This window comes from Diceros bicornis, chromosome 10 (assembly GCF_020826845.1).
Source record: "Diceros bicornis minor isolate mBicDic1 chromosome 10, mDicBic1.mat.cur, whole genome shotgun sequence".
Lineage (NCBI taxonomy): Eukaryota > Metazoa > Chordata > Mammalia > Perissodactyla > Rhinocerotidae > Diceros > Diceros bicornis.
Genome location: NC_080749.1, coordinates 47,196,258 through 47,340,436, shown reverse-complemented (window position 1 = coordinate 47,340,436; position 144,179 = coordinate 47,196,258). Strand labels below are relative to the sequence as shown.

General features: G+C 35.8%; 1 protein-coding gene and 1 long non-coding RNA gene across 12 annotated transcripts; one reads left to right on the top strand and one right to left on the bottom strand.

Annotated features, from left to right (window-relative positions):
- Positions 1 to 27,640: 27,640 nt before the first annotated feature.
- Positions 27,641 to 108,519, top strand: LOC131410785 (sodium channel protein type 3 subunit alpha). Of its 11 annotated transcripts, none has more exons than XM_058549146.1 (26): positions 27,641 to 27,904; positions 33,452 to 33,570; positions 35,352 to 35,441; positions 39,381 to 39,509; positions 40,188 to 40,279; positions 41,105 to 41,377; positions 41,585 to 41,648; positions 46,497 to 46,638; positions 47,729 to 47,935; positions 53,020 to 53,307; positions 59,345 to 59,545; positions 60,743 to 60,875; positions 62,251 to 62,489; positions 69,820 to 69,993; positions 70,968 to 71,324; positions 73,362 to 73,832; positions 85,353 to 85,473; positions 86,604 to 86,758; positions 87,490 to 87,663; positions 99,623 to 99,745; positions 101,780 to 102,052; positions 102,949 to 103,002; positions 103,848 to 103,985; positions 105,016 to 105,120; positions 106,474 to 106,744; positions 107,267 to 108,519. In XM_058549146.1, the coding sequence occupies exons 1-26, from the start codon at positions 27,641 to 27,643 to the stop codon at positions 108,460 to 108,462; spliced, it is 5,853 nt and encodes a 1,950-aa protein (XP_058405129.1). In that variant the 3' UTR covers positions 108,463 to 108,519. The 11 variants fall into 11 exon arrangements, with proteins under 11 accessions (XP_058405129.1, XP_058405126.1, XP_058405123.1 ...); XM_058549143.1 differs by having other exon boundaries at positions 59,345 to 59,641; XM_058549140.1 differs by having other exon boundaries at positions 59,345 to 59,689.
- Positions 98,847 to 123,450, bottom strand: LOC131410786 (uncharacterized). The gene is made up of 3 exons (XR_009221416.1): positions 123,250 to 123,450; positions 107,313 to 107,492; positions 98,847 to 99,123 (listed from the first exon to the last, which is right to left on the bottom strand). It is a non-coding gene; the product is annotated as an uncharacterized LOC131410786 (long non-coding RNA).
- Between the last annotated feature and the right edge of the window lie 20,729 nt (positions 123,451 to 144,179).

The window sequence follows — 144,179 nt, the reverse complement described above, 5'->3', positions numbered from 1 at the left end:
TTAGTGCTAACATTCTGGGCTTTTCCTGGAGACTTTATAGAACTCTCATAAAACCTTCTAGAAGACCGTTCTTTTGCCCACTGATATATTATCATTGACTTCACTTCAAAGGCTTTCTTCTTTTTAACAAAATGGGGGTAAGCAGCTTTTTTTCACTTGTGCCTTAAGAGGATGTACCTATTAGGCAAAAGCCTTCTGTGAAGATTCACAAAGAAAGTCTAGGTTTCACCAAGAACCACATTTAAATATCAAATAATTTCTACTATGATCATCAAATTACAGAGCCTAAATCCCAAAAATGACTGCATGCGTTGGCTATGGGATCAACTTACAAACTCTCTACTGCTTAAATCTTATTAATGGTACAATAAAAGGTGGAAAGGCCAATCGCGCCTGATGAAATTGTTGACATACTGCAAAATACCTGCTTCCCTCCAAAGATTTTCTCTACATGCAGTGTTGTGCTCTTGACAGCTGTGTGCTACTGGGATCTTCAGGAGCTACAGCTGGGATGTCCTTTTAGCACCCCAGGCCTTCTAATCCTTCCCTTCAACCACCCTGGGCCTCTTTAAACTGACTCAAGTAACTGCACTGTCAGTTTCATCTTCCTGACAGCCAAGATGACTTAATGGGCTCATGATTAGACAGATCTGAGAGTTTGGGAGGCTTAAAGATATGAGGGTAAGGTTTCTCGATTAGACAATGCTCTGCTTGGAATTTGTGGCTAGTCTATCTCCCTTGACTCTAGGTCACTCCCAGCTCTTGTGATTCCTTATTTTTAGGGTTGAAGTTAACTGAAAGCACCAATAAGGATAAGCACATAAAGACAAATGTTTTATTTTTCACCAAAGAATGAACACGTGACTAGATAGTGCAATTTCCTTGCATGGGTGGCTGTGCAGATTCCTTTTTTCTCATTATCATTCATATATAGGAACATTGTGAACTCAATGAAAGTTGGGAACTAATGTTTCACTTGTCATCTAAAAATACATTATTCATTCCACCTTAATATTGATGATTGTTTTACCAGTTTTCCAAAACTATGAGGATTAATTACCTACTACCCTTGAAATATAATTAAAGATGTTAACAGTATACTTCCGTACTTTTAGGATCTATTTTTAAATACTGATTAATTTCAATTCTAAATTATCTTTGCTTCCACTTGAATTTTACCCCATAAACAATTTTAAGGGCAATTCAGTATAGAACCTGATATCTGAACTACTACTTCTTGAGGTAGATTGTTCTTTGAGGCAGTTATAAAATTTGGGTAGAGTTAAAGCCAATTGTATTGTTGGTTTGGGTTGCAAGTTCATACATTTATCTTCAACTGGGAAGCTATTTTTTTAGTTCAGCTTTACCCGATGACATTTTTCTCTCTGGAGTGAAGTTAACACATTCTTTGGATATATGTTATGAGATATAACAAGTGTAGATACCCATTTCAGAGCAGAATAGTGTTAATTTTAGCTTACTCCGTAATACAGTAATAAATAAAATCTTGCTCTCTGCTAAGCAAAGACATGCTTTTTCTATGAACTGCCTGACAGGCACCAGCTCTGAGTATTTGAAATTTGAATCTATATCCAGACATATAATTAGCCACAGTAGAAGAATTCTTTAAAATTTATATAAATACCTACCCAACTGGATACCATAAGTTTTAAATGTGCTAAGTATTTATTGATTGATATTTTTTTAATACTCCACTCCTTTTCTCCAGGATTTCAAGTGATGAAAGACCTTACAGAAAGAATTTTAAAGAAGTTTTTGTCCAAGATATGTGAATAGAGAACAACTACAAAGTAACTTATTAGCAAGTTTACAATATTAAATATATAAATTATGCACAAATACAGTGCATATAAATATATGCTAGATGGTGGCATATAAGGGAATTCTCAGGGGTTATTTTAGTTCAGAGAAACCTTTTAAAAGTCTGGAGTTATTTCTGTAATAATTGAATTAGGTTTTCATCCTTTTGGAGACCGCATATAGGGAGCCCTCCATGTGATTAAGCTCTGTGCCGGAGCAAAGTGAAAGAAATGATAGTCCTTAAATTATTAAACAGTGGTTTAATATTGTTTTATTCAATGGTGAGTTCAAAGATGGGAAGTCACTCTTTAAATAACTTTGGCCATTTTCTGCCAAGAAGCTCACTTTGGGAATTTTAATCTCCTAAATTCAGAATATACTTTATTCTTACTTAGGTTGGACAGAACATTTTGTCCTTTTCCTTTCCCAAGAGCTTAAACTGGAAAAATTCACTAAATCCCAACTCTTATTGCTAAGTGACATTGCAATTCTGACCTAGAACCCGAAATATTCTTGCATAGGGCTTGATAGGACATGTTTCACCGGCTTAAGCCTCTATTTGAGAACTGGTCACCTGTTTGTTAGTTTCTCTGTCTCTCTGGTGTTTTTGCTTGTGACATTTATTTTTCTCTTTATAAGTTATTTTGTTCTGCCTACACAAAGTATTCAGAGCATTTTCTTTTCATGGAACTTATATCATGGTTGGAAATGACCTTAAAAATAAATTCTTGAGGCAACAAACCCAAACTCCTACATGAGTAAAGCAGGTAAGAAAAATGAGTGAAGCCAGTCAGGTTGGGACTAAGGAACTCGGCAACTCATGCACTTTCTAAAGAGGGGAGGCACCTCCTTAGGGCTAAGAGATTGTTGAATCAAACGATTTCTCCAAAGAAGCTGAAAATCCAGATTTTTATTAGAAACTTCCCTCTTGTTAAATGTTGTCATCTATTTTAAATTATTTACAATACTGAATAAATCCAACAAAACATACTTACAGGCAGGATGTGGCCAAGAGATTTTTGGCCAGGTTCTTTTCCTCTTACCATTCCAACCAGTGTTTTTACCAGTAAGGGAAAATAAACCTCGTGGAGAGGAAATGGCTTGACTGAGTTAGAGGCACAGCCATGCTGGCCCTCAGATTTCTTGTCTACTACTCCTGGCTCAACCAACTGCCCACCATTTTTCCATCTCTTTCATTTTAAATCCTTGAATATTCTATGAATTACCTCCCACATTTCTGTTTTTCCTGCTGATATTTACATCACCAAACTTTAATTATCATCATAGGTCCTTTTATCCCCCTTTTTTGTTGCTGTTAATGCTTCTCTTGCTGTGGATATCGTGTTACTGATATGCTAGTTGGTGCAGTATGTAATATATCCACTTCCTGTTCTGAAACTATTAAAATTTGTCTTTGAAGCTTAAAATTTAGGGCAAGCATATGTCCTACAGTTGTGAAACGGTAAAAACATTGTTAATAGGATATTTGCATGTCCTTAAGTCCCATATGGTCTCAAAGTTCTAAAATAGCTTATCAAATTATCTTTAATCATAGCCAATAATGATTACAGTTCAAGTCAATCCATTCTTAATATTAGTTTTCAACAATTGTATTAGGCTCTAGTATCAATCTTTATATATTCATATCAAAAATTAAAGTATATTATATTAGCATTGGAAGAAAAGATAAAGCATAATTCACAATCATGTTGCATTCTTTCTCACTGACATAAAATCTTGGTGGTATTAGACAAGAATACAAATCAAATACATGTGCCTGGAATGAGAACTTCTTGGCCAGTAAATGGAAAATCAGAAAGAAAAAGCAAAATGAGAAATGAAAAATAAATAGATTTTTAAAACTTCACTAGGAGAAAAAAAAAAAACAGTTGAAGGGAAATAAACATGCAAACATTCTGAGAGAAAATAGAAAAAGGTTACCCATGGTGAGCTTATTCAGAGAGCGGCCCACAACTCTGGCTGCACATTGGAGTCATCCGGGGAGCTTAAAAAAGAGCAATGCTTGGCTCCACCTTAGACCAATTCAATTAGATTCTCTGGGGCTTACCTGGGTATCAGTGTTTGTTTAAATGCTCTGCAAGTATAGTTCAAATAGCAGCCAGGTTTGAGAACCAATTGACCAGAGGAAGACAGAGAAAAATGAGAGAAGCTAATGAAAGCTTAACCAGACAAGTGAAAGATAGCTGGGAAGTGACTTTCAAAATAATTTCAAAATGCTAATGAGCGGGCGTGCGTTAAGTAAAGAGACTATGCAAATACTTAAGAAAATAACAAAAACTACATTTGTGTCCATTTCTCCCTTAGTTGAACAAGCTGGTATTTATTCTATATGTTTAAGCAGTTTTATATTTCAAATTGTTACTTTCCTACTCGTACTTCTATTTGAAAGTTGACTCAGCTGCTGGTTATGGTATATTTTGCAAGCTAACAATACAAACAATTGCACACACTGGGAAATAAGCATCCATGAACTTCAATTTGTACAACCAGAGATTCGCCCTTTTTATTCTGTACCTTAGAAATTGCTCCTTTGAAAATTAAGTCTTAAATAATCAAATAGGAGTATCTATTGAAAGATACTCTTTGAATGTCCAGGTCATCCAGCTGGAAACAAAACACTGATTTCTAATTTTCAAACTGAAATTGTGGCAGATTTACAGGAAAGGCAGATCTGCAAACCAACAAATTTTTTAAAGCCAAAATGCATTAAAAAATGTATTTTCAGAAAGTAGTATGTATGAAAAAAAAATGAATTAACCTAATAGCTAAGCGGAATTAATAATGAATTGTATTTTTTAAAAGGAATTCCATTATTAAGGTGAGTCAGCTTTTTCAAGTCTTTAAGGAGACATTTGCTAGGTTAACACTCCAGTTGCTTTTCTGTGTTAGTGTCCTGCAGTCCTTTCCACAGCTGGGCAGAAGACTGCGGTAGCCTTTAATAAAGCAATCCTCTGTGTCCTTCAGAGCACATTATATCCTAAAGTCTCTCCTCTAGAGAAACATCTTTTTTTTTTTTTTTTTTGGTGAGGAAGATCAGCCCTGAGCTAACATCCATGCCAATCCTCCTCTTTTTGCTGAGGAAGACTGGCCTTGAGCTAACATCTGTGCCTGTCTTCCTCCACTTTACGTGGGACGTCGCCTCAGCGTGGCCCGACAAGCGGTGTGTCAGTGTGCGCCCGGGATCCGAACTGGGGCCGCCAGCAGCAGAGCGGAGCGGAGGCACTTAATCGCCACGGCACGGGGCCGGCCCCGAAGAAACATCTTTTAATATCATTACTTAACTATGCTTTCTTCACGACATTTACTATTCTGCCAACTTGGTCAGTAAAGTTATCACCATATAGAAAAGACCTGGTAAATCTCAGGATGAGAATATCGACATTTTGAAGCAGGAGGCCGGTGCTTCCTCGATAAACAGAAGAAGTACAACATTATGTTTGAGGCTAGATTTATGATGGATGTCTGTGAAACAGCGCTTGGGTTCTCTAAGTGGGATTGGATCATTTACTCAAAAAAAAATTACATCCTACTTTTATACACTATGTACTTGGGTAGTCTACAATGAAAATATAAATAACAAAGCAGTAAAATATCAATAAAAGTGAAAGCCTGAATCAGAGAAGAAATGTTTTTTGAAGAAGGGTCACCTTAAATTACTCAGAGAGTAAAATAATTATTGTTGATACAACCATTCCCTCCACCAACATGGTGAGAATTGTGAGAAATAACTTGATTCTTTGGGGAAAAGCATTCCAACTTGTTATTCAAAAGCATTCAGTACATTTTGAAATGGGAAAGTGTAATATATAGGAGTAAATAAAAAGTGGCAGAGCATATCCAGATCATGATTCAGATCTATGCAAATTAACACAAAAGAGTTAAGATACAACACCAAAGCCACAATAGTGAGCTCTCTCTTATACATTTGTCAGACACGTTGTTGACTCTGTGTCTTAAAATTATCCTGAGTTACTGTAAGACACATTTCTTTTAAATATCCATTAAATGCACTACAGTGGTGCCATGTTTCAGACCGATTCACGAGACCAATTTAATCATAAAATAATATATATTTTTTTCAACAATCCATATCCCTCAGGAAAGCTAAATCTGGGGAATTTTATGTATGACAAAATATTTTCTACTTATTTTCTTAATTTTTTCCCAAATAAAAAATTTGAAAACTAATTTTTTTGTGTGTGTGTGAGGAAGATTAGGCTTGAGCTAACATCTGTTGCCCATCCTCCTCTTTTTGCTGAGGAAGACTGGCCCTGGGCTAACATCTGTGCCCATCTTCCTCCAGTTTATATGGGATGCCACCACAGCATGACTTGACAAGCTGTGCGTCCGTGCGCACCCAGGATCTGAACCCCGGGCTGCCACGATGGAGCGTGCACTTAACCGCTACGCCACTGGGCCAGCCCCTAAAAACTAAATATTTAAGGCATAAAAAGACACATTTAATGTGGGAACTCTTTGTACTTTCCAATCAACTTTTTTTTAAACCTACAACTGCTCTAAAAAAATAAAGTCTATTAATTTTTTAAAAGAGGGGACACGAAGAATGAGTGAATTCAATGCCCACTTTTGCATAGGCAATTTAATCAGAACTCTGAATTATCCACGTCCTTGAGGATACAGGTCAGGTGTATCCTCAGATCTGGAACACTGTAGGAACGTCAAAAATGCCAGTTCTGTCCTTCCTGGCATCTTCTCCTGTCAGCTCTTCATACGTTTGTCCTCATGCTTGCTGCCCTCTCTAGCCAGGGTCTTAATTGCTAGATCTGCCATCCGAGGAAGGGCCAAGAGAACAGGCTATGCCAGTCTTGGCTCTCATCAGCAGTTTGGTTGCTGCAATCCCTGTCTGACATAAAATTTTGCATTACGTGTAGCTTTTCTCTTACCTGTGGCATTCCGGCTCTCCTTTAGCCTCAAAAGAATTGAGCACTGAATAGCATCCCTCCTGCTTTCACATACAGAGACCTTCCACTGTGTGTTCCTGCTGCGGTAAGTGGCATCGTTTACACCTAAATCAGGGCAGTGCACACACAGGCCCTTGCTCTATTTTGGTGCCAATGACGTGTTCAATGGCTGAAGGAAAAACACAGACTCTCTGGGTCCTGAATTCAGATTCTAGGAAAGATATTTTTACCTTTACTTCAAAAGGCCCTATTTTAGAGGGATTTAACCAAGTGACTTTTCATATTTCACTGAAAACTAGACAAAGTTTTGCTTTTTTTTTTTTCCAAACTGCTATTTGTATAGAATTTCTCAGATGAGAAGACTGGATATAACCACTTCATGAAGAAATCACATATACAGAAGTGAATATCTAGAGTTAGAAAGGATTCGAAGAATAGTTCTTTTCCGCAACCAACCTTTCAGCTATGCTCTATTCAAGGCATTCATAGCACTGATTCAACAAAACACACAGTTTAAATTTAGCAAGTACCTAGTTCAATGAAGTATTCTGAATATGAAGACAGCCTCTAATAAGTATAGCACAACCTAGCTCAGATACATGATTAGCCCAGTATTCAATGATCCTTGTTGTTCAGAGAAGAAGGCTATCACTGTCCCCTCAGATCATCCTCCTCCAAAGGGGTGAACGCTGGAGTATACGGTACAATACAGAGCCCCAGGGTCTGTACACTGGAACCAGAGTTTTAGAGATGAGAGGCACTGCAAGTGAACTAGCCAATTTCCTTCCTCCCCCTCTCTTTTACAGATGTGGACACTGAACACCTAAGATGCTAAGTGTTCAATCCCTCATAGCAAATGACGACACAGACAACTCTGGAATACAGGTTACCTGAATTGCAGGCTTCACTGCCCTCCTGTTTTCCTTCCTCTCTTCCTTATTGTTTCATTTAATCTTGTTTCTAACAAGATGAGGCAGGGCCTGCTTTCCCATTATGTTACACGGTCTTCTGCAGCACCACCTCAGGGCGCTCAGATTCCAAAGCATCCAGTTGCTTGTGGGGCATGCTAGTGGAGAAGGCCTGTCACGTGGCCGGGTTCTGGCTGGTGCAGAATCACGTGACAGCCGAACTTCACCGCCACCTACATCAACCTGGGCTCCAGTGGAGTTTACCACTAGCACTGATCTGAAGGCAGTGATTACAGCCTCTCTGCTCCAGGCTAGATAAATCGCAATCCTCTGTATGTTAAACCTCAAAAGAGCACAGGTAACACGTGGCGAAGTAAGCACCGCCATCTTGAAGTAACGCAAGTTGCACCCCAAGATCCCAGTTGTCGAGTTCCCTCAGGTTGCCAAGTGAAAAAGGCAATCGACTCTCAACACTCGGTTGTGAAAACAGTGCGCTGTCATTTTGATTACAGTCAGTAAACAGTCTGTGGTTGCCTGGAAAGAAACTGCCTAAAGCACACGGCACCAGCAAACAGTAGGAGAAACGGGGCTGAGGGCAACGCAGAGGGCTCTCCATTATGGCTGAGCAAAACGGACGTTATGGTAGCAACATGGATCAAGGACCGGTTATTGGTCTGAGAATGCTGTTTGCTCTCCATTTACTTCAAAATAGAAAGCTTCCTTTAATTCTGTTATATTCGCATTTAATTGTGGCTTCTGCTCCAGAAACACATGTGCGTGCACACACGCACGCACACAGAATCTTTGCTTTTGGACAAAGTAGCTTTTTCACTGCAGTATTTCTTGGTCCAAAATCCTATGATTTAAGGACAAAAACAACAATCTGACCAAGTAAAATAGAAAAATTGTAGATCCAGAAATAGCCCCTCTCCCTTTTAGAGCATCTCAGGATAGGGGATTGCTCCCTTTTTAAATTCATGCATTTGTTTATGGGTTTGATCACTTGGAGGAGGGTGAAGGAGTAGGAAAAAGGTACATACTAGACTAGCACTATCCAGTAGAAATATAATGAGACCCATATATGTACTTTGAAATTTTCTAGAAGCTAACATAATACAAATGACAAAAGAAACAAGTGAAATTAAAGTTATTAAAGCTATATTTTATTTAAGCCAATATGTGCAGAATATTATCATTTCAAAATCTAGCAGGAGCCACATTTCAAGTGCTCACCTCCTACACGTGGCCACATTGGACAGGGCATTTGTAGAATTTGTTTTAGGTAATTGTATGCAACAGATATCTAATAATGTCCTGCTTACTGTGTTAGGTAGTCATTAAAATCCTTCTCGTCAGAAAAATTCAATAGTAAATGTAGAAGCAATAAGGCACATCCTTAATAACAACAGAAAACAGGATATTATGCTTATTTTTTGAATTTTAAAGATAATACGTGTGTGCTGTGGTTGTTCAGAGGAAGGCAAAAGCACTTCTGACTCAGAATTTGGGTATAATGAGCCTTGGCGTGTAGACAGGACTTGAACAGGCAATGACTGGTGGTGAATGATAATTCAGGCAGAGGGAATGTTTTAGAAAGCCAGAGGCCAGAGGCTGAGGACTTTCAGGGAATGGCAAATAGAGCAGTTTGACTAGAGAAAAGCATACATGTAGGAGAGTATGTAAGATGAAGCTGGAACAGCAGATTGGTCAAATATTTTGAGAGAGAGAGACTTCGATTACTTTTTCTAAAGAAACAAGACCCTGGATTTGGTGGCACCATTTACTAGCCATGTGACCTTGGACAAGTTACTTATTCTCTCTGAACTTTACAGTTTCTTTATCTGCAAAATAAGGACCATAATCACATTTATCTCACAGGATTATTGGGAAGATTAAATAAACTCATCAGTGCCTGACACATAGCAAGTTCCTAGTCAATGTTCTCTAGTATCATTATTATTACTTCTCTAAGATATTTTGGAGTGGAGAATTCTTTGAGTAAAGCATTCAGTTCTCAATTTGCTTTGTTTAAAAGAGTCTAGTAAACTTAGTGTATGTGTACAATTATCTTCGAGGTAAACAGATTTTAATGTATGTATTTTGATCCAGATAAAGAGGACTACAAAATTAGGAAATATGGTACCTATAGAAAATTTGCCTTTTGTTGTTCTTTTCTGTTTTAGCATCCTAATGGCTGTATGACACAAAACTAAGTTACTTTATTTACTTAACTAATCCCTTATTAATGGGCATTTCAGCTTTTTCTAGACTTTGCAATTATAAAATATACTGCCGTAAATGGGATATCAGATTTTCTGAAGAGTACTTGTAGGTTGAATTTCTAAATAGTAAATCCAAATAAACATTATTAAATTTTTTTGAGAAACCAAAATTAAATAATTCATTTATTCAGAAAATGTCTGTTGAGCACCTCCCATGTGCTAAGCACTCAGAATTCATTGGTGGACAAAACAGACCAAAAAGGCAAAAAGTCCAGCAACTGTGAGTCTTATGTTCTACCCAGGAGAGAGAGAAAATGGATAATAAACATTATGAATAAGTAAATTATGTCATATGTAATAAGGTGATAAGTGCTTTGGAAACAATACAGTGGGGCAAGGAGCTGGAGGGAAAGCACCATAGGTCTCTTTGAGAAGGTAAACTTTTGGCCAAGACTTGAAGGAAATGAGGGAGTTAGGCATTCAGCTATCCAGAGGAAGAGCATTCCTGCGAGAGGGAACAGTATACGGGTGCTTGGCAGGTGCACAGGACAGCCAGAAGCCAATTGGCTAGAGAGGAGTGAGGGCGGAGGAGAACAAGAGGGGATGAGGTCAGCTAGGTACCTGGAAGGCCATATCATAAGGCCTTACAGGCAATTGAATCGTAAGGAGTTTGGCTTTCTCTCTCTGTAGCTCCTGGATGCTTCCAAGCAGAGGAATGACATGATTTGATTTTTGTTTTCTCCAAATCACTGAATGCTGGGTGAAAACAGGCGATATGGGAGTCAGGCTGGAAGCAGGGAGATAGTTAGGAAGCTATTGCAGGCTTCTGTGAAATAGAGCCATAAATCATTTCAAGTCTCCAGGTTCAGAGGTTTTACACCACAGGACACTAAAGGAATGAACAAATGAGACTGAAGAAGCTATGATTGTCATCTCTGAGAAATCATAAGAATGAGAACAATATGACTGGCACATATGTTTCTAACTTCAAAAACCCATAAAATTCTGGATTCTATAAGTTAGTCATTGTCAAAGTGTGATTCCTGGGCCAGGAGTATCAGCATCATCTGTGCGCTTGTTAGGAGTGAAGAATTTGGGACCTCGCCCATATCTATATCGAGGTAGCAGCTCTGGGGTGGGCCTGGCAATCTGTGTTTTAACAAAAAGCCCTCCAAGTGGTTCTGATAATAAATTTTAAGGACCACTGCTATAAACTCGAATGGTGAAACCAGATGGCCTGAAAGACCCATTTTAATTTTAGGATACTGGGCTTTCAAGTTCAATTTTTAACTTTTATTTTTGTTATAAAATTAAGTATAGTCCTTAAGAAAAATGGTTTATTTATCAGAAGCATAGACCCACGCTTAAGAACAAATGAATCTTTTAAATCAAGTATTTAGAGGAATTTGACTTTTATTTTATCCCACCTCTTTATAAAAACGTGATGTATAGTATATTATTATTTTTTTTAATCCATGCACAATAGGAAGTTGAGGACAAGGAAAACAAAGAAAACGTAGATGATAAAACTGTTAAAGACTATGGATTAATGAAGTTACTCTTTGAGAATGTGCATTTAGTTCTGAGCCTCTTGCGCTCAACATTTTTAGAGTAAAGGCAGGAATGAATTTTATACATCTTAAAGAAAAAAAATTCCAGATTTTAAGTTAACGTGGACCACCATAAAAACTTCTGATGGTCAAATTTGATGCAGCAGAATCTCCAGAGCACCCAGAGGAGTGGATATATGGTTTGCTTCCTAGACACTTCCAGTATTTCACGTCATAATATCTTGGTAATTTGGTCCTTTGAAGTTATCTCCTTGGTAAGGGGCTCACGTCTTAAAACCAAATGAGCAGGTGGTAGGGTAAGACTATTACAGATGCTGAAGAGCCAACCAGCGTTCTCATCCAGATGGAAGGTTGCCCTTTCTCAGTGGGGAAATGCTGCCAGGGACCTGCTGGCAAAGTCTGTGTGTTCCTCTGAGCAGCGTTGGATCTGCTTCAGCCCTTGCACAAAAAGCTAACTGAGTCCCCAGAGTTTTACAGCCTAATGCATGACTGAAATGGTTTTGATCTGGAAAATTCTGAAGTGGGTACATCATAATGTCAGCATAAAGGAAGATAAAATGGATTGAAAGGGAAGAAAATAGAATAAATGGCTAAAAATAGTTAAAAGATAAACTAAAGAGGCAAAATGATAGTTAAAAACAATGGAGCTGGAGTAAGACAAAATTTAAAATACACTGGGGACTAGAAGATCTTAAAGGCTAAATAAATTGTTAGGATAAACTAAAATAACACAACAGAGAATATAAACAATTGTCTCTAGAAAATTCAATTGTTGATATTAGTATTACAATTAATAACATTAATAATAAAATAGAAACGGGTTAAGAAAAATAAAATTAAAACAACTTTGTCCAAGGTTCCTCAGCTGGTGACACCTACCCTTTTCAGGGTAAAGCCTCTTCATGCTCTGTGAGCTACCACTTCCTTATTCATGGCATGAAGAACTTCTCCTTAATTTCCAAAATGCCAAAATTCTATTAAGATAATTTCAAAGGCAGGCTATCCATTTTTGGGTGCTGTCCATGTCCAATACTTATATTAAATAATCTGAAAGTCAAGTTTCTGAACCATCTTATCTCATCACCTTCTAAATGAAATTCACTGGATTTAACTAATTTTAGTCATTAGTAGAAAAGACTTATTTGATTAAACCTTGTATGGATCTTTTGTGAAATTAAATTCAAGACATCTGTTAAGCATGTTACTTAGTGTCTCTCCTGCTATGTCCTAAGCAAAATTTCTTCCCTCAGTTTAGTTCTTGGAGAAAGTTTGTCTTTTTATACACAGCTTTTAGAAATTGTTTTTGTTTTTTTTTTTCCTAAAATAAAACAAAATCCATGTGATTCAGTGTGCTTCCACTGTTTCTTACCTATTGGGAACATGAGAGCTAAATTCCAGCCTTGACTGTACAAAGCACCCATCTCATATTCCTAGTAAGGTCTACTCTTCTCTAGAGCAGCCTTCTCAAATTGTAATCCATGTGCCACCTGCACCAAATTCATTTAGGGAGCTTGTTTGAAATGCCTTGCCACAGGCCAACTTGTTCAGAATCTCCAGAGATTGAACACAGAAATTGCACCTTTAACAAGGAGCCCAAGGGATTCTTACACTCGCTGAAGTTCAGAACTATTTTAAAGAATCCTCATTCTCTTCCTAACTCAAGTAGTCCAATTTTATATTATGGTTAATCTGTAAGCCATGTCTGCTTTTAAAGATGAGGGAGATAGAGATCCTATTAAGACACAATGCAGCTTGAAGTACGAGGCCTAAATTGGAGCATGGGGCCATATGCAAAACTCACTGCTATTTCCCTTGAGTACTTGGGATTGGAAAAACGTCTCTCCTGCTTGGAACCCAGGTCATGGGATGTATTTTCTCTGATTTGTGAATCAGTGATTTTCACAAGAGTAGGGAGAAGAGAGAGACTTCAAGCAAATCAGAACCTTCTGGGCCGCCTTCTCAGACTCCACTCTCCTGCTCCTCCTTAACTTCTGAGTTCCTTTTTGATATTCAGCCCTCTCTACCTTATCCTCTCCACGTACCTGAGAAAAGACCACAAATATTTTGGAAATATATCTAACTTGACATTTTGGTTATTTAAGATCATGTTCATTACATGTCAGGCTGGAGACCAAGGTATTTAAAATCCAGTTACTAGTGTGCTGTGAAGAGAGGGGAAGTAGCATTTATTAAGCCATAAAGTAGAGGGAACTAACATTTATTGAAGGGCTATAAATTTATTTAACAATTTTAATGCTTCAAACTCTGATGCATGGATCTGATGGATATTATTAGCATTATTGCCATTTTACAGAAAAACAATAATAACTGTAATACTGTTACTACTATTATTGCTACTTCTAATACTATTAAAACCTCCAGCTTTTATGGAAAATCTACTTTATACTAGCTATTGTATGAATGACTTTACATGCATGTATATGTTTATATAAATATATACACACACATATATATATAAAATATCATTTAATTCTAACACCAACCCTGTTTTGCTGGGTATCATAATCTCCATTAACAGATAAGAAACTAAAAACTGGATTGGTTAGGTAACACATTCAGTGTCACATAGCTAGCGAATGGCAAAGGCAGGTCTGTATTACTACCAAGTGAAAAGTAAGAGAGGAGAGGCAGAGACCAGATCATAAAGGTACCTGCACACTTGGCCAAAGTAACTGTAAGTGACGGAGAGCCACTGACAAATTTTAATAAGGGGAGGATATGTGTTTTAGAAAGATCACTCTGATGACAGATTAGAGATTGGTGGCTTATGAGTGCGTTCTCATCTGGAGACAAAGATTTATTTTATTTTATTTTTTATTTTTTTGTTTTTTGGTTTATTGCAGCAACATTGGTTTATAAGATTGTATAAATTTCAGGTGTACATCATTATACTTCTGTTTCTGCATGGATTACATCATGTGCTCGTGTTCACCACCCAAATACTAATTACAATCCATCACCACACACATGTGCCTAATTATCCCTTTCGCCCTCCTTCCTCCCCACTTCCCCTCTGGTAACCACCACTCCAATCTCTGTCTCTATGTGTTGTTTGTTGTTGTTATTATCTACTACTTAATGAGTGAGATCATACAGTATTTGACCTTCACCCTCTGACTTATTTCACTTTGCATAATACCCTCAATGTCCATCCACGTTGTCACAAATGGCTGGATTTCATTGTTTCTTATGGCTGAGTAGTATTCCATTGTGTATATGTACCACATCTTCTTTATCCATTCATCCCTTGATGGGCACTTGGGTTGCTTCCAAGTCTTAGCTATTGTGAATAACGCTGCAATGAACACAGGGGTGTGTGTTTCTATATGCATTGGTGTTTTCACGTTCTTTGGATAAATACCCAGCAGTGGAATAGCTGGATCGTATGGTAGTTCTATCCTTAATTTTTTGAGGAATCTCCATACTGTTTTCCATAGTGGCTGCACCATTTTGCACTCCCAACAGCAGTGTATGAGAGTTCCCTTCTCTCCACATCCTCTCCAACACTTGTTGTTTCCTGTCTTGTTAATTATAGCCATTCTGACGGGTGTGAGGTGATATCTCATTCTAGTTTCCATTTGCATTTCCCTGATAGTTAATGATGTTGAACATCTTTTCATGTGCCTGTTGGCCATCTGTATATCTTCTTTGGAGAAATGTCTGTTCAGGTCTTTTGCCCATTTTTTAATTGGGTTCTTAGTTTTTTTGTTGTCGAGATGTATGAGTTCTTTACATATTTTGGAGATTAACTCCTTATCAGATGTATGGTTTGCGAATATCTTTTCCCAATTGTTAGGTTGTCTTTTGATTTGTTGATGGTTTCCTTTGCTGTTCAGAAGCTTTTTAGTTTGATGTAGTCCCATTTGTTTATTTTTTCTATTGTTTCTCTTGCCCGGTCAGACATGGTGCTTGAAAATATGTTGCTAAGACCAATGTCGAAGAGCATACTGCCTATGTTTTCTTCTAGAAGTTTCATGGTTTCAGGTCTTACATTCAAGTCTTTAATCCATTTTGAGTTAATTTTTGTGTACGGTGTAAGTTAATGGTCTGCTTTCATTTCTTTGCATGTGGCTGTCCAGTTTTCCCAACACCATTTGTTGAAGAGACTTTCTTTTCTCCATTGTATGTTCTTGGCTCCTTTGTCCAAGATTAGCTGCCCATAGATGTGTGGGTTTATTTCTGGGCTTTCGATTCTATTCCATCGATCTGTGTGTCTGTTTTTGTGCCAGTACCGTGCTGTTTTGGTTACTATAGCTTTGTAGTATATTTTGAAATCAAGGAGTGAGATATCTCCAGCTTTGTTCTTTTTTCTCAGGATTCCTTTAGCTATTCAGGGTCTTTTGTTTTTCCATATAAATTTTAGGATTCTTTGTTCTATTTCTGTGAAAAATGTTGTTGGAACTTTGATAGGGATTGCATTGAATCTATAGATTGCTTTAGGAAGTATGGACATCTTAACTATGTTAATTTTTCCAATCCAAGAGCACGGAATATCTTTGCATTTCTTTGTGTCTTCTTCAATTTCTTTCAGCAATGTTTTATAGTTTTCGGTGTACAGATCTTTCACCTCTTTGGTTAAGCTTATTCCTAGGTATTTTATTCTTTTTGTTGCAATTGTAAATGGGATGGTATTCTTAATTTCTCTTTCTGCTACTTCGTTGTTAGTGTATAGAAATAAACTGATTTTTGTATGTTGATTTTCTATCCTGCAACTTTACCGTATTCGTTTATTACTTCTAAAAGTTTTTTGGTGGATTCTTTAAGGTTTTCTATATATAAAATCATGTCATCTGCAAATAGTGACGGTTTCACTTCTTCCTTTCTGATTTGGATCTCTTTTATTTCTTTTTCTTGCTGGAGACAAAGATTTTAAGACTGTATATAAAATAAGAAGATGATATTTAATATCTTTTTTTTGGTCATAGTACATTGTAAAAGAAGATTTACTGGTGAGAATTCATGGCCAGTTTGGCTTATGAGCATTGTATAAGTGAATTGAAATAAACACTGTTTTAAATATCAATTTCTGATTTTAAACTTACATATGCTGTCATTTGAAATAATTTTTGGTGTAACTGGGCTAAGCCATTGCTAATGATTATAGCTGAAAGGAACATAACATCAGATTGTTATATTTAGGTTAATATTACGCCATGGTTTAGCATGCTGGTTTTTCACCTCTGCTTGTCTAAAATTTACTCTTAGAAGCCATTGAATATGTTTATTGGTCTTATCTTAGTCAGGCAACCAAATGAGGTTTTAGGTGGAGAGGCGAAGGAGCTGAAAAGGAACTAGAATAATGACCCACAACACCAATGCAGACCACATGCTCCAGTGCTCTACCTCTTTGGTTTTTCTGGTATTTGAAGAAAAGAAACGAAGGAAAAGTAAAGAAGGTAGAGAAGGGAAGGAAGTAGGAGGTGAAGAACAGGAGGATGCTCTGGAATTCCAGCATGCCTTCAGAAAGAGTAACTGAATCATGGCTGCCAGAGAAGGAAGGAGAGCCCCATCCACACTCCAAGATCCCGGCAGTGCTTCCCGGCCTCATCCTTCATTGAGCACACCAAGGATGCTGCTTACGAGGCTCAAACAACCTGCTTTGCATCCATCCTGCTTTCTTGATCTAGGGGTAAAAGTAAACAAAGCGCGAAAACCCAGACCCAGAGCCAGAGTACCCACTTCAATCCACATGTCAAAGGTGCTGGACCAACTTCACCTATGTTCCCTTTCTACACAGATCATGGAGCAAGAAAGCTGACGCCAAGCCACATTAGAGTTCATCAGGGATATCTGTCAAGGCTTTGTGGCAGAGTGGCTCACTGGAATAAAAACACAGAATCTCTTCTAGGAATAGTATAAGAACAAATGAGATAATTCCAAGAAGTGGCCTGGAGCTTTTCTGGAAAAAGGTACTGTGACTATCTAAGGTACATAAACTACTGGTGGGTATAGATTTGTGTTTGTGGAAAGTAAACTAAAATCTCTATTAGCTAACAAGGGTAGTTGTATGAGGTCAAAAAGAAGGCAGAAGAATGATCTCCTCCCTCTTTGCTAGTTCGTTCCTCCAAAGAGCCAAACACTTAGAGACATAGCAGAGACTATCTCAGGGAGTGGAATGATGCCAAAGGCTATTGATGTAAGAAAAAGAGATTAACCCTGCATTTTATTTCTTTTTCTTTTAAGAGAGACATTCATCCTGTGTACTTAGTAAATTACCCAGGATTGTATTTACTTGAATTTTATTATATTTATTTGGTAATTGAATCCATAGCTCACCTGTTTGCATGGGGTAAAGGACATCCAAATATGTGGTTAGTATTTGGTTGTAAGGTGGCTTCTGGACTGGCCAAGTTTTTGAACTGACCAAAGAGTATTTACTGGTTTGGTGTATCAGCTGCAACTAACTAGAAAAGCTGTCTAAAATTGTCTTAGTCAAGAACGATGTTCATTGAACATAACAAGCAGTGCAGAGGTTGTTTGGGTCCAAGAGCTGAGTGACCCATCAAGAGCCCAGGGGTAGATCTGTCTCTGTGATCTGCCACCCTCAGTGTGTCAGCTTTGCCCTCAGAATGGCATCCCTTCTGGTTGTAAGTTGACTGAAGTAGTGCTGTGTATCATACCCAATGCAATAAGGTCCAGAAGACAGAGAATTCTGTCTCCTCCTCAGTCTCTTTCTTAGGAGTGAAGAAACCTCTTACAGACACCCGCTTGGCAGACTTCCTCTCACCTTTTATTGGCCAGAATTGGACAACATGCCTATTTCTTAACCAATGATTGGCAAGGAGGTTGGAGGAGGTGTCTGGAGTGGAATGGACATTGGGGAGTTGAACACACAATTTATTTCAGTTTGCAAACATACAGTAGAAAAATTCAAGATCTAATAAAACCAATATTGCTGACTTGCCTATTACAACGTTGGCCTAATTGTTGTTATTTGTTAGCAATTGTCTCTCTGAGCTGATAGCTGCCTGATAAGGACAAAGTCACAGGGAACATCCTCTCCTAGAAGCTAATTATTATTTCCAAGAAAAAACTTATTCTGAAGCCAGAAGTGAGTTTGTGCTTTCATACTCAGCTATTATCTTCAGAGGCATGACACTGAGTCCGAAAGAGAAAGGCAGCAATAGGTTTTCTTATCAAACAGTTAGCAAATCAATGAATAATCTTTATGTGTGGACAATCATATGTTAGCTAATGGGGGGGAACAATGGTAGAGAAAGTCTAGATTTTATTTGTATTTGGCTATGGCATAGTGATATCCTTGCTATAGAGTTACTTTCTTGATAGGTTTATTCAGACCAATAGTAATGCTGAATTCCTTAATACTACACTGAGAACGAGAGGTACATGATATAAAAGAAACTAGCCTAGGCTTTTAATTTACCTTTAAATAACTCCAAAGGGCTTAACACGTCCGTTAACAAGTGAACATGTCTCTATAAGATGTGAGTTTATGTTTGTTATTAATTCATTCCTGTTTGTTTTATCTTCTACATTAAAACAAAGGTGAGTACATTATTGCTGTATTTCTTAGGTTGTACCACCACCCCAGTCTTAACACAGGGCTTGAGTCATAGTAACCTTCCAATAAGGTAGCTGACTTATCCTAATTCCGTTTCAGAAAACAGGAACTAAAAATCTTGTCATTTTTCAGGGTTGGGGCCCAGGCTATTTCCCAAACTATCTGGGTTCAAATCCTGGCTCCTTCACTTATTACTTTTGTAACTTGGGCAAATTATCCAACCCACCTGCAGCTAGGTTTTTTGATCTGTAAAGTGAGAATAATGGTAGTACCAACCTCATAAGATTATAATGGTGATTAAATGAGTTAATATGCATAAATTACATGACAGAATATCTGAGACACAGTAATCATTCAGCAGTTTTATCTATTTTTATTATTTAATCCTCAAAGACAGCTGGTTAAGTAGGCACACCAACCAGGTATTATTCAAAACTCTTTTGAAATATGGAAAACAGCATTTAATTCTGCCTTGGAGAGTGTCTAGAGGTTATCATAATAATGTGCTGACTGCTCTGTGTATGCCTTTGATAAAATATTATGCTCTTGGTCACATATGCTACCTGAGAATATAGTCAATACTGGACAATCATTAATCGAAAATGAAAATTCCTTTGGGAAAAATTAATCTCTTTCTTTAATAGGAGGGTATATAATTGGTCCATCTTGTCTTTTAAATTATATACTTCCTATAATAGTCTCTTTAGTTGATACAAGGAAACACAGCATCCTTTCCTCAGTAACGGACCCAGTCTTTTCCTGACAACTTGCTCTCTCATCATCAAGGACATAAAAATACATCGTGGATTTTTTCTTTTTTTGATCTCTCAAGTTGTAGGACACAGAGCAACTTTCCATCCTTGAAGGTGGCAAATTTACAACCTCTGATATATTTCTGTTTCCATAGGAACAGACCACAACTAATCGATTTTGTCTGTAACATAATCATAAAAATCCCTACAGAGAGAGAGAGAGAGACTATTGATACTAACAGGTTATAGGCCAATATAGTTTGCCAAACTGTCTGCTGTTCTGGAAAATTAGGCAAGATGAGAACTCATGAGCTATATGACTAACGGAAAAAACTATGTTTGTCTTTGCCTCAGAATGCCACAACATATCCCAAATGTTTACTATGCCATTTTTCTCAGATCCTGATTCATTAACAAATATTAGTTTTGTACTCATTGTATTTGTTGGCTTTGTAAAGTTTCAGAAGCTTATATTAGTATCATAGCATACAGATTTGTGAGCCTGAAAATTGAATTGAACTGTACAAATCTATTTTTCTATAGTTACTTATATACAGCTTAGATCTTTTAAAATCCAATCACACAATAGTAAGCTTTAAGATAAAAATGTCGACTACAATAGAAAAAGTCAGCCAAGAATAGAATGTGTGGAAAATGTTTTGCCTCAGAGCAACAATTTGTGTTTGTCAGTGGACATTTCAGTGAAGATTAATTAGTTTCTGTGTGCCTTTTCTTCATTTATTTTAAAGGCAGGGAATTAGGACCAGTTGTGAAATCCAATGTATGCCTTTTAATTAGCATCTTGAAAATTCCTTTTTTGGTATCCATGTAACTGTTCTGACTTCATTGTTTAGTATCCTCCGGGTTTCCTCTCCTTAAAAATTGGTAGTCACAGGAGTCCTGCCTCTTCATGTTTCCAATTTTTTCCTAATCAATGTAATGCATATTCTTAGCTTCAGTTTCAACCAGTGACTCCTTAATCAATATTTTACCAGCCCAGACAGCTTGCTTGAGTCTCAGACCTATATTTTAATTACACACCCAGTTGTCTTGCAGGCATCTCAAACTAAATAAATCCCAAACAGAACTTATTATGGTGCCCTATAAACCTTCTCCACTTCTCTGCTGGGTTAATGACAACTCATGGCTTCAGCCAGAAATCTGGGAATGAGCTTAACTCCATAACTTTTCTTCACCCTTCATATCAAGTCATCACAAAATCGCATTGATTTTCTTTCTCCTAATTGTGCCTTAAATACAGTCGTCTGGCGGTGGTTTGTTTTCTCACTACTTGTCTACTATCTTCCGGACATGGGCCTCGCACTCTAGCTGCATTTTCTTATTTAAATGTCACATTAACTCTATGAAGTATGTGCTATCATTGCTTTCATTATCTTCATTATGCAGATAGGGAACTTGAAGATTATAAGGATTAAAAAAAATATCTAAGGTCACACTGCTTGAACGTAGGAAAGCTAGGGCTTGAATACAGTTTTGATGGCCAGCGCCCTTAAATAGCAGCACTCCAGTCAAACTCTCTCCCTTAGACCACTGGTGTCCATCTACTTCCTCCTAGGGCAGCTGTTCTCCAAGGGTGGTTTGCAGACAACTGGGAGTTCCTGAGTCTTTTGGGGGGCGCTGTGAGATCTAAACTATTTTCCTAATAATACCAAGATGTCATTTGCCTTTTTTCACTGTTTTGGCATTTGCACTGATAGCACAAAAATCATAGGAATAAACTGCTAATGCCTTAGCAGGAATCAGGGCAACGACATCAAATTGTAAGAGTAGTCCTTGTTTTCTTCACCACCACACACTTTGAGTAAGAAAAAATGCCAGTTCACATAAGAACATCTTTGATGAAGCTGTAAATATTATTGATTTTATTAAATCTTGACCCTAAAGAATACGTATTTTTAATACTCTATATGCTGGAATGGGGAGAATACATAAAGCATTTCTGCTGCATAATGAAGCACCATGGTTGTCTCAGGGAAAAGCACTTGTGTGATTGTGAGTCAAGAGATGAATAAGCCACTGATTTTTTTCATGGAACACCATTTTCACTTGAAGGAAGAACTGACAAACTATGGTTATTCAGACTCTGGTATCTGGCAGATATTTTCTGAAAAATGAACAAAGGAATAACCTGTCACTTCAAGAAAAGCAAATGACAGCATTTGTTGTTAGTGCTAAAACTGGAGCTTTCAAGTGGAAATTGGAAGTTTGGAAAACTTTTACCTGCCACTGGGAGCTTGACAGCCTTCCTATACATTCTGACTTTTCTCATGAGATCAATGGTGATATAAAAAAAAATGTGATTTTTGAATGTTATATAATGAAATTTGTCAAAATTTGGAAAATCTGCATAACAATGTGCCAATATTTTCCAAATGATCCATGCATGATGGTACAAAATCCATCCAAAGGGCAAGATCAATCAAAAGTTCATTGATTTGGTTTTAGATTCTACATTGAAACTAATTTAAGAAACTACCATTTGTAGAGTTTTGGTGTGTATCAAAAAAGGATATTCACAATTGCCTGAAAAGGCAATTAAAATACTCCTTACTTTTCTGGCTACATATATGTGTTTTCTTCATGTACTTCAATCAAAACAACATATCTCAACAGATTGAATTCAGAAGCAGATATGAGAATCTAGCTGTATTTCGTTAAGCCAGAGATTTGCCCAAATGTAAAAGAAATTCATTCTTCTCACTCTATTTTCGTTTGGGATAATATAGTTATTTTCATTAAAAATCTGTTTTATATATAAACATACAAGAATTTATTATTAAGTTAATAAATTTTTTACATTTTCAACTTTAATTTTTAATATGGTGAATATGGATAGATAAGTCCCCCCATAAACAAAAGCTCATTGAAGGTTCATCAATAATTTTAAGAGTAAAAAGGGATCCTGAAACTAAAATGTTTGAAAACCATTGCTGTAGGATCACTCCCTACCTGTCTACCCTTCATATTGCCACCACCTTTCTAATCTTCGAATTGATCATGTCCTTCCCCATCCATGACTTACCTTAGTGTGCTGTATAAGACCTTTGATGATCTATATCCTGCTTAACTTTCCAGTCCTTTCTCTTACCACTTCCTTTTGGGCAGATTGGTCTCCATCCATAATGAATTCCTTATAGTTCCTCCCAAACTCTCCATGCTCTTTCTTATTTCTGGGTCCATGCACATGCTGTCTCTCAGCCTAGCATGTCTCTACTGATATGTCTTCCTATTAATTCTCCCTCAACTACCACCACCACAACTAGTTGGTCAAATCCCAGCTAGTCTACAAAACCTACCCCAATATCATTTCCTCAGGGAAACATCCCTGAACCATACTCCTCCCCACCTGCTCTGGGAAGAATAAATTTCTACCTTTTATGGACCTCAGACAATAACTAGCTGTATATAATTGTATTGTAATTATTTGTATAAACATCTGTCCCTCCCGCTGGACTGTCAGCTCCTTAATGACGGGGACCATGGGTGCCAAGTTCAAGCACAGTGTTGATATATAGTAGTCCCCCAATAAATATTTCCTGAATAAATGATTCTAAGATCTCTTTCAGGTTTAAAATTCTGTGATCCATCCCTATAATAGGATATTTTGAATTATAGTCTTTTTATTGATTAACAAAGGGATGCATTTGCTTTACTCACACACATTCACACACACACAGACACTTTGGTTTTCAATCAAAGAGATCATCTCCTCAGATCTTTTTCTCATCATTTTGTCCTCGCCAGGACAGTTCTGAAGAAAATTTGGAATATTAAATTTGATGTATTTTAATAAATTATATTGCACATATATTCATTAATAATATATATTCCACACCAAGGCACCGGTAGGAATTAATTTTTAAAAGTCTGCTCTAATAGGAATATAAAATTATGTAAGAGCTCTGTATAATAAGCTCACAAAGAACAAAAAAGAAGAGGAAAAAATTAAAATAGAACTGCTAAAGAACTATGAGAGGTTTCTAAACAGCAAAGCTGCAGTTGAAGCCAGGAGAAACTCTGCTCACTGTAATTGTTAATGTTTCAGCCTATCCAAATATTGGGCAAAGCCCAACTGCCCTTGCAGAGGAAAAGCTGCGAGTGTGGAACTGGCCTGTCTTCTCAGCATTTAGAGACAATGCTATGGGAATTTCAGAGACTCCTTTACTTACTTTTGACCAAGACTCGAATTCTTAATTCTAGCTCTTGATAAGTGAACAAGAAGGTAAAAAGATTACTTATTTTTAAATAAATTTTCATGATTTTGTGATGGTACCTTGTTCCATGCCATCTCAGAGAAATCAGAGTCATCTGGAAAGATTATTGAAAGATTTCCACATTAAATACATTTAATTTTATTTTAAAATAAAATACATTTGATTTCATTTTAAAACTTAGGAACCAGGAGACTACAATTAAATGAGTATAATTAGTTATTTCTTTATGGAAAAATGTTGCACATATATGATAAGGCACTTTGATGACACTGAAGTTAAGGAAGGTTAAATGACATGGGAAAACTGTCAGTGACATACTCAGTACTAACCCAGACTTCTGATTCCAATCACCGCGTGTTTTTCATTCCATTATGAATAAAGAAACCAAAACCAGTTCAACTAAATGCTCAAATACAAAAGTAACTTTTCTTCTCCCCTAAGAAAGCAACCATGTTTCATAGAAATTTCTTAAGATATGTTTGCCATGCTGTTGCACTTTCATTTAGCACTTGGGAGAAACCTTATCCATTCAGTTCATAACAGGTGATAAGAGACAGGTGGATTACACACCTCTGAGTATTTAAGGCTTGCAGTTAATGGCAAACTCTCTCCACACTCAAACGTATAAAAGCTGTGAATATTCCATACAGCCATCGCGTTGACAATGTGGCCATCGAAATCGACATAAAATGGCTGAAGACGTTAATTCTACTGTGCCATCTGCCGTGCATTTAGAAGGCACAATATAAATAGTTAATTGATTTTTGAGTAAAATAGAATAACTGCTCTCAGATCTTCTAATTCACATACTATGTGATATGTTACATAAAAAAAGAGCCCTGTCCCACCACAAATCAGAAATTCTTTTTCAGAACTAACAGGGAAAATGGCACAATTTTTTGACAAATCTGATGTTTTATAACTTATTCAGAATATAACTTCGTAATAGCAGGAAATATAATAACAATGCTATATTATAAATATGAATTCAATGAAAAGACACAGCTATTAAAATACTTTTTGTCGTTGGAACAGAACAGGGAACCAGTAACTCAGATATAAACTCAAAAAACATATAGTAACCTCTATTATTTTTCCTATGTTACTATGAGATCTAGAATTTCTCATTGTCTGTAAGCTCAGTATATCCATGCAATGAACTGCTAAGAATTAGAAGGCCATTTAGGGATAAACTACTATGGAGACTAGAATAAATGCGGGGGCAGAGGTGGAGTGGGTGGTTGGGGATAGGGAAAATGTCACAGATGATTTTGATGATTACTTTGATGCTATGGTTGTAGACGGGTCTACAAGATGACTGATGTACTCATTGTATTTTGCTATTATTATTTCCATTTTCTATCTTGCTTTTTAAAATGTGATTTTTGGCACAATGCAAAATAAAATAACTGTTAACTTATGTTTCAAAATTTATGTAGCTAATTTGCTATATTTTTGACTGTTCTGTCACATTTCCAGCAGATAGAATTTTTTTCCCTTCCCTGGGAAATTGAGCAGGGCCACTCCATATGTCTGCCTTCTCTCTTTTCCTGCCCCAGCCAGGTGGTAGGCATGTGTGAGTGTGCCCTGTACTCTGCACTTCTCAGCCCATTCCTGAAGTTCCATGGTCAGTTGTGGTTCCAGCAAGTCAAGACCTTCTTATTTTTTTTAGATGTTTTCAGACAAACATCTGCTGTCTTTGAACCCACATCACCACATGATATTACTGTTGGCACTGCATTTTTTTCTCTTTTACACATGCCTTTCCATTTCATGAACTGATTTTCGTTCCCTAGGAATCTTGTATTGACTCTGAGTAACTCCTTTTCCCAGATCTCTTACAACACATATTAAATGAAACTGCCAGAAACATAAAAAAAAGGACTTAACCTGTCAGAGCCCTTCTACAACTTTAGCCCTCCACAACTCTATTCTTTTTAGGATTGAGGCCCAATTGATTTTCTATTGTTCACAGTGTCCTCTTATTTCTTATTATCACTGTCCACATTTGTGCTCAAATGTACCTTGTAGACAGGCCATTTTTCTGTCTCCCATCTCTGTTGCTCTTTTGGTTGATCCAGAACTCTTGATTTTGATTTTTTTCTTGATTCAGTGTTTTCGGTGTCTGGAAATGAGTATTGATTTTTAGCATCAGACTAACCTTTGTTTGAATCCCAACTCTGGCCTTGACTAGCTGTTTGATCTGTGTAATCCCTGAACAGTTAACTTTAACCCCTCTGAACCTCTGCTTCCCATTGGTGAGAATGTGGTGGAAGTACTTATATAGGTTTGTGGTGAGAATCAACTGAGACAGTGTATTAAATATGCCTGACATACTGTTAGCTTATCTCCCTTTCCCTCCCTAGCTGCTTAATTCAATATTTGGTTCCAACTGTTCTGAGAGGTAAATAAAATTTGTAAAGGTTAATTAAAATAGTAGCAGTTTAGAAGACACTAAAGAGTCATAAGTACAGGCAATCAAATGTAAACAGTGGATCCCACTGATTCATGCAAGCTAATGATAGTTGGTAGCCTAAAAAAAAAATCAAAATGGTAATGGCACTGCCTGTTTCCTTCCTTATTTAAAGGAGAGTGGCTTGAATTGTGAGGATGCTTGAAACCACAGCAGAGGAAATGGCTGGAGGAACTAGAGATAATTAGATTATGATAGGTGGTGCTAATATAGTGCTTACTAATTCCAGAAACTATTCTAGACACTTAATGTAAATTAATTCATTTGTTCCTTACAATAACCTGGGAGTCAGTTCTCCTTTTGTCCCTACTTCATAGATGAAGACTGAAGCACCGAGGGGTTACATTTTGCAAAGTCATGGGGTTCATAAGTGGCAGAGCCAGGGCTTAGAACAGAGGGAGTCTAGCTCCATAGTCCATCCTTTTAACCACTACACCAAATGAAAGATTCAGGAAGAATATGAAAATTGTCTTGGAACAGTTGAAGGGCAGCAGACTGGAAAAGGAAGTAAATATATTCTGCACTGCCTCGGAAGGCTCCAAGGTGAAAAGCTAAAAGCAAACAGAGTTTTGATTTCCTTGTCACTGCTGATGGTCAGACCTTGTCTGGAGAACCAGTGGTCGATGATGCTGATAACGAGAACAGTGGTTGAGTTAAGCAAAACTTCTTTTCCTATCCTGCTATTTTATGAGTCAGGGATATACCATTGCCTTGGCATCAGTATTTCTTTATTTGGAGAGTTAGTAAGATGTGATAAAATGAGGAGGGAGAAAAATAACGGGTCCTTAGGTAATTTTATTGACAAGCATTAGTAGCATTACTCGTTTAACCAAAAGTCTACTACAATATATTTTGGCCCCAAGGTCTCAAGAACAGACTTTTTGATAGACTTATAAAGTTGGTTTATTGAACGTTACATTGAATGATGATGTTTCCAAGTTAAAATTTGTAGTGCAGCACTAAAAGCACTACTTGTAAAAATTTACACTACTTGTAAAAAAAGTAAAGCACTACTTTAAAAAATTACTAGGAGAAACATTAAATGACATCTTGCTTGATTTTCTTAATCCCTTTCATTCACTTGCTTTCTTAACTTTCATCCTTTTTTTTTTTTTATTGTAGGCAATTCTTATGCAAGAAGCTAAACGTAATTAAATGTGCAGGATGAAAAGATGGCACAGGCACTGCTGGTACCCCCGGGACCTGAAAGCTTCCGCCTTTTTACTAGAGAATCTCTTGCTGCTATCGAAAAACGTGCTGCAGAAGAGAAAGCCAAGAAGCCCAAGAGGGAACAAGACAATGATGACGAGAACAAACCAAAGCCAAATAGTGACTTGGAAGCTGGAAAGAACCTTCCATTTATTTATGGAGACATCCCTCCAGAGATGGTGTCAGAGCCCCTGGAGGACCTGGACCCCTACTATATCAGTAAGAAAGTGAGTGGTAGATTTTATACTTCCAAAAGTAAAGTTACACTTCCAAAATTCAGTCTTTAATTAAACACTTTAATACACTTTTCTCTGGCTCGTATACATACTGCATCATCATTTTTCTACGGTTAAAGATTCTACACTTTTCATTTCCACTTATTTTTAAGTGCAGTATAATAAGCAGAAACATTTATAAGAAATGAAGTCAAGATTTGTCTACAGTGAAGAGATATGAAGAGATGAACAGTTTCTACAATTTCACAGTAATTGAGATAGTGAAAATTAAAATTGACATCAACAAAGCAAAATATCTGCTATTGCTGACAATATTTAAGCACATGGTAGAGAACAGAATAATGTTTATGCAAAAGAAGAGTTAGGGGTAGATGTACTTCTTATATTTTAGTTCTTATTTGGCTTGAGGTTTCTTCACAATAGATTTGTATTTTAGAGGATAATAAATAATCTTTTACTTAGCATCCTCCTATAGGAAGATAATACATTGAGAAGCATGTTCACCCAGAGATACATTTTTGGAGTTTTTTGGTCCACTATCCTGGAATATAATTGGGAGCTTCTCTTAACCTTACTTAATTTGTGACAGGCTAGATTCTGGAACACCTACATACTGTTATAACATCACTCTGAGAAAAAAATATCAAGAACAGAAGAAAAATCCCTCAAATTTTCTCCATCTCTATATGATTTAAATCAACAGTTAGGACTCTGCCATCCTAATGCTAGAATAACCATAAAATTCTGTCAGAATTAGAATGTTTTTGAAGTTAAACCAGCTGTGCATTTCCTATTTAAATAGGAAATATTTAAAAAAGGGATGATAAATTTTATGCCTTCTAATTGGATATTTTGGCATCTTATAACCACAATTTATATTTCACATTCATGAGCATAAAAACAGGTTTATGTAGAAACTAAAGATAAATTAATATCACCATGAATTGATGGCTTATGAATTAAAGAAGATATTGGATGCCTTTATTAGTCTAAGCCAGCCCTTTTAAAAGGAATGGCTAAAGGAATTGCATTCTTTTAAGCAGCATACAATTTAACTTTATAAGCTCAATGATGGCTAAAGGGAATGACAATTATTCAGACGTGGAACTAGCCCTATTGCACTAAAGGAGTGCTTCTCGAACTTGCGTGTCCATACACATCACCTGAGGATCTTGTTAAAATACAGATTCTGATTTCATAGAGCTGAGGTGGGGCCAGACATCCTGCATTTCTAACAAGCCCTCAAGCGAGACTCATGCTGCTAGTACACGGGCCACACTTTGAGTAGCAAGCTTTAAAATGCTTTATTTAAAGTCACAAAACAAATTTAAATAGTTAAACGGGTCCTTTCTCTTTTCTTTTTCCTTTTTAACTAGTTTCATGAAAGGTGGCATTTAATATATATTCATATATTCCCAAAAGTAATTTAATCTAGTACTTCACTATAGAATTGATAAAGAAAATTTTGATAATAATACTGTATTATCACACACGGTGATGACAGTGCGATATCCCTCCCAAAAATGGAAGAAAATTCTCTTTTGAAAAGTATTGATTCAAAGTATATATTTGCAAAGATATCTTCAAGAAATAGGAGTATGACTTACTCTGATATGATTAAAAGTATTTGCTACTTAGAGAAAGTGTCTTTAAGAAAGGGAATTGGTAAGATTAAGGGGGGAATAATAATAATAGAGACAAACATCAGCATTTTCCAAGGGAGACAAATCTTTAGTAGTAGCCTTGAAAGCATTTTCCTCCCCAAATCAAGGCCACTTATTGTAGAGGTGCCACACTGGGCTACCTAACAGAGATGTCATTAACCATCAGGCATCGTTTGATTAAGTCGGCTTGTTTGGACTCCACCTTCAGCCAAGAACCTTCTTATTATAATTTGTCTTCCTGTAGATCTGCTTAAAAGGAAAGAATGTGCCAGCTATGCCACTGCAATTATTTCAGTCCATGTGACAATAATCTATCTCATCGTAAATAAACAGATTGGCATTCTGATTTTATATGTCAGGCTTTCAAGCTTGGTAATGTGAGTCTGCCGCCAGGACATAGAATTGTTCTCTGGGTGCTAACAGTCAGTGTTTATTGCCTCCCTGTCTGAGAACCAGACTTGGACCCTGAATTAGTCATGGTGGCTGTGACTCATCTTGGGAAGCCTCTAGACAGCTTCTTCACTGTTGGCGGCACTGCTTTCCTTTATGAGGTATCTATATAAAGAGGAAGACAGAAGTAATATTATAAAAAGGTAGTTTCTGATTCTTAGGATAGGAGCTAACAGAAGAAGCTGATGGGGGAAGTTCTGAAATTTTAAAGTATGGTATGAAGCTTATGTTAATTACATGAACTAATATAGGTGAAAGGCATTTAAAAACTGCAAAGCATTATATGACTGTCTGCTGCCACTAATCAGTGCTACATTTTACATACCTAATTTAATCAGATAAGCAACATCACAATGTATTTTAATTGCATTTAAGTTCACCAGGTAATAACTTAGGAATAGTGACAGTGATAATAATAGCTAACATTTTTTGTGCTCAGACTTTGTCAGGCACTGTTTGAGTGCTTTAACCGGCATAACTCACTTAATATTCAAAACACCAGTGAGGCAGCTACTATGTTAGCTTCATTTTACAGATGAAGTGAAGCCCAGAGAGGTTTAGTAACTTGCCCAAGGTCACACTTCATAAGCGGTGGATTTAGGATTTGAACCCAGGCAGTCAGGCTCCAGAGCCAGAGCTCTTAACCACTAAGCAAAACTATACATGGTGTCTATTAACCTAATAAAAGATAATGTCAAAAACTGGTTGTATAATTTTTTGAACTCTCTGATTCATGTGGTCCTGCTCAGAGCTCAGAGATGTAAAGCTTGTTCCTGCCTCAAGTAGTAAAAATTTTAGTGAACTTATAAGATGTGATTTGCCCAGGAAAAAGAAGCAAGCAGCATTCCAGAGTGGACATTACCAGTTTAGTATACTTCTGGCTATAGCATTCATCACCTTAGTAGCAACACAGTGCTGTTTTTTTAAGTCACATCATTACTTATCATTACTTGAAAACCAGATTTCAGAATTGACACTATTTATCCCTCCCCCAATCATCTGTCATTCTCTCAAGTAATTTTCAGTTTAGGTACATCTCTCAACAACATCAGAGCCCCAAATTTCAAATGTCTTTCTTGTAATTCTTCACTATACAGGATATTAGTATTTTATTCCTCATTTCTCAGAACTCGGGGTTTTCTTTGTGTCGGGTGTTGGTCTCCAGAATAAACTGGGATTGTGTTCATAAGCCTGCTCTGTTCCAGAACCTGTAAATTCAATGAAGTTGCCCTTGGCACGTCATCTTTAATCCCATTAGTACCACGAAAGCTAATCTTGCAGGAAGAGCAGAGAATTCCTTTTTTAAGCAGACAGTTCATTCCTGTTCGCTTTGTTTTCAGAGATCTTTCAAAATAAAATCCTCTCCTAAACAAGTGGCAATTGCTTTTTCAGGGAAATTGTTTCAAAAGAAAGCAGGAGTAAATGCACCTTAAATTACAGTGAACTTTTACACGTTACTGCTGTCATTGAATGCCTAAAGGGATATAGATTGTTTATAATAAATGATCTAATCCTGTGAATTCAAAACAATGCTTTAATGCATTTGTGCTTCAAGGGCAGTCTTCCCAATGTCCACTGTCCCTTGTGGATAATCCGACTGCTAGTAAAGAACAGTTTACTTGCCCTCTTCATAGAAATGTTCAAATTTGTAGAGTTCAGATCATGGAAAATGGTTGGTTAGGTAATGGTTGGCTCCATGGTTTTGAATACAAAAGGGCAATATACAGAGAAATTGTTTTCTCTGTCCTTTATACTCACAATATCATATATTTCTGTCTACCTATTCAAACAGAGTATGGTGTCAGTGAACATGCATGTATGGGATATAGCCCTTAGTTCAAGGGTAAAAACATATTATTAAGTAAATGAATATACAGAATAGATGTCACAAATATAAATGTCATCTTAAAAGTAAACCCACATTTAATTAAAACAAGTTTTATTTGCAAACCACGCTATTAAATATTGTGAAAAAAATGGAGAAAAAGTAATGGCTTAATGGTTTGTAACAACTTGTAACCTAGTCCTCAGTGGAATGAACCCTATGTGTAAATTGCTACTTGACTATCATTACAAGCGACATGCCAACATGTGCAGATTAATATACTAAGACTTACTGGTAAAGGGAAACAATTAGGGAGTGATCAGAAGGCAGCATGATTTATCTGGAAAGATGTAATGGAGGAGATGATTTTGATAGCAGAGGACATTCCCAGAAAGTAGGGGTTTTCAACCTTGGCTGCATATTAAAATCACCTGGGAGAATTTTTTAAACTAGCCATGTCTGTGCCCATCCTCCAGAAATTCTGATTCAACTGGTCTGGAGTGGGATCCAATTACTGGTAATTTTAAAATCATCCCAGGAGATTCTGAAATGCAGATGGGACTAAGAACCTCTGATATAATAGTGGGTCATTGGAGGTGGGACCTTATTGCAGGTCTGTTATGGACCTGAGATGAGAGAGAGTTTGGGTGAGATGACCTCTCAGGTGCCTCCTTCCTCTAGGATTCTATTACATTCATTTTCAGAGTCAGAGGGAGAGGTTGACAGGTTGTGAGCGGGATCGATAAGTAGACTGAATTGGCTGGAGCAGAGATGCTTTGATGGGAAAAAATAAAAGATGATCTTAGAGAGACGTAATAGGTAATCACTGGGCAGCGTAGCTTAAATGCTAAGTTGATGATTATAGGTTTCAGGTCATAGGATTTTAGCTATGGAATGCCCTTTGAAATGACGTATTTCAGCCTCATTCTCAACGCAGCTGCCCCTTCTCAACATTACCAGCAGATCTATAGAATCAGCAAAACCAGGTTATTCAGCCTGTTTGAACGTTTTAAAGTAGGACAACTTCTATAAGGAAAATAGAGAGCCATCATAAACGTTGACTTTAGGTAATTAAAATATTTTAATAAATAATAAATATTAATAAATATTTATTTATTATATTATATTATATTATATTATATTATATAATATAATATAATATATATTATATTATAAATAAATAAATAAAATAAAGACTTGAGGTAATTAAAATATTTATAAAAGATTACTTTGATATCAATGTGTACAGAATAATCTGAAAAGTTACCAAAGCTGGAGCCAGATGGTAAGCTTTATATGGAATTGGAGTCTGTAAAGTTAACTTACAACTGGGTAAAAATTATGTTAGGACCATCAGTTTGTATCACAAAGTTGGAACCTTAGAGACAGATTAGATAAGAGTAAGTCACATCTTTATTTGTAATTATATGTTAATTTAGGGGAGAAACATCTAACATGCTTATAGTTACAGTATACCAACAGGTTTACACAAACAAGTTTGAAGAAACAAATCAGGTAAAAAGTTCTTCATGTGTGTAAGCTCTTCAAATAAGCCACATGTCTAACCTAATAATTTTTTTCTCATATTTTCTTTTTCAGACTTTTATAGTATTGAATAAAGGGAAGGCAATTTTCCGATTCAGTGCCACCTCTGCCTTGTATATTTTAACTCCACTAAACCCTGTTAGGAAAATTGCTATCAAGATTTTAGTACATTCATATCCTTTTCATTTGAATTGTCTAAATGCTGTTTCTAGTAGTTGATTTTATAGAAAATGTCATATATTTTTTAATATATATATAAAATTTCTTTGAGATTAATAGTAACGTTGTTTATTGTTCTCATTGATTTTCTGCTATTTATAACAAGATTATTATAGAATGACTATTATGACTCTAGAAGTAAAAATGCAACTCGGATAGTCAATGTGTAAATGAAATACATTGTGTAGTAGGAACAACAGCAACTCTCCTTTACATTTTCTTTTTTTAAAGATTTTTATTTATTTTTTTTTTCCACCCAAAGCCCCAGCAGATAGTTGTATGTCACAGCTGCACATCCTTCTAGCTGCTGTATGTGGGACGCGGCCTCAGCATGGCCAGAGAAGTGGTGCATCAGTGCGCGCCCGGGATCCGAACCTGGGCCACTAACAGGGGAGCGCGAGCACTTAACCGCCAAGCCACGGGGCCGGCCCTCCTTTACATTTTTATTAACCTCAGTTAGACCATATATAACCATTGCTAAAGAAACACAGTCTACTGTAGTTAGTAGTATTATTTATATTACTAAATGTTCAAAGTTTTGTGCCTTAATTGGTTCTTTATCTTCAACACCTGGGTCCATCCTTCCATCCTTCCTTCAGTAAATATTTATTAAACTACAATGTGCCTACGTATCTGATTGATAATATATATTTAAAAATTGTTGAACTTAAAACTATTTACAATGATAGTCAAAAAGTGTATGTAAAAGGACAGAATAGGTGTGGATTTCAAGAAAATTCTCGAATAAGTAATGATTAAATAAAAAGGTGATCTTCTGAGGCAGTGTTCAAGAATGGACATTTTATACAGGCAGATTCAAAACAGGCTTATATAAAAACTAAAAGGAGGACAAAATACTGGTTAACCTAGAGACAGGGCAAATAGGACTGATAACCTTCCTTTTGAGGTGCATTTGAATTCTCTCATTCTATGGTTTGATGTTGGAAAGTATTTATATTTTAAAATAAAATATTTACCTCAAAATAATCATGAGCTTCCTTACAGTGAAGTCTGGATTGAGATTCCAAGACAAATTATTACCGCGAATTCTCAGGAAGGTTTCAAAATTGTGTTTAGCTGTTTAGGTATGGGGTGGACTGGTACAGGAAGATAACCAAATGGCCTGTTAAGTTCTCCCACAGGCTAAAGTGAAAATAGAAAGTTAGAAAACAACATTAACTTATCAGCAAAAAATCATCTCTCCCTTTATTCCTATGCTGTAAACTCTAAGGGAATAAGTTACATCACTATAAGACTACCAGAGTACCTAATGACAGTAGGAATCTCAATCAATGTAATTGAATATATTGGGCTATACATTCTTAGGCTTTTTATATTGCATTCATTAACTTTTTGTCAGTCAGTGGAGATTTTAAATTTTATCTGACATACAACTTTTACACTTACATTGTGCTGTAAACTTACTAAAGAATGGTCATTTCCCCTTGTAATGCAATTTCACACAACTGATTAAAATGCAAAATTCTCTTTTACTTCAAATAGAGATCTCATTCCATTGAATTCAGTTTTGCGAGGATGTGATGTGAAACAAAAAATGAGTGGACCAAGGATATATGACAGGCTTTGAAGTTTCTTATTATTTTTGCCATTGTTTTAAAACAAATAAGTAAGATTAATTTCACAGGTAACTTGTGTTGATGATTTTTTTTTATATTGGATCTTTTGTAAATGGCCATGATAACGTACTAGCATTTATTCCTTAACTATAATCTACTTTATTCAGCATGCTTATCATGTGCACTATTTTGACCAACTGTGTATTTATGACCTTGAGTAACCCTCCAGACTGGACAAAGAATGTAGAGTAAGTAGAAATGATTTATTGGAATGAGAAATGCACATTCAAATTCTCTAGCAATCTCCTTATGGTCTGACTCACGGTTTCCGCTTTTTGAAGTCAGGCTAAACACTTCTAAGAAAAAGTTATTTCCATAATATGAAAGAACATAAGGGAAGTTCTTTGGGGGAGTTTTTCTTCCATGAGGTAAGTATTCTTTATAATAAATTCATGATAGTATCTGTTTAAGCAAGATTATAAATAGCATACACTAGCTGGTAAACTAAACCTATCATTTAGCCTAAAAGTTAAGACTCAACTATTGTTGTGCATTTTAGATAAAATAAAATGACCATTTTGAATAATTTGATGAATAAAATTATTTATTCTAGTATGTTACTATAATTGTTATATTCTGATACAGTAGACTTAGATATTCAACTCAATACTATTATATTAGGCTTTTAGTTATATGTTAAATTATTATGTTTAGGAAAAATACATTTAGGTATTTAAGTTATTTAGATGTTTAGGTTATATTTAGAGACATAGTTTATTTAGACATAGCATCTGTGCTAAAACACTCTAGATGTGCTCTTTAAAAGAAATAAAATGTCTTCTTCAAAACTATTCTCAAAAAATCGAATGTTTCCCTAAGGGGAAAACATGATTAGGGCAGATCACTCAAAACTGATGAAACTTTGCAGTTAGGACACTAATAAAAATAATAACAATCCCAATAAAAAGATACTGGCCCAGTTAAATCCCTATGGACATTTATACCTAAAATCACAGCTGGCATGTCTTTTGTAGTCTCAGACCCTGGGCCTCATCCTTTCTCCCTTGAGTTGGAGGCCCTGGGGGCATTTGTATGATGTTATCAAAAAAACCATTTGATTCAATATTTTAATCCAGAGAGAAAGTAGTTCTTGGGCATGCTAAACTAGCCCCTGCTGGCACTAAAGAAGGCACTTCTGTCAATTTTCTGCATTATTATTAAGGTCTTCTTTTATTGCTAAGGATGTTGAGGGAAAAGATGCCCCTGATTCTTTCAAAACATCAATATACTGGGGAAAATTGTGCATTAACTAACACAATTTCTGCATTATAACAACATTATTCCCTAATTTGTTAGTCATATATGAGGTTATTTATGACAAAGAAATATGCTTTTTAGTGAAACAGAAGGTGTTTAGGTTATATAGACTATTTATGTATACTATAATACAATGATCAGGTATTTGATTGGTTTAGTGAAAGAAAAAATTTAGTATGTTACTTTTATTGTTATGTTTTTAAAAGTAATGTCCAATAAGAGATAAATTATTATGATAAATACTGCCACTTTTATTTCTGTTTTTACATATTTCTGTGAGGATTTACAGCATCATTCTAAGCCATAATTTGTCAGTGATTTAACACATTAGTTAAAGATTTTTTTGACAGTAGCTTGAAAATGCTCCCTAGAAATCATTTTAGTAGAGAATCTAGTTCTTATGTTGAGGCAAGCTATTTCACAGGATTGTCAGTTACCATTTATGATTTAGGGGTTAACAAATGGATATACCTATTTAAAACTATTCTGTATGTGCTCTTCCCAGCAGAAATTACTGAAGCATTTAAACATGTGTAAATTTTGTTTATTTGTATAACATTATTAAAAGATAGGTATAGGAGACACTTGAATATTATTGCTTGAATATGCAGATCTCTTTTTAAAGTCATTTTTAGAGATGACTATATCCATTATGAAAATAGTCCCAGCCTTACAAAAGTTTTTGACTTATATCTTTCAGTTGGAAAACTTTGCAAAGGTCTCCTGATCGATTATCTCTAGCCACTTGATAGCAAGGTGCAGGAAAACAAGCAAAATATTAGTTACTACAGACAAAAAAAAAAAAAAACAGAGTCCAATGAAAAGAGAAGATAACTCAGTTCTGACCTGAAAAGAGAAGTCATTGGTCATTGATAGCAGAAACAGTCCCTGTAGAAAGAGGTGGCATACACAGAATGGCCGGAGGACTGTATTATATAGTGAGGGTGGTATTATGTAAGGCAAGGCACTTCCACAGACATTGTAATTACAGGAAAAAACCTGTGACATGGACACAATCAACAGCATGATTAGGAGCCTAGTGGGGGCACAGGCAAGAAAGATCAAGGTCCCCTTGATTCCCACTTACCTGTTCAATCTCGTTTGCTAAAAGGCCCTTCTGACCACCCATTCTGTGCAGAGCTCTGTCTCAGATGTTTAGCTCTAAGACTCTCTTCCTTGGAAAGCTGTCAATACTCACCATATACTCCAAATGTCCCTACGAATTTTCCAAAAACAGGAATAGGAGTAGAGACTTTTATCTTACTCCTAGTAATTCTGTAGATAACTTAGAATTGCTTAACAGTAGACCATAAGGCACTAACCACTAATATGATAAACAGAATATACATGTGAGCTGTCTCACGGCCTTTTACAAGGCCAGCTATCACTCCAAACAGAATGTCATGGTGATTACGTATAATACACAAAGATCCAAACTAAAACACAAGTCAACATAAGCTTGGCATTGTAAAATGTATCTCTTCCTAACAAAGTCAGCTACTTCACAACAAGTAAAGATATCAATTATACATATTCCTCATAAAATCAATCAAATTGTTAAAAAAAAGGAGGGGCAATATTCTTAGCAAAACTAGAGGTGAAGATTTCTGTATACATTTTCCTCTTATTTCTTTGTTCCCTCATATGAGAGAAATTTCTACAGAAAATCATGCAAAAATAACTCTCAACTTTTTTCATATATAAAATATTAATAGACTGGAAAATACAATGAATTTTAATAAGAGTAAATCAAATCTTTGTGGCTTGGGTGAAATAATCTGAGGAATAAACTTAAATTGTACTTTTTAAAAGAAGACAATGTTGAAAAACAATCTCTCTCAACTATTTTTGGAAGACACAGAAATAACATATTGTCAACACTCAAAGAAGAGAGGGCTAGAAATGCACTATATCAAACAGCAAATGGAAAAGGCTTTCACCATTTTGAATGCTGAAATTTGAATTTGAGCGTGTTTAAATGATTTGGCCCCATTGCATAGAGATAGTAGTGATTCAAGATTAAATTCAGGAATTTTATTATCCCTGAATTTTGGTAGTTATGTAAATACACACACACAAAATAATAATGAATTGAAAAATTTCTTGTGATTATATATATATATAATATTATATATATATATATATATGAGAGAGAAAGAGAGATGCAGAGAGGGAGAGAGAAGCAGTTTTATAGCTCTATGTCTGACTTTTAAGGATAAAAAAAGGGAGGTATATTTTCTAGATTAGATATGTAAAATATCCCTAAAACTTATTCTAACCATTAAGAAATTTCTGAATGAAATTCATTCATTTCTGAATGAAATATTTTATTATAAATAAATGAATCTAATAAATGTTGCCTCTAGAGATGTACTGTCCCCTGAGAGAAACACTAGCCACATGTGGCTACTGAAACTTGAAATTTGGCTAGTCTTAATTGTTGAAATGATATTTTAGATATATTGGTTTGAATAAAATATAATATGAAAATTAAGTTCACTCGTTCCTTATTAATTTTTTATTTGGCTACTAGAAATTTGAAAACTACATGTCACTTACATTATATTTCTACCAGACAGTGTTGCTCTAGAGGGCAGCTTGATGATTATCCGTTAAGACACATGAATCTATTATTCTAAAACTGAAATAGCTAAACAAGATCAGATTCTTGTTTAGAAGACATCACCTCTTCAGTATAACCCTTTACTCAGGCTTGTAAGATTAATAGTAGATTCTTCAGCAAGTGGAAATAAGGAATATGATTTTAGTGAATTGAAAAACTGCAAAAAGGTAGGATTTGCTATATGTTAAAAAATCCATTTTAATAGTTCAAACAAAATTGTTAATTTTTGTTTGGCTATTTTTCCTAGGTACACATTCACTGGAATCTATACCTTTGAGTCACTTATAAAAATCTTGGCGAGAGGGTTTTGCTTAGAAGATTTTACATTCCTCCGCGATCCATGGAACTGGCTGGATTTCAGTGTCATTGTGATGGCGTGAGTATTTTTTAAAACTTGTTAAGCTCAAAGAAATGAAAATAATTGCAGCATAAACCAGGTTGTTGTGACATATTTTAAATGTAGAGTTTGCTCATTAGCCAAATAAACTATATGCCTCATATATTTTGAGAATATATATTAGATACATATTGCAAGGTAAATATATCTGGTAAATGAGCAATAAATGGAATTACTATCATATCATATAGTCTTCCACTTCATCAAAATGAAGTTATTCATTGACTATAATTTAATACCACCAACTGTACTTTGATAGTTTTGCAAACAAACTTGTTCATATCAGTGAAAATTACATTGAAATAAAGCAACAAAACGTTATTCCTTAAAAGCAGCTTTCAGCATATGGCGCCCTGAGGTCTACAGCAATTCTATTTGTTAATCTCAAGGGGCTGTATATGCCAAATCCAGCATTAATTCTTATTTAGTATAAACTTTGCCAAAACTATCAGTAACTCTGATTTAATTCTACAGGTATGTAACAGAATTTGTAAGCCTAGGCAATGTTTCAGCTCTTCGAACTTTCAGAGTCTTGAGAGCTCTGAAAACTATTTCTGTAATTCCAGGTAAGAAGAAACTGGTCTAAGGTGACAGGCCCCTTATATTTCCAACTTTTCTTGTGTGTTATTGTGTTTGTGTGTGAACTCCCTATTACAGATATGTGACAGAGTTTGTGGACCTGGGCAATGTCTCAGCATTGAGAACATTCAGAGTTCTCCGAGCATTGAAAACAATTTCTGTCATTCCAGGTGAGAGCTAGGTTAAACACCGAGGCTGACTTTAAATATACTATAATACTATTGAGGTTGAAATCACACTTATAACATTAGCCTTGTTGCTTATTATTCTTGTTTGTCACAATCAAGATACCAAATGATGTTTCAATGCAGTTCAGTTGCTAACATTTTAGAAATGAAGTGCTTATTGGTAAAGTCAGCCTTTGAGTTTAACAGAGACTTGCATGAGATGTCTATAAAAAATACTGGTTTCTCTCTCTCTCTTTTTTTTGCATTTAGGATATCAAGTTTTCTCTTACATTCTGAAAAAGCTTTGCTACCATGGCTTTACTAACTGATTTGGATTTTACCATTCACTGCAGATCTATTTTGAAATGGATCTCCTTTTATAAAGGAGAAAAGACTATTATTGAACAGCATGCACATGGCATGGGATTTTTATTATTTTAAAATTCTTTTCTCCTCTAAATCACTGCTACTTGGAGGCTAGTATAAAGAATGGGTTGGAGGGAAATAGCCTCATGGATCACAAAATCTGAAATGAAAAATAGCTGCAGGTCTGTCTTTACATGTTTGTGGCAGCATGTAAAGCCACGCAAAAAGAAAAAACTTCTTGCCTGGATATTTACAATTTCATTTTGAACCTCCAGAAAGCACACTGTTCATAAATAAAATCTGCTCTTCATCCATTTCCCAAACCATCTGGCTGTCCATATAGCTTTGGTGTCTAAACAGCCAAGCAATTGTTGGTGGGGAAAGAGAATGTGTGTCACTATTAAGAAGACGCTGTGGCTTATAGCACTCTTCCTCAGCTGACCTATCGTTCTCTCTCCTCAGGTTTAAAGACCATTGTGGGAGCCCTGATCCAGTCTGTGAAGAAGCTTTCTGACGTCATGATCTTGACTGTGTTCTGTCTGAGCGTGTTTGCTCTAATTGGTCTGCAGCTGTTCATGGGCAACCTGCGGAATAAATGCTTGCAATGGCCCCCAAGCAATTCTGCTTTTGAAACCAACACCACTTCCTACTTTAATGGCACAATAGATTCAAATGGGACATTTGTTAATGTAACAATGAACACATTTAACTGGAAGGATTACATTGAAGAGGACAGTAAGAAATATTGCTACATTGTTAACCATAGTGTTGCTGAATGAGTTTTCAACTATAAATAGTTGAAGCTGTGGGTGTGAAGCCATCTTTGTAAATATACTTTATTGGTGTCCACTTTGGAAATAACTGAGATAGTCAAACTCTCATTTATTCCTGATGTCAGCAGGATTGATATGAAATAAAATAGTTTATTCTTTATATTAACAGGTCACTTTTATGTTTTGGATGGACAAAAAGACCCTTTACTGTGTGGAAATGGCTCAGATGCAGGGTAAGGAACAATTTTTTTTTAAAAGATGTAGAGCACTTTGGAAAAAAAGAGGATAGGAAAAAAATATACAAGGGTAGCCTTATATTTATGTGATAAAGAGTGCTGCCTACCTAGGAAGTATCTTCTCTGTGTTACTGGGTTGCTATCAGTTCTAAACTCACAGCCATTAAGATCATCCCTATGAATGAAGACCTTTGCTCCAGAATTTCACAGTTAAGATATACCTGAATTATTGTTCCAAAGTGTGAAGGCCTATAATCTGTCTTTTCTGTAAACCCATCAGAGCCATTTAAGAAATACAGAGAAGGAAAATACAAGATGGACACATTATGACTGGTGTAGGTATGTGTTGATGGGATGAGTTTTGCTGTGGCTGGAAAAGATCCAGAATATAACATCATCTTCAGGGTCAAGCCCAACTGAGAAACTGCTTTGAGAGACTCAGGTATTTTTGAAATAGCATGAAATCCTGTGTGCAAAGAAGCCAAGGGGCAGATGTATGTCAAAGGCATGTCCAAATCTCAGTCTGCGTACTTAACACTTCTTTTTGGTCACATTCTACAATAAGAGATATTATAATATCTTTGTAATCCTGCTAGTCTCTCATACTTAACATATTTTCCCAAGAGTATCATAAATTAATTTTAAGTCAGAATAGAGAGTGAATTTTTTAGAAGCCAAGAGATGGCAATAGTAAGTGACTCTTAGAACGCAGAATCTACACAGAATGTATCTTGAATCATCCTAGAAAATGGAAAACTGGTGTGGCCACAAAGATCTAAGAGAATTATTGAAAACATATACCAGTCATAAAGATGGAGCTTTGGGGAAATTTTATTTCCTGATAGTTTCCCCAACCTTTGTTAGGAGACTGTAGTGAATAAGAGCATAGGTTCTAGACTTCATATATACCTGGGTTCAAATCCTCACTCCACCATTTACAAACTCTTTGACGTTGGAAAAGTGTCCTAAGCTCTCTGTATCTCAGTTTATTTATTTCTAAAATGGAGAGAGTAATATTGTCTCTCTCTTAGGGTTGTTATGGTGATTAATTAATACGCAAAGCACTTGGACAGCACCTGATTCATCATAAGCATTTATTGCATGTTGGCTATTATTTTTTATTATTATGGTTAATGTAAAAGCCTAGATAAAATTTTGGATAAGGTTGATTAATGCATACCTTATCCTAATTAAACCATAATAATTACTTCCCTTTATTGAGTACCTACTATGGGTTAGGTAATTTACATGATAAAATTGATAGCTACTCTATTGTTAAATGTCAAATAAAATTCTAAAGAAATCTACCCAATTTCAAGGCTTCCTATAAGGCTTCAGTAATCAAGACAGTATGGTATTGGGGAAAGAATAGATATATAGATCAATGAAACAGAACAGAAAGCCAAAAAATTAGACCCATACAAATATAGTCAACTAATGTAAATGTAAAATACACAACTATAAAACTTCTTTAAGAAAACATAAGATAAAATCTACATGATTTTGGATTTGGTTATGAGTTTTTAAATATAACACCAATAGCATAATCCATGAAAGAAAAAATTGATAAATTGAACTTTATTAAAATTAAAAACTTCTGCTCTGCAAAGACACTGTAAAAGGAATGAAAAGACAAGCCACAGATTCGGAGAAAATATTTGCAAAACACATATCTGATAAGGCACTTGTGTCCAAAATATACAAAGCACTCTTAAAACTCAACAATAAGAAAACAAATAATTTAAAAATTATTTGCCAATTTAAAAATGGGCAACAATGTGAACAGACATCCTACAAAAGAATATATACAGATGGCTAATATGGATATATAAAGATGCTAAACATCATTTGTCATTAGGGAAATGAAAATTTAAACAACAATGACTTATCACTATATACCTATTAGAATGGCTAAAATGCAAAAAAACTGAAAAAAACCAACTGCTGGTGAGGATGCAAAACAACAAGAATTCTCATTCGTTGCTGGTGGGAATGCAAAATAGTACAGCCACTTTGGAAAACAATTTAGCAGTTTCTTACAAAATAAACACTGTCTTACCATACAATCCAGCAATTGCTCTACTAGGTACTTAGCCAATTAACTTGAAAATTTATGTCCACACAAAAACTTGCATGTCAATGTTTATAGCAGCCAAATCACAAAAAACTAGAAGCAATCAAGATGTCCTTCAACAGGTGAAGGGATAAATAAATTGTGGTACACACATACAATGAAATATTATTTAGTGTTAAAAAGAAATGAGCTATCGGGGCCGGCCTGGTGGCGCAAGCGGTTAAGTGCGCGCACTCCGCTGCGGCGGCCCGGGGTTCGCTGGTTCGGATCCCGGGCGCGCACCGACGCACTGCTTGGCAAGCCATGCTGTGGCGGCGTCCCATATAAAGTGGAGGAAGATGGGCACAGATGTTAGCCCAGGGCCGTCTTCCTCAGCAAAAAAAAAAAAAAAAGAGGAGGATTGGTGGATGTTAGCATAGGGCTGATCTCCTCACAAAAAAAAAAAAAAAAAAAAAAGAAATGAGCTATCAAGCCATAAAAAGAATTTATGAACCTTAAATACATATTAATATGTGAAAAAAAAGCCAATCTGAAAAAGCTACATTCTGTACAATCCAATTACATGACATTCTGGAAAAGATTCATAATAGACATGATAAAAAGATCAGTATTTTGCAGGGGTTCAGGGTACGGGGTTGACTAGGCGAAGCACAGGGTATTTTTTAGGGTGGAGAATCTATTCTGCATGATTCTGTGATGGTGAACATTAAGCATTTGTCCAAATCATAGAACTTTACAGCACAAAGAGTGAATAGTGTATGCAAATTTTTAAAAAACTATTTGTGAGGTTGGGGATGCCAGGTTAAAATATAGACTGTGACAAACGTATCTAAATATATTTAAAATGTATAAAATAACCTCACTGAAGGAGGTGGCGGAATAGGCGCTAATCTAAGTAACTTTGGAAATGAGTGGAGTCTGTAAGACTAAAGGCAAAAAGAACTGTGTTCTAGTTGATAAAGTTGTTTCCCATGGTAGTATAGGTTAACAATCCTGAAACAACTATGCCCTGTACTGGTACTGAGTAATTAAGTATATGGTTGACAGATGACAGAAGCCAGGTAACTCACTTTTGGAGTGAGGTGCAGATAAGCAAAGGGAGGAGTCTAGAATGATCCTGTGGTAATGAAATAGAGTCGTAGACATGAGTATGACCTCATGTTTAGGTTAATCTAGGCACAGACGGTTATATGTAGAAACATACATGTGCTATTAGAAACAGAGATCTGATATATGTGTACATATCTCAGCTCTGTCAGCTGAGAGCCTGGAAGCAATGACACCGCCTTAGCAACAAGCACAGTTAGCACCCAGATCTTGGTTTCTAATACCATTCTCCAGTAGAAGAACAAGGGCTCCTTGGAGAAATGGCTGACTCTAGGACTGGGGCAGGAAATATAAAAGATGAGCCTGGAGCATCTTGTAGTGCCAGAGAGTAAGAAAGTGCTAAACAAACAAACAAACAAACACAGCCATGGGGTTATGCCAAGAGCTACAAGAGTCAACTTAAAAAGCTTCCAGTGGCCAAAACTGGTACAATTTGAGCAAGAAAATAAATAAAATATAATTGGATTATAATTCAAATTACAAAATAAATATCCATGAGTACATACTCATATAAATAAATGATTAAATAGATAAATGAGAGATAATATACAAATCTCTCATGCAAAAGAATTGCAAATAATTTATGTACAGACTCTGCTCTTAAGAAGGTGGATTATAACTCCCCACTTCTTATGTGTGGGCTGCACATAGTGACTTTATTCCAAAGAGTGCAGTATGGAAAAAGAGGGGAAAAAAAAGACTAAATTTACAGCGGAGACACCTGACAAACACTACCTCAAGTCAGGTGAGGCAAGTTAACACCAAGAGTGATAAGCCATATTGAGAGTATGTACCCTTGGTAGGATGTGATAACAATGATACTTTACCTCTGTGGTCTTCCTCCCAAAAATCCACAACCCCAACCTAATCATGGGAAAAACGTCAGACAAATCCCATTTAAAGGACATTCTTCAAAATACCTGAGCAGTACTGCTCAAAACTGTTAAGGTCATCAAAAACAAGGAAAGTCTGAGAAACTGTCACAGTCAAGAGGAGCCCAAGGATACATGATGACTAAATGTAATGTGGTATCCTGGATGGGATCCTGGAACAGAAAAAGGATATTGGGGGGAAAACTGAGGAAATCTGAATAAAGTATGGACTTTGGTTAATAATAATATATCAATATTGATTGAAATGTACCATACCAACATAAGATGTTAATAATAGGGGAAACTGGGCATGGGATATATGAGAAGTCTCTGTACTCTCTTTGCAATTTTTCTGTAAGTCCAAAATTGTTCTAGAATATAAATTTTATTTTAGAAAATTCTACAGAAGTAGCTATTGAAGTAGCTCATTAAGCGGTTCCCTACCCTTTGGCTGTTTTCTGGCTTTTCCTTTTTAAATCACTGATTCTTGCCACTTTGTAAAGAGCAGGATATTGATGGTGTCAGACGCAAAAGTGTGTGGTTGCTGCCTCTTTGCCAGTCTAAATGTCTATAAATCTGACTCCTTTGCACCTAAGTTTTCTGTTGGTTTTCCTAATAAGTTTCAGCGATAACAGTTTCACTGTGAGCAATTACCTCAAGTGCTCTGGAATTGAAGGCAAGAAAATTCATCACAGACAGAAACTCTGGGTTTTGACAATTCCTATAAATCAACATTGACTGAAATAGCTGTAATTGCTATGCTGACCCTAGCTCCATTTCTCTCTCTTATAGCCAGTGTCCAGAAGGATACATTTGTGTGAAGGCTGGTCGAAACCCCAACTATGGCTACACAAGCTTTGACACCTTTAGCTGGGCTTTCTTGTCTCTATTTCGACTTATGACTCAAGACTTCTGGGAGAACCTTTACCAGTTGGTAAGTGTCTAAGTCCATTTGATCTGCTATAACAAAATACCACAGACTGGGTAGCTTATAAATAACAGAAATTTATTGCTCACAGTTCTGGAGGCTGGGAAGTCCAAGATCAAGACACCAGCATGGTTGGATTCTGGCAAGAGCCCTCTCACTGGTTCATAAGCTGATGCCTTCTTGCTGTATCATCACCTGGTGAAAGGGGTTAGAGATCTCTCTGGAGGCTCTTTATAAGAGCCCATCCATAAGGGCTGCAACCTGATGACCTAAGCATCTTCCAAAGGCCTAACCTTCTAATACCATCACATTGGGCATTAGAACTTCAACATATGAATTTTGGGAGGACACAAGCATTCAGACTGTAGCAGCAAGGTTCAAATTAACATGCATGGGATTTAATTTTATGAACATATATGAAATGAAGCAAGTATGGATACTTGCTTATGACAGTCTAGAATACAGAGGAGTCCAGTATAAAATAAGTGTGCCTAGGATCCCAATTGTTCATTCAGCCAGTACATGTATATTGAGAGCTTCTTACATGAAAGACATTTTGTTAGGGGCTATGGAGAATGCAAAGAATGTTCATGACTTTAAGTTTATAATCTAGTTGTGGATATAAAAAAAAGTGAAAATATTTTAAAAAATCAATTACATAAAAATTTCAAATTAAATTTACAGTTAATTGGGGCTAGAAGAGGAGGAAAAAAAGATGTTATCTCTAGATGGTTTGAAGAGTAGGCTGCCATAAAAGTGGAACTCCATTGAAGAATTTAAGGAGTGTTCTCATTTGTAATATTGCCATGCATTATGGACTTGAAGAAAAGCATTTTAGCAGTGTTCCAATATATACTAATGTGAAATGTGTGTTTATATCAAATGACACTACAGTCAAGCCTCAGATAATTTAATTATTATTTGTGTGTGCGCACGTGCGCGCGTGTGTGTGTGCATGTTAACACCAAAAAAATCTTGGTCAAAATACGTTGGATGCTAAAAAGCATTCATCTCCTGACTATCTAACTATGGTAATCAGATCTTTATTTGGGAACAACATATAAAATACTGATGAAATTATTCCTTTTTCCCCCAGACGTTACGTGCTGCTGGAAAAACATACATGATATTTTTTGTCCTGGTGATTTTCTTGGGCTCTTTTTATTTGGTGAATTTGATCCTGGCAGTAGTAGCCATGGCCTATGAGGAACAGAATCAGGCCACCCTGGAAGAGGCAGAACAGAAAGAGGCCGAATTTCAGCAGATGCTCGAACAGCTTAAAAAGCAACAGGAAGAAGCTCAGGTACTGAGTGAAAATAAGCAAAGCTTTATTATTATTACTGTTATTATTATTACTATTATTATTATCAATCCTTGTTTGAGGACATAGTTATATTACATATAAACAGTTTGATTCTTTTGCATCTTCAAATCTTGGAAGATTCATTAGGTAGAACGAGAGTGGCATTTAGTCTAAGGCCAATTATTCCCTACTACTGATTGAAGGTTCTTCTGAATATTGTATCCAATACTCCATTCATGCAGTGTCTTCAAAACCATTGTTACATGTATTTTGTCTGTTTCGTTGATTATTTGAGGAAGGAGAGCAAATCTGATCCCTGTTACTATATCTTGGCCAGAAGCAGAAGTCCAAACAATTTTCATACATTGTGACTTTTGATCCATAGTGAGTGTTTTTTTCTGATGGATGATTCCATATATTTGAAGCATTATTTGAATGATAGTATATCCTTAAAATTTGTAGGTTCAAAAGTTAAGTTTTTAATAATTCTGAAAGATGAGTTACTCTGAAGATGCACAACATATAGCATTAGCTCCTTTTTTGAGGCATTTTTTGGTGAGACAGGGATTTGACAATGAATTGCTTAGCTGGTTACCTAGCTGGCTATATAAGTATAACCATATACTTAGCATTAAACATGCTGGCTTTGCTATTTTCATCTTACCATTGGGTACAGAGTAAATAATGTGGTTGTATTTTATTGATTTTATAAGGAAAGCTATTAATAAATTTGGAGATACTTGAAAATCTTATAAAATATATGTTATGTTTGCCAGAAAGTTTTACTATATTTCAAGTATTTAAGAGTTTATCTCAGGTAACCATAAATAAAACACATTTGTAAGATAATGAAATAAAATAGCTATTTATAGGGCAAAGAATTTCTTTATTTCAAAGTTTTAAGTAAATGTTATAGGAAATAGTATTTATGGATTCTGTATAATTGTAATTTAAAGTATTGGATTATTTTATTATCATTTATAAAAATAGACAAAGCAATGGGATTGAAAATACTACACAGACACACAGTGCAGGAGTAAGAATGTATTCTGAAATTCAGCCACTTTAGGGTAAAATATGGCATCAATTAAAAGAGTATAATCTATTTAATTTAGAAGTAAAAGTGCCGTATGTCTAATAGAAGTTTAAAGAACCTAATTATCTCTATCCTAATTAGGTCAGCTAAAAGATGTCAGTTTTTTTCACTTAAAGGTCAGTTATTGGATTCCAGCGATCAAATCATTATTTGATTCAACTTTATCCTCATACACACAAAAATTTAAACTGATCTCAGGGTAATGATCCCAGTGTGTTAATACCGACCGGGATGACACAGGACCAAACCAACTTTAGTTCCTTATTGACAACACAGGTAACAATGACCAGTAAATAGACAATGTTGAAGCAGAGGAGGGGATTGGAGGCAGAGAGGGAGAGGGAAACTTAGTCCACCTATGATGCTCCAGTGTAACTGGAGTCTTGCTAACCGCCTGTGACTCTTCAAAGCAACTATCTAGTCAATGGCTTCATGAAGCCTAGCATCACTTCCATTTTTATTTAATATGTATTGAGGGACCTGCTAGTGCTAGTCATTGTTTAGATATGAAAAAAATGACACATTCAGCTTAATGGACTCACAAATCAAGTGCAACTTTAAAAGATAGAGAAAGACAAAACCTGACAAAGAAACAAATATTTTGTCCTAGATCATCATAACTGTGTTTGGCATTTAATTTGTGATCTTTAAATGTCCAATAGTGCCCAGCATAACATATCCCATAGCAGGGTATATTGGTCTGATACGAAGAATTTATGAGTAAGCTTTGGGAAAAATCAGAAATAGTGGCATTTCAGAGATCCAGTCTAATTAGGAGTAGAATCAAAACAGGTATAGTTGATGTCTTGTGGTTTTGAATAGGATTTTGAAACTGGATTTTATGTTTAAAATGAAGGATAAACACATGTAGTTATATGGTTCTATTTTTTAAGGATATACAGATACGATGAGTTATAGAGCCTATTTTGAATCACACAGAAATATCATATGAAGAATAAAATGTTATTCCTTGTGTAAATATTAAGCACATATTTGTTATTTGTTACAAGAGGAATTCAGCAAGCTGGTTGTGAAAGTAACACAGTCTAAGTAAGCAGGACGTTGGCCATGTCACAGAGCCGGGTATAAACAGGTACACAGACATGGGAGGTGACAGGAAACATCTGCCTTTAAGGGAATCGGCAAATCACTGGAAGTGGAACAAGTGACAGATTTGAGTTGATGAGTGACACAGAAAATGTGTTGTGTCGGAGGTTACCATTGTTGTCTTAGAAATCTGTTTTGGTTTTGAGCTATTCGAACTGTTACCTAGAATAGGTAGGGAAATCGTGACTTATGCAAAACAAATTCCGGAAGTGATTTAAATGAACATGAGTTTCAGTATTATGGCAAGGGAATACTACCACCGCTTCCTTTGTTTCTAACAAAGGAAACTAGTCAATACATGATTGGCACTGTGTGTTGCATGTTTCTGTCTATACAAAGTGGAGTGGAGAATTAAGGGCTTTATTTGGATAAAAAGGAATATATGTATATTCGTTCTTTCAACAAGTGGTATCTCTTATGTATCAAGCATTATGCAACTATATTTAACTTGCTACAGATAAGTGCTTCATTTATTCACTTTTCTTTACACATATTTATATTATTAAACTTATTCATTTTATAAAGGGCTCTTAATATTTCTTATCTTTCATCATTAATGATATTAGAAGTGATATTGATGATCAAGAATTCAATTAAAAAATCTGGCTATCTGACTATATACAATTCTATAACTATCCAAATTCTGAATTAATGTTTCATTTAAATGCTGGGCATTGTCTTATATTGAGTCTTAGATCTGCGTTTCTTTAATGAATATAGTATTGTCGGGGGAAGAGGGAGAATCTCCCTCTGCCCTTTCCCTTAAGGTTCTTCTGGCTGGCCAAATAATCAACAAGACAGGTTAGCAGGAGAAAATAATACCAAGTTTAATAACATGTATACATGGGAGAAACTCAGAAATGAGCAACTCGTCCCTCTGTCTAAGCTGCTTGCTTAAGTATTGCAGCTAAAGACGAGGAGCGTGTTGGGGGTGGGTAGTGGCCTGGGACTTCAGAGGGCAGGAGGACAATTCTTTTCAGGGTCATCTATAGATAATGTGGTCAGGGAGAGATAGATAGAGTTTTTTGATAAAAGGGGCTTGGTGCCCCTCCCATTGTAACATCTATTTTACATTATCTTTATAGCCATCATGATAGAAGATCTGTTCCAGGAATGAGCCACCATGTCAGATTCTTTAGGCAGTTAGTGGGGGAGGTCAAATGTCCTTATTGTCTTCAGCTCGAAATAATCCGCATACCAGAGTGGTGCTTCCTGGGGCAGCTTGCCCTGAGCACCATCAGTATTCAATATAAACAAATATCTGTGTTACATTTTATGTGTTGCTTAGCCCAACACATATATTTAGTACTCTATGTAGTACTATGGTTCCCATCCCTGGGGTCAAATTAATCCTAGAGAATTTGTATCACAGCACCGTTAGGTCTAAATCTTTTTTTAAAATTTTAGTTGAGACGAGATTCAGAAATGGAAACCACTTAGGAGGGTTTGCTCCTTCTCAGGAAGGAAGAAACAGAAAGCACAACGTGCTGTCAAAGCGTTATAAATGGGTTTCATCTTCATTCTTTCCTAAAATACGTCTCTGTTATATAGACCATTCTGACACATAGTCTTTTATGAGATCTTGAAAATGCAAGTCTAAGTATGTCTTGTTCTTCCCCCACCCCCAACCCAGTGTCTGAAATCATGGACAGCATGATGCCTTTTTTCATCTTTATTCACCAAACATTTACTGAAACCTTTTTATGTCAGTTGCATACGAGGGAATGTGCACAAAAACATATTCCTATCTAGCTTATAGTATAGTGGAGAAAATAGAATAAAATGGTAGATAATTTAGAGTTGTTTGCATTCAGAAATAACATATGTAAAGAGTTGAGCCAACATCCTCATAATTCAATCATTTCCATTTCTGTGATATGTTTAAAAACAGGAATATACATGAGAACTCAGCTTTGATATGCACTATATTGTTGTTTCATATCCTCTCTAGTCGCAGTTAGATCATTTCCAGTCTAAAAATACTATTCATATTAATGAAAATACAAAACATTTGCCATGTTTCACCTCAGAGCTGGCTGTGTTTCTGTAGTAGGTACAGAAATTCAAAATGCTTATGTATACTTAGTGCTGAAATATGGATAGAAAATATTTGAAAAAGTTCTCACAATCCCTTGAATGATTATTTTAGGTACTTATTGATTGATATGTTAATCATTTGTTATTATTTATAATAATAATAATAAATAATTTATAAGCATTTAAAAATTTAAAACTAAAAGTGCTGTGTAATAAATTAATCATGTTAATATCTGGGATTAATGTGACCCCAGGGATGTGAACTATAGTACTAAATGTAATTCAAATGAAAGAGGGGGATAAACTAGCCAATATATTCCCACTATTTCCACCCAAAGGTAAAGTAGTAGAAACTTAAAATGCTTTGAGTTCACAGAAAAAGAAAAGAAAAAGTCTTTTGTCCTAGATTTAGAGGGAAAAAGTACAACTCAGTTGTTCACAATCATATATGGGAGGAACAAGCCTATGGATGGAATTGGGATAGTAATCACACCAGCAACCACTACCAAGAGAACATTTGCTTTCAAAGTGTAGAATATATTTTAAGAGAGCAATTGGCTTCTGAAATGAAGCTAATCTCAACAGTTTAATTAAAAAAAAACACTCTCTGGGAGATGTGCCAAACCAGACTCTTCTTGCCTTAATGCATAGGCTAGCATATGGCTCTATACTGTTTAAAATTATGTCATTATTAGGTAAACTGTCTTGTAGTAAAACACAATGCCATGATCAGAAGGCAGAATTTTCATATATAGTTAGTAGTCTTAGAGGAAAACGTTTGCACCATAGTCAACTGTTTTCAAAGTTCCGTGTTCTAAATCGTGCCTGGCTTTGTTTTAAACAGGCAGTTGCAGCAGCATCAGCCGCTTCAAGAGATTTCAGTGGAATAGGTGGGTTAGGAGAGCTTTTGGAAAGTTCTTCCGAAGCATCAAAGTTAAGCTCCAAAAGTGCTAAGGAGTGGAGGAACCGAAGGAAGAAAAGAAGACAGAGGGAGCATCTTGAAGGAAACAAAGGAGAGGGAGACAGGTTTCCCAAATCTGAATCTGAAGACAGCGTCAAAAGAAGAAGCTTCCTTTTCTCCATGGATGGAAACCGACTGACCAGTGACAAGAAATTCTACTCCCCTCATCAGGTATGGTTTTCTACTAAGTGCTCCAGTTTGTCTTGTCACTGCTATTGCTTTGTAACTGCTGTATTTTGTTTGATATATTTTTTGTAATATCTGATTTAAATGAGGGACAGGGAACTAATGCTTAATATAGTTATTTAAATTTGTATTATAAATTTGTGCCTTTAAAAGGGACTTTTATTAAACCATTAATAACTTTTAATTTAAGGTCATCAGCTTTAAACATTGCACTATTGTGAGAACACATTTCTTAATCTGCCTTTTTTTTTTGGTAGGGGGAAGGTGAAACCCATCAGACTTTTCTCTTCAGTGAGACGGTTTTGCAATCTCTTGTTTACATTTTCCATTTTGAGACCTCAAATGAACTTATCTTCTTTGCATATGGGTTTCTGCCTTTATTGTCTGAGGTTGTGATTGCAACATCCATATGAATTTTGAAAAGAAATGTCTGGATTTTGCCTTTATCTTTTGATGTGAGAACACTACTGTTGTGAGTCTCCATATGCTGATATGGTGTCATGCTATGATACATTAGAATGAAATTATGACCTAAATGCTCTTGAAGAGAACTAAACTGAAATAATCTGTATCTTCTCTGATTTAAGGCCAACTACCCAATTCTTCAGCATATTTTCAAGTCAAAGAGGGAAAATAGTTTCAACTCTTTAAGTTTTATTGGTTGCATAATATAAAGAGTAAATAGTTATGAAATCTGTGATAAGTACAATATGGCTTTGAACACTATTTGGTTCCATTAGAATTTCATGTGCTATGAATTATTAACTCTTCTAATCATATTAATCTGAGTCAGAATTATACTCTGAAGATAAAGCTTTGAGAGACACTCTATAAAATTAAGCTAAAGCAAAAAACTGTACATCAACCAAGACGCCTGATAGCCTTCTTATAAAGAACAAAAACTTAAAAAAAAAATTAGAGTGATAAACACAAAATTCAGTACGGTATTAGCTCATGATTGGGAGGAAAGGGCATATGTAAGTTATCAATGGGTGTTTATTTTATAATTTATATTGAATATGTAAATAAAATGTTTTAAAAGAAACAAACTCTACATTAATAACCTAAAACTTGAATTCTCATAGTAAGACAAAATAGATATGCACACACAAAAAGTTGTAAGATAAAAACCATTTTCCTATAGATAATGCCAGTGTCAAGAGATCCAATTACTATCTTGCATTATACAGACATAAAGTATGATATTAAATCAGTATAACACATTTGGGATTAACTTGAAGCTCTGTAGAGCAAGTTAGTTTCTCGGACCAGATTTTTTTGGCTTAAACTGTCACTCTTGATATTTTAGCATTATTAAGACTATTTGGAGTCATGAGGATTAGGAGTATTTGACATGATAGCATAATGATTGATGTCACAAAAGCTTGTGTTCATATCTCAACTCCAAATTAGTTCTGTGACTTTGGTTGAGTCACTTGTACTTTGTAAGATTTCTGTAAAATGGGGTAATAATGTCCACCTTAAAGAGTTGTGGGGAATTAAGCAATATATAGAAAACTTATGTGACAAATAGTAAAGCTCTTCTTAAGTTCAAGTGGGTGAATGAATTCCAAATGAGGGAAACTAAAAACTTTTGAGCAGTTTCAATTACTCACAAATGTATATGCATAGTAGCAATATTTACATGAACATATTTGTGTGTTTTTGAAAATAGTATTATTTCCATCGTTTCATCACTGTGATCAAATAAAAACTTGTGGATTAATTAGTAAATCAACAAATATTTATTGATCACCTACTATGTGGCAGAAATAGTTCTAGATGCTGAAAATTCCTCAATGAACAAAAAAGATACAGTTCACTGACCTCAGGAAACTTTATACTACAGGAGGAGACAGACAATAAACAAGATAAATAAGTTATGGACTATGTTAAAAGGTGCTAAGTGCTATGGGAAAAAACAAATAAAGCAGGAAAAGGGGATCAGGAACACCAACGGGAGGTAAAAATTTTAAAAAGAGTAGTTTGGGAAGGCCTCACCATAAAGGAGACATTTCAGCAAAGATTTAGAGGCAGTGAGGCCAGAGGCTATCTCGGGGAAGAGCACTGCAGGCTCAGGGAAGAGCGAGTGTAAGGCGCTGATGTGACAGTGTGCCTGGAATGCTCCAGGAGCAGCCAGGAGGCCTGCGTTGAGTGAACCATGGAGAACCAATAGCAGAGGAAAGTGAGTTGACGGCCAGAGTTTAAATACTAAAAACAGAATCAATATACACATATTATATGCAGTTCATTCTATATTTATAGATAGAGAGATAGCAAGATAGCTAAATAAGTGGGTGGGTAGATGGATAGATAGATGGTAGATCCTTCAAAAGTAAAAGAAATAGCCCATTAACATTGATATTTACATATCCCAGTAAAAACAGGCAGAAAGCATTAACACAACTCACAAGCAAAAATATACCAGAAGTTGGGGGCTGGCCTAGTAGTTAAGTTCGCGTACTCTGCTTCGGCGGCCCGGGGTTCGCTGGTTCAGATCCCAGGTGTGGGCCTATACACCACTCATCAAGCCATGCTGTGGTGGTGTCCCACATACAAAATAGAGGAAGACTGGCACAGATGTTAGCTCAGGGACAATCTTCCTCAAGCCAAAATAGGAAGATTGGCAACAGATGTTAGCTCAGGGCCAGTCTTCCTCACCAAAAAAACAAAAAAAACCCAAAAAAACCAGAAGAAATTTACAATTTCTGGCTGTGTGAACAAACAAGGACTCTGTCTGATAGGAAAAGAGAACCAGTGAAGGTAGTGGGGACAGGAAGCAAAAGATGGACAGGACATACTGTTCAAAACAAATGTATCTTCTAAAAATACCAAGGCAGAGAAACCATAAATTATGGGTAACCTGCTCTCTACTAACATAAATTTTAAATATTATTTTACATTTATTGAATTATTTTATTTTTAAGTAAATAATACATGTTCATAGTACAAAATGAAAAAGTATTTAAAGGTGTGCAATGGAAAGTGAATCCTCCCAGAGATTTTATCTATCTTGTTTGGACACACTGGACAATTTATTTTAAAGTTGAAGCTTTGTAGCTAGAACCAAGTGTAGTTGTTGACTTATTGAAGACATCGATAAGGTATATACATTTAACTCACTTTACGTGTTTCAGCTAGAACATCTTCAAATTCCTTGCATCATCATCCATCTGGACTTTGCCCAATCCACTTCAAGTTCAATCTCTATATGCAGGATTGTGTCTTACAGACCTAATTTCATCTATTTTCCCTTTTGTTATTGAAAATGAAGAAAAAGAATTCATATTTACCTTCTTGGAACAAGAAGGCAAAAAGAAAAAAAAAGATACCTGGGATTTGTGTTTTGGCATGACTGAGACAGAGAAAAATGGCCTTTTGGTCCCTAAAGCATAAAAGCTTGTTTTCCCTAGAGAAAAGTCTGCCACAGCTGTGGGTATTCCCTCCACTCTGCTGCATCTTCTAGTGTGTTATTTTTGGTTTCTTTTCCCTGAATACTATTTTTGTTATCTTCTTTTTCAGTCTCTGTTGCCTTGAAAGCTGTGCTCACACCCATTATTATACTTTCCAAAGAGTGAATAGAAGTTTCAAACAAACTCAAAGATCTGGAACGCCTTTGAAAACACCCCGACATAAAACCATGCAAATTAAAGGCATGTACCAGATACATTATGGACGTACACACATACCACATACTCCCAACAAATATCATGTAGACAGATTTCAGTTTCCAAAGACAGTCTCTGAACATAGGTATATTAAGATTGAACCATCCTAGGGATTAATGTAAAACACAGTATTCCTCTGAGTGTAGGCTGAAGTCCATCTGTATTAGTATCACCTGGAATGCGTGCTGAATATTCAGATTCCAGAGTCCTACCCTCTACTTACTGAATCCCAATTCCAAAAAGCTGAGACCTAAAAATACACACTAAAGTTTCAAAACACAAATCTGGACGTAACCAATATTATATTGATAAATTAAGTCTGAGGAGATTAAAACATTAACATTATTACTTGGGGCTGAATTAATGTCTTCACAAAGTCTCATTTCTTGATCATGTTGATGGGTGTAAAACCAGTCCAACTGCTATCGGACGTTGGGTAGCCAGACCTGCTGCACGAACTGAGTGTCATCTAGACAGTCTCAGGTTGGACAAGCTGGATAGCCAGTAGCTCCTGTGACTATTCTAATCAAATCCAAAGGAACAGCACTTTCCTTAATGAATAACGTCTTTCCAGAACATCACTGAGACAGAGGGCAACAAAGATTATTCTTGTCCTTTGCAGTGTGGGAAAAGCCAGAAAAATAAAGCTAAAAATGGGGCCTAAGAAAATCAGCATGACCTAATTAGGCAGAGGGACCAAAAGTAAATTTGATAGAGTCTGTCTTTCTTATTTTTTTTCCACTAAAATTATTTTATTTGGTTTAGACTGAAACTTGGAGGAAGAAAGGGAAGGTCCAGGTGTGTTGACTGTTGGCATATGGTTATGTATGCATATGTATGTGTATGTATGTATGTATGTATCTATTACCCTTCTACGAAGAAACGTAGGAGAGGTCATGAGAGATGAAGCAGGGAAGCAATGAGGAATGTCATTGTTAATGACGAGGGGAGTAAACAGAGATTCTGCAGACTCAATACAGATGTTTTTTAAAACTATCACCAAGGCTAGAATAAACACAGAATGATTTGGTGATACTGGTTTAAAATCCATCCAAAAAGTGAAAGAAGGGACTTCATGCTAAATCCTCATTTGCCAGTATCAGAAACTGTTTACTTGATTTATTTGTGAATATATATAATAAAAAAAGTTTTTGAATCATCCAGTTCTTTTTAATAAAATTAAAGTGAGATCAGAAGGATAAGCTGCCTTCTATATCACCCTCTTTGGTAAAGTCATGTATATATGTCTTGCTATTTCAAGCTAGTGTTAAATTTTAATTAATTTTTTTTTTCTTTTTTTTGTGAGAAAGATCAGCCCTGAGCTAACATGCATGCTAATCCTCCTCTTTTTGCTGAGGAAGAGCGGCTCTGAGCTAACATCTATTGCCAATCCTCCTCCTTTTTTTTTTCCCCCAAAGCCCCAGTAGATAGTTGTGTGTCATAGCTGTACATCCTTCTAGTTGCTGTATGTGGGACTCAGCCTCAGCATGGCTAGAGAAGCGGTGTGTCGGTGCGCACCCGGGATCCGAACCGGGCAGCCAGTAGCGGAGCGCGGGCGCACTTAACCGCTAAGCCACGGGGCCGGCCCTAAGCTAGTGTTAAATTTTAAATAAGAATAGTAATTTATATAGCAGTTTAAGAATTCTCTGTTGTGTTTGTTATGATACACATTCTCTCAAATAAGGTGAATCATTTGTAGCCATTTGGAAAATTGTTAGCAAATTTGGAAAGACGGCATCATAGGTAAGTTTCGTGACTTTTATTTCCATGTGGATAGAGACAAACAAGTCCAGAAAAACAGTAAACTAATTTTGTTTTAGAATCTAAAAGAAGAGAACAGGGAGATAATGGTTTTGTTTCTAAATCATTATCGAGAAGTAAAATATTTGGTTAAAATATTTTAAATGTGAGGGAACAGTCTCACTTGAACCAGAATTTATTTTCCAACTTGCCTGCCCTTCAGATCATGGTGTTTAGTGGTGAAAACCACCTACCAGTTGTTTAACCACCACTTGCACCAAAAAGAATAATTTATCCTCTCCAGCATCAGGTTCTGCACCTATAACAAAATTATGATAACCAAATCCACTTCACAATACTAGAGTGAAGGTTAAATGAAGTGGTTGTGCACTTAGTAAATTGCAAACCAGGTTTATTAATCAGAAAAACACTCTTTATATTTTAATTTGCATTGTGGTCCTTAATAAAAATACGAAAATATATTTGTTCTCTTTAAATTTTGTTACCTGTGTTTAAGAGTAAAACTATTCTAACACAAAAGCAAATAGATTCTGCTGTATTAAGACTTTTATTAAATAATTGTCCAATCCCTTTTTCCCTTGCTCTCTCCTCAGTCTCTGTTAAGTATCCGTGGCTCCCTGTTTTCCCCACGACGCAATAGCAAAACAAGCATTTTCAGCTTCAGAGGTCGGGCAAAGGACGTTGGTTCTGAAAATGACTTTGCTGATGATGAGCACAGCACATTTGAAGACAGCGAGAGCAGGAGAGATTCACTGTTTGTGCCGCACAGACATGGAGAGCGACGCAACAGTAACGTTAGTCAGGCCAGTATGTCATCCAGGATGGTGCCAGGGCTTCCAGCAAATGGGAAGATGCACAGCACTGTGGATTGCAATGGTGTGGTTTCCTTGGTGGGTGGACCATCAGCTCTAACCTCACTTTCTGGACTTCTGCCAGAGGTGATAATAGATAATCAGTTAGCTACTGCTGACATTTTACACCAATTTGAAATAATCAAGGCCTGGGCAATTTAGCCTGTTACACCATCCTGCTTCCCCAAAATGAAAGTCCTTAAAAATAATATATGATTTATTAATGGAAAACAATAGAATCTTTAGAACCCATTGAATTGTATGGGACCATTAGCTTTCAGATTCTTTAGGTTAAGAGAGCTCAGTTTTTAGAGTCTGGGATGAAACACACACCTGCAAATTCTGTAGAGATATCAACACAAAATAATGGGCACTTTGACGGCCAAATCATTATTATAGATATATGTTCACCCAGAATTGTGTAATTATCTATTCGTATCCTGGAAATTTCATATACTTAAAATTAAACATTGAAATGACCAATTTATTGATAATAGGCAGTTTTCATATAACTGTCAATATTACAGAGACTCTAAAATGTTTGGATGTCTATTAAAATGATTCTAAATTATTTTGATTTCTTATAGGATAGCATAAAGAAGTAATTAAAGAAATCTCAGGAAAGCACACACATTTCATTGTACATCTGTGTTTGTGCATGAAAAAAATTGGCCCATATATATGGGCCAATATATGTCAATATTGTCAATGTAGCCTCAAAGAAAACAATTCAACGTTGGAAATATATCATCCTATTATTTGTTTTGGGGGAAGATTGATCTGATTATTAATCATTGAGATAAGCTGAAAAATAATTTGCATTTGATTGAAATGAAAAAATATATGACTTTAGCATGCTTATGAAAATTTTCCTGGAAAATTCCAACAGGTTAATTAAAATATTTCTGCAACATAATTGCCCTATACGATTGCATCTCACTGGTGAATTCTTGTTAAAGGGTATCACCTGCAATAATTTTTTAAATGTTTATAGCTTAATAATAAACTCAATATTTTATTATTACTTGAAAATTGTTACCTGGAAAAATTGCATGTAGCATGATTTGCCAAATAAATGCTATGTGGTGTTGTATTATTCATTGAAAAGGGTGGTTTGAGCCATCAGTATTTGGTTTGCAGGGCACCACCACTGAAACGGAAGTCAGAAAGAGAAGGCTAAGTTCTTACCAGATTTCAATGGAGATGCTAGAGGATTCCTCTGGAAGGCAAAGAGCCGTGAGCATAGCCAGTATCCTGACCAACACAATGGAGGGTAAGAAGTAGACCATGGGATGTCAGCTTTCTATGGTCATATGCTTTGTGGAACTATTCCTTCTTCCCAAAAAATTTCAAAGTCAATTACCCAAGATCAGAACTGTATAATAGACCTAAGTAGATGACATGTGTAATACATTATTATCACATTGATTACAAAAACTAATATTGTCTTTATCTCTTTTTGCCTTGGGTCCTTATCTTATCTGCAGTGTGATATTTTACCACTTGATATTTGATATCAGTGAGGATTTATCCTTATGTTACATTATCCTTAAGCAATTACAGTAAATACTTCCCTTTTTAAATCTTGGTGTGTAGAAGAATAAGGAAACATCTCTTTCAAGCTTTGGTCTGTTCTCCAGGCATGGAAGTGGTGATGGGGTTGAGTGAGGCATATGAATGAGTTGGACAAATCAAAACCTGTGCTCCCCTTCAGCAGGGACCCTGAAAAAGATCTCTCCTCCATCTTCCACACATACAGAAACCAATACACTCCTCCAAAGGACAGCTGACACAAATGTTTGTTGATTTTGACACACAGGAATGGGCAGCAACTATTACTCCTTTGTTCATTCATTAAATAAGTCCCCACTGCCTGAAGTTTGGTACTGCAATTAGTACTGCATCGGTACTTCAATTTTATAAGTCAATTATATAAATCATATCTAACATATGTTCTTTGTGATACATCAATCACAATTTGTATCTTGTCCTATTGGTGTATGGGAGATCGGAACAGTCAGATAATAATTATTTTGTAATAGGTTTCATTAAAATTTCTAGTAACATTTTTATATAATAGGCTAAAATTCTAAATATGAATAACAGAAGTAGATTCTATACTAAATCTGAATCTATACTAAAAACAAGGACATACTACATTCTCATGGTGTGCAATATCAATGGTGATGTAGAGATAATCAGAGGAGAGTATGGGTCACACATATTAATAAGGATCACAGCTTTAGACAGTGTTCTTAAAAAGGTACTTTCAAAAGAAACAATAATTGTTTGACACATTTAATATTTCTGTAAAGCTTATTTTAAAATTCTGTTTTGATAAAGAGAATATAGAGATTTAATCAAGCATTATCTACTTATTAGATAATGAAGTTAGTTCAAACCAAAATATTCAATTCAAAGTGTTTATTTTGTGCATTTAATTAAAGAAGAGAGTCTATTTATATGACCTTTTTAATGAACATTTTGTGAAAATATTTAATGAAATTGTCCACTCAAGTTTAAGCTAAGTAATATGAACTTCCATCCTCAAGTAGAAGCATCGATTTTATCAAATAATATATAATCTATAGCAATAATAATTCATTTTTATTGTTATTTACCACTCTTGCTCTTTATTGTTCCCCCAGAACTTGAAGAATCTAGACAGAAGTGTCCACCATGCTGGTATAGATTTGCCAATATGTTCTTGATCTGGGACTGCTGTGATGCATGGTTGAAAGTAAAGCATCTTGTGAATTTAATTGTTATGGATCCATTTGTTGATCTTGCCATCACTATTTGCATTGTCTTAAACACCCTCTTTATGGCCATGGAACACTACCCAATGACTGGTCAGTTTAGCAGTGTGTTGACTGTAGGAAACCTGGTAAGTTCATTTGAAGTTTGCTTATTTCCTTTGGCAGGGATGGGGAAGATAGACCAAAGAGGAAATCCATCTGTGCTATGTTGAACCCAAAAATTATATCCTCTTTCTTCATAGGAAGAAACATGTAAAAGAATATTACAGGGAATCTCAGTAATAAGGTCTAAAATTCAACTGGTATGGATGCTGACTGTTTTGACCAACGTCCATGCTGATTGATCATGGTGTTTTACCAGTTGTAAATGTGTTAAAATCTTTGTCATTCTTACTGGAAATATAGTCTAGAGAAACCACGAGATCTAATTCTGGCCCACAACTATGCAGTTTTATTACACCCAGCCTCTGAAGAAATCATGTCCATTGAAGGAAATACACAAAGATTGATTTCTGTACAAAAGAGGGCATAGTTGTTTCAAAGCGAATTACCTAATAAAATGCTTCAGCAATATTCACATAAGAGAAGAAATAGTTGGTAAAAATGCATTTGTAATTTAGCCATACTTTTGGTTCAAATTACTAGAGCAGGAACCTGTGTGTGTGCTGACATGTACGTTGCTTCCTAAATCCACATGAAGAAATTGAAATGAATGAAGAAGTAAGAAAAGGATTTACATAGTTTATTAATCATTCCTTCCTTTTGGGCACAAGACAGAAACAAACTCAAACTAGTTTAAGGGTTAAAAAAAAGACTGACTCATGGAATGGAAAGAAAAGATGAACTACCAAACCATGTAAAGGGTAATTTTGCAGTTGAGCTTCAGGAAATGCTTTAACCAAGGGTTTGGATGTAACCTAAACATTCACTGCATCTTTTGTCTCTAGGTCAGGAAACACGCTCAGCCATAGCTCACTGGTTTTACGTCTTCTAACCTCTGCACTGGAGAAGGACTGGATCTCTTTTTCAGTTCCAGTTCAAAGACTCTCATGATAGGACTCTGCTTAGTACAGCCAGAGTCAGATTCTCACCTCTGGTTTAATCGGCCATGGCAGAGGGTAGAATCATGTGAAAACATGGCAGTCCTGAGGAATCATGCAGGTGGCGGAGCATGAAGGAGGAACGGGAATACTGGGCAGATAGTTGCACACAAGTGCACCCCAATAAATGACCTCAACTTCACCCCATTATTTGACTCAGTAAAACACCCACCAGATTCTTGAGATTTTCTTCATCTTTGGCACCTGTGATATTGATTTTTTTTTTCTGATTGTTCCTTGGTCTTTCCAATCACTCCATCTCTGCCTCCTTTTCTCGACTTCTCTTCTTATGCCTCTTAAGGCTATGTTTTTCACTCAATGTTTTTATATACTCAGCAACTCTAGAACTTATCTATTTTTGTGGTATAAGCTATGCTCCAGTCCTATATTTCCAACTGTTATAGATCATTGCTCAAAGATAATTTTAAACACAATATGTGACAGCTGAAAGATCATCTTTCCTAGCTTATTGAAAGTCCTAACAATCTCACTTCAGTCTTGTCTTACCTCTAATGGTGGCATTCCAGCTCCAAAGATAGAAATCTTAAGCTATTTTTACTTACTTTTCCTCTATTCCTTATATGCAATTGGATACGAAGACCCATTATTTCTTCTTTCAAGGTATCTCTTTTTTAATCCTCTAGCTACTATTAAAATATTTCCAGTACTCTGCACTCAGTATGCTTTCACCTTGCTAAAGTATCTATTGTCTGTATTTGTGGTTCACCACTCTTATCTGGTTTTCAAGACTCCCCATATGATGCCATTCTTCCTATACATCTTGTTGTCCATTGTTTCCTAGTCAGCCACTGTCAGCCCCACCAGAACTGCCTTATCACTGTACCACACAAATGTTTACATGTTTACATATGGGGGAAAAATTCACTGTTTTCCACATCACAGAGTGTTCTGACTCAAATCACCTCATTTTAATTCTTTATATTCTTCAAGGTCCAATTCTAGCCCTGTCTTCCCTAATATGACACTCAGTCCATATTAAACACTCTTTTCTTAACTCCTAATGCATTTGTGAATAAAACATGATTTAATATTAAACATTTTCTTGTATCATAATTCTGGGTTTTCAAATCCATTATAAATTACCTGATGACAGAGGTCATGTCCCATTTTCTATTGTATCTTCCACAGCTGTCACTCAGTGAATAGCCAACTGGTTGTTTCCTATCCAAAGGGGCTGCTTTATGTAGCATGTTTTTATGAGAGAACACGAGCTATGAAGTCAGGTGGAACTAGGTTTGACCTCGTTGCCAATGCTTACTAATAATGGAGCATCTGGACAAGTCTGATAAAAAATCTGAGTCTTTGTTTTCTATTATTGAAACGGATATAATAATATCCATCTTCCAGAGTTGTTGTGACGGTCGAATGAGGTAACGTGAAAACACTTAGCACTGTGCCTGGCATCTAGTGTGGGCTCAATAAACAATTTCCTTCCTCTTATATATGCTATTAACCTTTCTTTGAAATATTGATGGAAAATAGTTCTGCTCTAGCTCTTTTATTTTTCCCAGAATACTGGACAGTTAGGGAAGTTGAACAAGTGAAGGAAGAAATTTTGGAAATTTGCCAGAGTTAAGCAGGAAATTGAGGTTTTATAGAATTCCAATGTTGAGGTAACTGAGTATGGAATCACAGGATAAGAGAGGTTGGATTATAAGATGATCAAAGGGAAAAGCACTAGACTAAAGTGCCAAACCTGGGTCCAAGTCTAAGTGCCCATGCTATATATCTGGGTGGTCTTGAAAAAGTCACTTAGATCTTTGGGTCTGTTTTCTCATGAGTAAAATGCATTGGACTAGATGACTTTTCCTGTCCCTCCCACTTCTAAAATTCTATAACTTTATGAGTAGTGATGGAGATAGTGAGGTAGGGAAGTGGGGTGGAAGACTGATGACTGGTAGGTTGTTTGTGGTAGAACCATTGGTAAGTTGAAGTTAGTGCTGAGGAAACAAGGCTCATCAAGATAGAGTGTAGACGACAGGCAACAGACTTGAGTTCAACTATTTCTAACCATAAGAATAAGAGAATGTGTAAAGTGACTTTTGTTTCAATTGGCTGAAAGCTCCTAATTATTAAGAATAATAATATATCTATAAAGCATTTCATAGTTTAATTTCTCATAGCTTATTTGATACTCATAACAACCTTTATAATAAAATTTATATATATGAAAAATAATATATTATACAGTCATGCATCTCTTAACGACAGGATATGTTCCGAGAAATGTGTCATTAGGTGATTTTGTGATTGTGCAAACATCATAGAGTGTACTTAGACAAACCTAGATGGTATAACCTACTACACAGCTAGACTACATGGTACTAATCTTATGGGACCACCATTGTATATATGGTGTGTCATTGACCAAAACATCATTATGTGGTGCATAACTGTATATATCTGTGTGTGTGTGTGTGTGTGTGTGTGTATAGTATAGAGAGAGAGAGAGAGAGAGAGAGAGAGAGAGAGAGAGAGAGAAACCAGAGAGAGAGAAAGAGAGAATATTCCTTATATCATGGGTACTTAGCTGACTTTGGAGTATAGTATACACCTTGGATGGTTGCATTGCATATTTTCTGAGGATTTTATGGTTTGCTCATTAAATAAATTTAGAATTTCTATGGGCTAGTTTACTACTGCTCATGTGATTGCATGCTGCCTTATAAATAAGGACATAGAGGTTTTGGTTGAATTGCTAACAAAATAATATCCCATAAAACAGTTGTGAGATTTTCAGTCTTTATTTACATCAATGTGCCCCTTTTGCTTCCTGCTTCTGGAGCATACAAAAATTACATCACTTCTCTGTTAATTAGATTGATCAAATTTGAGTATCCAGAGATCTCAAATCTCTATTGAGTTTCTCTAAGATGCTCTGTTTGGTTTTTGTTTTTGATTTTGTTTAACCATTATAAAATCCATGCACCCACCTTAGGGATTCTATAAGCAAGAAATCTTCCATCAGTCATAGTAGGTTAGACAACCTCTTCATCATGCAAACATCTCCAATTAACCCGTAACTCTTTATTCAGGGAATAGAGACAGATATTTGTAGGTCCTACACTGGTTACATTTCTTACTATAACTGTCATTGTAACCAGTGATTAAGGGTCCAAGATATCCCCTTATTCTGCTAGACTCAGAAGGGAACTTAGAACAAGGTACCTGTTCTAAGGATCTGACAGGGTATTTGCAAATAAAAGTCTAAAGAAACGCAATTAGCAAAATGACTTTAATTAAATGGTGTGGCATAGGATATTAATTTAAAATCTCAGGAAAGGGACATGATAACTCTTTAAAGGAAAAAAATGGCTCTTGTTTATTGAAAGATAAAGCACTAGGGAGTCAAATCCTAGAATTCACCTGGGAGGCCTCTTGCATCAATGGAGTGCTATTTTGCCATCTAACTTCTTTCCTAGTGTGATATGATAATGCTTTGTTGTCTCCAAATGAACAACTTCTAATGAGGCTCTTGTGCAACGATAATTGTGTGTACAGCAATTTCTGAATAAAGTTTGCTAAGCAATACAATATAGATAAAAGTCCAAAAATTTTAGACACCAACTCGATAAATCCTCTCAATAAATATTCTCATTTGACAGATGAGGAAAATGACAATCACAAATGTCAAATGATTTCCCACAACTTTTAAGTATATTTCAATTTCATCCAAAAAAAAAGAATCAACAACAACAACAAATATTTAAAGATGCATATCCAAAAGACACAGGAATAATAAAACTAAAACAATAAAACAAGAGGCTAGTAGTAGTATTGCAAGAGAAGGCTGCGGTTACATCAAGTTCACTACAAAGGAATGGAACGCCAGTTTGGGCAAGTAGAGGTTCTGTAGAGCGTACTGATCAATATGCGAACTTCAGCCTTTATAATGAACCTTTCTATCTTTGTAATCTATATCAATGGAACTTTCCTCTCTAAGTAAATATTCAATAGGAAAACCTTCCCATCCCTGAATCGAGACCTTAACTTCAACGTTTGATCATCCCAATCCCTGTGCCCCCCAAAACAACTCCAAATGCTCCAAATTTCTTTACTCTTTGTCCAGACTCCTTAGACTGATTCTCATCTCCATCCTTAACACTTACACTTTTACTAATTATCATGTGTCATCCACGTAGAACAGATTAGGAACTTTTCACCAAACATCTCCTCATTAAAGAAGCTGGCTTAGGAAGCCTATAAATTCACTGTCCATAGAAATTTATGAGGAGCCAGTCTGGTGGCTGCAGAGGTTAAGTTCCCATGTTCCCCTTCGGCGGCCCAGGGTTCACCGGTTCAGATCCTGGGTGCAGACCTACTCACCGCTAGTCAAGCCGTGCTGAGGCGTCCCACATAGAAGAACTAGAAGGACCTACAACTAGGATATACAACTATGTACTGGGGCTTTGGGAAAAAAAAATGTATGAGTCTAAATGCAATGGTTTATGCAATGTCAGGTTTGTATATCTTAATTACTATTTTATTTTCAAAGCGTAGCACAATGTCTCTGTTGAAGTAGATGTTCAGCAATATTTTAGGAATGCATGAATGAATGGGTACAGAAGCCAATAATCCAAAATTTCAAAAGACAATAAGCTTCTATAGAACACAAGATATAATTAGGCTAAGTCTAAACAATAAACATTCAATATGTTTATAAACTATACATTGGAATTATATGTATAATCTTGTACATATCCAGAGGTTGCCAGTTCTTTCTGTTCTTAGCATTTTTTGGTGAAGCGTTAAAATTATGTAAACATAGGCATCATAATCAGTATGCTTGGTTGACCTTAGCTAGAATGAGAAAGACCTTCTAAAAATTCTTAATCATTGACCATGCTAAACCTAGACTAAAATGTGCCAAAAACAATCGTAGTGATTTTTAGGGCCTAAATTGAAAAATTTAAAGAGATATATGAAAAAAATCATTTTTCAGTGTGCATTCCACCATATATCTGGATTTTCATGTACTAGGCTTGCTTGAAATGCATTTTATTTCTATTTGAGTGAATGAATGAATGAATGATGAATTGCAGTTAAGCTATTTTTTCTGGGATGGATATTTCCTTAGGTCTTTCTGTGATTGGGAAAATGAGATGTTAGCTGCATTTACACATTTGTAAGAGAAAATCAAGATTTCTTTTAATTAATATGATCCTTTAGAAAAACAAATAATTTTGATACTGTTACTTTGATAGAGTTCCTTCAAGGTAAAGACTGATTTACCTTGGTAAATGGTAAGCTTGACTTTAAATGCATAAAGTCATAAAATTCAGCTTTTACCTACAGTTAATTAAAAGAATTGCTTTAAAAGATTTTTTGCAAGAGTAATTTCATAACACTTCATGTCCTTGGGTCCCTTAGCCTGTGATTTTGAGTTAAAAAACAAATTTTGAGTTTGTTTCATTGTTTTTCTTTCTATTGTCAAAGAGACATTCATCCAACTACTCAAATAATTTGTTAATCTTAATTATGGGTGTATGCATACTGAGAATGTTCTCCTGCTGCTTCCAATTAAATCTGCAGTTCCTTGCTCTATTAATCCATTAACCTTAATTCTGAGGCATGCATACAGAAATCATGATTATAAAACATTTGTGGCAAACTCACTCTTGTTTCAGGAATGTTTATAAAATTATAGAAATAAGATGGTGTCCATTAAAAAAGACCCAAAAATCAAGAACAAAATATAGTTTTTACCAAAGTTAAAATAATTTTTTAGTGGGGCCGGCCCAGTGGTGTAGCGGTTAAGTGCGCGCACTCCGCTTCAGTGGCCCAGGGTTCGCCGGTTCGGATCCCAGGTGCACACCAATGCACCGCTTGTCAAGCCATGCTGTGGCAGCGTCCCATATAAAGTAGAGGAAGATGGGCACGGATGTTAGAGCAGGGCCAATCTTCCTCATCAAAAAAGAGGAGGATTGGCATCGGATGTTAGCTCAGGGCTAATCTTCCTCACAAATAATAATAGTAATTTTTTAGTAAATTCCAATACTATACAGATTTGTTTCTAATGAAATAATACTAAAAAAAAATTGGTTGTGATTATGGTAAAAGCACAGTGTCCAAAAAGGGCAGTAGCTATTATTTAGTATCAGATTTAAAATGTGGATGATGAAATGTTTTAAAATCTGCACATTTTCCTGGAAATCTAGCAGATTTGTTAAAAAAAAAAAAAAAATCCACTTAAAATATTCCCCTGGAAAACAAATGCTAAACTTGTATCAATTTGTCATATTTCTTCACTTGAAAGTTTAGCTATGTCCTTTACAGATTTTTGCAGTGTCAATATTTTTTCAATGTTTGTGACGTACTGACTTCTACTTTACATTAGGTCTTCACTGGGATCTTCACAGCAGAAATGGTTCTCAAGATCATTGCCATGGACCCATATTATTATTTCCAAGAGGGCTGGAATATCTTTGATGGAATTATTGTCAGCCTCAGTTTGATGGAGCTTGGCCTGGCAAATGTGGAGGGGTTGTCTGTACTGAGATCATTCAGACTGGTATCTGCATAGACTATGTTTATATGCTGTCTTTCATGGCATAACATTTATTTTGAAAGTGAATCAATGTGTATTTATATAGTTATTTACTTTTAATGATATTTGAAATTTATACCAATATATGTGATATTCTAAGAAAATATATAAATATTCTCTTTAAAGCTGTGTGTGACTATTTTCTAAAAATGATAAAAATGGTTGGATAATTTCATAATGATTAACTATGTAGGGCACATTTAAAAACACACGTGCTTCTAAAATTATGTTTTAAATTCATTAAAAAACTTTTTTGCTTTAAAGTCTGTAAAGAAATGCTAATAAAATCTTTAGGTCCCAATTAATCTTAGCTTTTTATCAACCTTACTTATATTAGTGGGGATTATTTTGAAGAAATTTGTGGGAAAATGTTTGATACCATTAGCACTTTAAACAATGGTATAGCAAACGTTTTTGATATTATAGCAAAAAATTTTATTGAAAAATATGTAAAATTCTATTGGAAATTAAGTAAAATGTGTGTTGTTTTAAAATTGAAAGGAAGCCTTTCTATAAATTTTTTATTAAATTAGTTTATTTTACTTTTATGTGTCTATTAAAAATATATCTCATAATTTTAATATTTCTTTTTACTCTAAAATATAGTCTAGGGGTGACATTAGTTTGCTAAATTCACAAATGTCACTAATGAAAATACTAATTTGTTTTCATGGACGTATCTGTTGGTGAATCAGAAATGTCTTAATCACTTCTGAAATATTTTACCTTTCTTACTTTTTCATTTAAATGATATGATTTTATTTACAGTTCCAATATTATTACCTTTTTTTTCTGGATTTGAATTTTTTTAGTATGGTTTGAGATTTTATATTCCTCAGAGGTGGGTCTACAATAACACATACTAATGAAACCATGTCTAACTAACTTCCAAATTATATTGTGATTACTACTAAGAGTATCTTTTCACTTGATTACAGCTTCGAGTTTTCAAGTTGGCAAAATCCTGGCCTACCCTGAATATGCTAATTAAGATCATTGGCAATTCTGTGGGGGCTCTGGGTAACCTCACCTTGGTGTTGGCCATCATTGTCTTCATCTTTGCTGTGGTTGGCATGCAGCTGTTTGGTAAGAGCTACAAAGAATGTGTCTGCAAGATCTCCAGTGACTGTCAACTTCCACGCTGGCACATGAATGACTTCTTTCACTCCTTCCTGATTGTGTTCCGCGTGCTGTGTGGAGAGTGGATAGAGACCATGTGGGACTGTATGGAGGTTGCCGGCCAAGCCATGTGCCTTATTGTTTTCATGTTGGTCATGGTCATTGGAAACCTTGTGGTATGTATGTATTACAAATGCTCATAATTAAGAATAAGATCAGACAGTAGCTAGGAAGGTGGCCTGATGCAGTAGACACATCTCTGGTTTTATCATCAGTAGTCTAGACTCAAAACCCAGTACTAGCACAAGTTACTTAACTTCTCTGAGGCTCAAGTTCCCCAACTATGAAACTGGAATGACAAAACTGAAATCTTATGGTTGATGTGAGGATTAAATGAGGTATATCTGTGAAAGTTTGGGCGCATATATTCCTTTTTTTCTTTGTTTTTCTTCTTCAAAGAAATGTTTTTATCAAGACTAACTTTATCCTAATATTATTTTTATGGCCTGAATTATTTTTTTATCCTAATATTATTTTGATAAGATAAAGATCTCCAGTAAATCTAAAAATACAACTATCTCTTCTATACTGAAATTGCTCTCTACACATTCATAGTTCATATTGTTTGCTTACTCAGAGGCATAAATTTCATATTACCAAATTTTAAAGACAAATTTCAATGAAATAGAGCATTATATTTTAGCTATGTGTTGTAATTATCCAAATGACTTGGAAGGGGACTAAATAAATTCTTCCCTGAATTTGCTTTATTAAAGGAAAATAAATTATTGCAGTTTAAGTTATTCATATGTACGGACATTGAGCAAAGTTAAAAGACTTATTTTTAGCTCTGACTTAAAAACGCTAATGTAAAAGCATAATTTGCATATTTATGCATTTTATTGCTTAAATTTCTCAATCATGTGTGGACAAAGCATTTATTTATGCTATCATACTGGACCTTTCCTTTGAGAGGTAAAATTCAAATGCGATTGCTAAAATGAATGTTTGTGGGATACCTGTAGACATGCAATTTTTTTCAGAATAGTAAATTAGGAAGCTCTAGATTCTGAACAAAATCTGATACAGAAATAAGGAAACAAACTGGGGTTCTTGGTCTTCCTACCAAGTAACATTTTTTGAAACTCAGTGACTCCATTTCAAGTTTAAAATATTCCTATAAATAAATTTCCTTTTTCATCAGCTATAATGATTTATTCCTGTATTAATCACATTTTATCAGTTAATTAGGTAATTTTTTTCCCCTTGTATTCCAATGATACTCTGAGATTTAAGATTGCCTCGTATTTTCTGCACAAAAAAAGGGAAGAGAAAAATCATTTACATTATATGGGTCTAGCCTAAACCTTGGAATAATTTTAGATTTTTCTCCATCTGTTGAACTATTTGGACACATAAATTTCAGAGCACATTGATGGGAAATGTGTTCAACCTTGTATAATTCGCATTTAGAAATTTCTGCTGTTATAAAAGTGGCCATTAGACAAAGAAACTTGTATTTCAAGTATATTGTTTTCATACATATCACCAGGCTATTAATTAAATAAATTCATTATTTACACACATGAAGCTAGACATTCCCTAGGCAAACTGGTAAAATGACTAATGTGAAAATATCTCTTTTTTTCTCATTGGCCAAAACCATAAAAATGGGATTTTGTCTTTTCACTGGCAACCCTGAGTAGATACAGTTTAAATCTTAGAAGCTCTGGCTTCCTGTTGTCCTTCTTAGGAGGAAAGAAAAGGCTCTGCTTTGCCATTTTGTCCGTAAAGCAGGTAGAAGATAGTAGGTCCTTTAAATAGTGTGTGATTAAGACTTGGTGTCTGAGGGCCGGCCCCGCGGCTTAGCGGTTAAGTGCGTGCACTCCGCTGCTGGTGGTCCGGGTTCGGATCCTGGGCGCGCACTGACGCACCGCTTCTCTGGCCATGCTGAGGCCGCGTCCCACATACAGCAACTAGAAGGATGTGCAGCTATGACATACAACAATCTACTGGGGCTTTTGGGGGAAAATAAATAAATAAATAAAATCGTAAAAAAAATAAATAAAAACACTTGGTGTCTGAAATATAGTAAGCATTCAAGAAGTATCTATTGAATTAATTTTAGCAAAGATCTGTTAAGTTCCTTGTTTAAGCTACTATTTCTATGCATACTTGACTATTTGTGTATGTATTTTCTTTTCTTCTTACAGGTTCTGAACCTCTTTCTGGCCTTATTGTTGAGTTCATTTAGCTCAGACAATCTTGCTGCTACTGACGATGATAATGAAATGAACAATCTCCAAATTGCAGTAGGAAGGATGCAAAAAGGAATTGATTATGTTAAAAATAAGATACGGGAGTGTTTCCGAAAAACCTTTTTAAGAAAGCCAAAAGTTATAGAAATCCATGAAGGCAACAAAATAGACAGCTGCATGTCCAATAATACTGGAATTGAAATAAGCAAAGAGCTTAATTATCTTAAAGATGGGAATGGAACCACCAGTGGTGTAGGTACTGGAAGCAGTGTTGAAAAATATGTAATCGATGAAAATGATTATATGTCATTCATAAACAACCCCAGCCTCACTGTAACAGTGCCAATTGCTGTTGGAGAGTCTGACTTTGAAAACTTAAATACTGAAGAGTTCAGCAGTGAGTCAGAACTAGAAGAAAGCAAAGAGGTAAGAATGCTTTTAAAGTTTTTGTTGCATTTCCTATGGTAACCATGCACTATGATTATTTAGTATTTTTACTGTTTATATTATTAAAAGTATATTGAAATTCATATATACGGTAATGTGGGGAAATTATGAGATATTCTTTACTGGGAAATCTATTTATAGGAATTCCAAATTTTATATGAAATCATTATTCTGAAAAATGAGTATATTCATCTTGATAATTTGAAAGTCTGGTTAAAAAATATGGCCTTCCAAAAAGATACGTTATTTAACACATTCTATTCTACACTATATTATGCTCTTTAGAAAAATCAATGAACCTTATTTTATCGATCATTGTGCAAGTGTCATCTCCTTACTTTCTGTAATATATTAGGTTTTGCTATGATTCTTTTAATGTGAAAGTTTTGTGTAGTTTTTGTTCACCTCTGAAAGTTTTATTGACTATGATAGAGTGTTATTCATTTATGAAAGTGTTATACATATCAGGGAAGTGCAAGTAGCACTGATTACATTTTGCTCAGTCAAAGATAAGCAAATCTATAAGGTCTCACAGATTAACTTGAAAATACTAAGAATTACTTAGAAAAGCTCCACTTTAGGATTACAGTTAAACTGTAGAGTGAAAAGCTGCTCTTACTGTCATGTTAATTACCGTTTAAAAGAAAAGAAAGAAGAAAGGAAATTGTTCCTACTGTATGATTAGAATTCACAGGATCACATAATAGTAGCTTAATAGTATTAATTCTGCAATTCTGTGTTGTGGAGAACAGGATTAAAATTTTTTACTATTATTTACTTATGGACTTCTAATGTACCAGTAAGAAGTAAGTCTAGCATGGAGTTATAAGAGACATGTTTTAGCTTGAGGGTATAATATTGACACCATATGAATCAGACCAATGATATCTGATTTTATGAGCATATTTTGGAAATTTCTTTTTTAATAACAATATCGACAGAATTTGTGCAAGTAACAGGTAGCTGACAGTGTCACAACTCAGTCTCCTGATCCTTTTTTCAGGCATTTCAGAGCTGCTGAGATATATTATAATAGTAAATTTGAAAATATTTTGAAAAAGGTCAAAATACATACAATATGAGGTATAATATTCTTTCTCAGAATTCCACCCAAAGTCTGCTTAATGAATTCAATTCTAATTTATCTGTTGCTCATTCTGGTAAAATAAGAAATCAGTTCTAATTTTATTTCCCATCATCTGATGTAGATTTATTTAAGGAAAAACATTAGTTAATTAACTAGCATTTATTGAGCACTTTTTGTGAACTCAGCACTCTGCTGTATACGAAGAGTAAGGAAGCGTTAAAGGAGAGCTCTGTTAACAGAACCCTTCAGGGAAATCTCAACATCTTTGAGGAAGCAAACACTAACTCACAAAATCATTAACGACCTATTAAAAAGTTTAATCCTGTAGGACTGAATATAAGGTTATAGGTATTGAGAACAGCAAGAACATAACTAGTTGCTAAATGGAAGAGATAAAATTGAAATAGGCCTCAAAGCTTGGGTCAAAATATATGAACAGAAAGCCAAAGCAGAAACCTATGAAACGAAAGCCAGAGTTGAGAATGAGCCTGGTATTAAGACGCTGCAGTGAAACAATCAGCATGAATAAGGTATTGGTTGAGAAGACAGTAGGAAAATGCATTTGGGTGTGTAAGGTAGTTTCAGATTATAAAGTCTCTGCAGTAAGTCAAAGAGTTTGGAATTGGCTGCATAGTCAATAAGGAGCTATTTGTCACTGACATAGGGGAAAGGAGACAGAAAAGTGAGGTTTTAGGAAAATTTATTTGATATCATGAGTAAAACAGTTTAGAGTGAGGGATAAAGGGGGTTATCATGGAGAATGCGGTAACAATCACTTGACAGCAATGAGGTGAGGGAATTCTGGGCTGGGGCAACAAGTATGGGAACCGAGAGTAACTGGCAATTTGACAAATCTGGTAAAGAATCTGGGAAATTAGATCAACGGTAATTGCACTACCTGAACTGGCCTTTTTAGGAAGGTTACCAGGTTTGTGTGGGAAGAGGAGGAATCCAGTTGAGACAATACTGAATTAGAAGTGACAGCGTTGGGAACCACAGGCTGGGTGAGAGGTCAGGGTTTAAAAGTAGCTTTGATAATGCAGACTTCATAATTATCTGATCCCTTGAAAATAGTGAAGCTCACCAAAGAAGGAATTATAAAGAAAAAGTAGGGGAAGACTAGGGACAAGACTAACTTGTGGTCAAGAAGAGGTAGAAAAGTCAAAGAGGCAGAGAAACTTTTGCTACATTAAAATCATAGGTTTTATCACACTGGATCTATGGAAATTATACATCTTAATTTCTTTTTACCAAGCAGTTGGTTTCCAGAATACTTCAAAAACTCTATAATGTCCACAGATACTTCTAATGACTGCTTAGAAGGATACTACCTTTTTATAACATTTTTTAGTGGCTAAATAATCATAAATTTGTAATGAGATACAATGTCTTCCTCATTATCAAGTCCCTGAAAACATTTTGTTATCTGAACAAAAATTCTTTATTGGGTGACTTTTTTAATAACCATTCTATCCTCTTCAGAGCTAATTCTGGATATGTGGAATCCAATGACAGAATGTAATGAAATTGTTTAAAACGTACAAATATATTAGTGGGAAAATACATCAAAGTAAATATAACATTAAATACTTTTATAAAGCTAGGATAAAATTTCAAATTATTTTGCACAGTAAAATTAAATTCAGTAATAAATTTTATGCAGATGATTTTCAAAATTAGTACCAAAAGAACTCTAAAAAAGTAATAGGGTTGGAATACTACTCAGCCATAAAAAAAGACAAAATCGTCCCATTTGCAACAACACGGATGGGCCTGGAGAGTATTATGTTAAGTGAAATAAGCCAGAAAGAGAAAGACAAACACTGTATGATCTCACTCATATGTGGAATATAAACCAACACATGGACAGAGAAAACTGTATTGTGGTTGCCAGGGGCAATGGGGGCAGGGGTGGGCACAAGGAGTGAAGGGAGACATATATATGGTGATGGACAAAGAAAAATATACAACCCAAAATTTCACAATGTAATAAACTATTAAAACATCAGTAAAAAAAAAAGTAATAGGGCGATTCTCATATGCACTCACACAAAGATTAAAAGTACGCTGTTTTTAAAAATAAAAGCAAAAATCAGCATGTTCTAACATTATAGAGCAGATTTAGATAAATTCCAGCAAAATTCAGTTTTGATCTGAAATTTCTTGAAACTACTGCTTGGAACACAGGTCACATTTCAAATGTACACTTATGTTGGCTGAGTTAATCGTTTTTAATAGCTATTGCACACACACATACGTACATACACAAATTAAAAATAACATATCCATAAAGTGACATTTTGGTTCATGCTTGTTAGTTTTTTGACCACAAGTAGAAAAAGAACATTGAGTGGCGCTTTGGAGAGCACAGAATATCCTTTCTCTTTGCTGACAAAGCGAGAAATCAGACGCGCTGAACCAAAAAGAGTGATACATTTCTCACTAAAAAAAAAAGGGGGCCCGGCCCAGTGTTGTAGTGGTTAAGTTCGCGCGCTCCACTTCGGCAGCCCGAGGTTCGCAGGTTCAGATCCCGGCGCGGACCTACGCACCACTCATCAAGCCAGGCTGTGGCGGCATCCCACATAAAAAATAGAGGAAGATGGGCACGGATGTTAGCTCAGAGCTAATCTTCCTCAGCAAAAAGAGGAGGATTGGCAATGGATGTTAGCTCAGAGCCAGTCTTCCTCACAAAAATACGAAGAAGCAGTAAATTAATCATTAATTTAGATGGTATTTGAAAACTTTCGTTACTCTACTCCTTCCATTTATTTTCATGATAAAGTATATCTGGCATGGTTGGGGAGAAATGACCCTTAGAAGTTTTTAGAGATAAAAATATCATTGTTATATGTATTATACAATGTACATATTTTATATATAAATAACTATTATATCCATATATATGGACCACTAACATAAACAGGCTGGTATGGAAACAAATATAAAGCTTTGTATGAAAAAATGTAAGAGAATTGAAGGTATAGGTTTCAAAACAGTGATTGTTTTATTTTGAAAAAACTTGGAATTATACAAATCTTGTGACAAGATATAATGTAGAATTTTGTTTCTCCTTGTGTTCTTAAAGTTCACATAATCATGATTTCTTTAAATTTTTATATAACTATGGATTTTCACCAATAAGTTCTTAAAAGATTTCAATGTCTTCCTAGGTGAAGGAAATAGAATAAATGCTCTTGCGAATCATATTTGAAGTTGAATTCCAAAGCACAGTCTAGCAATATCATACTGTAACCTTCACTGCTTACCATTCTTACTTCTCACAGGGGTAAAATCCAGCTGGAGCCATCAAGATGCAGCTCTGGTGTTTTTTAACCAGCCAGAGGCTCGGGCCACCAATTTACCCAGGTTACCCAAGCAAGTTGTACATGTACAATCACTTTCTAAGTGAATTTTGACTGGCCTGCATGCTACTCAGCTATGTTCCTTCCCCTGCCATGGCAAGGAAGTGCTAGACGTGCCCAGCTGCTCTCTGCTGAATCGTGTGACACATCACAGCATGGTCAGGCGAGGCAGGCAGTCCCAACATCACAGTTGATTCTGCTAATGAGTTTTCCAGTTTAGTCTTTTAGACTTTTAAAAGCAAAAGTTGCATGCTCTATAGGATTTATATCAATTTTAGAACATGATAGGAATGTTTAAAATTCAATATAAGAATTTGAGAGCATGTGTCTTTTTTATTTCTCTGTTTTTATTTCATTAAAATAAAACCACAACTTTTGTTGTTGATTCAGCCCTTATAAGTAAACTGTATTACCAAAAGGACCCTCACAGGGTTTTTTTTGATAGTGCTGCCATTTTCAGATCATTATATTCAGATCTGTGAATATAATTTTCAACCCGTCCAATTCATGTGCTACAGATGTTGAAAGTTTGCTTTCATTTTTGGGGGGAAAGGGTCTGTTAAAAAAAAGAGTAGAGTGATCATGAGTCTTTGGATATGAAGGGCCATAGTCTGTATGCATTTGGGCACCACATATCTTGGATTTTCATGTAGTTTAGGAAAGTTAAGTCATGTGTCTGCAAAACCATAAGTGATCACTGTAAAGTAATTAAAGAAGGAAAGCATCATGATACGGGGTAGGAAAAGTTCATTGCATCTTGTCATTAGGTTCTTGGCCCATTTTTTTTATTTCCCTTATCTACATTAATTTCTCCCTAAATGTTCCCAAAACAGAGCAGGCAAAAAAGAGACTTGGAAATTTTCCTGCTTTTAATTATTAATTATAAATTATAGTTTTATGAGGAGTAAAGGGCGTCTCCCAAAATTATTATTGTAGATTTGTGGATTAACTAAAATCTTTAGTTTATTCTCTTGACTCAGCTTTCTCCTGTTGATACCATTGCTTACTGAAATCTCAGCTGGAGTGAGGGTTCTGGGAGGGAAATTATAAAGCAAAAACTTCATGAGTATTGGCAGTTTTCAAGGCTTTTGGTGAAAAAGAATATCTAATTAGAGTTGGAGGTTGTCTCTAGGTTTAATTTATACATACTCTCTTCTTCTTTAGGGATAACCGAGAATTAGTTGTAGAAGGCAACAAATTCAAAAATAAAATTAATGAAAAATAGAAAAAAATATAGTTCCTGGTGATTTATATAATTTTTACTTAGCAATGACTTTTTAGTTTTAGGAGTATAATAACATTATTAGTCATTGAGAAAATCTGATTTTTTTCCTTCACAAGCAGAATAGAATTAAAAGGTACCGGCAAATTATCTTTCACAGCCTGTTTATAACAGGATTCCCTCCTTTTCAAAGCCTTTACGGACACTTTGAAAATAGATGCTTGACTAAGGTCCCAAGTACATGCTCTTCTGGAAAAGACACTGTTTTTCCAGTGTTTTCACAATCTGGAGAGCAGTGGGAGAATATACCTCTAGCTTCTGATTTCTGTTATGCTTTCTGTGTCTTCCAAATGCTCTTTGTGAAACAGAATGTGAGGCAATTCTTCCAGAGGCTCAGATGGGTGTGTGAATAGCCATTTTAAACCCATCTTGACCCTTAGAGAAGCGTTTTGGTGCTTTAACATACTTCTGCTGAAATAAAACTCAATTGAGGCTAGTTTAGATGGAAACTTTTGTAATCTTCTCAAGATAAACCAGCTTTTTCTTTTGCCTTCTTGATGCCCCTTCACCTTACTCTTCAACTACCATGTAGTTATTTTCAGTTTCGTATATATGTTCTTATTAAGCCTATTTTAAAATAAAAGGAGCACCAGGGGTATTGCACATTTAAAATATGTCAAGGCAAAACCAAATAGAGGTGGTTTATATTTCTAACTATTCAATAATTGGTCCAGAAAAAAGAGCTATTGGTTTTAGTCTTGTTCTTCCTGCCTTGGACAAGCAGCCCAATGGCTTTATGGGCTGTTCTTCAAGTGAAATGTCATAAGTCAAGATATGGATATGCATATCCAAGGGATCAGACTAAGGCCCTGATAGTGTATGTGACCAAAATATTTTCTTCTTGTATTTGCAAGACAAAACTCAGAAGTTTTGAGAAAAATGGCTAGATTTTAAAGGCAATCTGTAATGGCTGAATCTTTTATTTTTGCCTCTTGAATCACACAGTAATTTGTGAGAGTCAAACATGATAGCTGATTGAAAATAAGTGAAATGTGAGCGCATTTCAGTGGAAGTAGGCCAGTTGCTAACATTCTCTTCTACCTCTGAAAGTTAAATTTCATTATTTAACTGGATAAAAATCAAGAGCAATATTCATCATAAGGGGGAATTTCTATATAAGTTCATGTTATTAAGGGGAAAAAATGGTCTCATGGCCTTAATGAGTGCTGCTTCTGTCATTTCTAATGAGTGGTATTTGCGATTTACCTTGAAAACTTCATATTCAGGTACCATGTCTTTGAGCACATGGTTCTTGGATCAGTGTGCGGCTTCCACAGCACTGCGCCAGGCTTCTGCTACAGCCAGGCATGTTTTCTGTGGCTGAATTAGGCCTGGAGAATGTTGCATCTTAAAACTTGCTTTCCAGTGTGCATTTGTAGAGCATAAGCCATCATCCCTCTGTAGACTCAGTAGTTTCTACAAGGGATGGGAGAATCTAATGTTAAGTGCCATAAAATATTGGAGGGTTAGGGAGAAAAATAGTACAAGAAAACAAGTTTGAACTTGTACTATATGGTTTCATACAGAAGCTTTCTATTGTTATGTCTATATACCTAATTATATTTTTCTAACTACTTCTCAACAAGTATTAATTTTAGTTATTTAGTATAGTCATCAAGTTCCTTAATATGGAAAATTTCATTTCAGGTTTCTTTGCTTTTTTTATATCATTGTAGTATCACAGCTATGGCAATATAAAGTAAGTTATTCTTTGTATTTACCATCAGTCACTTGCTTTTAAATCAGTTATACACTTTTAAATATATTTGAAAGTCATTTTGGTATGGCTTTGATAAAATGTATCACAAACTACCCTCTACCAGAGTATGAATGCCAAAGTATTGAACTTAATTAGAAAATGTTTAGATTATATAGATAGTATTATATCAATGTATAGAATTTTAAATGCTTAAGTAGTTTTCTAGGATATAAATTAATGATTTAAAATTTCAGCAGTAAAATTCTTTATGTATCCAGTGACTAAAGCATGTTAGGCAGTATATCATAATTGGTAAGTTGTTGTAACTTATTAAGAACACAGTCTAAGCTTTAATATATAAATGTAGGTAAATTCACAACTTTTGAAATTTTTTGTAGTTGATATAATATTTTTATAACTTCATAGAATAAAATTATATACTTTCCTATGACAAAAATGTGGCCTATGGGGGCCGGCCCCGTGGCGCAAGCAGCTAAGTGCGTGCGCTCCGCTGCGGCGGCCCGGGGTTCGCTGGTTCGGATCCCGGGCGCGCATGGATGCACTGCTTGGCAAGCCATGCTGTGGTGGCGTCCCATATAACGTGGAGGAAGATGGGCACGGATGTTAGCCCAGGGCCAGTCTTCCTCAGCAAAAAAAGAAGGGGATTGGCAGATGTTAGCACAGGGCTGATCTCCTCACAAAAAAAAAAAAAAAAAAAATGTGGCCAATGAAGATTACAATATGAATAAACCTGATTCTCCAACTTAGGAAGAATTAACTTTATGTCAACCTCCATAGGGAAAGGAGCCTCCCACAAAACACTTTTTAGTGAAATGAACACTAGTCTACCAACTACTTTTTAAGCTTTGGTGCATGAGGGTCTGTAAGTCTCTGTCTGAACATTCCGTAAGGAGCTTTCCAGAGTGTAAGTTTAAAGAGTTTATCCTTATAATCAGAAAAACTCCTGGATAATGGTGAAGCAATTCTCCATGTGAAATAGGTTCTGCTTGTTTGAGAAGAGCAGAATACATGCAGAGTTTTTCCCTTGTCTGTTTTCAAAAGACATGTTATACCTTATAATGCCAGGCAGATAGAGCCAAAGTAACTCACTACTGACCCTCTCTATTTTATGATGTATGAATGCATAACCTCCATAGCCATTTAGAAAACTGAAATTATTTGTATCCAAACATGTTAACCACATTCACAAATGTTTATAATCTAAAGACAGTACCAATAACAAAAATATATCCAGAGGTCAATACTTGGTAAACAGTAGATTCAATTATCATTCAGATTAGCAGCTGTTACTTGTGCTGTGAAGGGTTTGCTTTAAATAAGTATTTGTATTTAAATATAAGATACTTGTAGAATATATGGCAGACAATTATAATGTGCAAAACTGAACATCTTACAATTATATTAACAGTGGTAAATGAGAAGTAAAGGATGAGTATATTTTCTCAAGTTTCAAATGGAAAAGTATACAGTCATGTGTTGCTTAACGACGGGGATAAGTTCTGAGAAATGCATCATTAGGTGATTTTGTCACTATGCAAACATCATCAAGTGTACTTACACAAACCTAGATGGAATAGCCTACTACACACTTAGGCTATATGGTACTAATCTTAAGGGACCGCTGTCGTATATGTGGTCCATCCTTTACTGAAATGTTGTTGTGCAGTGCATGACTGTACCTATATTGATGTGTATATACATATATACTTTTTACTTTCTTCCCTCAGATTTCTTTATTGAATGTCTGCCAATATTTTAGAGAAACACTTTGGAAATATCATATGTTTTTATCACTAAAATATTATTAACTAAATAATTCCTACTCATTAAGAAAATACATTTTCTTATACAATTAAATAGACTTCTGTCAAGGCCATGACTGAGTTATATATCAAAATGGAGAGATGAAATTATTTAAATACTACAATTCTTTCTATAAGAGTAATACAAAAATGCATTTAATCATTCATTTATTCACTCTTCATAAACTCATCATAACTACACAGCATCTATTCTATACTTGGACCTTTTGGTGTATATATACAATATATCTGTGTGTATGTACATTTTTGGTATATATGTATATGTACATAAATATATAATTTGTACATATATAATTTTATGTACATATATAGTTTGTATATATATTTATGAAAATATTTGATCAAAGCAAACAAGTATAATGCCCTAAACCTTCTATAAAATTTAGTGTGGAGAAATCATGCAAGAGAAAAAGGCCTCTTGGAGGAGGTGGACCAGGACCAGGCTCAGAAGAAATTATTGAGCTTGAATTGGTCAAGAGGAAGAAGAAGAAGAAACATGAAACTTTTTATAAATAACTTCAAAATAATTTGGTTTCTCATTGGTTTTATTTATGCAGTGGATATTATTGCTGCTGCTCATTAAATATCATAGTGCTCAACCCATAAACCACCAATGAAATCGGAAAAGAAGAGTTAGTTTCTGAGTTCAAACAATTATCCAGTATTTTCTTCATTATACCAGAACCTGCTGCAGTTCAATCCACCAATAGCTTTCCTGAGATTTTCTTAAAAGAATAAAGAAATCCTGGCTGTAAGAAGCAGAAAACTCCTGGGAGAAAAAAATGTGTCTTAGCCTTCCACCTCTCCAAAAAGTAGAGGAATTTAATGGTAAAAATTCTTGTACTAAAATGATCATAAGAACCATCAAAATGATGGCCTAGCTTCTCTCTTTCGCATACTCCCGACTAGGAGGTATTTTATTATAGAATTATGTTTTGACTTAAAGTAATTTTCATAATATATTTATTTGGACCTGGTTAGTCTCACCTTCAAAGTAACACTGCAGAAAGTATCATCTGGATACTACTCTTTAATTAGTTCACATAATAAAATATTAAACTACATTTGCATTATGATTTCAATAAATCAAGAATTTTGAGCCAATTTCCTCCAGTATGACCTATGTTCAGGGAGTCATTTAGGCATTTTTCAACAACGTATTAACTCTTTCAGAAGGCTAGAGCAGAGTGACCCTACCACTTAGCTACTAAAGTTAATGGGGGCTTTGAAATCATTACCATGTCCATGTGCTGTTCTTTCATTCTAAAAGCTTTACATCGCCTAGGTTGTGCTGTAGGTCATGTCTTTGCATCAGTTTTCATAAAACATTGCACATCCATAATATCTTCCCAAGTGATTTCAGAGTACTTATTAGATATTTATTCTTGTAACGATAAAGTGGCTCTTCCTAGCCATGTGGCATGTCACAGTGATTTACTATTTAGAGGAAAAATTCACGGCCTGATCACATGTTGAATTCAGAATGTGCTCCTAATGAAAGTCTATAAAGATTCTGGACAATGCTATTTATGAAGAAATTTCTATTTCATTTAGAATTTTTTGGCAAGTGTTGAATTCATTTGAACAGTTCAAAAAAGAGAGAGAGAGAGAGATCCATCATTTTTCTGCTAGTAAAGTAAGAAGACAATTATGTAAGCCAGAGAAAAATATAGCTCAAAGTTGAAATATAATGACTGTGACTAATGTTAATGTGCCGCTCTTCCTTTCTAAAATTACAGAAACATGGACAGTAGTTAGAGACAACTGGTAATGTTCTTTGCCCTCTGAAAATTTCCATCGAAGAGGTGGAAATTACCATTTGATTTGATGCATTTTATTAATACAATCAGTAGTGGATGTCAGCATACCCAACTTTTATCAGACTATTCTTGATTTGGGCTGAGTATTACTGTATTAAATTATTTTCATATGGCATCCATATACAAATGGAGATCATAAAACAAGTTAATCAGTATAATCCATCCTTTCCAAATCACCCATGTTGAATGCTGTCTAACCTTTTTTTGTCTGAATCAGGTCAGTAGTTACATTGTTTTGAATTGTAGGACTTTAATTATGTTAAATTATTAGTAAATAATTATCAGTAATGTTAATGGAGTCAAATGCTATCACTGCCGTTTTTTCACACTATGATAAAGCGTTTTCAAATTAGCTGAATAAAAGGAGAGAAAAATCACATCTTTGCAATGGGGTTTTGTTTCCAGAAATTAAATGCAACCAGCTCATCTGAAGGAAGCACAGTTGATGTTGCTCCACCCCGGGAAGGTGAACAAGCCGAAATTGAACCCGAGGAAGACCTTAAACCAGAAGCTTGTTTCACTGAAGGTAAATAAGCTCTAATACGATTAAATGCAACCTCCCCTCTTTCCTTACAGAGACTGAACATACCTCACTTTAAGGAAATATTTCAAAGAAATGGTGAAGGCATATTTATCTTTGTTTTCCTTTTTCTTCCAAAAAGTTAATTTATCTGTATTTCTGAATTATTCTATAGCAGTGTCTGTGCCTGGACAATTAAGATGATTTGACGTGTCTTTTTTATTTTCATCATCTAGAACGTGGAGATAAATGGCACGCTGGAATGTCACCTCATTGATGTAGCAATCTCTTTAGACCTCATTGGCAATGTTGTGATTTGATTTATAGATGCTGCAATAATTACACCCCATCCCTAACAGTTTCAAATGTGGTTAATTTGTGCTGTGGCCAGAGCTGTTTGGGGATGAAGATGTTCTGTAGAGCCTTGGCAGGGAGAACAGGAGTTGTTCTCGGCGACCAGTACAGTCTCTTTCACATAAATCAATAAAGATTTGCTGATTCATGGTGATTGGATTTAATCCGATGAGTAGTAGCTCAGAGAGTTAGAACAGGAGAGTAGATGGAAGTTAGAAATAACATGAAAGCTAAGAGGAGGAGAACAAAGGAATAGAGATACTGACTGACAAGATGAGTCATAGGTGTGACTAAGAAAAGCACTGAGGCTGAAAATAAATGAGCTTGGGAAAACTGACAGTGGCTGATACCTAGGAAGACAGGGGGATTTTCTGTGCATGAAAAGAAGGGAGTAAAAATCCAAGATCACATCACAAAATGAATAAACAATTTGAACATGTAGTTTTTCCACAAACCTGAGAGGTGTTCTTGGACCCTATTTCCATCAATGGCCTTGAGGCAAAGAAAGATCCTAACTAGTGTTAAAGAATGAAACCATTTATACTCAAGCAACTCTTGGTAAAGTAATTCCTTGAATTCTAGGCAGCTGGCTGAATATATAAGTCTGAGAATGATTCATTATACAGGAGGGATGCTGAAAATAACTAGAGAATGAAGTAGTCAGTTACCCTATAAAATGATGATCTGAGACTGGGATGGGGAGGGAGCAAAAAAGTTTATTTTTTCCTATTTAGGACTTAAATATATTTTTCTGATTTCTTATATTTTATGTTATCTTTCAGGATGTATTAAAAAGTTTCCCTTCTGTCAAGTAAGTATAGAAGAAGGCAAAGGAAAGATCTGGTGGAATCTCCGGAAAACCTGCTACAGCATTGTTGAACACAACTGGTTTGAGACTTTCATTGTGTTCATGATTCTTCTCAGTAGTGGTGCTTTGGTAAGTGAAACGCATACTGGCAAGAATCAGGTTCTAGTGAAATAGCTTATTCTCCTAAAGAAGCATTAACTGAGTTTAAGAAGCAAAGGAGGAGGTATATCTGTGCCTTGCAGAGCTTGGCACCCAGGGCTGAACTATGCAAAATTCAGTACAGAGTAAATCAGAACCATGAACAGCCAGATGGCATTTCTCATCTGGTGTTTATCTAACAGATGTTTTCCTCACTGAGACAGCCATTTACAGACATTCTGTAACTATGTCAAATACCATCCAGTTCTCCCTAATAATCATATTAACATTTATGGACTAAAAGTATATTTCGTTTTCTTTATGTCTAATCAATTTATTCTTCCAAAATAAGCCAGATCATTCAGGGAAGTAATGCTGGAATAGGCCAAGCCTATCCGTCATTAATAGAACTTTTAGTTATTTTCTGAGTTCATATTACTTCTCTAAAAGCATGTCTTTGTAGCAGTAACTGAGATAGAGACTTTGAGGTGAGAGGGCAGAGAAGAAAGCATATACCAAGTCAGTAAAGATATTGACATTTCCTTGCCAACATTTTCTGTTAGTTTTAGTCTTTAGATTTTGTCTGATGTTCGATGTTTGTCTGATATTCGCCTATATTTATCAAATTATTGCTTTGTGCCTAGTATTATACTAAGCAATTTAATCAAGTATTTGGTGGAGGCAAGCCATTCAAGTAAAATAAATGTATTCTTGATTCACAGGCTTTTGAAGATATATACATTGAACAGCGAAAGACTATCAAAACCATGCTAGAATATGCTGACAAGGTCTTCACTTATATATTCATTCTGGAAATGCTTCTCAAATGGGTAGCTTATGGATTTCAAACATATTTCACTAATGCCTGGTGCTGGCTAGACTTCTTGATTGTTGATGTAAGTATTCTGAGTGACTTTTATGAAATTATTTTTAAAGAGGCAAGTTTGACATTTCAGGTATTTGTATGATTAAAACCTTGACTTTTGAGAACTTAGTTTTACTAAGCTGACATACTTATGAAATTATCTTTTTAAAAACTACAATAAATGCAAAAAATGAGGAAAGTCTCATGGAAAACATGAGGTCCTAAAAATGTGGACAGTGGTAAGAGAAAACACAGACAGAGTTGTTCTATGCCACAAGCAGATAGCTCTTCTTTTTCTGAAAGTTAAGGAATTCAAGGTAAGGAATAGCTAAAAATATGTTAATTGACAGATCTAAGCACTCAGCTTATTAACAGTTCAATTAAAAAAACATCTCCAGGAGATAAAATCAAGACAAATTTGGGGCCGGGAATTGTGAGAATTGCACTTTAATCCCTTACTAGAGTACATGTTACTAAATAATGTTAAAATAACCTTTACTGTATTCATTCAGCCACATACCCACAGAGACAATAAAATGCATTTCCATTCTTAAATCAGTGGTTAGATATCTCAGTAGCTAATCAGATATTTATCAGGCGAAGAGTTAGGTGTAGGAAGCCTGCTCTGAATCTGATTACCCTGGGGTAGTAGTCATAGGAACGTTGCCAATAATGAGGTCTGTCTCACTGGCAGCCTACTTTTTTATTCCAAGCCATGGAGAGGCACTAGGGCAAAATGACAGTCATCCGGTTCTTTGTAGTCTGTGATATTCCCTCGCACAAGGCTTCACAGCCTCCCAGCAAAACCAGGTACTTTAAGCACTATCTCTACTGTTTCCTAGCAATCATAAAGCACTTTATTTTTAGCTCTAACACTTGCCACTAGGAATCAATGATTGCCCTATGTGTGCATTCATTCTTTTTATCATTTTTCACAAGTGTGGGGCTAAATTCTACTCCCCTTTCTCCCACACATACATTCTCATAATTCTATAACCAAAGCGCGTTTAACCCTTTGAGTTGAGAAGAAATCGGCTGCCAGGTGGCTTTTAATAGACAAGAAATGACTTCCAATTTCCATGGCTGGTCTTGAATGAATAATAGAGATGAATGTCAATATTGTCCTAAAAAGCTATCCATAAAGTGAAATTTAATATTCCCATGTTCTGCAACTGGAATGGATCTTGAAGAATATCTAGCCTTTATTCTAGACAGTTTTCTGAACAGTTTATTCTAAACTGAAGCCTCAGTTTACAGAATTGTCATAAGATACCACAACTACTTAGTACCAAAGCTGAGATTAGTGTCCAAATTCCCCAATTCTAAATTCAGTGCTCTTTTACCCCAAAGATTTCCTGTCTAACTGGTACCAATGTAATATTGTATTTTCAGACTGGCTTTGGGATTTAGCATTTATAATCTCCAGCTCCTCCTTGAAATGATGGAACACTAAATACAGTTAAGAATCCTCTCTGGTTCAAAAAGATTTTTGTCATGTATGAAGATCATTTACAAATGTGATAGAACTTCTCCAGAAAATTCTGAAATTCACTGAAATATTTACGTTTACTGAAGAATTGACATTCACTGAAATACTTACTACATTGTACTTTAAGTATTTCCATTTATTTCCCCCATATAGAAGATATGAATATAATGCAAAAATCTCTCAAGAGCTGGGGTTTTGTATCATGTCTGTGTCCTAAGATACCTAACATAGACACTTAGGTAACTACTGGATATATGAATGAATTAATGAATAACAAAATGAATAAATTAATGACAAAGAATGGTGCCCAAAAAATTACTTCCCTTTTACTGAGTCTATATTAGTAGATTAGAACTGGGTACTTAAAGCCTTCTACCTTTGGGCAAGTTATGTTATTTTAAATGGGTCTGTTTTCTTCTTTTTCAAAGCAGGGACTGAAATATGTAAATTAATGTAACCTCAGAAAACAACTTGTTCTCAGACCCCTGGGTCCAGTAAGCTAAAGTAAACGTAGAGTTAAAACAGTTTTTGAAAGTACAAGTAAAACATACTTAAAAGGGCTTCACATTCCATAAGGTATATTGCTGTAACAAAACTAAACAGCCACAGAAAGCTTAAAAAAAAAAACAATTGAGATATAAATGAAGTACTTCAAACTAGAAGTATGCTTTCAAACCCTGAGAAATTTATCTATATAAAAAATTTAATCTTTTCAATTCCCTACCTAAAAGTAAAAGTAGATTGTAGTGGGCTATCTGTCCAACCTCCTAAAATTCATTCATTTATTCAATAAATATTTTCAGCACCTAATAAGGGCCACATGCTATTTTAGCCAAAGGAGATATGAACAAGACAGATCAAGCCCTGTTAGAGTTTATACTCTATGGAAGATTGGAAGAGACAGTAAAGATGTAAACAATTAAATCTGAAAGTAAAATAAAGGCAGTTGGTGATTACCGCTATGAAATAAAACAGCATGATGGGATAGAGAATGACTGCAGGGTGGGGAACAGGAAGAGAGTACTAACTAGAGGGTAGGGAAGGTGTCTTTGGGGAGGTAAATGATGAGAAAGGGTGTCTTAGTCCATTTGGGCTGCTGTAACAGAATACCATAGACTAAGTGACTTATAAACAACAGAAATTTATTTCCCACAGTTCTGGAAGCTGGGAAGTTCCAGACCAAGACGCCGGCAGATTCGGTGTCTGGTGAGAGCCACCTTCCTGGCTCGTAGATGGCCTTCTCACTGTGTCCTCACATGGAGGAAGGGACCAGTGAGTTCTTGTTATAAGGGCACTAATCACATTCATGAGGGCAGAGCCCTCATGACCTAATCACCTCCCACAGGCCCTGCCTCCAAATACTATCACATTGCGGATTAGGTTTCAACATATGAATTATAGGGGGACATAAACATTCAATCTATAACAATGGGCCAGTCATTCAAAGACCTGAGGGAATAGACAAGAATAATCTGAAGGCCTTGAAGTGAGCATGAGCTGAGGACACTCAAGAGGCAGAAAGAAAACTGTTGTGCATGTGTGTGATAAAACATGGGTGAGAGTGATAGAAACTGAATTCAGACAGGTGCCTAGTGGCCTGGTAAGAAGTTCATGTTTTATCGTAATGTATTATATATCGTATATATCATGTAATTTATTGCATACTGGTTATAGATACAATTGGAAGCTTGAGGCAGGTGGTGAACAGGGATCTGATCTACTGTTTTAAAATGATCACATCTGGCTTGGAGAAAGAACGGCAAAGAGTGGAAGCAGGAAGATCAATTAGGGAGCTGTGTTAATAACCTAGGAAAGAGAAGACTGTGTCTTAGACTAACGTGATGAGACTTACTGATGGACTGGATGTGTGGTGTGAAGAAAAGGGGGAATTCGACAAACAGATTTTCTTTCACCATGAACAAAAGGATAGAGGATGAAGCCGTTAACTGGAATGGGGAAAATAAGAAGAAAAGGTTTGACAGGGCAAGCAGATGGTAGGTGGGAGAGGGATGTACTAAGTTTGAGATGCCTATTGGACATTCAAGAGTAGTTGTTGAATTTTATCTAAGTCTTGAGCTCTGGGGAGAAGCCAGGACCTGATTATGAATTTAGGAGTCATCAGGATATAGATGGCGTTTGAAGCCATGAACCTCATGGCTCATAAGTGGATTAGCTCACCTAGGCAGAGAATGCAAGCTGACAAAGGAGCCCAGACCAAACTCTGGGGACATGTTTAGAAGTTGGGCAGAAGAGAAGGAGCCAGTAAATTAGATTGAGAAGTAGCAGTTAGAAGAAAAAGGAAAACAGACTATGCATGGTGTCACAGAAGCCCAGAGACGATAGTTGGGTTTTTCCAAAGGAGAGGTAATCAATTTTGTGAAAGGCTGCAAGGAGGTCAAGTGACATGATTACTTGGAAAAGACACATATTTTTTAAAAATGAGGTCATTTGTATCACGAATAAGGAATGTCTCATAAAAGTGATGGGGATAAAGTACTGGAAATATTGGAAAGTTTGAGGAAAGAATGAAGATGAAGAGAGAGACAACTAATGATAATTCAGTTTGGAATCAAGTAGGACAACTTAATCCATGCCTTTGTCTGCCAGAATACTACACTAAATGGACCACTTTTTCTGATTCTGTATGGTAATTTTTTTTTCCTATCCAAAGGTCAAAAAGATACTATCTTCATATAAAAACCAAACTATCCTACACTATAACTATACGAGCTACATTATAGATGCCGTTATTGGCCATGCAATGAACTAAATACATAAACGTAATTTATTAAAAATAATTCAAATTTCTTGTCCTTATTAATTTTTGCATATATGTCATCCCCAAGAAAATTAACCTGAGAATCTATCATGACAACTTCAAATTTGGTTCTAAATTATCCTAAGGTGCTGATGTGTTCAAAACACACTCTGAGTAAAAGATTCAACCATTGTGAAATATTTATTGCCCACAAGGGATTCCCATTTCACAGATGGCACAAGTTGCTGATGCGGTTGAAGTGAGATGCTTGATGTTTGCTGATCAGAAACATTTCTTGTTTGTTCAAGGGCCCCTTAGAATCCTCATCAGCTGTTCTGTTGAAGTGAACAAATGCAGAATAGGGAAACTTTCTGATTCTTATATGTATTTCCAATTGCCAGCAGCCTCTAGAATCTAGTGGTTCCTGCCTTAGTTCTTGACGTTTATTCTTGACATATTGGCGTCCTCAGTAATGAAGCTGGAATTGTTATTAGTATTAGTAATAGCACAATAAGATGCCTAGTACTTCCTAAGCACTTACTGTGGGAATGGCACTAATTAAAAGCCTTAATAATAATAATGAAAATTGATAACCCTGATTTAATGCTTACTCTGTACAGTTGCTACTAAAAGCACTTTATATATGTTAACTCATTTAATCTTCAAAACTCTATGAGTTAGAAGCCATAATTATTCTCATTTTGCAGATGGGGAAACTAAGGCAAAGAAAGGTTAAGTTACTTGTCCAAGTTAACATTGCTAAGTGGCTGTAAGTTGGATTTTGTACCCAAGTAGTCTGGCTCTAATAACTATGCTCTTAACCCCTGCTTTACAAACCTCATTATCAATATCTCTTTTTAATTATAAATTATTTATTAATCCTCTTAAGCCTCCTGTGATGTCTTATTATCTCTATTTTGCTACTGACAAAATGAGGTTTAGAGATGTCATATAACTAGAAGGTAGCAGAGCTACCTCTGTCTAACACTCTGTTCTTTGTCCCATATTTTGCAACAATGCACAGACCTATTTGAAATATTGTGCTGATCACACACAAAGAGTCAAAGAGTTCCCACATTACAGTCCAAAGGTCGTCGCCTTCAGTGGTGGTGAATGAATACAGTGAGATGCCTCGCTAATATGTACACCCCTGCTTGAATTTCACTCGGAGCTCTTGTGGAGAGAATCAGATTAAATTAAAAGAACTTTGGGACAAAGGAACTGAATAACTATAAACTATTTGTCATTTCATATCAATTTCTGATCTCTTTCCAGACATACTTCCGTGTAAACAGTGTAGTATGTGCTTTGCCTTTTCCTGTAAATGTCTCCTAATAGGAATGATTCACTTTGTTCCTTTTTTCCAAAAAAAATGATTTAATTCTCTTCTAGCATTATCAATTTATTAATAAGAAAAATTTCTCACTGGCCAGATTTAAAAAGATAATCCTAATAATTTAACAGCATAAAATCCTATATTCCATTCTTTCAAAGATTATGGCTTTTAGCACAAAGAGACTTTTAGTTTTTAATTCCGATCTTTCCTTACCCCTCAACCCACATTTCTAATTGCTTCCTAGATAATACCTACTGAAACTCCTCTGACTACATTCATTATCTTTCCCCTCCAGTCCTGCATTTCTTCCTGAATTCCCTATTTAGTCTGGTGGTGCTATATCTATGAAGCTAAGCCAGATGTCACCTTCAGCCTTTCCTTCTCTTTCACCCCTCACAACCAATCAATCGCGGATTCTCCTCCATGTTATCAACTAATAAATGAATTGGGGGTCTGGACCCTCCTCTTCAACACCACACCAACAGCACTATGACTAACTGGACCAAGCAACGGCTTAAGAAATGTTCTCCTTGCCTCCAGGGAGACCTCATCAAATACCTTCCTCAGGAAGATCCACATGGCTCTTTCTCTTCTTAAATGCCTTCCCATGGGATACCATACCAACTCAACAGCCAGAACTCCAAAGAGTGACTATGAAGGCAGATAAGGGTTCTCATGTGTGATATTAATAGAAACTAACTTGTGTCTTAATACATTTAATCTTCACAACAACCCCTGAGGCACCTATTGTTATGATCCCAATTTTGTAGATGAGGAAATAGAGGCACAGAATAGTTACTTAGCTGTTAAGTGACTGTATAACACACGTTCATTACGTAAAATGTCAAAAATAATTCCTACCTTTCCAGAAAAAAATAATTAAACCTGAGGATAGATTCATAATTATGTACCCCATAAGCAGAAGTAATCATGCTCACTATCAATCAGACCAGCATTTCAAGTATTTTTCCAGTAGTGTGCTTGATTAAAGATGATGCATCCGTTAAGAAAAATACTGTGATTTGTCTTTTCAGCATGAATAACATATAGTGTTATTTTGCTTTAATCATCTTGAAATTACTGAATTATAGAATTCCAGACAAGGAAGCAAACTTGGAAATCACCTGATTCAAAGTCCTCATTTTTTAAAAACACTGATGTTTGGAATATTTACATGAAATTCCTGTGGAACCCATTGCCTCTATGTGCCACATAGCAGTCCACAGAGATGCACCACCAGAATTTACTCATCTGTTCCCCAGGGATAAACGCTTAGATTATCTCCAGCTTCCCACTGCCATGAACATTACCATAATGACCAAGATGTTTGCTTTTATACAACTTTTGAGCATGGTGAATTTTCTAATCTCGTACAAAGTTAAAGACAAATAAATAAGCTGTAAATGCCTAAGATAGAAGTAGAAGGAATGTCAAAGGCCAAGAGGCAGCCTTGAGTTACAAATTCCCCTTACATAAAAAATGGATTCTTTTTTTGTTTGTTTGTTTTGTTTTTGTTTTTTGGTTTTTTTTTTTTGTGAGGAAGATCAGCCCTGAGCTAACATTCATGCCAATCCTCCTCTTTTTGCTGAGGAAGACTGGCCCTGGGCTAACATCTGTGCCCATCCTCCTCCACTTTATATGGGACGCCGCCAAAGCATGGCCTGACAAGCGGTGCATCGGTGCGTGGCCGGGATCTGAACCCGGGCCGCCAACAGGGGAGCGCACACACTTAACCGCTAAGCCACGGGGCCGGCCCCTAAAAAATGGATTCTCATTCCTGACTGGCATTGCATAGGAACTGCTCTTTACTTCTCACAGACACAGGATATCCTCCACCCCTTTCCTGCCGTAAACCTTACCCATCCCAGCTGACCAAATCCCGCCATCTCCAGTATCCCCAACCTTCCATCTTCACCAAGAGCCCTTTGCCACCACTTCCATGGCAGCTCTGTACCTGGCCCTCACCACAGCTTCTAAAAAGCTGCCTAGCAGATAGGAAATAGGACTGTCCTGGGGTAGAAGCGAGGAGGTGTGCATCTAGCAATCTGAAGTTCCAGGTGCTGATGCTCCAAGAAATACTGAATTAGTCCACATACTTTTTAAACCCTATGGTACTATTACTGGAAAACCCTCAATTGCATGATGCATTGTATAGGCTTCTGTGGTCTCACAAGGAAACCCAACCATAATATGATTATTATTTCTATGTTCTGACCTCTATAGCAGATATAGATTTTACTCTATAAGCTGTGAAAGTGTATTACTCCATTCTGCTCTCCTGCAAGGCTGCAGAGGGGTGGATGAAGAAACTCCAGCTTTCCTGTATAGAGACTTTCAATCAATTCTGTTTTCAGTGCTATCTGTTACCACCCCTGTTTTAGAGGAACCTGGTGATTCCAGGTCCAGTGCCTTTTGAGAGGTCATTGGAACAATTTACTTGCTTCTGCAGACACTTGGATTTCTGCTGCTTCTGCTCTGCTGAGAAAGTAATCTTTCCTGTGCTCTCCATAGTCCAGGATTCTTTTTAACTCTCCTCCTGTTGTCTCTTCTCGTATCCTCTTTGTTTGTATTCCTTTCCTTTCCTTCTATTTTCAATAGGGAGAGTATATGAATCTTATGTTCAAACAGATAGATTAAATGAAAGTTTAGAGAGAATCCGTATGATGTTTATTTGATTAATGACCTTTTTGTTACTGATTTGTAGCAGCTATTTTTATATTAAGGCAATTAACTATTTTGTCACATGTGGTATGACTATTTTTCCTATTTGGGCTTGAGTCTCTTGAATTTGTTTTTTTGTCATGTAGAAATTTTTCATATTGATTTAGTCAAATTTATCAGTCTTTTTTTTTTTTCCTTCCTGGTTTTTCTCATGCTTCTGAAGACCATTTCACTTCAAGATTATTAAAACATTTTCTCATGTTCTTTTCCAATTTTATGGTTTGTTTTGTTTCTTCATTTTTATTTTATGTTTTAATTTTTGATCAATCTGGAACTTATTTTGGTGTAAGTTGTGAGGTGAGGCTCCAATGTTATTTTCCTTAAAATGGTTTCTCATTTAGGTTGGTTTCTTCATCTCTCATTTAAAATGCTATGCTTGTCTACATGCTAAATCTCACTATGTCTTGGGTCTAATTTGGACTTTATTTTGTTTTATTCGTTTCTTTCTCTACTAATATGCCAGCTTTAATTATTGCAGATTTATAAATGGTTTTAATATCAAGTGGGATTTGTCCTCTGTGATTGTTCTTCTTCTTAAAATGATAATATTTTAGATTATTCTCATACTTTTATTTTTTCCATGTTAATATTTTAAAGTTTGTGTAGTTCCAAAAGACTCTTACACAAACTTTTAAAAAATTTAATATGAAAAAATATATTAGCAACTAAAATAATTATGCTATTATTTATAATAGTTTTTCACTTTATTCCCTTTTTTTTTTTTGAGGTCAACAATAGCAAATAATGACTTCTTCCACTTTTCTAATTCTTATAGCTCTTGTTTCTTTTTCCAGAAAGTGTTAAATAATAATTTTGGTAGTGGGCATACTCTTTTATTTCTGGTTTTAATAGGAATCCTCTAGATTTCGCCATCAAAAATTATGCAAGCTTTTGAGTTGAAATGTATCATCTGAATGTATGGAGGTGACTGTATGGTTTTTATCTTTTAAACTATTTATATTAAACTCAAAAAATTATCTTTAGCCATTTTAAGGGAAATGAACTCATATCACTTGGTTCATTAACCAGTCACAGGACTTCCAGGGTCTTCTTCAGAATCATCAATTTCCTCCTGCATTATTCCTTTCCTTCTTGGTCTTAGCTGCAATAGGAATGTGGAAAGGTGTGGGTGGCAACCGAACCATCTAAACCTCTAGCACAGACGGTTCCTATATTTGCTGTGTAGTCAGGTACCTAGAGTCACGTAAATTTGTACTAAAAATTCAGTTTTTGGCAAAGTGTGTCTGTTAAACTTTGCACATATTAGCAAGAGTGCCTTTTGTGTTTAGCACAAAAGAGATGAAGATTAAAACACTGTGTACTAAAAGGCTGGGTACAAATTTGCTGAAGCAGAATATACTGGACTAGAAAAAAGAAGACCTAAATTCCAGTTATGTGCTTGACCCTTGCTACCTATTCTTGGATTAGTCATTTGACCACTCTGGGACAGAGACAATGAGTGAAAAATATCATTATGAATTGTACAGCACCCTACCAATGTAGAACATTATCTTTAAACTTTAAGTATATTGCATAATCTTTAAAATTATTTATTTCAAAGTCATCTTTAAAGCACATTAAGTTTTCATATTAGTTAACTCAATAAAATGGGTTTTGCCCTACACAAAATGACATGAGGTCCATTAAAAGAAGGGCAGTTCACTAATAATGCCCAGCTTCCTTAGCAACACACAGAGCCACCCAAGCGCGGGGTGGTTATATGCAAGGGGTGCCTCCCTCGCTTAAACCCACAACTTCCTATCCTTCCAGTACCCTCTGGCTGTGGCCGTTACCTTTCTTTTACTTTCAAAGCATTAGCTTCCTTACTTCAGGGTCTTGAGAAATTTGCATCCACTTCCCTTTAAATGCCCATATCTCAAGTAAAGGACTGGTTGGGAGGATGAAGGAAATCTTTCTTCAGAAAGCAGCTCCAGAAACATAAAGAAGCTGTTAATGCCTCCTGAGGCAAAGGAGCCCAGAACACAGAAGCTCGCACATTCTCTAATAACCTTTCCCATCTCTCCAGCCTTCTGTCGCAGCGAACACTAGACAGAAATGAATAGCTCAATAAATTAACCTTGACAAGAGTCAAGTTTCAATTTAAGTCATTTATTTTTCTGTCCAATTCTGTGAGATGTATGCTAAATTAAACAATGAGGGGACAGTGGCTCCATTTGCCTTTAAAGCCTAGGCTCTGGTTTTGGTGTCACCCTTTATACCATGTGTTCTTGGGCAGATCATTGTTTTCATCCCACCTCACAAGACTGTTGGGAGGATTCATTTTGATCCATTTTCAACAGCCCTTTTCACAAGAAATTAAGCCCTAAAGCCCTTAAGCCACCCAGTGGGTGTAATGAACAAACTCTCCTAAGCATCAAGGAAAGCACTGTAGGCTTGCCAGAACTGAGAAGATAGTCACTCAAATCATTTTCTGCGTTTTGTGCTTCAGATGGGGAATGAATTTTTGATAATGAATGCAAAATATTAGGATATGATTTTGAAGTCAGATCACTCGGGTTCAAGCTCCAACTCCACCTGTTATGAACTGTGCATCTTTTTTTTTTTTTGGAAGTGGGGGAGTGGACTCGACTTCCTCACCAGAGAAAAGGCAATAGTAATGGTACCTACTTTTTAAGATTTATACATGTAAGTCACTTAGAACAGAACTAACATATAGTAGAGTTTCAATAAATATTATTATATTGAAAGAAAATCAAAGCAAATAAAGTGTCTTTCTCCCTAAAAAGGACGTCGTCTTTAATCTTTCATATGTTTACGTAAAATTTAGCATATATGTAAATATCAGAAAGATGTATTATCACTCTAAATGAGAGGTACTGTATTATAAATCATAAGTCCGATAGTTTGGATAAAAATTTCTTTATTACTATGAAATCACAACATGGTCTGATAAAATATTTTTCCAGGTAAAATTTTCCCCTTATTTATTTATCCAAAACATATTGACTAAAGCATACTCAACCAGACAGTATTAGGCACAGTAAGAGAAGAATGTTTTGGGCCGGCCCGGTGGCGTAGTGGTTAAGTTCACGTGCTCTGCTTCGTCCAGGGTTTGGAGGTTCGGATCTCATGCACGGACCCATGCACCGTTCATCAAGCCACGCTGTGGTGGCATCCCACATAAAAAATAGAGGAAGATGGGCACAGATGTTAGCTGAGGGACGATCTTCCTCATAAAAAAAGAAAAAAGAGAGAGAGAAGAATGTTTCATCCCAATCCATAAAAAGCTTATGTGACCCAGAAAGGGACAGAAGATATTTAGCCAATTGACTCTATTACATGGTAAATGTCTCCAGTACACATAACCAAGATACTACATAAATTCAAGAGAGAAGCATGATTTCTAATGAAATGAAAGATGGCTTTTGAACCAAATCCTGAACCATCAGTGGCATATGCACAGGTTGAAAAGGGCTTCATGGGCTGAAAGATCTACCTGGAGGCGCTTACAAATGTTCATTAAAAATTGGCAAGGACTCCAGCTTCACTGGTAGGAAAAACAACAGTATGAGATGAGGCTGGCAATGTGAGATGATCCCACTATGTGCTGCCAAGCCATGTCCAAAGTTTTATTTGGTTGGCACTAAAGAACAGACACCATATCCTATGCCTTTAGTCAACAGTTTATTTCTTGGTGGATTGATTAATATTTTTTCCTTTTGCAGGTTTCTTTGGTTAGCTTGGTAGCCAATGCTCTTGGTTACTCAGAACTTGGTGCCATCAAATCCCTACGGACACTAAGAGCTTTAAGACCTCTAAGAGCTTTATCCCGGTTTGAAGGCATGAGGGTAAGAAGAATAAAAGTTCTCTGATGATTTATGTCAAAATTAAACGTAGGTGATGATTTAGATACAGACGAGTGCCATACTCTTCTGATATTTATTTCATAAAATTATAGAATTACAGAGCAGGAATCTTAGAGATCACTAAGTCTAGTATCTTGAAACTGAGGTTTATTTAAACAGGCCCTCAGAAATTGTGGCAGAACTAGGATTAGAATCCAGATCGTCTGATGATAGTTCAAGGATGTTTCCACAACATCCAAAAACCATGTGCTGCCATTTATTTCTTTTCATTGCTTATACACTTTAAAGTGACTATCTACTACTAACATTTATCCTAGGAGGGGTTTTTCTTCCTCTCTACAGGTAGTTTGATTCCTCAGAAAATACTGACAATGAATGAAAGTTGAAATAGTTTTTGTGTGCTTTACTTTTTCAATTAATATCAGTAATAAAAACAGTTGTACAAGAAAACAGCACTAAATTGTAGCCTCTGACAAAATCTATATTTGGTAAGCAACCAAAGTAGGAGGTGAGGATAATTAACTAAGCATTGCAGGCAACCTCTGGGTTTGTTTTATAGACTCCCTTTTAAGTGAGCATTCTGAATAAGGTTCACTTTTTCCATAGCCCTTATATTTTCCTCTCCAGCTCTCTTCCTAAGTGTGTATTTTATGCGTCTAAACATAAAGTACACACTTATATGGATACACACCCCCTTGCCACACCCCTCAAAATACTATTTAGCACAAAGGCCAGCTTTGTTTAATCCAGCTTGCAAATGCACATGGATATTGAATTTCTTCTAGGCTATAAGGCTTTTACGTCAGGAGGTGGTTTGTTTGGGCAATAAAAACGCTTCAGCCTTGACTTCGAGATTCACTCAACAGGGAGAATGAAACCACCCTCCAGACTTTTCAGAAGCATCATAAGCAAAGAAATACTTGGTTTTACATTGTAATTTTATTTCATTGCTACTTGATAAAGAAAGTCACAAGATAAGGTAAAATTCATAAAAATTATTATACAATTTCAAGTTCTTTTCACACCAATCTTTTACTATTACTGACATTACTGACCATTTCTAAAAGAAAATTCAAGTAGCATATGAAATTTTTACTATTTTGGATTTCAGGTTTGATATCAATTTAAAATTCTTTGCTATTGATTTCTAAAATAATGTTTACAATATTTTTAAATAAAACAATAGTTTCATTTAATATAAATGCTTAACAAAATAGTTCAATATGAACCAGATTAAATTAGATTAAAAAAGATACTGTTGGTCTCTCTAGAGATTTCAAAATACATCTTAATCTCTTCTGCATTTAATTAGAGGAAAGGTGACTGAATTTCTCCTTCATAAAAAAGGTCAGCCTGGGTTGGTGAAGTAACATGTGCCCCAAAGTGAACATTTAAGAGATCTGGAATAAAATAATGGGGACATATTCAGTATTTCCACGTCCAGAGATAAATTCCATCTCATTTCCTAATTTAACATAGTTTTTTTAATTGAGTTTTACCAATAGGGAATAAAAGGACCTTGTAAATTTGTAATCCTGTTCTTCGCAGTCATAAAAAGTTAACTTCATCTGAGGATACAGGTTTAAGGCATTATTAATACTTTATTTGTAAAGGGTTTGTTTAACCATGTTTTCAAATGATCAATCATTCATTAATACTCTTGAAAATTAAAATGTATTGCTAAATCATGAATTTGTTCAGTTGGTATTTAATGCATCTTTTTTTTTCTTTCTTCCCTAGCTTACATTTTCTGACTCCATCTTACTATATCAGGTTTTTGTTTATTTCTTTTCATGCTTTGGCACATTTTGCTTTCCTTAAATCCTTTAGCTCTTCAGTTGTGTCACTCTTTGTTTTCCCTTATCAAATATGTCCTAGAAAATATCAGAAGAAACAACCAGTCCACCTAGATTTTTATTTATCTCTTTTCACACCCATTTTAGAATTGAATAAATGAAAAGAATGGTATCCAGTTTAACGATCTGTAAGCTACCTTATCCTTATTTCCTCTTCTAGGTGGTTGTGAACGCTCTTGTTGGAGCAATTCCCTCTATCATGAACGTGTTGTTGGTTTGTCTCATCTTCTGGCTGATCTTTAGCATAATGGGTGTGAATTTGTTTGCTGGCAAGTTCTACCACTGTGTTAACACAACAACAGGTAACATGTTTGAAGCTAAAGAAGTCAACAATTTTAGCGATTGTCAGGCTCTTGGCAAGCAAGCTCGGTGGAAAAATGTGAAAGTAAACTTTGATAATGTTGGCGCTGGCTATCTCGCATTGCTTCAAGTGGTAAGTGGCTACTGTATGAGTTTTGAATACGTTTTCAAAATGTTTCAAGTAAGATCATTTCTCTGATGTTCTTTGAATGATTAATATCTGACAGTACAAAAGTAGTTGATGATAACACCTATACTATTATCTTGACTTGACTGTTAAGATGTTTTGCAGTTATTTTATAATGTATTTTCCGCAGTGTTCAGTTTTTAGTATGTTTTAAGTGATTTTATATTTCTGCTTCCTGTTTTTTCTTGATATATCATTGAGTGCTATTGCACTGTTTTACCATTTTCAGTTTTTTGTAGCAATCGTTGCCAAGGGAGCAATTTTATGTATTAAAATAACAATGTATATATTGTAGTGATGAATTAAATGTATGATTATTAGCCAGATAAGTAATGGTACCAACATCTAAGGAGTACAGTTCTACTATGTGTGGAAACACAAATTTTATGGAGTGGATTTCAAAATGGGTGATATTTAATAATTTTGACTTAATTGACAGTATATTAACTAATCAATAATTAGTTAATGAAAACGATGGAGTTGTGTTTAAACACACCATGGGTTTGAATCATAGAGCTCACCTTTTGGTATGAAAGGGATTTGAGACTGAGATGAGTTTCATGAATCAAGAATCTAGTTAAATCTTACTATAGAAAAAAATAGAATACCTTCCAAGAGAAACAAAGAAAACAAGTCCCAGACTCTAAATAAAATTTAGCTCTATTTCAGTTTCATTTCTTCTTTCAATTCATTTCAGTCTCTTTATGGAATTTTGAAATTTTCTAATTTCATAATAGGGTACAAAAAGTTATTTGTAAATAACACTATCAGATTTTCATGTGGTAAAATGCATATTCTCGGATTAGGTTTTTATGCAGAATTCAAATATATGTTGTTTACAGGCCACGTTTAAAGGCTGGATGGATATTATGTATGCAGCTGTTGATTCACGAGATGTAAGTATCATTCAACTACTATTTATAGCTACTAGATTTTCCACATTGAACATTTGTGATAATTTAACTGAAAGGCTCAGAATTTTATATTAGATGCAATCAGAACATTTATAATTGCACATAGAAATGATCTTTTTAAGCCAATACACTTTGATATAAATGATACTTTGGTTAATATATGCCTATTATAAAATATGTATCTAATATGAAAGGATATTCAACTGCATGGATCAGAAGACATCAGATTGGTCCAGTAAATGAGACTCTTAAGACTGGGAAAATTGCTCAGTGGGCAAGTGACTTGTCTCTCCCGATCCCTGGAGAGTATGATAAACCAGAGTCTGTGAAGCAGCTTCCAAAAATACCACGATAAAAGCAAGCAAGTTTTAGAGAAACTCAATTTTGAAAATAGAAATAAAAATCATTCCTCAGAACATATCTGTTCATGCTGAATTTTCCTCTTAGAAGTTGATGTTCTATTATTAAAGCCATATCTCCAAGAGCCAGCATTTCCAAACCCAAATTGAAAATATTGCAAAAAAATTTATAATAAGACTAATAAGTTCAAAATGTTTTTCTTGTTTATACCGCTGTTATTTACTCTAAAGAATATGTACAGGTAAACCACAATGGGAAAACAGATTCAAGAATGATCATAAAAATGGCAAACTTTCATTATACTAGATGATAGTAATTTGAAAAAAAGAATTGTTTTTGCAGAACAATATCTCAGGGCAAGGCAGAAATAGCTCTATATTAACTAATAACACTCACAAAATTGTTCATTTGTTTTTAAGTATTTATTCTGTTTTTAAATATTATTTAATATTTTCAATATTATTTAGGTTAAACTTCAGCCTGTATATGAAGAAAATCTGTATATGTATTTATACTTTGTCATCTTTATCATCTTTGGGTCATTCTTCACTCTGAATCTATTCATTGGTGTCATCATAGATAACTTCAACCAACAGAAAAAGAAGATAAGTATTCCTCACCTCTCACCTTTCTCCATTCTGAGGTTCTGTCTGTTATACATCCAAATAACCAGGAAACTCGTAGTCGTGACACACTTAGATCATTTTTATATTTTCCATTCGCTGTGGTCAGTTCAGCTCAGAGGATTCCAGCCTCTAGTCGGTGGCTCCTCTCCAGGTTCATCCTCTGCAGATCTGCTCTAGTGTCCTTCTGACCCAAAAATGTGACCATTGCTTCAAAACATCCAGTGGGCCTCCAATGTTTCATCCTTGTTTACAGAGCCGTTCAGGAATTATCTCCACTCGGTTTTCCAGCTTCATCTTCTCTCACACCACATTTTTTATATCTACTTCCCTACTCCTCAGTCACCACCCACCCACCATCAACACCATCACTTGCCACACACACAGCTACATGGATCTTCTGCTCTTTTCTGAAAAAACCATGCTCTCATACCTCCATGACTTTACATAGGATATTTTCTCTTCCTGGAATGCTTTACCTAGAAAACCGTTAATCATCCTTTAAGGTCTAGTTTAAGGGTACTCTTCTATACAAAGGCCATTGCTGAGACTTGGAGTCTATTGTTATCTCTGCAGTGCATTTCTGTATGTGTGTGCCTATAGACACTGTCTTATATATCTATGTAATTCTGATACCAAGTACATTGTCTAGCACACAGGAGGTGCTCAAAAATTGTTGAATAAGGAAGTAAAACTGTCAACAATGAAATGGATTAAGAAAACATCTTTTCTTTCACGAAAATATATTTGAGACCCCTGAGCCTCCTTCTAAACATAATATAATCAAATTAGGATCCTGCGCTAAGCAGAGTTTTATGTGATTATGGGTTTTACATGATATTAAAGTACTCAGAATTTCACATAAATGGGAAAAGCAGAATAAATCTATATGAAGCAGGATAATATCCATTTAAAAATTAAGAAAGGATTAAAGGAAAGCCTCAAATATTTTTGTACAAGTGCTGTCGTAACATATGTTGGGGTTGTAACCAGTTTTATCCTATGTCTTTACTTTGGAGGTCAAGACATCTTTATGACAGAGGAACAGAAAAAATATTACAACGCAATGAAGAAACTTGGGTCCAAGAAACCTCAGAAACCCATACCTCGACCAGCAGTAAGAATTCCTTATCTTCTTTAACATTCCAAAGTCCTATTTCCATATAATGAAATTGGGCAGTGCTCTGGATCAGAACATATTGGGTGATATCACCAAGATATAATACGGCCTAATTGTAAGGTTCGTATTGTGTAACACAATTCACCACTGCTACGCTCAATGAGAATTACTAAATTCTTAAAAAAGAGACAATGTTCTTTACGGTTTGTCAGTTGAAAACCTCCAACTCAGGATTCCCAATAACTGCCTCCAAAGCAACATCGTGCTCCTGCTGCCACCTGCTGCTGCCAACAATGCACCTGGTGCCTGCTCCTCTGATCTTGCTAAATGGTACCCTCTTGTCCTTTTAAAGAGACGGAGTTTTCCAGACTTCCCATCCCACCCCCACGGCCTCCCTCTATGCTGTTTGTTCTCGCCATTCTTATGACTAGAAAATATTCTTAACCTTTTTAGAAAGGAAAAAGGTGTCATCAAAATAGTTTGTTTCACCAAATACACAAAAAAGAAAAAGGCTTATTCAAAATGCATACTCTGTAGAGCATCATTATAATGGAAAGACATAATAATGGTAGATTATGTTCACCGAGCTGTACTCCAAATCATCAATCCTCTTACATGGGTAAGGCATATGGAAACTGAGGCCAAAAGAAGGTAAATAATCATACCCAAAGTTACAAAGCCTGTAATTCCCAGAACTGGGACTTGACAAGGTCTCATGAATCCTATAAATGACTTCACTTTACCACATTTTTAAGAGTAGCTGAAGTTGGGTAGCGGGTGGGAGGGAGGAGGTAAAGCAGGATATGCAAAAGGGCATAAACTTGTTTTACTGAAGGTCTTTTAAATAGTGTAGTTAGAAGAGGTAGAATTAAATAGAAAACGACTCACATATTTTGAGGGAGGGAGAGATGGAAATAAGATATAAATCAAAATTCCTAAAGTGTTGATAAATGAATTGGGGAATTCATCCATCTAAAAGTCTGTCTGTATTAACCTACTTTGTACATCTTCATTATTAGTTGTCATTATTTTTTGTAAAAATTATCATAGTTATTAAAATCAAGCAAAGTCCATGCATATTATCAGCCAGTTGCCACCAATTTATGTCTTCTTCAGTTTTATCTTCCCATGGGACCTAAATAAACCAATTAGGTTTCGTTCTTGTCATATGACTTTTTTCATTTCTTTCTCTTTAACATGAAGAGAAAAGGAGCACACAGAATTGGTTGGGATAATGTGAAAAGAGTGCAAATCTCATGGCCATATGTAGAAGGACTTCATCTGCAATTTTACTAGATATTATTTATGAAATACGCATATTAACGTCCTTTCTCCTCTCTGTCTTTCTAGAACAAATTCCAAGGAATGGTCTTTGATTTTGTAACCAGACAAGTCTTTGATATCAGCATCATGATCCTCATCTGCCTTAACATGGTCACCATGATGGTGGAAACTGATGACCAGAGCAAATATATGACTCTAGTTTTGTCCCGGATCAACCTTGTGTTCATTATCCTGTTCACTGGAGAATTTGTACTGAAGCTTATCTCCCTCAGATACTACTACTTCACCATAGGCTGGAACATCTTTGATTTTGTGGTGGTGATTCTCTCCATAGTAGGTAAGAATGGTTTAATCACAGAAAAGTGCAGTTGTAGGAAAAGTTCCCTAAGGTCTGACAGCTGTGTAACATGAAAATTAGATCTGAGAATCATAATGTGTGTATATCTAAAGTTTAACATTCTTATTCATTTTCCTCTAACTGAAGAATGTCGGTATTCGAAAACAGAAAGCAATGTATTTGGAGATTTCAGAAATAATCTTTGTTTGTAATTGGCACATTTCATATGTGATGATAACTATTCATAATAATTGGGTATATATAATCTTAAATTGTCATACCACTATGTGAGATTATTTAGTTTGTTGGATTTTGCAAAAATCCATATTGGTTTATGACATTACAGAATCATTAAATAAAACTCTGTAATCTTTAATTGCTAATATCAGGGAGTAGATTCAAATATTTAGTAAAGGTTTATACTCATAACAAATTTGTTGTTTTCATAGACCTTGCAAAGATAAAGTATTCATATAAGCAAAAAATATTCACTGTTTAGCTGTTTTCTGTATTTTTCCATAGGTATGTTTCTGGCTGAGCTGATAGAGAAATATTTTGTGTCCCCTACCCTGTTCCGAGTGATCCGTCTTGCCAGGATTGGCCGAATCCTACGTCTGATCAAAGGGGCTAAGGGGATCCGCACGCTGCTCTTTGCTCTGATGATGTCCCTTCCTGCGTTGTTTAACATCGGCCTCCTGCTCTTCCTGGTCATGTTCATCTACGCCATCTTTGGAATGTCCAACTTTGCCTATGTTAAAAAGGAAGCTGGAATTGATGACATGTTCAATTTTGAAACCTTTGGCAACAGCATGATCTGCCTGTTCCAAATTACCACCTCTGCTGGCTGGGACGGATTGCTAGCACCTATTCTCAACAGTGCACCACCTGATTGTGACCCTGACACAATTCACCCTGGAAGCTCAGTTAAGGGAGACTGTGGGAACCCATCTGTTGGGATTTTCTTTTTTGTCAGTTACATCATCATATCATTTCTGGTTGTGGTGAACATGTACATCGCTGTCATCCTGGAGAACTTCAGTGTTGCTACTGAAGAAAGTGCAGAGCCCCTAAGTGAGGATGACTTTGAGATGTTCTACGAGGTTTGGGAGAAGTTTGATCCTGATGCCACCCAGTTTATAGAGTTCTCCAAACTCTCTGATTTTGCAGCTGCCCTGGATCCTCCTCTTCTCATAGCAAAACCAAACAAAGTCCAGCTCATTGCCATGGATCTGCCCATGGTCAGTGGGGACCGGATCCACTGCCTTGACATCTTATTTGCCTTTACAAAGCGTGTTTTGGGTGAAAGTGGAGAGATGGATGCCCTTCGAATACAGATGGAAGATCGATTCATGGCATCGAACCCCTCCAAAGTCTCCTATGAGCCCATTACAACCACTTTGAAACGCAAACAAGAGGAGGTGTCTGCTGCTATCATTCAGCGTAATTTCAGATGTTATCTTTTAAGGCAAAGGTTAAAAAAAGTATTAAATAAATATAAGAAAGAGGAAATCAAAGGGAGGATTGACTTACCTATAAAAGAAGACATGATTATTGACAAATTAAATGGGAACTCCACCCCAGAAAAAACAGACGGAAGTTCCTCTACCACCTCTCCTCCTTCCTATGATAGTGTAACAAAACCAGACAAAGAAAAGTTTGAGAAAGACAAACCAGAAAAAGAAAGCAAAGGGAAAGAGGTCAGGGAAAATCAAAAGTAAAAAGAAACAAAGAATTATCTTTGTGATCAATTGTTTACAGCCTACGAAGGTAAAGTCTGTGTGTCAACTGGACTCCCAGAGGAGGTCTATGCCAAACTGACTGTTTTAACAAATACTCATGGTCAGTGCCTATAACAAGACAGTGACCTCTCCGTCACTACAACCCTGTGAGTCAGGGTATCAACACTGACAAGAGGTTGCTGTTTTCATTACCAGCTGACACTGCTGAGGAGAAACTCAATGGTTACCTAAACAGTAGGGATAGTTGTGCAAAGTGATCGTTGTAACTACACCAAACACCTTTAGTACAGTACTTGCATCCACTCTATTTTTAACTTCCATATCTGCCATATTTTTACAAAATTTGTTCTAGTGGATTTCCCTGGTCCCTAATTCATAATTTATTCATAATACTATGTCACTATTTTTGTAAATGAGGCTTAAGTTGAGAAAAAAGTATATAAGAGCCCTGTGTTCCTACTCTACAAGTCTCTCAAATAATCAGACAAATGTGTTTTGCCCAAGACATGAAATTCTTGCTCAAAACCAGAAAAAAAATTCTAATGTCAACAATTTCAGGTACTTCCATTTTCTAGACTGCTTTAATTTTCAAAGTGTTTTAGTCTGTTATGTTTGTTTATATCTGAACAGTTATGTGCCTGTAAAGTCTCCTCTAATTTTTAAAGGATTATTTTTATGCAAAGTATTCTGTTTCAGCAAGTGCAAATTTTATTCTAAGTTCCAGAGGACTATATTTAATTTTGGTTAAATGCTTTCCAAAAAAAGTAATCTAATAAATCTGTTCTAGAAAAGTATATCTAAAATATCACTTTAGAATAGTTGTTCCACTTTCTGCTGCAGTATTGCTTTGCCATCTTCTGCTCTCAGCAAAGCTAACATTTTATGTCAATTAAACACCCTCTGTTATGTAAATAGTTATTTTATCCTGTGGTGCGTGTTTGGGCAAACATATATATATATACATATACATACAAATATACATATATATGTACATATATATATGGCCTGATAAACAACTTCTATTAAATCAAATATGTACCACAGTGTATGTGTCTTTTGCGAGCTTCCAACAGGGATGTATCTTGTACCTTTCATTAAACATAAATAGTTTGAAGACTATTGCTAATGCATGTTACTATTGCCTATGCTGCTCTATTTTACTCAATCCATTCTTCACATGTCTTGGTTAGAAGAAGTCATATGTTGGTAGTAGAGTGAATTCAACCAGCTCTGTCTAGTATGTCAAGCAGAATAGCTTGTAGTTATTTAAAAGCACCTTTACTTTTGCATTTTTAATTCAACTTGAGTGTCATATGGTGTCTTTCTAGATTTCAAGGAAACACGCTACGTACTGCCTATCGTCAAAACATATACTCCATATTTTGCTGAAAATATGTCCAAAACTTGTTTAAATATAAATAATGTAAAAACATAATCAATTTTATTTGTTGCATTTTGTACATAAGAAAATTATTTTCAGGTTGATGACATGGCAATTTATTTTACTTTATGCTTTTGCTTTTTATTTTTAATCACAACTCCAAACTTTTGAATCCATAAGACTTTTCAATGGATAATTTCCTAAAATAAAAGTTAGACAATGGGTTTTGTGGATTTCTTTGTTATAACACATTTTCTACCATTCCAACAGGAGATACATTGGTCAAAAATTCAAACCTACATCCTTTTCTACCAACTATGGTTGCCTCTATATAACCCTTTATTCATGGAAGATTTTTTTTTAACTCAACTTTTGTAGTATTTGCTTATGCAGACTAGTCTTATTTTTTTAATTCCTGCTGCACTAAAGCTATCAGAGATAAAACATGGGCTTTGTCCTTTTCAGCCATGAACAAAGTGGCAAAGTTGTGCAATTACCTAACATGATATAAATTCTTATTTTTTGCACAAACCAAAAGTTTAATGTTAATTCCTTTTACAAAACTATCTACTTGTAGTGTATTGATGAACTGCATGCAGGGAATTGTTATTACAAAAAAGAATGGTGAGCTACGTCATTATTGAGCCAAAAGAATAAACATTTCATTTTTTATTGCATTTAATTTCTTGGCTTCTGGTTTTTTTTCATTGTTGGAAGTTTAAAATATATATAATTAATGAAACCTGTGCTTGGTCTGACATTTGTATACATAAAAGTTCACATGGATTTTATAACACGATATACCAACAGTACTAGAGAATAAAGGCTACTAACAGATTTTGTGAACTTTTGTGTGTGCAAAGGATCAAGTCCACATATTCCAACCTGCAGGTACAATAACAATAATAGTAGCCATCTACAATGGTTGTCAATTTCAATTAATTCCCTTGGCTGTAAACATTTTAATCTCAACTCCTCTCAATGTAATTAATGCCATCTCCAAATTTCTTGGTAGTTAATAAATGTTACATACTTTGTTACTTAAATGCATTTTATGAACTCTTATTTACACATAAAGTATTAATGATGCAGTGATTGAGAATTTATATTAACATTTTTTTGTGTGTGTGTGAGGAAGATCGGCCCTGAGCTAACATCTGCCAATCCTCCTCTTTTTGCTAAAGAAGACTGGCCCTGGGCTAACATCCATGCCATCTTCCTCTACTTTATATGGGACGCCGCCACAGCACGGCTTGACAAGTGGTGCGTCTGTGCATGCCCTGGATCCGAACCAGTGAACCCCGGGCTGCCGCAGCGGAGTGCACGCCCTTAACCGCTTGCGCCACCGGGCCGGCCCCAAGAATTTATATTAACATTTTTTTCAGGGTCTCTTGGATTTATGTCAGGTCAAAACCAAACATTTACTCTCAGTGGAAAACTCCAGTTGTAATGCATAGTTTTTTGAAGATGAATTGGGTCTAAATATGCATTTCATAGTTTCCCAACATAAACAATATAAGGTGACCTCACTGGAATTCATTGGCTTCTTTCTGCTCAAGTCAATTTTCAGATCTCAACAACACCGCAGAGACGTCAAGTATTACTCTGCAAAATCCTCAGCCTTTTCATGCATTTTATTATAGAATCATTAGCCAAGCAATTTATTAATTGATAAGCATTATATTTGAATGATAATCTTCTAAAATAGTCAGAAGATCTTCCATTGCCAAAAACAATACTTTAAAAAACATACCTAGGTAAAGGATATTCTGAAAATAACGTACAGACTATAGAGCTACTAATGTAATTTGATAAATTTTTGAAATAACTACTTCCACAAGAAAAATACTTCTATTATTAAACTTAATGATAGAATTCTATTCTAAAAAGTGGTAGAATTAATCAAGTTGGACATAGAAATAACAATACTATGAAATTAAAGAAACTTAAGTTCACCAATAAGTGATACTAAACGGCTGCCCTTCAGTAAAGAAAAATCATTCATATGGAGAGAAAAATGGGCATTCTGGTTTTCAAATAATGTAGCAAAAAGATAATGGACATATAAATTTATATGTTTCACTAATTTTCAAATAACCAGGATACCATAAAATAACATGAAAATCATTCTTATGCATTTCAAACTACTCAGTAACAATCATAAAGAAAGTTCTTGCTGACCATTTTTGTGGAAATGGAAAATGGAAAACAGAACTGGACCGAGAGTTCTAACACTTGTCTTTTATTTTCAGTTCGGGTATCAAATCAGCAAGGTAATTCAGGCAAATCAAATTCTGGCCCTCAGATTCCTCCTCTACTGAATCGGGATGTTGTCTCTAGTAGGACTTGAATTCTAAAATTTTATGTTAAAATCAAATTGCCTAGTCAAAATGCGTAATTTCCTCTATACGGGTAATACTTAATAAGAAAAATGTATATTGTCAATATACCTTTTAAAACATTACTCAGACAATTTTCAATAGACAGAAACACAGCATTTGGCCTTGACTTTAGCCACATTAAGAAAAAAATCTTCTTGCCCTCAAAGATTTTATAGCATAAAGGTATAAAGGATTGAAGGATGCCTTAAAAAATCAAAAGGATGGCTATTATTTCTTTGTTATGATGTTACAGATTTCTAAAAAACAACACCTGATATATAACAGAAGAGATTAAAACAAAGAAACCATTAGTCATTTGTGAAATTGTCTGGAACCACAAGTGTACTTACTTTTTGTCATTAACATTTGCCACAAAACTTCAACGAGTTGGGCTTAAGTCTTGTATTCCCTAGAATACTATTTTTATTGCAAAAGAATAAAAGATGCACATCATTTTCTTACAACAACATCTAAAACATTTTATTATTTTCACAGAGAAAGGAATTAATGACTTGATGCCTCCAAATTTTTGTTGTTACTGACACCTATGTGTCCTTTTGTCAGCAGTATTTCTCCTCTCCTCTTCTGTAGAGACTCTCTCTGTCCTCCGTAATTCTGCCAGGTGACATACTGAAGTACACATTTGAAACCTTCTAAACCTGACAGCACCCCATTGCTCAGAGAACAAATTTCCCTTCCTTATTATAGAGTAAAACCCCTGCATAATCTGCCCTCACATATCCCACTGCTATCATCTGTCATTTGCCGTGACTCCATAACTCATGGCTCCTCCCCACGGAATCACATAATCTCCAATTACACAATTTTTTGACATCTTTCCTGTCTTGGCACGTGCTACAGTCTTTACCTGAAACGTCCTTCCCTCTCTTTTTTCCTCTGGCAAATTGTTGCCCATCTTTCAAGAACTGGATCTAATGTCATCATCTTTTAGGAAGTTTCCTCAGATCTCCCCAAATAGCATAAAGCTTTTCTCCTCAGACTTCCTAATGTGCATCTAAGATGGTGTGTTAATACTGTGCTGTATTACTTCCTTTGCATTTCTCTTCTAATAGATTGTAGTACATTCAAGGTACGGGATGCATCTTATTAATTTCCACCCTTCTTTCTTTCATCAGCAATGACTAGCAGAGTATGTGAGTATCAGTTTTCAGATATATCGCTAGTAGAATTGATTCTCGTGTGAACATACAAAAATATTTAAGCGCCAAACAACAGTACCAGTAAATTTTTTCCAAACAACAATACCAGTAAATTTTTTCCAGTTCTTAATGAGGATAACTCTCAAACTTATTAGCATCTAAATTCAGATAATCCACCGTTACAATCAGTTGAACAACATACAAATATCTTGGAAATACTGCATAGCTTGTAACTGTGGTTTACAAGTAATGTCTATTACGTAACAGAAACTACCAAAACAAAAAACTTCATTTCATTAATTCTTTCAGTGAAAGAATAGTTTTACTCAGTTGTCCTCAATTAGAAATATGTTACATGGATAAAACACAGTCAGGTTTTATTTCACTACCTTAATTAAGTACATATTCTTCACTTTAATAATTCATGGGTACACTGGTAATGTACTGATTACTTTAGGATTTTGCTATGAATGTACATTTCCAGCATATAATGGGACAACTATCCAAAAAGCTTCCTATCATAAAATAGCTAAAAACAGAGAATAAAATATTTTTAAAAGACCATTTTAATACATGGTTGGCTTTGCAAGAAAGCAAGGGAAATTCCCTGCAGCTGATAGTGAGAGGTAAGCAAAGCACTGAAGTCAGAGACTATTCTGTGGGCTTCTATTGATCCCAGTGACCTACAGCTCGGTTTTAATTGCCTGCATACAGGAAACAGAAGACAAAAATTTGGATTCAATAGGGGTTAGAGATCCTAAATAAATTCAAGACCCACAAAAAGTAACACACTTAAAGAAGGCATTTTTTAAAATCAACCTCGCAAAAGCAGATAGAATGGAAACTTGGCAAGGAAACTTTTCTGTCTTGTCTTACTTCTAGGTTTGCGGAAAAAAGTCTCTCAAGATTCATAGTCATAGGCCTGAATTTATGGGCCAAATTTATACTATCCGCTTAGTACAAAATACCACAAGCCAAAAATTCAATTTAAAGTAGAAACAAGTTGCTAGTGGTTCTAGGATCCTGGTAGAAACTAACAGAAATCTTTTCAAGACCACACCTCAGCCAAGCCTCAAAGATTTCCCACAAATCAAGTCCAAGCAAAATGAACTCACAATGAGAGATATAACAAAACAAACAAAGAGAAAACAAAGCTGCAGAGTGAGAGAGGGAGAACATAGCCACAGCCCTCAGATATAAGACACAAGTATGTTTAATAGTGTTAAAAAAAACAAAAGAGGGATTAAAATATTAATAATGATTTATTAAATAAATTTATGAATAAAACAATACTAAAGGATATTAAGGCAGATCTAAATCAAAGAGAGATACCATGGATGATAAAATTCAATATTATTAAGAAGTCATATACAAACTGAGATGTATGTATTTTTGCTACATTATTTGAAAACCAGAATGCCCATTTTTCACCAATTTTCACCACTTAAATAGCCCATTTTTCTCTCCATATGAATGTATGTGATGTAAATGAATGTGTGCATATATATATGTATATATATATATATAATGTATTTTCATTGCAATTCCAACAAAAATCTCAAATCCAAGCAGGCTTTTTGTTTTATAGGAATTGACAACCTGATTCTGAAATTTATATTGAAAAACAAAGGACTGAGTAAGGCCAAGACAATTTTGACCTAAAAGAACATAGTTGGAGAACTTACACTACCCCAAAATAAACAGAACAATGAGTGAGAGATAAAAAATTATGAAACATCCTTGAAAGACAATATCATGCCATTTCTAGAAATAGAGAATATAATATCTGAAATTAAAACAAAATAGAAGACTTAAATAGCAGGTTATAAGAAACTGAAGAGAGAAATAGTGAATTAGAATCTGAAAAACTTACAAGCAAAACAGCAAAGGCAAAAATATGAAATACACAAAACACTTTAAGAGAATTTAAGCAAGTGTGAGAAGGTGTAACATAATTGAAATTCAAAAGGAGAATTAAAATATGAGGGGATCAAATATATGATCACATAATGACAGAATTTTCCATTGTTGATAATGGACACAAATTCTAACATTCAGGAATGACAAAAAATCCTAATCAAGATAAACAAAAGACAACCATACCCTGGCACATCTTAATAAAATTTCAGAACAATGAAGCCCAAGGGAAAATGTTAAAAGTAAACAGAAAAGAAAGACAAACTAAACAGAACAATTAGACTATAACAGCAATAACAAAAATGTTGTAAGAAAATGTCTGTTAAACTGGGTCTGGGTATTTTATATTCAGAAAAACTATCTTTAAGAATAAAGGAGAAATGAAAACATTTCCAGATGAACAAAAAAGGGAGACAGTTTATTACCAATATATTCGCACAAAAGAAATGTCTGAAAGATATACTTCAAGAAGAAAAATTATTTCATCAGAAAGTTTTAAGATGCAGAAAGGGATGTTGAGACCAAAAAACAAAACTGTAAACCTGTGATTAACATGATAATGCAAACAAGGACTGATGGCAAAAAGCAATAATAATTCTTACTTGTGTTGTTAAAACTAAAAGATAGAGCTAAAAGAGTAAAATATTTTCATGTAAGCTGGGAGGGATGTTGATAGGGTTCAAGAATTCTAAGGTCTCTGCATTGTTCAAAAGGATAGCAAAAATATTAACTTTAAACTTTGCTGAAAATGTTTACTAAAATTTCAAGGATATCTGTGGAAACACAAGAAATGGAATAAAAAATGTTAAAACTAGTATAGGAGGAGAATGGAATAACTGGATATTTAATAAATTCAAAAGCACACAAAGGAAGAGAAAAATAGGAAAAAATAACATATTTGTACAAAATAACCTGGAAGAAATTAACAATAGTCAGCATGTAATGCATGCTTACTACATTCTAATCTAATCATTTTTCAAATACTTTGCATGGTAATCCTCACATTATCCCTAGGAAGATAAGAGCTATGAAGAAACTGAGACACAAGTAATATTCTTAACTTGCCCAAGGATGCATTGCTAGGAAGAACCACAACAGGGATATAAATCCAAGAAATTTGGCTCCAGATCTCTTAATCACTGCATCATACTGCTTGATATCCAGGATGATGGTGTTACACAACTCCAGAGGAAGAACGCAGTGTATTCTAGAAAAATGGTACACTCCAGAGAAAAACTCCATCACAGAATACAGTGAAACACCATGGCATTGGTGATATCTATAAAAATATGTCAGTAATACGTCAGCAATTACCAGTAAATACATTGAACTGTCCAGTTAAAAAGCAAAGAATAGCAGGTTGATTTTTACAATCTAGCTATTTAAAATAAACTTAAAACAAAAATACAGAAAGGTTAAAAGTAACAGGATTAAAAAATTGTCAGACAAATACTAACAGAATGAATACTTACATATTTACATTATTATAGACAAAATAAGTTTAAAACTCTAAGACATAGCAATTTTAAACCGTATGCACCTATTGAACTTCTCTTTAAAATATGTAACTCAAAAATTTATTCAATCACAAGGAGAAGTAGACAAATCTATCACACAGTGAAAGATTTTAACATAATTCCCTGAACAACTGATAGCTCAAGTGGACAGAAAGACCTAAAAGGATATGTAATCTTTGATTACAATTATCTTCACTTATTAGACAACTAAAGAACTCTGCAACAACATTTGAAAAAGTCTCAATTTCTTTCAGATGCACATCACATTTATTAAAATGCATTAAATAAGAGACCAGAAAGCAAGTATCAAAAAATTTCAAAGAATTGGTTTCACACAGAGCTAACTTTTTGGAACACATTTGAAGGCTTAAAAATGCATTTCTTGGGGCCAGCCCGATGGCATAGCAGCTAAAAGTTTGTGTGCTCCGCTTCAGTGGCCCAGGGTTCGAAGGTTCGGATCCCGGGCACCAACCAACGCACCGCTTGTCAAGCCATGCTGTGGTGGCATCCCATATAAAGTAGAGGAAGATGGGCATGGATGTTATCCCAGGGCCAATCTTCCTCAGCAAGAAAAAAAAAAAGGAGGATTGGCAATGGATGTTAGCTCAGGGTTAATTTTCCTCACACACACAAAAAAATGCACTTCTTATTTCCTCTCCTGGAGATGGTAAGGTAGCTAATATCAGACCAATGCTCTGATAAATAACAACTATAAATCCTGAACAAAATACAATTATCTTTACGTACTAGACAGTGACCCCAAAAAGCCAGAAAATTGGAAAAGAAAATGGCACTAGATGAGTTTCCTGTTTGTTATGGGTTTTGTCTGAGGTCAGGACCCAGTCAGCACTGAGCTGAAAATCAGACAGAAATCTGCAGTCTTACTTGTTCAGAAATCAGAGGAAAGAGTTTGAAACAACCACAACAGCTGAAGAGTGACAGAAACAAAGAAGGGAAGCCCCAAATTCAGCATTTAATCTAAGTTCTCTGGCTGACCCCTGAACTTTGCATGTGTGGGGCAGATTTAAAGCAGCTATGCTAAGGCTTAAAGATCCAGAGTTTTCATTTGCTGTCCTCTGCAGAGAAGATAGTCTAGAGTTGAGCTCAGCCAATATTCTTCAGATGAACAGAAGAGAAGCCAGAGAATCTGCAAGATATCTTTCACAATACTCAAAGTTAAAGGCAAACAATGGAAGCACAAGTGTTGGATTTAACAGGCAAGAATTCCAAACCACTGATTTAATTATATTCAAGGATTGTAAAAGAAATATATGTTCATAATAAACAAACAGATAGGAAATATCAGAAGAAAAATGGAAACCATAAAAGGAACCAAAAGAAAATTTGAGAATTGAAAAATACAATATCCGACATCAAAATCTAATCTAGCATATTAGAAATGATAGAAGAAAATGTCAATAAACTTGAAGAAAGATCAACAGAAATTAACAAATCTGAAAATACACTTCTTTATAACTCCAGGCTAAAAAAGAAATAAAATGAAAGCTAGAAAATAGAGTTTGATGATATAAAAATACTATACCATAGCAATTGTGAGATGAAGCTAAAGTAGTACTTAGAGGTAAATTTATAGTCAGAAATTTTTTAGTGGAAAATAAAAATGGCTAATTTAGTGAGCTGAGGGATAATTTAAAAATGTAAGAATACTTCCAAGGAAACTAGAAGCAAGAAGATTAGATAGATAGATAGATAGATAGATAGATAGATAGATAGATGGATAGATGGATAGACAGAAAGAAAACTTAATGAAATACAAAAATAATAAGTAATAGAATGAACAAAGACAAATATTGGTTCTTTGCAATAAAATTAATATATTTTAAATCTCTGGCAAGATTGATCAAAAAAAGTAAACAATAAGGAATAAAAAAGGAACAAAATTACAGGTATTGCTGAGATTAAAATAATAATAAAGTGCAATAAACTGCTGTATTTTAAAAGTTTTGAAAAATAGACAAATGAAAATCAATATATTCTGAGAAAAATAGCACGCCAACACTGAAGTAAAATAATAAAAATTTTTGAAAAACTTATAACCTTTAAGAAACTTAATCAATGGTTAAAATCACACACACATGCACACACACACACGCCATACAAAGAGAGACTAGATACATATGGTATCAAATTTCAATGAAAAGATATTCATATACAAACTCTTCCACAGATTAAAAAAAGAAGAAACATTCCCAAACCCATCCTAGAAGCTATACTAAATTTTGACACCAAACGCAGACAAGGCCAATAACAGAAAGAAAAATAATTGGCCAATTTTACTCTTAACATAAATGAAAAAAAAAAAAAATTATATATATATATATATATATATATATATATATATATATATATAAGAAAACCAAATCCAGCAATATATTAAAAATGTAACATAGATGACTCTTCTAGAATGGCTGGGTACGAAACTGAGTGGACTCTCTCACCAGCAAAACAACTATTTAAGTAGTGAAAATTGTTAAGATTAATTATTTAAGGTCTCTGGAAACTGTCCAAAGGGCACACAGCAAATGGAGAAAGATTCCTTCAAGAAAATCGACTAAATATCGGTAAGAACAGTGAGAGTCTGTGGCATTTCAGCCACAACTCACTCTCTTCCCCTATCCCCAGTTCCATGATTCAGAAGCTTTACCCTGGGCACTCCAAGAACGCAGGAATCCCTCTGCCCCTTCATTTTTCATCCTCATCTCCCACCCCATCCACATATTGCAGGAATTCTATTCCAGACGGGCACTGCTGAGAGGACTGGGTGTCTTTTCCCCCACCCAGACCCATTCACAGAGTAGAAGTGCTATCCCAGGTGTGGCAGATCAAGAATACCGGGGCCCCACCTGCCTCCACCACAGCTCACTCATAGGGCAGTGTTTAGACTACAGGAGGGGCAAGTCTAGATCAAGGGTTGCCACTCACCATTGAGTGCCCACTTCTAAAGAGGGGTGTCATTATGAGAAAAGCAGGACCCTGCCTCCAATTCATGCCAGGTACTGGCGTGGGGTTTCTGTCCAGAGAAGGCAGGCCATAAGAACAAAGAGCTCTAGAGCAGTTCCTGAGGGGACTGACTTTATTTCGAACAAAAAGTGCAGAACTCCATGTCTAAGGGTGTTACTGAAAAGAAGACCAATCTTGGTGGACAGTAATTAAGAGGAGACTAGTAGCTCCATGATAGAAGCAAAACAACAGAGCACCCAGAAGTTTAATAGAGTGAATCAAGGAAAGACAAAGCTGATAAGAGCCCTCCTGAGGTCGCAGCAAATTCTATAGGTTAAGAAGCTGTGTATATGCACCAGGCTTCACCTACTCAGGAGAAATCAGAACAAGACATGGGGCAGTTATGAAAGCATTCCCTGAACTGCACACAAACCCATCTATATAGGACAGAAGGCTCACTTGCATAAGGGGCTTAAACACAACCTTTAACCATTGACTGAAGGATAAACTATTCTGACCGACGGGTGACTCCTAGGAGGCCAGGATAAAAAATAATTTCAGATTCATCCCTGCAGTCTGAAAGACTGTGTGCATGTCTAAGGTTCTCCTCCCTCAGGAACAATCAGAGAGGAAAATTCCAAGTTACTAGTCCCTAGCTGAACATGCAGCCAAATTCTCAAAGTCCCTGAACTGAGATAACAACCTCCAAGCCACACATATATCCAACAGCAAAGGGTAAAAATCTTACTGGTTAAGGGAGCTCAAACACAACCTTTGACCAATAAGTGACTAATGCTGACCCAAGGGCAACACCAAGACATCCAGGCTAAGAGAGAAAATAAGAGAAAACAATCCGAGCAGAGAAATCAGAGGCTGCACACTATAGAGGAAACAGACTTTACAAAATTAGTTCAGCCAAATTCATAAAAAAATTAAAAGCAAAAAAAAAAAAAAAAAAAAGCAAGCAATAACAAAAACCTTGCAGGGTAGGAGGGATCAGAAATTCTAGAGTTGGGGCCGGCCCCGTGGCTTAGCGGTTAAGTGCTCGCGCTCCACCACTGGCGGCCCGGGTTCAGATCCCAGGTGCGCACCGCCGCACCACCTCTCCGGCCATGCTGAGGCCGCGTGCCACGTACAGCAACTAGAAGGATGTGCAACTATGACATACAGCTATCTACTGGGGCATTGGGGAAAAAAAAAAAGGAGGATTGGCAATAGATGTTAGCTCAGAGCCGGTCTTCCTCAGCAAAAAAAAGAGGAGGATTAGCATGGATGTTAGCTCAGGGCTGATCTTCCTCACAAAAAAAAAAAAAAAAGAAAGAAATTCTAGAGTTGAAAAACACAATAACTACAGTGAAAAGTTCATTACAGGAGTTCAATAGTGAATTTGAGACGGCAGAACAAAAAATCAGCATAGTTGAGGATTGATCAATAGAGATTATGCAATGTGAAGAACAGAGGGAGGAAAAAAATGAAGAAAAATAAACAGCCTCAGAGAAATGTGAGACACCATTAAGCACACAAACATACGTGTAATGGCGGTGCCAAAGGAGAGAAGAGAGAATTAAAGAAAGAAAAAACATTTGAAGAAATAATGGCTGAAAACTTCCCAAATTTGGTGAAAAACATTAATCTACACATCCAAGAAGACAACAAGTGTTGGCAAGCATGTGGAGAAATTGGAATTCTTGCACAATGTTGGTGGGAATGCAAAATGGTGTAGATGCTAGCAAAAACAGTATGAAGTTTCCTCAAAAAGTTAAAAATAGAACTACCATATGATCCATCAGTCCCACTTCTGGTTATCTATCTAAAAGAATTGAAATCAGGATCTCAAAGAGATATTAACACTATCATTTTCATTGCAGCACTATTCAAAATAGTCAAGATGTGGAAACAAACTAAATGTCCATCAACAGATGAAGTGATAAAGAAAAGGTGGGGGGCCAGCCCCGTGGCTTAGCGGTTAAGTGCACGCTGCGCTACTGGCAGCCCGGGTTCAGATCCCGGGCGTGCACCAATGCACCGCTTGTCTGGCCATGCTGAGGCGGCGTCCCACATACAGCAACTAGAAGGATGTGCAACTATGACATACAACTATCTACTGGGGCTTTGGGGAGAAAAAGGGAAACAAAGGAGGAGGGTTAGCAATAGATGTTAGCTCAGGGTTGGTCTTTCTCAGCAAAAAAAGAGGAGGATTGGCATGGATGTTAGCTCAGGGCTGATCTTCCTCAAAAAAAAAAGTGGTATATATAACGGAATATTATTTAGGAAAGAAGTTCTGCAATACGACACAACATGGATAAATATTATGCTAAGTGGAATGAGCCAGTCACAGAAAGCCAAATACTGCATAATTCTACTTACACGAGGTATCTAAAATAATCAAATTCATAGATTCAAGGATTGGAATGGTGGTTGTCAGGGCTGAGGGAGGGGAAAATGGCGAGTTACTAATCAACAGGGATAAAGTTTCTGAAACCAGGGGGCCAACTTGCTTCAACAATACTCAGTTGTTTGTTTGCAAAAGTAGTTAGATAATGCATTACTAAAAACCACCCTATAGATAACATCTCTAAGGCTTGGGTCACTATGGTAATGGGTAGGGGGCTTGAGTTCTTCAGGAACTTGTCCAGTTCAGGCAGGTTGAGACCACCAACCCATCAACTGAGCCTGTGCAAATGGTCAACAAGTGACCTTTTTGACATCAAGGAGCTAAAAGTTCCACCCTCAGATCATGGTAATGCCGCCATTATGCTCCTATGAAGAGGCATGAAGCTTGACTAGGCTTGCTTGCGCAGATCATTACCTCACTTCTCCTTACCTCTAATCATCTATTCTCACACTTCAGACCACCCCTGTCCTGTCATCCCATAAATACCCCTCAAACCCCATTTTCAGGGAGGCGGATCTGAGATTGATTCTCCTGCCTCCTCGCTTGGCCACCTTATAATTAAATCCTTTTTTTTTTGCAAACTCCTCATCTCGGTGATTGGCATAATCAAGCAGTGGGCAAAAGGAACCTGGTTCAGTAACATTTCAGTTAAGCAAGATGAATAAACTCTAGACATCTGCTGTACGACATTGTACTTACAGTCAACAACAACGTATTGTCCAGTTAAAAATGTGTTAAGAGGGTAGATTTCATGTTAAGTGTTCTTACCACAATAAAATAAAATTTGAAAAATAAAATAAAATCTTATTGAGTCTCATTTTATAGATGGCATATAGTCCTTTTCTGCAAGTGTTCCGTATCTATTTGAAAACAATGTCTATTCTGCAATTGTAAGGTACAGTGACCTACATATTTAGTGTTTAATCATCTCTGTATTTACTGAGTGTCTGCTTATTCTATTAGTCACTGAGAAAAGTAGGTTAAAATCTCCTATATAACTGTGGATTTGTTTATTTCTGCCTTCAAGTTAGTCACGTTTCTCCTGCACACGCACCTGGCCCAGCATTCAGAGCAGCCAAAAAGAGATCAAGATGGTGGGTGACTTGACGGAGAAGCTGGCCTCCTGCAACGCGGAGCTGCACATCGGCCTGGTCCAGGACCCAGAGAACGTGAAGGAGACGATCTGACGGGAGCTAGAGGAGTTGCAGGACCAGGTGCTGCCCCGGCTGCTCCCCCAGAGAAGCAGCAACAGGCATACTGCAGCACACTGCTTGGGGCCACCGGCCAGCCTCAGAACATAAAACAATATGGCAGCTGCTGCAGTTCCGCCCTGTGCGCAATGCTAAACCAAAGCCATACTAGAAAGAGAATTCTGGGAAACGTAGTTCCAGTTTATCTGAATTCGTTCCACATAAAGCCACCACACCAAGCTAAAGAGGGCGCAAGACAACTTTGATACAAATTGTGATTCATTTGACTCAGGATGCTAGTTGAAGCCACAATACTGGTATAGATTGCCTCGAGAAGAAGTATAGAGAACAGAGGAAAGATCACTGTACCAGCCCACTATCATTACCAGGTATAGTCACAGGCAAAATAAAAATATACTTATTTTCTGGGAACAGAGCTTCTTTAAAGGAATAAGTATATATGTAAAATATTGCTGAGAATTTGTGGCAAATGTAAATCAAATGCTCACCCCCTAATGCATTAACTTAGCAAATTTAGGTTTATATAGTATATATGGCACACATCTATGTTGTCAAATGATAAAACAGTTTTTTTGTGCGGGGCTACAATTTTAAATTATACTAGTAAGTCTGTTTAAACAAAAAGCAAAGAAAGAAACATTGTTTCCTTTCAAACATTCATCATGTATAGCAACAATATTCCCAGGCTAAGCCAGTGTTTGGCTTTCCAATGATCATTAATATTTAAATCATTTCAGGGAATTGGAGAACTAGAGACTAAGTTCAAGTTAACACAAAACGGGGAAGGAGAATGTGAAACTATGTGCCAGATGCTCAAAAAAATCCTTGTCTTGTGGCTTTTTTGTTTATGCAATAAGGTTTTGGATGTGTCGCTTTTTGGTGACAGCACTATGTAGAAACACAGAAGAGAGGCACAATCAAGCAAAGTGCACTGGAAAGAGGGGAAATGAGGTGAGATTTTCCTCAGAAACTGCCCCTCCCCCAGCTCTCAAAAGGTCTTTAGCTGCTAGCAGCTTCCCGGAGGACACATGGTTGTCATGGAGACAGGAGAGGCCTCCTCCTCTGCCCTCCGGAGCAGAAACAGCAGGGCTGGTTGCAGCAAGCCTGGGAACACGGTGGTGAGCCCTTTCGCTGCTGGCCATGGACACCAGACAATGACCTAGTACACTGAAAGAGAGAAAAGAAAAAGAATACAAATCCCGCCCCCGCACCCCCAACACACCTCCCCAACACAATGATATTAGGGACAATAAGGATACTCTTTGATCACCTATTTACTGAGCTAAAATTTAAATAGATCAAAGAGCTGTTTTTAGAAAAGCCATTTATTTCTTCTAAAGGTTCAATAAAGGCAAAGCTATTAGTACTTCAATATAATTCAATCTTCCCATGTAATAACAATAGTTATTAATAATAAGCACAAATAATATTCTAACAAGAATATATAAGTTCCTTAAGAAAGTTATATGCCAGTTTAGTTACTGGAATCTTTCATTAAATATCAGTAATGTGTACAGAAATAAAAGTACAAACTAACAAATTTCTTAAAATTAAAAATGACTGAAAGAAAACACAAAGAGAATTATGGAACCTATTAGGACTTATAAAGAATCTCTTCTATTTTATAAAAATGCCCTATTTATATTATAAAACAGAGCAAATTAATTCAATTAGAATTTAAAAAGTAATTAAAAGTGAAAATGTGAGTCGGTGATATTTAATAGTGTTCTTTATATTTCAGCTGTCTGGGCAAGCATAAATAACATTTCTTCCTTTATTCTCTAGTCTTATTAAATTCAAAGCACAGCGACTTTGTCTAGAAAATTTATGATCACATCTTCAATTTATGTTGACATCTGGTATCCTTTAGCAGAGAATGCAAACAATAAAAAGGAGTATGTAAATAAAAATAATTTAATAATAAAATAAACAATAAATTTACATGTAAACTATTTTTATTATTTAATTACTTCAAGCTACTTCCCTTGGAAAAAATTCCAAAAGAAAACTAATACAGTCACATCCTCAGATTTTTTTAAGTCCTTATATAAAAATGCTGTGGATGTCATGGTTTATGTATTCATGAATTATATACAACACTAAAGTTACCAAGTGTTTTTAAAAAGACTTAGATGATGGATAATATGGATGGAATTTTTGACCTTTAAAATAAGGAAACAGATATTTATTCACTGAAGACTTTATCCCTCAAGATTCTGAAAGCACAATCAAGTATATAAATACAGGAATTTATAACCTAATGCTACTCCAATCCTTTCTGGAAAAAAACATGGAAAACAAACCAGAAATGAATAAATGTTACATAAAAATGGATCTAAAGCTATATGAAAAGTGAAAATGTACTTCTTAGGGGATTCCCATACTTACCTAATATTCTAAAAGTGAGTGATATCATGATCAATATTTAAATTATTGATGACTTTGGTGACATAATATTATGATAATAATGTTAATCAAAACAATGGAAAATCAAAGATAAATAGAAATGATGATGGCAACTTATCTTCAGTAAATTAGCTGATGTTCCCAGACTTTTATGACTACTCTGACTTTTCACTTTGAAACTTGAAACAATTGAAAAATTTCCTTCTATTTTCTGTTTATTCTCTCTCTCCCCCTTTCTCATAAGGAGTGTGTGAGGAGCTGTATGTATACATATACATACATATTTAAAGAGAAAGTATAAAATACATGTGTGTATGTATACACATACACATGTATATATGTGTATGAGAGAGATTAAACAAAAAAATTATTGCACAATAGTGTCAGGCAATATAACACACACACATATAAATACAAGCTCCTCATGTTTTCATAGAGGAAATTTCCAGCCCTTTCTCCCAGAGGGAAAAGTGTGGAAAGAATATATCCAGGCTCTGTTCATCTTGTTACTCCTCCTATGGGAGGAAGAGTGATGTCCCTGATGGGAGTTTTAGCAGAAGGAACCGTGAAAAGTTGGCTTCCAACTTCTGTGGGCTATTTCTGGGTCTTCCTGCCTGCAGAGAGACATTCAGATTTGCTGTGAGCTGCAGTAACTGTTGTGGGCTGGCTTTGCTCCAGCAAAGAACTGCAATTGTCTAGCCCTGTCTGTGATTGAGGGAAGTAAATTTGGCTTCCTCTGAATCTTAAATATATACATATGCGTCTGTGTGTGTGTAATTTTCCCTCTCTTAATTTTCAGATTTTACTTCAAGAAGTTAACCCAACTTCAAATATTTAATGATTTCTCAATTTGTAGTTATCATACAGGGAATAAAACAGCATAACTTAATCAACTCTCCCAGATATTATTTGTAATTAATTCTGAAAAAGAGAATGCCATAGAAATCTAAACACTAGAATTAGGTTACATTTTTTGCATGTACTATGTGCAAGATTATTTTGAGTTATAATTCCCTTATTTGCGTGGAGATGTAATGATAGAGTTCAAGAACGAGATTTTAAGGCAACTCATTCCCAACTCTAGTCTCCACTCCAAATACCATGATTTCAACACTGCTTTAAAAAAAATAAAAATACACATTTTAAAAGATTTCATTTTCAACTTCACTGTTATGCTTTGAAAAGCATATCATAGGAGCAGTTTTTTCCTTTAAAATGAAATGACAACTCCTGCCTTCCAGTTTAAAGTGGCCGACTCTCCTTAACTTAAGTAGGACTTTCTCATTTTGGAATTGGAACTTCTTAGTGGCCAGCTGACTGAAGGCTATATGCAGAGTTGTACTCTTTTGACACTCTGGTCCACTCAGATTTCTCCATCTCTGGGAGCTGGAACAATAAAATCAGTTGTTTACTGCATGCACTCCAATGTGCCCAGAAGTATAAAGACTCGGAGGCTTTTACATTTATTTAAGAATATCTCTTTTTTGTAGAAGAAAATAAGTCAATAAATATGTAGGCATAATATACAAATGTAAAGAATCTCCTATTTTATCTTAATAAAGACTATAAATTGGCTAGGAAGAATATAATAAAACAACTATTGTATACCGCTGTGCTATGTGCCTGGTGTTTTAAAATTTTATCCTACTTATCCCTCCTAAGACCCCATTGAGGTAAGTTTTATTAATTCTATTTTAAAGATGGAGAAACTGAGGCTCAGAACCACAAAGTCAATGGCAGAGCCAACATTCAAATCCAGATCTGGCTGGTGCCAAATCTGCCAAAGTTTGAGCTATTGATTATGTTGCCTCTCTAAAACTATCAGATGCGTTAGCTAGTCCACTGCTATTTCTAGTCAATATATTCTCTGAAATCACATTTTCTATTACTTACTATTTATTGAATATCTTTTTACGTAGAGAATCAGGGTGTGACAGAATAGAAAAGAAAACTCTGTAGTTCCTGCCCTTGAGCTTAAAATAATTTAATTTCAGAACAAGTTGTTCTGAGTTTAAAGGCTTGATCACATGAATGTTCGTTCTGGTCATGGAAAAAGATTGATTAAATAGACAATGTCTTACCCAATTAGGGTCAGGCAGCACTGACACACACACAGAAGAAATAATTAAACACAGGCACTAAAAAATGAAGCAAAGAATATAAATAGGAGCAGTGGTAAGGTCGAAGCAAAATTTAGGCAAGATGATCATTGATTCAGTTAATGTAATTATTGGGCACCTACTGTGCCTGGCACTGTGTTAAATGGTGAAGAAACAACATTGGCCAGGAACATACACTCTCTGCTCTCATGGAGTTTACCGACTAGTAGGGGGCACAGAGAAGCAAACAAGTAATGTTGATGTAGTGTGATAAGGCTGGGAAAACGGGGACATACAGGCTGCTATGGGAATAGAAACTGGGCACTTAACTGGGTCTTCGCTAGTTTCCTCTACAAAGGGATATCTAAGTGAACCTGAGGGATAAAAAGGAGTTAACTAGGTGGCAAGTCTATAAGACACTTGAGGGAACAGACCATATGATACCACAGGGCCTGGCACAGAATCCCGGCAAAGAGTAGACAATAAATATTTGTGACTTACCAAACTGACAAAATGAATGAAAGAAGAGGGAGATAATCTTGAACCCAACCAAGGAAGGAATGATAAGCCAGTGTAAGAGCTTATGCTTGAGGAGAGGCTGCTAAAAGATTATTTTTTAACTCTACTTGTGATATTTAAACTCAGAATAATTAGCTACCTTTCTCCTGTTACAAACAATGCCACAATGATTAATCTTGTATATTATAATGTTGTTCCCTTGCAGGATATCTGTAGGATAAATTCTTGGCAGCATATATTGTTCAATAAGAACTGGCAGGATATAAAATAATATTACTGACTGAGCAGTGTCTGGCAAACAAGTGCAGAAATAATTTATGCCTTTGTGTTATAGAAACATACATAAACACAAACATGCATGTATGTGAGGGTATTTATGGGTAGGGGTTTAAAATAAATTGGTACTATTAGCACCAGCAGGTTTACAATGGTCATTTATTTTATTTTTTGCGTTTATTTCATGTTTCTGATTTTTTTAAAAATTCCTATAATGAGGCTTCTCAAAACACAGACACACAGAATATGTATTCAAATAAACATGTAGATTTTAATGAATCATGATGCATAATTTGCTGGAGAAGAAATATACTCAGGGTACTTAAGTTTATGGTTTTAGTTACATTAAGTAATATAAATGCTTCCGGTTCTGACAATGATTATTGTAACTCATATGCCAGAAAGGAAAAATTATCTCTGATAAATGTATAGAATTGGAGGTATTCCACCTTCAACTTCAAAATATTTTAGTGTTTTAATTTTTTGAAGTATAAATAGCTGACATTTATAGGCCTAGAGTCCATATACTTGGTGCTTTGCATGAATTATGTCAGTTAATTCTCACAACAACCATACGAGACAGGCACTCTTTTTATCTCCACTTCACAGATATGGAGACTGAGGCTTAGGTTTAGAAACAGAACCAAAGTCTCATCACCACTAGAGGGCAGGTATTTAAGCCCAGGTGACTCCTGAGCCCATGGTTTTGACCACCAGACTAAACTGTATCTTTCAGCTTTCTCATAATGCTGTAAAATTAATTTGACGAGATATAAGGTAAAACAAATTATGCTTCTAAGTGCATAGTTTATGCCATCTAAGATAATGTCTGTTTTTATCTCTGCATCTTAATGGATGTACATTAATATAATGCTAATTAAATGTGCAAGTATTAAAGGGAAAAATAAGATAAAATTTAATATTTTTAAATAGTAACTTACATCCTGATTAGTTCAATTTAATTTAAACAGATTTGCCCTGTATGTACAGTATATACATGAGGTTATTATGCCAAAGAAACAAGATTTTTCCCTTGGTTGTTTGCATGTACCTACTCTTAGAAAATGAAGTCATTTAAGGTCTGTTATATTTTAAATGGAGACCAAACCATATTCTTAGAAGACAGTTGAGTCCACTTCAAGCTACTAGGGAAATAGAACTAATCTTCTAAGAGAACTCTCATTTGCTCAAGTTCATTACCCCTGTTATCCTAATTAACAACTTCCAAGTGTGAGGGATCTCTTGGTAATACTTAGGACCCAAGAGTATGAGATGGCAACAGAAATGGAATACACGTCCATTGACGGTTTCTGGCTAATTGTGATTGTCAAAATGTTGGCATCTAAATAGGAAAAGATTTATTACCTGCTTTTCAAATAGTGGAAAACAGCCTTATGACCAGTGAGACTGTTAAAAAGGCAACTAAGATTATATATTCCGGAAACATATTTTTAAAAGGTGCTTTAACTGATGGGAAGTTTTCTTAGCAATTGTGGTTGTCTTTCGCTACCCAAATAGGGGCAAATTTGAAAATTAGAACTACTATTACTATTAATACATCCAAATGACCTTTCCATTAAAATTCTGTTCTGGGAAAGGAAATTTTATAGTAGAGGCTGGGTGCTGCCTTGCCAGGTGACAAGAAGTCAAACATCTTAGCCTTGGAAGAAAGTATTGAATGAGACCTGGAGGGGGTGGCGCTTGTTAAGCCACACTGGTCTCTACCATTTAGACCAAGTTAGTGAAGATACACTGAAGCATATTTTTTAAAGGGTGACAATACACTTTTCTTCTTCAGAGGTTCTTAATTGCTTATGAACTACACATTTTGTTTTGAACACTTTCTCAGCATTTACATTCTACCTTTGTCTCACAGGGGAGCAGAATTTGCTACTCCAAAATGTGTCTCTTTCGCTTGATTATTTTCAAGAACAAAAGACTCAGGAAGAAACTTGGACCTTCCCCCTGACTGCCTAAAAAAGTTTAAGATGGAAGGAGCTAGCACCATAGATAACTATAGCGTAACATGAAGTAGGTGTGGCAGACAGGGAGGAACCCAGCAAGGCCCAAGTGATCCAAGTCCTCTCCATGTCCCATTGTCTCTGCACGGTATGGCAAACATTTGTTTACCAAATATTTGCTTTTCCATCTCCCTATGAATTGCCTTCCTCCCCTTTGAAGTCCCAAATCACTACTCCCAACATCCTCTTTTGTCTTTAGCTGAAGGTGATATTTAAGGTGGTGGCTTTGGCAATTTTGGGGAGTTACCCAGTCTTCCTAGGTTTCTCCCATGTATACATGTTATTAAACTTTGTTGGGTTTTCTCCTATTATTCTGTGTCATGTCAATTTAATTCCTAGACCAGCCAGAAGATCCTACAAGGATAGAGGAAAATTTCTTCCTCCCTTACAGTCTCTTCATGAAAGAAAAGGTACACATTTACTGTACTTAGAGGTGAAATAATCAAATTTACCAACTAAAGTAATAAAAGTGACTTATCTAGAAGAGGAAGTTTAAATGAGTTGTTTTCTATGTTCGTCAGTTTTGGAAAGATGTTTTATCATTTCTGACTTATTCACATATGGTGCAAAACTTTTTTCCACACAATTTTGGAGCTCTGTAGTAAAAGTTAAAAAGCAGAAAGGGGTTGCTGAGTTGTGGTATGTTAGCATCACATTGTAAAATGGCGTACTAATAATTAAAGTAAAAATTAGGATCAGAGCCAGCCCAGTGGCACAAGCGGTTAAGTGCGCGTGCTCTGCTGTGGCGGCCCGAGGTTCGCCAGTTTGGATGCCAGGCGTGCACTGCTGCACTGCTTGGTAAGCCATGCTGTGGCAGCGTCCCATATAAAGTGGAGGAAGATGGGCACGGATGTTAGCCCAGGACCGGTCTTCCTCAGCAAAAAAAAAAAAAAAAAAAAAAGAGGAGGATTGGCAGATGTTAGCACAGGGCTGATGTTCCTCACACACACAAAAAAAATTAGGATAAAAAAAATATAATGAGGGGCCAGCCCAGTGGCATAGCGGCTAAGTTTGCATGCTCCGCTTCGGCGGCCCAAGGTTCGCCAGTTCGCATCCTGGGCACCGACCTACGTGCTGCTCATCAAGCCATGCTGGGGTGGTGGTCCCACCTACTAGAAAGATGTACAACTATGGCATACAACTGCATACAACTGTCTACTGGGGCTATGGGGAGAAACAAGGGGGGAAAAAAAAGGAGGATGATTGGCAAAAGATGTTAACTGGGGGCCAATCTTCCTCAAAAAAAAAATAAATAAAATAAAAATAATGATAAAGGCATTCTTGGAAGTGTTGTCCTGGGAGGGCAAGAGTCATCACACACCAGCTCTAGCCATCTTGTCTACCAATATATAACAGAATTTATGACTTGGGACCTGACTCAGGCACCACATCCAGCTCCTTGAGGAGCTTCTGGATTGAGATCCACTTGCTATTAAATCTTAACACAAGGTCACCAGCAGTGAAGGGCAGCCTGGAGAGAAGCCTGTTCTCCAGCACTGCAGCACTGCTTTGTATCTCCACTGGAATAACTGGTATTGAAAACTGATGTGAATCTGATAGCCAAGCAAAGGAAAAAAAAAGTTTAATTCCAGGAAGCCCAAACTGGTGAAATTCTAAAGGATAAGTTGAATTGAAACTATCAGGAATATTGGATAATTTTTGCCTGCTGTGAAATAATAGTATAAAGATAATAGTAAGAATGATAATAATATCTAACACTTAATGAACTCTACTGCATGGGAGGCATTATGTCAAGAGTTGTTTAATTGGTTCATTTAATCCTCATGGAGACTCTATAAGGTAAGATCTATTGTAACCTCCATTTTATAGATAAGAAAAATGGTATTTGGAGAAGTCTAAGAAGTGACTTCTCCAGGATCACACTATTTGTGGCAGATTAAAGATGGAGACAAATTCCTTTCGCTCCTTTCATTGAGAAGTGGGTCTATGTTCCAACCCCTTGAATCTGGGTGGGTTCTGTGCCTGCTTTGACGAGTAAATTACAGCAGAAGTGATACTGTGCCAAATTTCTGAACCAGGGCTCTCATTCCTGTCTCTTAGAAAACTCTCTCTGGGGAAAGCCAGCCGCCATGTAAGAAAACCAACTACCCCAAGACCCTCATGCTGTGAGTAAGCCCAAGCTAGCCAAGTGGAAAGGCCACACTGAAAGTGAGATGCTCAGTCATCCCTCAGCTGTTCTGATCCTATCACTCCAGGCAGATATGTGAAAGAGTGTGATGGTTAATTTTATGTGTCAGCTTGACTAGGCTAAGGGAAGCCCAAGTAGCTGGTAAAACACTATTTCTTAGTGTGTCTGTGAGAGTGTCTCTGGAAGAAATTAGCATTTGAATCAGTAGACTGAGTAATGAAGATCCCCTTACCAATTTGGGTGGGCATCATCCAATCCATTCAGGGCTTGAATAGAGCAAAAAGGAGGAGGAAAGGTGAATTCTCTCTCTCTCTCTGCTTGAACTGAGACATCTATCTTCTGCCCTCAGACATTGGTGCTCCTGGTTCTCAGCCTTTCAGACTCAGACTGGGACTTATACCATCAGACTCCCAGTTTTCACAGACTCTGGCTAAATTACAACACTGGCTTTCCTGGTTCTCCAGTTTGCAGATGGCAGAACATGAGACTTCTCAGCATCTATAACTACGGGAGCCAATTCCTATAACAAATCTCCTCATATATATATGTATGTATATGTATATATATATGATACACACACACGCACACACACACACATATATCCTGTTTCTTCTGTTTCTCTGGACAGCCCTGACTAATACAGGGAGGAAGCTTTTAGATGACTCTGCCCCAGCAGTTGACCTCAACTACATTAGAAACCTTAAGTAAAAGCTGCCCATCTGAAGTGAATCAATTCACAGAATTATGAAAAGAAGTAATAAGTTGTGGTTTTAAGCCACTAATTTTTGAGGTGGTTTGTTACACGGCAATACATAATGAGAACACTATTATTAAGTGGTAGAGCCAGGATTTAGACAGTAGCACACAAGACCTGTGCTGGGGGTCTACTATTTTCATAATAATACTAAGTTGCCCAATAATACAAGATGGTATTTGCCTTTTTCACTATGTTGACATTTGCACTAATGGTGCAAAAGCACTGGTATTTAAAATTGAGGATGTGTTAGCCTGAATCAAAGCAGTGACACCAAATGGTATGAGTAAGCATTTTTTTAAAATCTAATTTTACTTAAAAATGTGCTGGATGAAGCAATAAAAATTATTAATTTCATAAAATTTTGACCATTGCATACACATATTTTGAGTATTGTGTGACAAAATGGGAGTATACAAAAAATCCTCTGTTTTATACCTGTCATTTTGAGGAAAAGCAATTGGTGATTGAGCTTGGAGATAAACTAGCTACGTTTTTCATGAAATACCATTTTTACTTGAAAGAACAACTGACAGACAAGCTATGGTTATTCAGACTTAGGTATTTGACAGGCATTTTCTTGGAAATGAACGAAATAAGCCTGTCACTTCAAGGAAAACAACTGACACTATTTTTGCCAGTGATAAAATTTGAACTTTCAAGCAAAAAGAAAAATTCTCGAAAACTTGTATCAGCAGCAGTGAACTTGACAGCTTCACCATACTTAAAAACTTTTCTGGGGGCCGGCCCGGAGGTGCAAGCGGTTGGGTGCGCGCGCTCCGCTGCCGCGGCCCGGGGTTCGCGGGTTCAGATCCCGGGTGCGCACCAACGCACCGCTTGTCGAGCCATGCTGTGGCGGCATCCCATATAAAGTGGAGGAAGATGGGCACGGATGTTAGCCCAGGGCCAGTCTTCCTCGGCAAAAAAGAGGAGGATTGGCATTGGATGTTAGCTCAGGTCTGGTCTTCCTCACAAAAAAAAAAAAAAAAACTTTTCTGATAGGTTCAGTGATGACAATAACAAATGTAATTTTTTGTATTGTATAATGAAATGTTTTCACATTGGGAAGATCTACATAATTCAGTGAAGCAACCAGTTGACCAATCCATGATGGTAAAAAAATCACAAAGGAGTTAAGATCCATTCAAAGTGCAAGATAGATCAATAGATTTTAAATGTCACAGAGTATCCAAAGTTTATTTATTTGGTTTCAGATTCCATATTGCAACTAATTTTTAAGAAATACCCACTTGTTGAGTTTGAGTGTAGTATCGAAGACAATATCCACAATTATCTGAAAAGCTATTAAAATGCTCCTCTCTTTTCCAGTTACACATCTATATGAGGCCATATTCTCTTCATACGTGTCAACCAAAATAACATATTGCTACAAGCTGAATGTAGAAGTAGATATGAGAATCTAGTTGTCTTCTGTCAAGCACTAAAGAGATTTGCAAAAATTTAAAAGTGTCACTCTTCTCACTAAATTTCCTTTGTTTTAGAAAATGGAGTTGTTTTTCACACACAAATATGTTGTTTATGTTACCACGCAATGGTTTTATTATTGTTATTTTAAAATAAATTAATAAATATATATTTTTTTTAAATTTCTTAGTTTTAGTTTCTAATACAGCCAATAGCAATACATATAACCCACACAAGCAAAAACGCATTGGGGTTTTTAATGATTTTTAACAATATAAGGGAGTCCAGAAATTAAAAAGTTTGAGAGCCACTGCTCTAAAATAAAACATCCCTTCACATGCCACACACACAAACACTGATCTGATTACACATTATGAGGTAAGAGATCACATGGCCCTAGCAAAGAGGTAGGCCCAGAATCAGAAACAGGCCTATCAAAAACCATCGCAGATGGTATCATAGGAGAAATTACAAGTGTATTCAATGCAGAATGGTCTGATGGTCATACATCAGAGGCACACCCGTAATAGTGCTTTTTATCGTTGCATTTAACAATGTAATTTATGGATGACAAGCTCTTTATACTAATTATACAAAAAGACTTAAAAGTTTATATTTACAAAGAAACACACAGCATTATGTCATGGAGTTGTTATCAGATGTTAATATAGAAATTTTATCTTTTATTATGTGGCATAAAAAGACTGGGCAGGGTTCCGCTCTGCTATACATGGGGTCACTAGGAGTCGGAATCAACTCAATAGCACTAATAACAAATTGTCACTAAGCTAGAAAGCTAGATAATAAAGCCCTGCTTCACATTTACAGTAATGTCATTCTTGGGTTGACAGCAGTCTCCTAAAAAAGTGTCACTGTAAGTTCCTGACTAGAGAGAGGATTTACTATTCCCTGGGTTCAGACACTTTATGCTCTGTAACATCCTTAGGACATTTTTACAATCTTATTATTAGCTGAGTGGCAAGAATAAATCCTCCAGTAATAGGCTATATAGGAAAAAAAAACCTTAAGTAATTAGGGAAAGATATTAGAAAATGTGCAATTTTGTGTTATGCTTGGATTCTTCTTTAGGAAAATTTCAAACAAATTTTTCATCTGAAGCTTTTCTGGAGCAGGGCCCTTGGTGAGAATACTGTTGCTAACTCTGCAATTTATTTTTAGTCTGAATTACAGATAACCCCTTTGTTCTGTTTACAGCCCACACACTCATGAAACATTCCCTCTTTTCCTAACACAAGAATCAGTTGCTTCAGTGCTCTGGGAAGAGAGTCACATTGTCACTACCAGAAGCATTACTCATTTCGATAAAGAGGCCGCAGGATTTCATCAAGATAGTGTTGCCATGGCAAATAGATACAGTATCTAGTTCTGTGTGAATCAGGCGGGATAGAATTAACACTTCAAATGTATACGCAGTTGTATAAACATACATGCATATATGCATGCTAATTCAAATGCTACTGGAGTTATGTCTTCCTTCTCTAAGGGGCTTATAGGAAATGCTGTCAAATCACTTTTCCTGGTTGTATGAAGAGAATCAACTGTTTTCCAGAAAAGATAAAATAACAATATTTTAGATATCTGTTTTCCTAACTCTGGCAAGTAAAGGATATTTCTCGCTAACGGCACTTTCACGGATGTGGGGAATGACATACCTTTAAATATTTTATGTTCCTTAAAAATTCCCATGACCACATCATCAACTGTTTCAAATGTGTACTTACTTAAAGAACCTAATGCTTTAGGCCAAAAGCTATACTAATTTAAAAAGTGTTTTCCATTTTTTTTCATAAATAGAAGAATACTATTTATGAGAAAATCCTGACTAGATCTGTACTCAAAAAGAACTATATATTAATTACCAAAAAATGGTACTGTATATAACCTTTAAGTTTCTTTGAGCTCATTGTAAGGATTAGTCCCTCTTCTGCTTCTATCTACTCCCCCCCCACACACGTACATAGACACTAGAAATTAAATTTGGTTCCCTGGAAATGTTAAATAGCTCCAACAATGGCATGGCTCAGATTATCTAACGAAGTAACACATGAAATAATAAAACCCAAAAGAGTAACTTTCCTTATTAAAAATATTAATTTTAATGTAAATAAAATTGGCAAATTTTAAAATTAAAGTTTATTTTAGAAAAAGTAATGTAGTTCGCTCTTGAATCACTGGGGAATGGCTATAAGAAAGAAATAGAGTGAGAAAGTATACATAAGATTAAATCGGAGCTAAAATAAAAATAGATTTAATGTAAATATATTTGGTTAAAATGACATACATTTCAGAATGCTTTTATAGTTCTATAAACATCACATCACACCAAAATGTAAAAATAACATGGTAGTTTAAGTTAGACTCAATATCACAAAAATTACTTTAAAAAATGGCCAAAAGCTTACTATCTGTCAAAATATTCTGTCACCATTTTTCACTTTTTAGCTATTTTATTTTTCTTTTCTTTATGGGTCCCACTTTGGTTCCAGGTAAATTATCTTTCCTTAACCCTTTTCCAGAGCCTAATTCCCCTACCCTGACTCTGAGTCCATAATAACACAAGCCCTCCATTGTCTTCAATCCAAGGCCTTCTCAAAGAAAACATTGGCAGGGAGCGGGAGCTTCTAACTGCTGCTAATTTGACTGGCCAGAGAATGACAAGTCTATGTTGCAGTACACATAATATGGCATCTGTTGACTACTCTGTAGTTCCAAGTAATAGAAACCTTTTAATTCTTTGATGATTTTGGTTCTTAATTTTATTTATTTTTTTTTATTTTATTTATTTATTTTTTTTTTGTGAGGAGATCAGCCCTGAGCTAACATTCGCCAATCCTCCTCTTTTTTTTTTTTTTTTTTTTTTTTTTTTTTGTGAGGAGATCAGCCCTGAGCTAACATCCGCCAATTCTCCTCTTTTCTTGCTGAGGAAGACGGCCCTGGGCTAACATCTGTGCCCATCTTCCTCCACTTTATATGGGACGCCGCCACAGCATGACTCACCAAGCAGTGCGTCGGTACGCGCCCGGGATCCGAACCAGCGAACCCCGGGCCGCCGCAGCGGAGCGCGCGCACCCAACCGCTTGCGCCACCGGGCCGGCCCCAATCCTCCTCTTTTTTTGCTGAGGAAGACGGCCCTGGGCTAACATCGGTGCCTATCTTCCTCCACTTTATATGGGACGCCGCCACAGCATGGCTTACCAAGCAGTGCGTCGGTGCGCGCCCGGGATCCGAACCAGCGAACCCCGGGCCGCCGCAGCGGATCGCGCGCACTTAACTGCTTGCGCCACTGGGCCGGCCCCATGGTTCTTAATTTTAAATAATATGTCCCCAGATAATTGGAGTTGAACCCAAAATAGTGCATTTCATTCATTCATTCATTCATTCATTTGTTCATTCAGCATTTATTGAGGGCCTATTACATGCCAATCACTGGCTTCAGTGAACTCATAGATGAAAAAGAGGCCCACACAAGCAAATCAATGATTTTAGGTAGTGTAGTTTAAATGTCACAGTTAAGAGTTTTGGGTTTTTTTGGTTGTGAATAATGGCAATCAAATCCAGATAGCTTAAGCAAAAAAGAAAAATTGACGGAAGCATAATAAAATAGCTCATGAAATTCAAAAATGTTGAACAAGCAAGCTTCAGAAAGTAGAGAAACCAGAACATCCTAGTAAGTAGCAGAAGTTTGTAGATCTCCCTTTCAGTTGGCTGTCTCTGCCTCTCATAGTTCAAAATACCCCATTTCTTAGGAGAGAGATGCTGATTATCTTATCTGAAGGGGCGAGGTCAGGTTGTACAAGCACAGCTGTTGGAAGCTCATCTGGGGGACCTGCTTGTATCTGGACATGATACTCGGATATGAAGCAGCCACTTTAAGATCATAAGAGCTAGCTCTAGGACAAAAATCAATACACAGAGAGGAGACACAAATAACTCAGTTCAGGAGTAGGGTCTAGGGGGAGAGGAAGTATTTAGTAAAATGACTGAGTTTAGAAATACCTCTGGTTAAGCAGTAGTTAGCTAGGTGGTTCATGATATAAAAAAAGAGCATTGAGAAAATGGAAAATATAGCATATCTGGGAAAACTTGATTCATTCTATCCGTATGGAAGACTACTCATTGAATAAAGTGGGAGATCATTAAAGGCAAGGATTCTGAGTGTTGTGAAGGTAGTCTGAATTTTATTTGCACATCCTAATGCATTTGCATGGGATATACTTGAAAAGAGTCCCCTGACCCCATCTTCTTGGCAAACTCCAGCTGATCTTTGAAGACCCAGCTCAAAATCCCCCACAGTGTAATCTCTTCACAGATAAGCAATATGCTACCTGTACATATTCTTCATACATTTTATTGCACTTATCACATTATATTGCTATAATTTTGTTTACATATCTATCATAGTAAACTATGGATGTCTGAATGGCCCAGCATCTGATTTAATCTTTGGTATACAGAGGTACTCACTTAAAGTTTTCTATAAATAAACCAAAGGCAAGGGGGAAATCAAAGGATTCCGAGCTGGGTCTGACATAATCAAATTTGTGGGATGGTTCTGTGGTCATAGATTGGAGCAGGACAAGACTGAAGGTAAGAGAAGAGGTTAGTGGAAGGGCCCGTATGAAAATACTGTGAGTTGCAATGAATGCAGTGGGAGGGGGGTTGGAAGATAGAGAAGGATGAATTATGAATAAACAGTACTAGAAATTAGGAGATAAAGAAATGGAGGCTTGAAGATGAGTCAGATTTCAAAGTTGGTGACTGGATAAAAATGGCAGTACCAATGTTTAACATAGCAAATATAGGTAAGGGGCATGTTGGTGTGTGGAAGCAGTAGGTTCCACTTAGGAAATGTATATGGGATATTATTGAGTTATCCTGGTAGGTTCAAATCCAGAACAACCAGCTCCAAAGGGTGTGCTCATAACTCCTGAACTGTGCTGCGCCTCCTGGGGGTGTTGCAAAGATTAAATGTGCTAATGGTTGTAAAGGACTTAGTACAGAGTTAAGGAATTGCTTATTGAAAGTTTGCTGTCATTGTTCTTAAGAGTGGGAGGCTATGAATCTTCACCAAAAATATCAAGATTGTGTTTCTGTTGCTCAAAGCCAACTTTTGATGACTTTGATCAACAAAAGGTATGATTTTTTTTAAAATCTGGCCCTAGTACACAGCTCAAAAATGCTTTTCTCTTTTACCTAAAGATAGGTCTACCTTCAAGGACAATGAAAAGCTGATCAGGTCAGAAGGTGTGACCAGAAAAAGAAACTCTAGAAATGATGAAGTTATTTTTACAAAACTTTTCCTTACATGATATTTCTATTTTCTAGAAGCAGGAGTATTAGGTAGTTAAACATAAACATTCAAATATGCCTTAGGAATGTGGCTCAAACGAAATTTTCAAACTTTTCTAATCACTAGTTTTTATTGAGCTCGTATTTCACATTTATAAAATTCAATAACTAAAAGTAAGTCAATCTTCCCTTAGAAGCAAGGCTTATGTGTTATTATACAAATCCTAGTGTTGGCGTATGACTGTCACTTAGTAGGTGCTCAATAAATTGTTTTTGAACTAAATTACCAATATAAATTAGAAAAGTTTTTGAAAAATCTTTTTAAAAATATATTACCTAGCCAATTTATTATGCCCTGCTTCTTATTGAAATTCTCTCTGAAAAGAAGTATAAAAGTTTAAATAATTTAAACAAATAATAAATAATAGTGCAACTTCATGTAGCCATCTGCTAAAAGATCTTATCCAGGAAACAGGAGACTCAGACAAATTCATGTCCTCCTGCCATTGCTGTGGCACTTGTGAGAATAAATAAAAACAAGCAAAGAAATATTAACAACTAGTAAATAATAAAATTAATAGGCCATGTCCAGTTTGATCTTACATAGATCACAAAAAAAGAAACTTCTTTGATTTTGTTCTCTTCTTACCTCATAGACATTTATAAAAGAAAAACAATGATCAATCAAATTGAGTTGGCTTGACATAAAGCAGGAAGCTGGAAGCTGTAGCCTTCTGAAGAGTAATACAAGGGAAATGAGTCCAAAGTTTACATTTTCAATTAATAGCTCTAGCAATTATTCATGAAATCCTCTTCTTAAACCACCTGGACCAAAGCAGGCACCAAAAAAAAAAAATTATAATAATCCATAGAATGTGATGAACAGGATTAATCCATTTTATCTAGCATAATAATACTCTGAAATATTTTTATTGACTTGCTAAGCAACAGGGAAAAAAATTATTTAAATCATCCTAGAGATAGAGTTTGTGCACTGCTATGACGACCTAGATCCTGATATCTGCAAATCTTGGCTACTAGCTTCTGGGTTTCTTCAAAATGCAATTAAAATTTAAACAAACATGTGGGAATAAGCCCTTTTGCTTTTCGCTTTCTGCAAAAGACTGTGGTGTGAACAGTCTAACATTCAATACGCATTCATTTCACAATCTAAAATAGCTAAATGCAATTAACGCTAGTACGCTTGCTGAAGTGTTCTCCCATGAGAAACAAATCTCATCCTACAGATCAAGGGATGTAAAATGAACCACCAACACTACACAGAAATATGCTGATTTGATAAAAAAAAATTTAATGGCATTTTACTGCAACACTAATCCTTGCTCCTTTTATTACCTTTAAATATTTAACTGTCTCTCATCATGATCTTTCAGAGTTCTTTGAGCTTGGCCTCAGCACAGCTGGACCACTCTAACCATTAGCTCCCAGTTGTATAACTCATGAATAAAGACCATGGGAACAATGATCTGGGGAGTGTGTTGGGTTGCTGAATAACCAAAGTGCAATCTGGAGCTCGTCTCAGCTTCTCTAAGTGTCTATTTCACCCCTGATAGTACTTTCTGAGCTATTACATAAGGAAGAAATTTGGGTTTAGAACACGGAGTTCAGAGCAATTCAGGCCAGGCCACTGTCTTCAAAAACCCTGCACTTCACATCTATCCGTCAGTATATCTATCATTATGTCATCCTCTACCTATCTATATAACTATTCTACCACCAGAGTTTCAATATTTAACACATTCTGGTACAATGCCTAACACATGGCAGGTATCGGGCAGATACTAAGGTAATTAAGATAGCGTCTGCCATACACAGCCAGTGTCTAATACGGAAAACTCATATAAAAAAATCGCAGTACAGTGGAGTAATGACTTTAGAAGATGTAAACATAAATAGCCTTTATGGTGTCCAGAAGGTGTCTTTTCTCATCCTAAAAACAAAAAAACAAATAATTTATGAAGTCTTCCTTGTTAAAGAAAAAAGAAAGTGAAAGTTCTTCCCTCATCTAATATGACCCATCCATCTCACCAAGATTTTAATCACTAAACTGAATGCATTTATATTCATGGGTTTATTAATTCAGCTCTTGGTTTATTTGGTTCTGTGTGTACTTTTATTATCTAGGTTTTTGTCTTATTTGAAAGTTGCTCACTATGTATATGGACAGTACAGCATGACAGTTCAGAACTGAGTCTCTGAAGCTGTACTATGTAGTTTGAATCCCAGCTTGACCATTTACTAGCTGTGTTCCCTTGAGAAAGTTACCTAGTCTCTCCATGCCTCCATGCTCATCTGAAAGTTTGCATAATAATAATTCCCACCTGTTGAGGTAGTGTATTAATGATGGTTTTTTTTTGTATTTTATGATGCCTTGACATCCTGGGTCCTTGCAGACCTGGGAAGGGACTGTCTCTTCTAGGGTTAGCTAATTCCTAGAGATAGTAAACAACTTGCCTGTGAGCATGACTGTGATATGCACACCAGCCAATCTTGAGTCCAAACCTCCACCCACTGCCTTTAATCAGGCTCCTGCAGTCAGGGACACTCTCTCTCTGCCCTAAATCATGACAGAGCCGGGCACTGAACAACTAGGGACCATCACTATAGCCCAGAGCCTGCCAAAATTATTCAAATTGTTCAATCCTAAGCCTGCTCAGTCTGCTTACACTGCGAAAAGCACGGTAAAGGCTGTTGTCATGTTTTCCTCTCACCCTTTCTTCCTCCTAACTTACCCTGGCACTGTTCCATGTGGGCCTGAGTGGCCCCTCCTCTTGGGAACCATAGGTAACAAGCTATCTTATCAATGGCAGTCATCTCGTGATCTATTGGCTTCATTATTTCTGAATAATAATAAAACTCCCATTTTAAATAGGTTGTTATAAATATTCAATTTGTTTATGCATATAAAAATCTTAGGACAGTGCCTCACATTATAAACACCTAAATATCAGCTATTTTATTTGGTATTATTTCCATAAAAGTACATGCATATGGGCACTAAATAATGAACACTTTCATTCATTCATCCAGCTTACATTAATTCAACATTTCCTATTTGCCAAAAGCTATGTTAGGCATCGAGGCAATAACTGTGAACACACAATACGGTCCTTATCCACATGCTTATGATCTTGTTAATAATTGTAACGATTTAACCTTTTTTCCCTCGTTCCTTAGTAGTAATTACAACTGTTGGATGATATTCTATGCATTATAACTTTCTTAAATTGAAGAAGGATGACATCTTTCCTCAATATTCTTCTCGTTGTGTTATTCTGAAAAATCCAGTTTTCTCAGTATTAATTTCTGTTATTCATCTCTACACCAGTCTTTTTCTCTTCTATCCTTTGAAGGTAAAAGATAAGAGCCTAGAACAGATGCATTACGGTAATAACGACTATGGGATGTAGTTACATGATACATCCTCCTATTAACATATTTCGGTCACTGAGATTTGAAATGACAGCATTATGCTACTGACTCACAGCTGGTCATTAATTAGAATCTGAATAATTTTGAGGCTCTATTTTTGTCTGGTCAGTCATTCTCCATCTTGTATTTCTCAGCTCCTCTTGTCTGGTTACTAACTTGTTAAGTATACTTGGGGTATCTGCCACGCCATGCCCAGTGTCACTAAATCTGCTGAGTGATTGTCACTCCTGCTGAGGGAGCATCACCACCAGTAACCCACCACCTCCATCCTTAGATAAGATACCATGATGCAAAGGTGACCAAATCAATCAGAACCTTTTTCTTCTCTCTCCCTCTGTCACACAGATACAAAGACTACAGG

Coding starts and splice junctions, on each gene's coding strand:
- LOC131410785 (XM_058549136.1), top strand. CDS start 27,641: ATGGCACAGGCACTGCTGGTACCCCCGGGACCTGAAAGCTTCCGCCTT. Junction 33,571..35,351: donor ATCAAGATTTTAGTACATTC/ATATCCTTTTCA, acceptor ACTATAATCTAC/TTTATTCAGCATGCTTATCA. Junction 35,442..39,380: donor GACTGGACAAAGAATGTAGA/GTAAGTAGAAAT, acceptor TATTTTTCCTAG/GTACACATTCACTGGAATCT.